The 129,912-nt window shown below is 45.0% G+C and overlaps 1 protein-coding gene across 1 annotated transcript; it reads left to right on the top strand.

The window, feature by feature from the left end:
• The first annotated feature begins 74,479 nt into the window (after positions 1-74,479).
• LOC142563812 (uncharacterized) lies at positions 74,480-119,252 on the top strand. The gene is made up of 8 exons (XM_075674442.1): positions 74,480-74,628; positions 77,393-77,508; positions 85,026-85,088; positions 90,557-90,690; positions 99,465-99,502; positions 104,593-104,701; positions 105,295-105,360; positions 119,107-119,252. Exons 1-8 carry the CDS (start codon positions 74,556-74,558, stop codon positions 119,129-119,131), a joined length of 624 nt encoding a protein of 207 aa, XP_075530557.1. The 5' UTR covers positions 74,480-74,555; the 3' UTR covers positions 119,132-119,252.
• Positions 119,253-129,912: the final 10,660 nt, after the last annotated feature.

Here is a 129,912-nt window from a genome sequence, read left to right as displayed (position 1 = left end):
TGGTCATGCTCCTCGCCTCTCGTGAGCGAATTAGATAAGACAAGCTGCTCCGTGCAGGCAACGTTATTCGTTCTTCAAGCGAACAAAAGTGACGTCCGATGAACGAGGGGAGCATTTGATTGGTTTGTTCGGATAACTCTGTCTGGGACCACCCGATGCTTGTGTCGGCGGTTACGCAAATTTGACATCAAGAGATTGAAATAAAAACATATTGGAATAGTTTTACGTTATACAGCATTTGTCTTACTTTAAAGCGTCCTTGTTTCTTTTCCATTAATGCAAACATCCCTTCACGATTGGTAAAAAAATTTCAGGCAAACCCCCCCCCCCCTTCGCCGATCACTTACGCGATATTAAATGACTCCGAAAACTCCCCAACTGATATGACATGTGCATAATGACTACGTATGACTTGAATGAAACAATAGAAAGTATTTATTTTTATTGTAAACTCTTTTTTGTCATAAACCCTTTCTATTGATCAGAACCTTTTCGCCTGCGCCAAATTCGCCATTCTGTCACGCCAAACCGCAAACACGCCAAAACGGGCAAGGACAAAATGACATGTACGCATTATAGATACATTCAATGATGAGAAAAACTTGACTGTTTCGATAGAGCCGAAGGCTGCCCTCTCAGCAAGAACAGAAAGACGCTTACCTCGTGATCGCTCGGGTAGTGGCTCTTCGGAATGACTGCGAACAGTTTTATTTCCGTAAAATGAAGATTTTCACGTGGCAGTACATGGTTTTCGAGCACTTTCGCCACGTTAATGACCACATTGTGGCAACCATTTTTCGCTGAGGATCCGTATTAGCGATATTTTTAACCTTCCGTTGTGTGTTGCGGCGAATAAGCGACCATCCGCCACAAGCTAAGAAAGAGAAAGCGGGACAATTCCAGACACCGGCACCACGCTCCTGATCCGGTAATCTACTTCACTGCATTTTTAGCCCCACATAACCCTTGGGTGCTCCTAGCTTTTTTTCAGTCAATCAGATAAGAAAAACCTGTCAAAAGACGCACTGCGGTTAATCTCAAAATCAAACAAAAGTTACCTACACACGAGGGGAGCAATATATTGGTGGACCCAAAGAGCGCTGCTGGTCACCGCCTAGTAACATCATCGGCGGTTACGTAAATATGAACTCAGGAAATTGTAATGAAAACCAACGGATCCCACGCACTGTGGCAATCGATATAAGCGATGTTTTCTTTGCTGTTGTTTTGTTCTGAGGGCCATTTTTCTCGGTATTCTATGCGAATACCGGAGAGTACCAATGTAGAAAGTGTTCAGCGTATCAACAGTCTTGGAAAGAACTTTGATTTGAACTTTCTTCGAGTGTCCTTAGGCCTTGCCGGACATTGCATGGCCTGTATAAAGCATTATGCATAAAAGACAAAGTGTCTCATTGCACTTACCAAAAAATATGCCATATTTGTGTGGTCTGAAGTCTACGAGCGCTGTTACATAGAACTTGTGGCAATTATTTCTTCAGACACAGTCCTGACGCTCCCAGATTTAAAGCTTCCATTTGAACTGTGCACTGTCGCCTCTCAATATGGCACGGGAACCATTCTTTATAAAATAAATTTAAACCAGCATGTTGGGAAACAACTACACGTGACAGATAATTTTTCCTAAAACATTTCTCAAGGCGCAAGTAAACTGCGCTACTACAAGGAAGAAAGCACTGGTTGTAGTTATAGCCCTCAAGTATTGCAGAGGCTACCTGCAGGGATGTAGATTCAAATTGTTTACGTATAACGAATCCCTGACCGACCTATTGCAAATCACACATCCAAGAAGTAGAGTCACGACATAGGTGAGTGTAACACAACGACACACTTTCGAGGTGGCGCATGGCCCAGGACAACAGCACCATGACGCAGACACTCTATCCAGACGTCCTCTACGAAGACAAGTTAGCCATGAAGAATTGAATATAAGCGAATCGGGAGAAGGAAACAAAACGTGCAGAGACGAAACGAAAGAACAGAGCTCCGGAAACAGCGATACCCACCATAGCGCGACTCTACCACGAGAGCGTGGAGTCGGGAGGCCATGGTGAATTTACTAAAACATATAGAAACCTAACGTAGAGTCACTTGAATGGTACGAAGACAGACGTCGCTAAATACACAGACATGCCACAGTTGACAGTTTTACTAAGTCCAAGTTGCGTGGAAACAAAATGGTCACGCATAGAATATTCTATTGTACCCTTTCATACACTATCTCTCGATTGTACTCAACTCAGAAAAAATGCTGGGAGGGTCAGAACGATGAAAGCCTTCCTGTTTGCAGCGGACGAGTGTCCACCTGCTCATGGCTGCTTCAGCTGGCCGAGAACAGCCCCTAAAGACACTGCAGTGCTCGTGCTGGAGAACAGTGCACATCCGCCATAAACCATAGTCGTGCGAAAGCTGTAAAAGGGAAACCGAACATGTTTTTAGCAAATCGCTTCTTGAACTCGCGCTCTGCTGCAGCGTCCTGTTGGCAATTGGTGTCCTGCTGCCGAGTTGCTTCAGCGAAGGTACGAGCATTTTGGTCTGGCTTTGCGGTGTCTTGGGCAGCCACTTGTGATGCGCTCAGATTCAGGAAAGTGTATGGCAGAGTTCGTAGCATGCACCGCAAACGTACAAAGGCGTTCTACTTCACACTGGCGTGCCTCTCGCCAGACCAAAGCGAGATTCGCCCATTGACGTTGCTGCCTTTTTTACCGCTGAACGCCACAGATTACTTGGTGCCATCACAAGCAAAGCAGCAGGCAGTGTGTAAGCACTGATGATGCATGTGAAAGCTGCACTCAGTAGGTGGCGAGACATCACAGGCTAATCCGACACGAAAGATAAACAGTGTCGGAAAACTGTTTTAGAAACGAAAGTGTTATATGCCGGGGTACACCATCAAGTTTGTGTAACTGGTGGGACGTCGGCGTGAAGACGTCAGATGTGCGCTGTGATGACAGGGATGGCTCCGCCACGTAGGAGAAGTTAAACAAAGTACTGCACTATTACACTAACAAGCACCGACAGTGAGCGTTTCAGTAATTTCACTGCAGCGGCGGCTTCAACACCGTGTAGCCTGATGTAGGCAGTGTAGGCCTTCAGCTGAGGTTACCACGCAGCTTCCGCACACAGTTTCTCTTTCCCGTCCAATTAGCCCATGACACGTCGTCGCCTATGGAGTGCAGCTTCAACATGCATCATCAGTGCTTACACACCACCTACGGCTTCGCTCATGAAGGCAGGAACTAGGAAGACTGCTGCACTAAGCGGCTCAGAAAGGCAAATGACGCTGACAGGTCAATCTCTCTTTAGTCCGGCTAGAGACACGCCAGCATGATACAGAACGCCTTCACGTGCTTGCGGCGCAAGCTGTCAACCCTGCCACTTCCATTCCTGAAGCTGAGTGCGTTGCAACTGGCTGCCCAAGACACTACAGAGTCGGGCCAAAATGCTCATACCTTCGCAAAAGCGAGTCGGCAGTAGGACTCCGCTCACCAATGGGACGCCCTTGCCAAGCAAGCCTGCAGCATGGTCGCCAACCAGCAAATCGTGCGCCTTTCGCTACAGTGGACCATGAGTTCACAAGGCAAACATGAAAGAGGTTCTATGAAAGACACACTTTATTTTCGTGTTCTACAAATTCCTACGAAAGAGGAATCAACCATATTTTTATACTAAAAGTGAAAATGCCGCCACTACCACTTCTCCAGCATGACCCCTAAGGTTTGGCAGTGCCCGCGAAATTGTATATTATCTTGAAGGACCTGTGTAAGGACTTGTGTCATAGCCGTCAACCCCAGGTGCATGGATCAGCTTCTTAGGTGCTGCTTAGAGGTTTCTAATACAAAAATTATGCAATCAACAGAGCTGCTGTTTTGTCAAGTGAGCCGTGTCAAGAGAGGACTGCAATGCAACGCTTTCTAAAATACCTCAAAATACCAGGCTGCATGGCCTAGCGCACAAATTCAGGTTTTCATGCACCACTTCTCTTGCCATGAAGAAAAAAGGCAGACCCCAAGGCATAATGAAATTACCCTTCCATCATCTCTCTGACCGTCGATCACAGTCTGGAGGCCCTCTGGTGGTTCGGTCATGAGAGCGTCCTCTAGCTCCTGTGAGGTCCAGGTTAATCCTACAATGACAAGCGTTTATTAGGGATAATAATTGGACGCAGACAAAAGTAAAAGACATGTTACATAGCACACACTGCAAATCAAAGTAGTTACACTCGCAGAAATTAATACAACTTTGACACAATTAGAAAGCCTGAATACCTCTCAAAGTAATAAATGCACTAAATGTGTTTTGTCCTATTTTATCCTGAAGCAATTCTTTGTGCAGTTTTCAACATGATGTTTTTTTCGCTTTGCACTCATTGGAGTCACTTTGCTCAAGGCTTCCACCTGCACTGCCTAAAAGTACAACCTTGCAGTGGCGTATTATCTTGAGATCAAACTACTGTAAAGCGAAAGGAAGTTGGGATGTAGAACAGCTGTGAACAATAATATTTAGGTATTCGAAATAATTTTTTACAACCTGTAAAGTGTTTCTGATGTGTGATAATTCATTCTACAGCACCACTTTAACTTGCAAAACAACTAATAACCAGGTTACTTAAATAATTCATTATAATGTCAGAACACAAGTCCAGTCAAGAAAGGAAGCGGGTGGCTGCTAACTCTTAATAGTGCTCTGCAACACGAGACGCACCTGAAAATCTATCGCATATGTGCATAGAAAGAGATTTCAAACAAAAAAGGATGGATGCGCGATCAATGCCTGATTAACGTGTAAAAGCCAAGCTGTAAGTGCAGACTAAACTCCAAAGCTACCTATCATGTAGCAGGGCATACAATTATCCACACGGGACGTGAAAGAAGCCCTGCAAAACTTCTAAGAAAGATTGTTGAGCGGACCCAATATCACCATCATGACACAGTGATTTTGTGCCCTTCATGTGATGGAAATGGCATCGAAGAGAGGCATTAAGATCACTGAATAAAATTTCATGCGCTATTTATGATCGCACAATATCGGGAGTACTGTGCACAAAAATAACAAATGCATAAAAATATATGCATAAACAGAGCATGCATAAGAAAACATCTTCTACCGCGCTCATCTGGAACGATCTGCTCACCGCTGCTGCATGGCAGTACATATTGGGGCAAAGGAAAAAATATTCAATTAGCTTTTCTGCCAATTTTAATTGATTAGTTGTGTTTAAACAACAGCTTACACATAATCACACTAATTATTCAAGCAATGCAATAAACTAAGTTACAACAAATGTCATGAGTCTCACTCATCCAACGGCTTTCTATCATCTACAGAGCGCCACAAATGCATGGCCCTCATTTTATCATATTTTGGGTGAATGCTGCGCACAAGATGGCACCACTTTCACCCCCCCCACACACACACTACATTTTTGTGGCTGCAGTTTGAGTGCCAAAGATGTTAGACTCCATTCTCCATCTGGGTATCCGCCTGGTCACTGGCGCATTTAGAACAAGCCCTGTTGAATGTCCATACGCGGAGTCAGATGAGTGGTCCCTACATTTTCGGAGAACATACATCAGCTTCACCTATTTTCTCAAAGTTCGCTCTGATAAGGAACAACCCTTTTTAACAACCGCCGCGACTTGACGTTTGACAGATTTTTTTTAATATACCTTCAATTAGAGTACCTTTGTCGCGGCGTGTACGATAGCTTAGTGAAGAACTGGATGTCCCACGCCTCCGACATCGCCTAATGCCTCCAGGTAAGCTTCTCACCCCCTGGGAGTGGCAAGTGATAGACTATAATGTATCCTTTGTAGAGATCACAAAGCACGCTCCTGACCTCGAAATCGCTATGCATTTCTGTGAACTTGAATCGAAGTACTGCAGCTCCGAATTCCACACTGACGCGTCAAAATCCCATGCTGGCGTATCTTATGCTTATGTTGGTCCCTCTTTTTCTAAATCTGATGTATTTAACCCTTTAACAAGTATCTTCACTGCAGAAACCTATGCTGTGCTGTCTCCAGTAAAACATAAAGAAATAAAAGTTTGACAGATAAATATTTTTCACAGACTCGTGAATTCTTGTAAAAGCTCTGATTTCTTTACAAAAGTTTACAAATCCTGTTTTCATTAAATTTTACTCACTCTTACGCAGCATTTATTTATCATGGAGACATGTAGTAATATGCTGGGTACCTGGCCATAGAGGAATGGCGGTTGATGTACTGGCTGACAAACTGGCCACATCACTCATATCACTAGCTATCATTCCTACCGCTCCTGTCCCTGTCACAGATCTGAAGCCTTTCTCATGTAAGGAACTGCAGAACTACTGGTACCGAATGTAGGACGCAGAGATAAATCGTAAACTGCTCTTTATAAAGCCACAGTTATGTTTTTGTCCTTCCGCAACAAAATCACAGCGATCCGTTGTCCTATTGTGTCGTCTCAGAATAGAACACGCATTTGGCACTCATAATTTTCTACTTACGGGAAATGAACCTTCAACTTGTGGTAGATGTGGTGAATTTCGAAGACAAATTCGACTTCACCCTGCCATCTGCTAGCCGCCTGGTTAGCTCAGATGGTAGAGCGGCTGCCCGGAAAGGCGGTGGTCCAGGGTTCGAGTCCCGGACCAGGACGAATTTTTCTTTAACTATGAGGCTTTTCTTTCGAGGAACCCGTATGGGTTTCCTTTGTAGCAATCGCTACGAACGGGTAGATGTCTCATTTTCCCTTTATTCATTGCTTCTCTCCACGTTGCGGGTTTCCGCAGAACTACTACGTCAAAGTGAGCCTGTAGTCAAGTATGACACATAGAAATTTGTGTTCTTTGTTTACAGGTATCTGTTATCCACGCAGTTCTAGGCAAGGATCTGGGATAAGTCCTGTCTTTCTTGTAAAAAGACCACAAAAGCTTTTGTTAGGATTGATCTTAAATCCATTCCTGTCTGCCCACATTGACACTTTGTTCAGGCCATGCTGTACCTGTCCCTCGCAGACTGCGAGGTTACAAGATTTGAAAGCTACTTGAATGTCGTCCACGTAGACAGAGTAAAAGATGGCCGGTGGTAATGAAGCACGAAGCGTGTTCATCTTCAAGATAAAAAGCGTGCAGCTGAGCACACCTCCTTGGGGTACACCCGTTTCTTGCGTACAAGGACGTGAGAGCGCATTGCCGACTTTTACCCGGAAGGTAAGATTTGATAGATAGCTTTCTATTATGTTAAGCATATTACCGTGGATGTCCATTTCTGACAGGTCTCTTAAGATTCCGTAACGCTACGGTGTGTCATAGGCCTTTTCCATATCAAGAAATATCGATAGGAAGAACTGTTTATGTATAAATGCGTCCCGGATATTCCCTTCAACACGTATGAGATGATCGGTTGTGGAGCGCCCTTCTCGGAAGCCGCACTGATAAGGATCAAGCATTTTGCTCTGTTCAAGGAAATGAATGAGTCGCCGATTTATCATTTTTTCAAACACCTTACAAATGCAACTTGTGAGGGCTATCGGGCAGTAACTTGCCACTTAGGAAGGGTCTTTGCCTTGTTTCAAAACAGGGACTACAATGGCTTCCTTCCACGCAGTTGGAAGGTACCCTGCATCCCAGATGGTGTTGAAAAGTGTGAGTAGTGTAAGTTCCGTATCATTGTGTAAGTTTTTGAGCATTTCATACATGATTCTATCAGATCCTGGTGCGGAGCTCTTGCATGCGCTCAGGGCAGCTCTCAATTCGGCAATACAAAAAGGATGGTTGTAAGGCTCATTCTCTCGACATTTTCTTGTTAATGGCTTACGTTCTTCTACTTGTTTATATTTCAGGAAGGATTGTGAATAATGATTTGAGCTTGATACACTCTCAAAGTGCTCCCCAAGTGAGTCGGTCTGATCTTGCAGTGTATCGCCCTGAGAATTTACTAGAGGGAGAGAATATGTTTGCCGCCCTCTAATCCTATTAACCCTGTTCCAGGCTTCGGCCTCATCTCTAAACCAGTTAATACTCGATAAAAACTTGTGCCAACTTTCTCTTCTGGCCTGTCGGCGGGTTCTCCTACCTTGGGATTTTACTTTTTTAAAGTTCACAAGATTTTCTGCAGTGGGCGAAGCACGTAGCAACCCCCACGCTTTGTTCTGATTCCTACGTCCGAGCCTGCATTCATCGTTCCACCACGGGACATGCCGTTTGCATGCCGAGCCATTGACTTCACGTATGCATTTAGATGCGGCATCTATTGTGACCACTGTAAAATGCTGCACAGAAGCATCGATTTCTAACGAGGACATGTCATCCCATGATATACTAGTTAAGATTCGGAATTTCTCCCAGTCTGCTGTGTCAATCTTCCACCTAGGAGCCTGTGGTGGATATTCGTTTTGTTGAAAAAGTGTCCTTAATAGTATGGTGAAGTGGTCGCTTCCGTAAGGATTGTTGGTACCTTCACATTCGATTTCAGGCAGTATGGACGGGGAAACTATGCTCAGATCAATTGAAGAAAAGGTATTGTTTGCAAGACAGTAATATTTGGGTTTCTTCTCATTCAGAAGGCACGCACCAAAAGAAAAAAGGAACTGTTCAACGAGGCGACCTCGCGCATCGATATGAGAGTCTCCCCACAGGCTGCTGTGTGCATTGAAATCGCCAAGAACAACATAAGGTTCTGGCAATTGATCTATAAGGGATTGGAATTCATGTTTCGTTAATTTGTAATTTGGGAGTATGTAAAGAGAGCTAATGGTGATGAGTTTGTTTAGGAGAACCGCACGAACCGCCACTGCTTCAAGGGGTGTTCGTAGCTGTAAAGGTTGACGCGCTATGCGTTTATTAATAAAAATGGCAACACCGCCTGATGATACAACAGCATCATCGCGATCTTAGCGAAACGTGACATACGGTCGGAGAAAGTTTGTGTGTTGTTCTTTTAAGTGTGTTTCCTGTAAACACAGCACTTTTGGATTGTGTTTTTGGATAAGCACTTGCACGTCATCAAGGTTCCTAAGAAGACCTCTGACTTTCCATTCAACTATTAGTGTATCCATATTGGAAGTAAATAGGTGCTGTGTATACGGAAACAGAAATATTAATTACAGAGATTTCAGGGCTTAGGTTCCAGAGCTCTTGCGAGGCCCTGTAACCGCGGTTCTGCCTTTTTTGGAGCTTTCGAGGGAGCCTCGTTGCTCCTTAGGCGCTTGGAGCGCCGTGAGGATAGGTGTTCTGTCCCTTGCCTCTTGTGAGGCGCCGGACACGCGCTCTTGAGAGCGAGAAGTTTTTCGAGAGAGTCTCATCTCGGAAGGCGAGACCCCTGCGCCCACCAGCCCGGAGGTAGATGGGGCTCCCTGAGGGATTTGGTTGCGCCGGCTGTTGCCAGCGCTGGAAGGGACCTGGGAGGTTGAAGCAGCCTCGGCTGCGCCCACCTTCAGGATCGATGGTCCCCTCTCCTCTGTTGACGGAGCAGCGCTAGCTGCAACCGCCGCGGGGGCAGATGGCGTGACTGCCGACTCACTGTTTGTGGGTCGGATAGCCGCCGGAGGCCGTTGTGGCGCGGCCCCCTGACGCGCCACTTCGGCAAAGCTTTTCTTCGGCAGGTATTCTACCTGCCTTCGTGCCTCTTTGAACGATATACTCATTTACTTTTATGGTTACAATTTCTTTTTCCTTCTTCAAGGAGGGGCACGACCGCGAGTACGTGGCGTGATCCTCGTCACAGTTTACACAGTGGAGAGCTTACAAGCTTCAGTGGCGTGTTCAAGGGCACTGCATTTTGCACCGGTTTGGCGGCCCCGGCAGCTCTGTGAACTGCGGCCGAAACGCTGGCATTTGAAGCATCTTAGGGGATTTGGCACATATGGTCTGACACGGAGCTTGATGTACCCCGCCTCTACAGACTCGGGCAGAATACTTAAACCAAATGTGAGTATTAGGTGCTTCGTTTGAATTTCTTTTCCATCCCTTCTTATCTTAATTCTTCTCACATTGACAACATCCTGACCGCTGAAGCCCTCCAGGAGCTCAGCCTCTGTCAGCTGAAGCAAATCGTCATCCGAGACAACGCCGCGGGTGGTGTTGAGAGTGCGGTGTGGGGTTACTGTCAGCGGAACGTCTGCAAATGATACTAGACTGGGCAACTTTTCGTACTGTTTCTGATCATGGAGCTCTAACACCACTTGCAGCCATGATACCTTCTAGCCTGGGCCAAAGGCATCAGTTAAGGACTTGGAAACTAGAAAAGGGGAAATGTTTCGTACTTGTTTATTGGTTTTTTCTGAGTGGATCACATGGTAACGTGGGAAGTTTGGTCTTTGACGTCCAAGGAACTGGAAAAATTCATCGGTGCGCCCTCTTTTGTAAGGGCGATCAGGAAGCGGAGGGAAGGAGCTAGCCATAAAGGAACTGAATTTTCGGCAATAACGCCAGCCACCCACCATGGAGTCCTACAAGGGGACGCTACAGGGACTGTATGTGCAGGTCCTGTAAATGCCAGCTGTATGTCATCACTGTAGCGAAATATGAAATAATCTAGGTTGGCTATTCACACAAGGTTAATCTTTGCTGCCTGGAAGATTGGAAGTGAGCGGAAGCTAGGAGAGGACAGGAAAGATGAAAAGTCAGAGAAAGACGAAGGCTGGAGGGAGAGAGAGAGGAAAATAAACTACCGATTTCCCCCGGGTGGGCCAGTCCGGGGGTGCCGTCTATGTGAAGCAGAGGCCAAAGGGGTGTGTTGCCTCCGCCGGGGGGCCTTAAAGGTCCAAACACCCAGCATCTGCTCAGCCCCCAGGATCCCCCTTTCCCCAGACACGGCTAAGCCGCGCACGGCTACACGCGGGAGGGTCCAACCCTCGTGTGCTCGGGTACGTGGTGTCGCAACCCACCAAACGCCTGCTGACGCAGACGCCCCTGCGGGGCTACCCCATGTAGTCTGGGATAGAAGTTTCATTATGTTCATTGCTTTTAGCCATTTTTCTTTAAGATGTTTATAGTGGGGTACGAAAGTGAGTCAGTAGTCAAGTATGACACCTAGAAGTTTGTGTTCTTTGTTTACAGGTATCTGTTGTCCACGCAGTTCTATGAAAGGATCTGGGATAAACCCTCTCTTTCTTTTAAAAGGAACACAGGAGCTTTTGTTAGGATTGATCTTAAATCCATTCCTCTCTGCCCACATTGACACTTTGTTCAGGCCATGCTGTACTTATTTCTCGCAGACTGCGAGGTTACAGGATTTGAAGGCTATTTGAATGTCGTCCACGTAGACAGAGTAAAAGATGGCCGGTGGTAATGAAGCACGAAGCGTGTTCATCTTCACGATAAAGAGCGTGCAGCTGAGCACGCCTCCTTGGGGTACACCCGTTTCTTGCGTAAAATGACGTGAGAGTGCATTGCCGACTTTCACCCGGAAGGTACGATTGGACAGATGGCTTTCTATTATGTTAAGCATATTACCGTGGATGTCAATTTCTGACAGGTCTCTTAAGATTCCGTAACGCCACGTTGTGTCATACGCCTTTTCCATATCGAGAAATATCGATAGGAAGAACTGTTTATGTATAAATGCGTCCTGAATACTCCCTTGAACATGAACCAGATGATCGATTGTGGAGCACCCTTCTCGGAAGCCGCACTGATATGGATCAAGAATTTTGCTCTGTTCAAGGAAATGCATGAGTCCGCGATTTATCATTTTTTTCAAACACCTTACAAATGCAACTTGTGAGGGCTATCGGGCGGTAACTTGCCACTGAGGAAGGGTCTTTGCCTTGTTTCAAAACAAGGACGAAATTGGCTCCTTCCATGCGGTTGGAAGGTACCCTGCATCCCAGATGGTGTTGAAAAGGGTGAGTAGTGTAACTTGGGTGTCGTTGTGTAAGTTTTTGAGCATTTCATACAAGATTCTATCAGATCCTGGTGCGGAGCTCTTGCATGCGCTCAAGGCAGCTCTCAATTCGGCAGTACTAAATGGACGGTTGTTAGGCTCATTCTCTCGACATTTTCTTGTTAATGGCTTACGTTCTTCTATTTGTTTATATTTCAGGAAGGGTTGCGAATAATGATTTGAACTTGATACGCTCTCAAAGAGCTCCCCAAGTGAGTCTGCCTGCTCTTGCAGTGTATCGCCCTGTGTATTTACCAGAGGGAGTGACTACGTTTGTCGACCTCTAATTCTATTTACCCTGTTCCAGACTTTGGCCGCATCTGTAAACAAGTTAATACTCGATAAAAAGTTCTGCCAACTTTCTCTTCTGGCCTGCCAGCGGGTTCCCCTGCCTTGAGATTTTACTTTCTTAATGTTGATAAGATTCTCTGCCGTGGGGGAAGAGCGTAGCAGCCCCACGCTTTGGTCTGCTTCTTACGAGCGATCCTACATTCGTCGTTCCACCACGGGACACGCCGTCTGCATGCCAAGCGACTTCCTTCAGATATGCATTTTGATGCGGCATCTATTATGAACGCTGTAAAACACTCCACAGCCGCATCAATTTCCAAAGAAGACTTATCAGCCCATGAGATGCTAGGTAGAGTTCGAAATTTCACCCAGTCGGCTGTATCTACCTTCCACCTAGGAACTTGTGGGGGAAATTCGTTTTCTTTGGATGTTCTTAGCAGTACGGGGAAGTGATGGCTTCCGTAAGGATTGCTCGTAACTTCCCATTTGAGTTCGGGCAGTACAGACGCTGAAGCTATACTAAGATCTATCGAAGAAAATGTTCTGTTTGCGAGAGAATAATATGTGGGTGCCTTCTTGTTAAGCAGACACGCACCAGAAGAGAGAAGGAACTGTTCAACAAGACGACCTCGCGCATCTATACGAGAGTCTCCCCACAGGCAGTTGTGCGCATTGAAATCCCCAAGCACAACGTAAGGTTGTGGCAATTCACCTATGAAGGACTGAAATTCATGTTTAGTGAATTTGTAATGGAGGGGGGGTATGTAGAGAGAACAGACAGTGATAAGTTTGTTGAGGAGAACAGCACGAGTCGTGACTGCTTCAAGGGGCGTTTGTAGCTGCAAACGTTGACACGCTATGCCTTTCTGAATAACAATGGCAACACCGCCCGATGATGCGAGAGCATCATCGCGATCTCTGCGAAACGTAACATACTGTTGGAGGAAATTTGTGTATTTCGATTTTAAGTGTGTTTCCTGTAGACACAGCACTTTTAGATTGTGTTTGTGGATGAGTTGCTGCACGTCATCAAGGTTTCTAAGAAGACCTATGACGTTCCATTAAATTATTCGTGTCCATATTGGAGGTCAATAGGTGCTGTGTGTACAGAAAAGAAGTAGTAATTATGGAAATTACAGAGGTTCAATTACAGAGCCCTTTCGAGGCCCTGCAACGGGAGTTCTGCCCTTTCTGGAGCGTTCGAGTGAGCCTCGCCGCTCCTTAGGCGCTTGGTGCGCCTTGAGGATAAGTGTTGTGTCCATTGCCTCTAGTGAGGCTCCGGACACGTGCTCTTGCGAGCGAGAAGTTTTCAGGGTGAGTCCCGCCTTGGAGGACAAGACCCCTGCGCCCACCAGCCCGGAGGTCGATGGGGCTCTCTGAGGGATTTGGCTGCGCCGGCTGTTGCCAGCGCTGGAAGGGACCTGGGAAGTTGAGGCAGCCTCGGCTGCGCCCACCTTCGGGGTCGATGGTCCCTTCTCCTCAGTTTTGGAGCAGCGCTAGCTGCAACCGCCGCGGGAGCAGACGGCGTAACTGCCGACTCACTGACTGTGGGCCGGACAGCCGCCGGAGGCCGTTTTGACGCTGCCCCCTGACGCGTCACATCGGCAAAGCTTTTCTTGGGCAGGTATGAAACCCGCCTGTGTGCCTCTTTGAAAGTGATATTTTCCTTGACTTTAATTGTAACAATTTCTTTTTCTTTCTTCCAGGATGGGCACGACTGCGAGTACGCGGCGTGCTCCCCATCACAGTTTACGCAGTGGGGAGCGTTCTCACAAGTTTCAGTGGTGTGTTCTTTGGCACTGCATTTACCACAAGTTTGGCGGCCTCGGCAGCTCTGCGAGCTGTGGCCGAAGCGCTGGCATTTGAAACATCCGAGTGGATTAGGCACGTAAGGCCTGACACGGAGTTTTATGTACCCGGCCTCGATTGATTCGTGCAGTACACTTGAATTGAAAGTGAGAATTAGCTGTTTGGTTGCAATTTCTTTACCATCGCGCCTCATCTTTATTCTTTTCACATTAACAACATTTTGCTCATTGAAGCCCTCTAGGAGCTCTGCCTCTGTCAGCTGAAGCAGGTCATCATATGAGACAACGTCGCGTGTAGTGTTCATAGTGCGGTGCGGAGTCACTGTCACTTGAAAGTCACCAAAAGACACTAGATTGGGTAGCTTTTCGTATTGTTTCAGGTCACGGAACTCCAAAAGGAGATCTCCACTTGCCATCCTTGATGCCTAGTAACCTGGACCAAGAGCCTCAATTAAAGACTTCGAAACTAGAAATGGGGAGATTGTGCGTACTTGTTTATCTGACTTTTCCGAATGAATGACGTGAAATCATGGGAAGTTGGGTCTTTGTCGTCCAAAAAACTGAAATACATCTTCGGTGCGCCCTCTATTGTGCGGGCGATCTGGGAAGGGAGGGAAGGAACTAGCCATAGAATAATGTAATTTTCGGCAATAACGCCAACCACCCACCGTGGAGCCCTACAAGGGGACGTTACAGGGACTGTAAAAACAGGTCCTGCAAACGCCCGCTGTAAGTTATCACTATAACCAAATATGAGATAACCTAGGTTGGTTGATTATTCACACAAGGTTAACCCTTGCGGCCTGAAAATATTGGAAGTAAACGGAAGATAGGAGATGACAGGAAAGATTAAAAGTGAGAGAAAGACAAAGATTTGAGGGAGAGAGAGAGGAAAAGGCAACTACCAATTTCCCCCGGGTGGGTCAGTCCGGGGGTGCCGGCTATGTGAAGCAGAGGCCGAAGAGGTGTGTTGCCAACGCAGGGGGGCCTTAAAGGTCCAAACACCCGGCATCGGCTCAACCCCCAGGATCCCCCTTTCCCCAGACACGGCTAAGCCGCGCACGGTTACACGCGGGAGGGTGCAACCCTCGTGTGCTCGGGTACGATGTGTCTCAACACACCAAACACCTTCTGACGCAGACGCCCCTGCGGGGTTAAATGATGTTATCATGCATGTGATAAGTCCATGAAATTCGATGAGCATCCTCGTTCTTGAGGATGCCCCTGCGATAATTTTTTTCTATAGCACATGCCTCCAGCCCTTGTGTTTCAAGGGCTCTAAGGAGGCAGTAATGCTCTAGCCAACTTTAGAATCTGATACATTTTACACATCATATTGCTCTTTTGAAATTCATCCCTATTTCAATTTTCATGGTACACGTCATATGTCATCGACGTTATCTTATTATACAAATTTTACGCATTTTAGAACGAATTTGTTTAAGACCACTTTACAGCGACGTCACACCAACTTCATAGAACTCCTAACTACACTGCGAACTCGTTATCACGGGCATGGTGCTCTTTGGCCATACTTGGCTCTTGCACCATTAAACATCAAACAATCATTCATTGCAGATGAAACAGAACTTGCATCTTCGCATTTGTGCATGGCGCTACCGTGATTTTCGCTCTCGTTTCACTATACAATAAATAAATAGACGAATTATCTAACAGTTGAAAAACCAAATAACATACTATTTTGCGCACTATTAATTCACCCATTGTCCCATCGAAGTTATGCTATGCTTCCCATGGTAGTAATAGTAAATTATGTCAGTCGTATCTGTGTAGGAATTGTCATTTTTTGGTGTATTTATTTAAATTAAACGGACATATTTCGAGCACATAACACAATTATAACTCACAAAATACAATTCTATGAGCGTCCTGACATATGTACATAATAGATTATAGAATATTTTGTCTACAGGGAAACCTCAACTTGCCGAAATATCCCAAATTTTTAAAGGATGACGAATTGGACGAGTTAAAGCTTAACCATGCATGACAAAACAAAGGCAAAGAAAGACAAAATTCAAAATGCTGCTCATGAATTGTGGATTTTTTCCCGTTCCCGGAGTTATTGAAGCTTATAATCAATATACTTGCGTAAGTATTTTCTTGTATGGGAAAGATCCACAGACAAAAGCTGGTGAATAATTATACATGGTATAACGAGAAGCAGCTAACAAAGTAGTTTTGTACTAGGAATGCTATGTTGAAACGTTATGCAGAGACAAAATTCAGTTTCAGTTGGTTTGCATCACTAAGAAACGTGAGTGCTCAGGCAAGAATGTGAAAGCGACCATTTGATGGTGCCAGTGCCCCCAGTTACATGTCATAAAACAAATATTCCATCGAGGATGCATCAAAAATGCAATATGAATGAGCAACTAAAGCTCAACAACTTTATATTAGATGTTAGTACAAAAGAAAGGATTGCACAGTGATGTGCAAATGATATAAAGAATTATTTAGCAACTGCAAGGAAAATATCTTTAGGAGTACTAGTTCTGAAATACTAGATATGGTTCATTTTATATCCAAATATTTAGGGAAACTAGCTTTCTGAGTAAAGATATCTGACAGTTACGATACCCTCTAATGTAAAATTCGAGTGCAGCTGAATATGTGCTTTCAATAAGCAATATATTTACGCAAAAGATTTGAGTCCAAATTCAACACACCAAATGCTACTGAACGCATGCCGTCAGCCCCTTTGTAGATGGAGGGGCAGTATGGGAAGGCTGATATTATGAGAATGCTAGGCGCCAGCTGTCGGAGAAGATGACAAACGCGCGAGCAGTGGCACGAATGCGCTCGTGCGGTTAGGCCGAGTTACACCCATGCTCAACCTAGGAACGGGCGGTTAAGAGCTGCGCCTAAACACCACCTGCATGATGTAGAATCTGTCATCTATGTTCCGTTAGACAAAACTGCACATGTCAGAACTTATACTGGTCACATGCGCCGAGCAACCATCTTGTTATTTCTTGCGTTCTCCTCTGTTACTCTTACCCGCGACTATTACTAGCTGCGTTTGCCAGAATGCAACAAATGGCGCATCGCATCCATGTAAACGGGGCTAATGTGCTGGACAAGTGCGTCACATTAATGCGCCAGACAGTAGCGGATTCACACGACTTTTGCAGTGCACGTAGACGCGTTTGCTTCGCATTAGAAATTCCAGGAAATTGAATTTGCTGCGGATCTGCTGCGAACTCTGAGCTGCGGCGTGGCATGGCGTCTGGAAACACTGCTTTGAGCCGCCACCATCGCACAATGGGTAGTGCGCTACGTGTAAATGCTTGCGCATTTCATTTCTCGCAATGCGCTATAAAATGGTATGCGTGCTCTACTGTTGCATTCTGTTCCATTCCTGTAAATATGGATACAAGGCGCCTCTACAAGCATGTGACAGTAGCGCATAACATTAGGAGATGCATCGTTCTTTTGGATTTTAGTTCACATGCGCTTTTATTACGAAACAGGTATTACGAAAGTATAGTGCGCAAAGTAACATCATATCAGCCAATATGTTTAAATGACGTGGATTACAGCATTATGATGGAAATATTAGCTGGTACATTACGGACAGGAATTAAGAATATAGTAGCCCCGCTGCGAAAATGGGCCATTAAAGGTAGCAGCCCTAAGTCAAATGTTTGCGAAGCACCAATTGTGTTGGAATGCTTCAAAGTAATCCACAGTCAGATCTATATATTATGGAAAATGCATTTTATAAGATTGCGCACGATGATATGATGTCGGTTTTAGAACATATCAACGCTGCATCAATTATACTCTAAGGGGTATGCATAGCGCACTGCTTGTTCACTACAAGAATTCTTATTAATAAGTGGGTCGGATAACCCATTCAAGTCAAGCTGTACGTCCACCAGGGATGTACCTTTTAGCCACTGCTGTTTGCAGTATACGCAGATAGAGTGATTTTGCCTCACTATATTAAAAAGAAAGAGCATAACAATTTTCATAGTCTACTCATATCAAGTATGAGTCCGCGTATGCGCTCGACATTGCTTTCCTTTGTAGTAATGACTAACGTCTATTCGAGACTACAGAAAAAAGAAAGTCACCGTTTAACCCAAAAGGCAAAATGTAGTGCGCGGTTTGGTTAATTTGCAAATCAAACAAGGGAAGGGATCCGTACTTTTCGTGGTCACAAGTGAACTGAATGTCTGGTTCGACGGAGCTGAGGTGGCCGAGTATATTGGTGAATTGCGATGTATTTGTAATGCAGAAACAATCTTGTTGAGTCCTCAAGCTCCATTGAACCCGATAGTCAGTCCCCTTGTGAACGCGAGAAAGAAGGATAGCTTGTATTCCTTGATTTAAGAATAATCCGAGCTGGAGACTCTCCCTGTGTCTTAGTCTACCAGGAACCAACCCATACACGCCATTACCTAGACTGTAATTCTAATCATGCTCCAATTCGACGATAGCGGCAGCGTCTGCCGTGCGAGGGAAAGGAAAAAAGAACCCGAAAGCTCGTCTTTCCTTATAACGTTCGCTACAAGAGTTTCATGGTAAAGATTACAGATAAGCTGCAGTTACCTGCCAGCAGCAACTGCAGCATAGAAAGCAGTGAGTGGCGGAACTACACTTCCATATGTAAACGAAGAACTCACCTAGCAACTAATATGATGTGTGTTCTGATAGCACGATGGGAAGGCCACACGTAGGATTTCCAAAGAACAGCATAAACCAGGTAAGCGGCGTTGGGAACAGCAACGGCAGAATGCACAACAGCGTCGTGCTCTGACTAGGTAGGCCCCAATTCAACTCTACGTCACATTGGTCTATCGGAACATTTGATAAGATAGCTTCGCTAGCCAACCACCTTCACAGCGGGAATTGGAGCCCACATTATTGCCCTTAATGTCCATGTACTAACTACACAGCACTGCTGTCTTGGACGTTTTTGTACGGACGAAGCAGCGTATATTTGCAGATAACAGAAAATACACTCAAAAACAGCGTCGTCATAGGCTAAGGTGGCGCTTATTGAAATATAGGTACCTGGATGCAGGGTGCACAGGAATGTTATCCGACGGCGCACCGCCGCTAAGGGAACAGGATGTTGAATAAATGCTCTCCGCAGAATTCATCGAATGAACGGTCACGCATAGTGCGCGTTGCGCGGCTGAAGCGCACCGTTCTTACAGTCTAACGTGAGGCCACGACCGACATCGAGAATGCCGCGATAGGTGGACAGTTGCTACACGCGCTCCTTCGAATTGGAGTGCATGTTCACGCCGCCCTATTCGTTTGGCCAATGATCACGCTTGTGTGAGTGCGTGTGCCGCTTCCCCCTTCGCATATCTATTCGCACTCATCTACGGGCAAAAAGTGCCGCTAGTGCATGCCTAGAACTGTGGGCAACGCAAGCGTTGGAGCTCATGTTCTATCTCGAGGACAGCCGGGTGAAGGAACAAGCAATAAAGATCAGCAGTCAGCCTCCAGATTCCGAGAGAACCGGCATGGTCCTGATCGTTGTCTTCAAAAAGGAAGCACAGATGGTTGGAGCCGAATCGGAATACTTTCGCACTGTCGGAGTGCGCGATGGCAGGAATTCCATGTCATACTGCAATGCGCCTGCAGGAGAGTAAAAATGTTTGCGCTGTCAATACTGTGTAGAAGTCCTTTATACTGCCCTTGTCACACTAAAAGAAAACCCCGCAGGGCCGTCTACGCCAAAGGGCGTTTGGTTTGTGGCGACACCACGTACCGGAACACACGCGGATTGGACCCTCCCGCGTGTAGCCGTGCGCGGCTTAGCCGTGTCCGGGGAAAAGAAGATCCTGGGGGTTGAGCCGATACCGGGTGTTCGCACCTTTAACGAACACCCCTTTGGCCTCTGCCTCATGTAGACGGCACACCTGGACTGTCCCACCCGGTGGAAATCGGCCGTCGCCTCTTCCTCTCCCCCTATTCAAACTTTCCTTTGCTATCTTCTTTCTTTTACTGTCCTATCATCTCTTCTCTTCCGCCACATCCTAAGTTTTCTAGGCCGCTTGGGTTAACCTTGTGTATGTGCCCCCCTCCCTTGGGTAAAGTATATTAGGTTGTACGGTTGGCACCTGCAGCTATACGCGCAAAGTACTGCAGCGTCTCTTGCACTCATCACCTCAATGACGAGTGCATCTCGTTGCACTCGTCATTTCACCGCGGAACACGTCTTTTTTTAGAAGCTATTCGCTGCTTCGATGATAAACGCCGTAGAATACCCTACCGCGTCGTCGATACTGAAATCAGGGATAAAATCTCGTGAGAGGTAGTTCGATTCCTTAAAATAGTCCCAGTCGGCAGAACCTAGCTTTCACCGAGGTGCATGTGGAGGGAATTCATGTGGTGCAATTATTTTAAAAGTACAGGAAAATTGCCACTTCCATAAGGATATTTAATAACGCTCCATTCTAAGGGATAAAAGCTGCCAAGCCAATGGGTATGTCTATAGAAGAATGTGAATTATAATACATACTATGAGTCGGTTTGTTCTTAGTGAACCATCACGCACCCGGGTTTACTAAAATTTTATCTAGAAATCCACCTCTCGCGTCGCATCCTGATTCTGCCCACATCGTGTGATGAGCAATAATATCTCCCACGACCATATCAAGCACGGAAACCAGGATAATAAGGTTATAAAAGCCTGTTTCTTTCGATATTATGGTTCGTGGGTATAGAAGTAGAACAACTCACAGAGATTGATTTATTAAACATAATGGCCTAAACTGACGCTGCCTCAAGGGGCATCCGAAGGGCGACGTGTCGGCAAGATACAGCCTTGTCCGATGTTATTGCTACTCCGCTGAGGCGTTAACCTCGTCTCGGACCTTTCGGAAGATGAAGTGATTGCGAAGAAAGATTGTGTTTGTAGGTTTCACATGTGTCCCTCGAAAACAGAGAATTCTTGGATTAGGTTTGTGTAGGTGCTCTCTAATATCGTCAAGTGTGTGAATGAGTCCTCTCACGTTTCATTGTAGTATTTGTGTCTCCATTATGATGCAAGTGTTCTGTGCTGTGTGTTTAAGTGACGAGAATTAGCTCAAGGGCCCTTTCCAGGCGCCTTGACGCGAGTTTTGTCTTTTTCGGAGCGATCGATCGAGGCTCGCCGCTCCTTAGGCGCTGGTCGCGCCGTCTGGCTGGTTGTTGTATCTATTGCCTGCTGTGACGAGATGGACATGCGCTGTGTTTGATGAGAAGGCCTCGGCACGTTCGACTAGACCTTTGAGATCACCGGCCCGAAGGTCGATGGTCCCTTCTTCTGGGGCGGCGGATAAGTGCTAGCTGTAGCCGCCGAGGGGGGATATGGCGCCACTGCCGGCTCACTGAGTGTGAGCCGGACAGCCGCCAGAAGCCGTTGTGTCGCCGTCCGCTGACGCGTCACATCGGCGAAAGTGTTCTTGGGGAGGCAGGATACCTGACGGCGTGCCTCCTTGAAACTTATATTTTCCTTTATTTTAATTGTTACAATTTCCGTTTCTTTTTTCCAGGATGGGCACGATCGCGAGTATGCGGCGTGCTCCCCATCACAGTTTACACAGTGGAGAGTGTTCTCGCAAGCTTCAGAAGTGTGGTCATGGGCACTTGATTTCGCACAAGTTTGGCGGCTTCGGGAGCTCTGCTACCTGTGACTGAAACGCTGGCGTGATAAACATCTCAGCGGATTTTGTACGTATGGCCTAACACGGAGCTTGATGTACCCGCCCTCGAAGAACTCGGGCAGGACACTTGAACCAAAGATGAGTATTAGGTACTTGGTTTCGATTTCTTTGCCATGCCGCCTCTTCTTAATTCTCTTAACATTGACAACATGCTGCACAGGGAAGCCTTCGAAGATCTCAGCCCCTGTCAGCTGGAGCAAATCACCATGCGAGACAACGCCAAGGGTGGTGTTCAGAGTGCGGTGTGGAAATATTGTCACTCGAACGGTTCCCAAATGACACTAGACTGGGTAACATTTATTACTGTTTCTGATCATGCAGCTCTAGGATTGACAAATCCACCTCAATTGACCAGAATCCAGTTTCATTCACCTGAATTCACCTTGGTCTAAGTTCACAAGTCTAGCTTAATTCACCTTAATCCACCTACTCGAATTTGTACCAAATTTATTTCGCCTAATCTACCTTATTCTACACTTTCCTGCCTTAATCCAATTTGATTCATTTTCGTTCACTTTAATCATCATCATCATCAGCCTAGTTACGCCCACTGCAGGGCAAAGGCCTCTCCCATACTTCTCCAACTACCCCGGTCATGTACTAATTGTGGCCATGTTGTCCCTGCAAACGTCTTAATTTCATCCGCCCACCTAACTTTCTGCCGCCCCCTGCTACACTTCCCTTCCCTTGGAATCCAGTCCGTAACCCTTAATGACCATCGGTTATCTTCCCTCCTCATTACATGTCCTGCCCATGCCCATTTCTTTTTCTTGATTTCAACTAAGATGTCAGGGCACGGCATCTGGCCTGCGGACAGCATGGCTCACCCGCTGCTGCTGTTTGTGCAGGTTCTGCCGTGGATTTTGCATGCAACGCCCACCCCGGTATCAACGACCAACATCACCGTGATACAACCATTGATGCTTTGCGCGGGCCACGTTACAAGCAACAGCACATTCAAGGGATATCGACCACGAGGTGTGACGTCACCAGCAGCCGATCTACTTAAGGAACGACGCGACACCGACCAGATCAGAGGGCACGGCATCTGGCCTGCGGACAGCATGGCTCACCCGCTGCTGCTGTTTGTGCAGGTTCTGCCGTGGATTTTGCATGCAACGCCCACCCCGGTATCAACGACCAACATCACCGTGATACAACCATTGATGCTTTGCGCGGGCCACGTTACAAGCAACAGCACATTCAAGGGATATCGACCACGAGGTGTGACGTCACCAGCAGCCGATCTACTTAAGGAACGACGCGACACCGACCAGATCAGAGGGCACGGCATCTGGCCTGCGGACAGCATGGCTCACCCGCTGCTGCTGTTTGTGCAGGTTGGTTCCCCATCCACAGACTGCTGTTACCATAGTGACAATAGATTTTTAGTTGTCCTGCCGTGCCCTGGTAGGCTTCATTGCATTGCTATTGACTGTTGGTCCGTGCTGATGCTGTTGATGTCGGGAGACATAGAAGAAAACCCCGGGCCTAAGACAGCTGAACTGTTACAGACGATTATTGATAATCAAGCCGCGTCTGACTGCCGGTTGACTAATATCAGCAAGGATATTGGTCAACTTAATGAAAAGACTGATAGACTGACTGATTCCTTGGCAGTGATACAAGAATTGAACAAAAGAATTGAATATCTTGAGGTAACAGTTCAGCAACAGGCCAGGAAATTGACTGAATATGAAAACTATAGTCGTCGTAACAATCTGCTGGTTTTTGGTGTTTCTGAAAAAATCGGCGATTCAGAGACGGAGTTAAAGGCAGCTGTCATAGATAAAATTTTTCACGACACGCTGGGAGTTGAAGTAAAAACCGTCGAAAAAATTCATCGTATAGGGAAAAAGAACAAAGAACGACCTAGGCCAATTATTATGAAATTTTATGACAGCAGAGAAAAGCAACAAGTGCTAAAGAACTGCAATAAACTGAAAGGACAATCGGTTAGTGTAAGCAATGATTATGCAAAGGAAACGGTAGCGGTGCGAAGGAAGTTGTGGGAAAGTGCCTCTGCTGAAAGGGCGCAGGGCAAGAAAGTCTTTTTGATCGACGACAAGCTCAAAATAAATGACAAGTTATACACATGGGACAACGAGAAGAACGCACGCTCGCTCCTGAACTCCCGAGATAAGTTCAAGCAACGCACTAGAAAAGCAGGCAACTCGCATGATGGCTCTGACATCTCGGATAAATCCAGCGAATCAATGCCTGAACTCACCCCGTCATACCTACGAATCTTATCTTTGAATGCTCGTAGCCTTTTTAACAAAGTAACCGAATTAGAATATGTATTACTGACAGAAAGTCCACACGTACTCGTCGTAAGCGAAACATGGCTAAACAACGGTGTGCCTAGTCACTGTATGGTACCCCCAAATTACCAGATGTTCAGATGGGACAGGGATACTCGTGGTGGGGGTGTTGCAATCATTGTCAAAAGATCTATAGATGCAGTAACGGTCGAGTGCACTTTGCCTGAAACAGTTTGGTGCAAAATTACTTATGCGAGTGTTACTTACCTTGTTGGTGCAGTGTATAGGCCGCCTGCCACTTCACCAGAGTTTTTGGATGACCTTAATATGTTCTTATGCACTCACTTGAACCGTACCACCAGACTAATAATGACCGGAGATTTTAATTTGCCAAGCATCAACTGGGACAGACTGATACCTGGGAACGTTGAAATTTCTAGTTCCGAAGCACTGCTGCAAATAATGTTTTCGCACAATCTTAAACAAATCGTGGAAGAAGACACGAGGGTAACACTCGAATCCCGGTCACTTTTGGACTTGGTGTTTCTCTCGGGCAGAGTGGGTGACTATACTGTGTCTGTTAAAGACGGGATATCTGACCATAAAATGGTTTCTGTGCACATCCCGGTCAGAACAAACACTCGTGGCCAACCCTTTGTACCTGTACAATTTAAGGATTATAGGCAGGCAGACGACACATCCATTCAAGATTTTCTAGAAATGTCATATAGTGAATTCGAACTTGCCTGCGATTGTGAACCAGTTGAAGATCTATGGCTACGTTTCAAGAATATCATAAAACATTGCGTTGACAGATTCATTCCAACTCGACAAAAGAAAATAAAACCACGTAACCCTTGGATTAATCGACCTATTATACACATCAAGCGCAAGATAAAGAGGCTGCGCAGGAGAAAAGACAGCTCAGCTGAGGTATCGAAATTACGAAAGAGTTTAAAAACGGCTCTGATGGAATCAAAAGAGCAATTTTTTAATAAAAAACTATGTAGCTTCGTTAAAACGGCACCTCGGAAGTTTTGGCTTTACCTTAGTGGCAACAAAGAGGAAATAAATAGAATTCAAATTAGTGACAACATAGTAACAGAAAAAACAAAAATAGCAGATCATTTCAATAACTTTTTCCAGTCTGTTTTTTCTAAACCAAGCAATGACGACTTTGACGCGTACCCGCCTTCCTCCCTCTCATGTTCGATGGAAGACCTGGTCGTGACTCAGGCCGGCGTGTTTAATCAATTGTTACTTTTGGATTCTAAAAAGGCTAGCGGGCCGGATGGGATTCCAACCCAGTTTTTAAAGCGATACGCTGAGTGGATATCATTTTTCTTGACAATAATCTTTACAAAGTCCCTACACACTAACTCGTTGCCACAAGATTGGCGGTGCGCAGTCGTAACACCTGTTTTTAAAAACGGCGACCGACTACTCGCAAATAATTATCGCCCAATTTCCCTGACAAGTATCAGCTGTAAACTATTAGAACATATCATAAGTAAACATATACTAACTTTCCTCGAGGATAACGCGTTCTTTTATCAGTATCAGCACGGATTCCGAAGAGGGCTATCTACCATAACACAGCTCATAGAAACGATACATGATTTTAGTTCAGCCATAGATGCCCAAGAACAAATAGATGTCATTTGCATAGATTTTGCAAAAGCATTTGACAAGGTTCCACACAGTAAATTACTTTTCAAGTTATACAGAGCAGGAATTAGCGAAACCATTCTTAAGTGGATTAAAGCCTATTTGAACAATCGCAAGCAGGTTGTGCATGTGGATGATTGTTTTTCTTCTACACTAGAAGTACTTTCTGGCGTTCCTCAAGGATCGGTTTTAGCTCCATTACTGTTCCTAATTTATATTAATGATATTAACGAGGTTACCGAATCTCCCGTAGAATTGAAGCTTTTTGCAGACGACTGTTTAATTTATTCTCGAATAACACAAGCTACCGACCAAATTAGAATAAACCGTGTCCTTCATTCCTTGCATCTTTGGTGCGAAAAATGGGACATGGAAATTAATTACACAAAATCAACTTTTACGCATATAACTAATAAGAAGACTGTGCAGCTATTTTCTTATAATATTGGAAAAAATAATCTAAAAAAAGTTGATACCTTCAAGTATCTAGGTGTTACAATTGCACATAATCTGCAGTGGCATAAACATATTAATAATGTGTGCTCGACAGCTTCCCAAAAACTTTACTTTCTGCGGAAGAAATTGGAACATGCAACAAAAGAAGTCAAGCTGATAGCTTACAAAACATTCATCCGCCCATCCTTGGAGTACGCTTGTGTTGTCTGGAGCCCGCACCAAAAAGTCCTAAAAGATAAACTGGAACGAATTCAAAGAATGGCCGCTCGTTTTATTTCGTCAAGATACAGAAGAAGGGATTCAGTGACGGAAATGCTGAACTCATGTGGGCTCGAGTCACTTGAAAATCGAAGGAAAAAATCAAGACTAAAGCTTTTATTTCAAATAATTCAAGGGCACTTTAAGATTAAATCAAATAGATATATTCAGCCTCCGGGAAAACGGAGCGCGAGAACAAACCACACACGATCCATCAAGCCTTACGAGTCACGTGTTGATGCTTTTCGTTTTTCTTTTTTTCCTGAGGTGATCGAAATTTGGAATGGTTTGCCTGCTGAAGTTGTCGAGCAATCGGACGTGCACAAGTTCGAACGTTCTATCGACATCTTTTGTCAGGAGCACCCAACTTGATGATTATGATATATGAATTTTGTATGTTGTACAAAATTGTACATTGTTGTACATTGTATTCCCTCCCTGTAACGACCCTCAAGCGAGGGTCAACAGTAACAGTATCAAAATTAACTCGCGTTTGTTCCCTCACCCAATCTGCTCTTTTCTTATCCCTTAACGTTACACCTATCATTCTTCTTTCCATAGCTCGTTGCGTCGTCCTCAATTTGAGTAGAACCCTTTTCGTAAGCCTCCAGGTTTCTGCCCGGTAGGTGTGTACTGGTAAGACACAGCTATTATAAACTTTTCTCTTGAGGGATAATGGCAACCTGCTGTTCATGATCTGAGAATGCCTGCCAAACGCAGCCCAGCCCATTCTTATTCTTCTGATTATTTCCGTCTCATGATCCGAATCCGCCGTCACTACCGGCCCTAAGTAGATGTATTCCCTTACGACTTCCAGTGCGTCGCTGCCTATTGTAAATTGCTGTTCTCTTCCGAGACTGTTAAGCATTACTTTAGTTTTCTGCAGATTAATTTTAAGACCCACTCTTCTGCTTTGCCTCTCCAGGTCAGTGAGAATGCATTGCAATTGGTCCCCTGAGTTACTAAGCAAGGCAATATTATCAGCGAATCGCAAGTTACTAAGGTATTCTCCATTAACTTTTATCCCCAATTCTTTCCAATCCAGGTCTCTGAATACCTCCTGTAAACACGCTCTGAATAGGATTGAAGATATCGTATCTCCCTGCCTGACGCCTTTCTTTATTGGGATTTTGTTGCTTGCTTTATGGAGGAATACCGTGGCTGTGGAGCCGCTATATATATCTTTCAGTATTTTTACATACGGTTCGTCTACACCCTGATTCCGTAATGCCTCTATGACTGCTGAGGCTTCAAAAGAATCAAACGCTTTTTCGTAATCAATGAAAGCTATATATAAGGGTTGCTTATATTCCGCACATTTCTCTATCACCTGATTGATAGTGTGAATATGATCTATTGTTGAGTAGCCTTTACGGTATCCTGCCTGGTCCTTTTCTTGCCGGAAGTCTAAGGTGTTCCTGATTCTATTTGCGATTACCTTAGTAAATAGTTTCTAAGCAACGTACAGTAAGCTGATCGGTCTATAATTATTCAAGTCTTTGGCGTCCCCTTTCTTATGGATTAGGATTATGTTAGCGTTCTTCCAAGATTGCGGTACGCTCGAGGTCATGAGGCATTGCGTATACAGGGTGGCCAGTTTCTCTAGAAAAATCTGTCCACCATCCTTCAACAAATCTGTTGTTACCCGATCCTCCCCAGCTGCCTTCCCCCTTTGCATATCTCCCAAGGCTTTCTTTACTTCTTCCGGCGTTACCTTTGGGATTTCGAATTCCTCTGGACTAATTTCTCTTCCATTATCATCGAGGGTGCCACTGGTACTGTATAAATCTCTATAGAACTCCTCAGCCACTTGAACTATCTCATCCATATTAGTAATGATATTGCCGGTTTTGTCTCTTAACGCATACATCTGATTCTTGCCAATTCCTAGTTTCTTCTTCACTTTTTTTAGGCTTCCTCCGTTCCTGAGAGCATGTTCAATTCTATCCATATTATACTTCCTTATGTCTGCTGTCTTACGCTTGTTGATTAACTTCGAAAGTTCTGCCAGTTCTATTCTAGCTGTAGGGTTAGAGGCTTTCATACATTGGCGTTTCTTGATCAGATCTTTCGTCTCCTGCGATAGTTTACTGGTATTCTGCCTAACGGAGTTACCACCGACTTCCATTGCACACTCCTTAATGATGCCCACAAGATTGTCATTCATTGCTTCAACACTAAGGTCCTCTTCCTGAGTTAAAGCCGAATACCTGTTCTGTAGCCTGATCTGGAATTCCTCTATTTTCCCTCTTACCGGTAACTCATTGATCGGCTTCTTATGTACCAGTTTCTTTCGTTCCCTTCTCAGGTCTACGCTTATTCGAGTTCTTACCATCCTGTGGTCACTGCAGCGCACCTTGCCGAGCACGTCCACATCTTGTATGATGCCAGGGTTAGCGCAGAGTATGAAGTCTATTTCATTTCTAGTCTCGCCGTTCGGGCTCCTCCACGTCCACTTTCGGCTATCCCGCTTGCGGAAGAAGGTATTCATTATCCTAATATTATTCTGTTCCGCAAACTCTACTAATAACTCTCCCCTGATATTCCTAGTGCCTATGCCATATTCCCCCACTACCTTGTCTCCAGCCTGCTTCTTGCCTACCTTGGCATTAAAGTCGCCCATTAGTATAGTGTATTTAGTTTTCACTCTAGCCAACGCCGATTCCACGTCTTCATAGAATCTTTCGACCTCCTGGTCATCATGACTGGATGTAGGGGCGTAGACCTGTACAATCTTCATTTGTACCTCTTATTAAGTTTCACAACAATCCTGCCACACTCTCGTTAATGCTATAGAATTCCTGTATGTTACCAGCTATTTCCTTATTAATCAGGAATCCGACTCCTAGTTCTCGTCTCTCTGCTAAGCCCCGGTAACACAGTACATGCCCGCTTTTTAGCACTGTATATGCTTCTTTTGTCCTCCTAACCTCACTGAGCCCTATTATATCCCATTTACTACCCTCTAATTCCTCCAATAACACTGCTAGACTCGCCTCGCTAGATAGCGTTCTAACGTTAAACGTTGCCAGGTTCAGATTCCAATGGCGGCCTGTCCGGAGCCAGGTATTCTTAGCACCCTCTGCAGCGTCACAGATCTGACCGCCACCGTGGTCAGTTGCTTCGCGGCTGCTGGGGACTGAGGGCCGGGGTTTGATTGTTGTATTCATATAGGAGGTTGTGGCCAAGTACTGCACCAGGGTGGCCAATCCTGCTCTGGTGAGAGAGTGCGTTACCGGTTCTGGTCACAGGGATCAGGCCGCACTCCAGGTCTGTTTGTGCAATTTTCTCAACACACGTTTTTTTTTTGTATTTTCCGGTGGAGAATTGCGCTGCACCGGGATTTGAATCACGGTCCTTTTGCACTGGAGACGGATACTCTACCGTCCCCGCAGGAGTTAAATTAAAAATTGGATAATGGGGTTTTGAGTGACAAAACCACTTTCTGATTATGCACGCTTTAGTGGAGGACTCCGAAAATTTTGACCACCTGGGGTTCTTTAACGTGCACCAAATTCTAAGTACACGGGTGTTTCCGCATTTCGCGACCATCCAAATGCGGCCGCTGTGGCCGGGGTCCGATCCCGCCACCTCGTGCTCAGCAGTCTAACACCATGACCACTGAGCAACCACGGCGGGTCCCGCAGGAGTTGTACGCCTCATTTAACCTACAGTGGTGCCCAATTTGATCACTCAAGATGGGCCAATCTGAGCTCGGTTATACCGCATGGATGGCACTCGGCTAGAGAACCTGGTATTTATGACCTGCACATGTGCGGCCACACATAATTGAGGATATATAATTTTTTTAGGAGTGTTTCCGTACAGTGATAAAATGAAGGAAAAGACATTAAAAAGAAAGAAAAAAAAGGGGGCATAAAAGAGGAACATAACTTGTGATTTGAACTCGTGATCCTTCAATGTTGCCCGGAAAGGTAGCTCAGTCGGTTGGTTCGTCAAGCCAGCGGTTACTTTCAAGCGCCATAGCTCCTGCTCCGAGCCTCATACTTATGTGGAAATGCGCTGGTGTTGTCCGCGACAGTCGATTTTTGCTTTGAGTGGTTGGAAGGCATAATTTCTTGGGAAAATGGCCGCCAGAAAAGCAGCGTGAACTCGAGCGGCTTTAGAGACTAGGAAAACTACCTTACAATATTTAGACTGGAGGGGAAGCTTCGTTAACAAACTATAACACAGCAATCAGCACTCGAATACGACGAGAGAAATTATTGAGACGTGGAAAATTCCCTTGAAATAAATCTGGTTTGCGAGACAAATGCTTGTATGTATTGAATCTCTTAAAAGATGAGGGGGGAGATATGCGCTCACCGAGAGGGCATCGTCAGCACGAGGCCACCACCAGGCTCCTTACGGGGATGTGGAGAGCTTCGCGGCCGGAACGAAGCCTCCCCTCTCCGCCGGCCAGGCGTGGAAAACGCGCTTTCCGATCGCTCAAGGTTGCGCAGGAATAGTGTTTCTCTAGCGTCTAGGAAAAGCTTTAACAGGTGCGAGGACGGCACGCATAGCGTGGGAAGCTAGCCGCCGGAATAGCTATCTTCGAGAGCTATTCTATATTATATTATATTACACTTCGAGAGCTATGACTGATGCTTTTCTATATATATGTATTCATCTCATCTATGCGATCGCATGCGCGTGCTGTTTCTTTGTCTCTGCGTGTAGTAGTTAAGAGAGCCAGTTTAAGGGCGGAGAAGAGGGAAGGAAAGGAAAGCAAACTTGCAGCGCCGTGGTTTTAAAGCGCAACCGTGGTAGAGAAACGGAAAGGCGATATAAGCATGCGTGGCCATGATACGCACACGACAAACTTCCTTACAATATTTAGAATTGAGGGGTAGTTTCGTTAACAAACTATAACACGGCAATCAGCACTCGAATATAATTATAACCCTAATAATAATTGTAAATATTCATCTCATCTATAGGATCTAAAGCGTGCGCTGTTTCTTGCCTCTGCGTGTAGTAGTTAAGAGAGCCAGTTTAAGGGCGGAGAAGAGGGAAGGAAAGGAAAGCAAACTTGCAGCGCCGTGGTTTTAAGGCGCAACCGTGGTATAGAAACGGAAAGGCGATATAAGCATGCGTGGCCATGATACGCACACGACAAACTGCCTTACAATATTAAGACTTGAGGGGAAGCTTCGTTAAGAAACTATAACACGGTAATCAGCACTCGAATACGACGAGAGAAATTATTGAGACGTGGAATATTCCCTTGAAATAAATCTGGTTTGCGAGACAAATGCTTGTATGTATTGAATCTCTTAAAAGATGAGGGGGGAAATATGCGCTCACCGAGAGGGCATCGTCAGCACGAGGCCACCACCAGGCTCCTTACGGGGATGTGGAGAGCTTCGCGGCCGGAACGAAGCCTCCCCTCTCCGCCGGCCAGGCGTGGAAAACGCGCTTTTCGATCGCTCAAGGTTGCGCAGGAATAGTATTTCTCTAGCGTCTAGGAAAAGCTTTAACAGGTGCGAGGACGGCACGCATAGCGTGGGAAGCTAGCCGCCGGAATAGCTATCTTCGAGAGCTATTCTATATTATATTATATTATACTTCGAGAGCTATGACTGATGCTTTTCTATATATATGTATTCATCTCATCTATGCGATCGCATGCGCGTGCTGTTTCTTTGTCTCTGCGTGTAGTAGTTAAGAGAGCCAGTTTAAGGGCGGAGAAGAGGGAAGGAAAGGAAAGCAAACTTGCAGCGCCGTGGTTTTAAAGCACAACCGTGGTAGAGAAACGGAAAGGCGATATAAGCATGCGTGGCCATGATACGCACACGACAAACTGCCTTACAATATTTAGAATTCAGGGGTAGTTTCGTTAACAAACTATAACACGGCAATCAGCACTCGAATATAATTATAACCCTAATAATAATTGTAAATATTCATCTCATCTATAGGATCTAAAGCGTGCGCTGTTTCTTGCCTCTGCGTGTAGTAGTTAAGAGAGCCAGTTTAAGGGCGGAGAAGAGGGAAGGAAAGGAAAGCAAACTTGCAGCGCCGTGGTTTTAAGGCGCAACCGTGGTAGAGAAACGGAAAGGCGATATAAGCATGCGTGGCCATGATACGCACACGACAATCTGCCTTACAATATTAAGACTTGAGGGGAAGCTTCGTTAACAAACTATAACACGGTAATCAGCACTCGAATACGACGAGAGAAATTATTGAGACGTGGAAAATTCCCTTGAAATAAATCTGGTTTGCGAGACAAATGCTTGTATGTATTGAATGTCTTAAAAGATGAGGGGGGAAATATGCGCTCACCGAGAGGGCATCGTCAGCACGAGGCCACCACCAGGCTCCTTACGGGGATGTGGAGAGCTTCGCGGCCGGAACGAAGCCTCCCCTCTCCGCCGGCCAGGCGTGGAAAACGCGCTTTCCGATCGCTCAAGGTTGCGCAGGAATAGTATTTCTCTAGCGTCTAGGAAAAGCTTTAACAGGTGCGAGGACGGCACGCATAGCGTGGGAAGCTAGCCGCCGGAATAGCTATCTTCGAGAGCTATTCTATATTATATTATATTATACTTCGAGAGCTATGACTGATGCTTTTCTATATATATATATTCATCTCATCTATGCGATCGCATGCGCGTGCTGTTTCTTTGTCTCTGCGTGTAGTAGTTAAGAGAGCCAGTTTAAGGGCGGAGAAGAGGGAAGGAAAGGAAAGCAAACTTGCAGCGCCGTGGTTTTAAAGCGCAACCGTGGTAGAGAAACGGAAAGGCGATATAAGCATGCGTGGCCATGATACGCATACGACAAACTGCCTTACAATATTTAGAATTGAGGGGTAGTTTCGTTAACAAACTATAACACGGCAATCAGCACTCGAATATAATTATAACCCTAATAATAATTGTAAATATTCATCTCATCTATAGGATCTAAAGCGCGCGCTGTTTCTTGCCTCTGCGTGTAGTAGTTAAGAGAGCCAGTTTAAGGGCGGAGAAGAGGGAAGGAAAGGAAAGCAAACTTGCAGCGCCGTGGTTTTAAGGCGCAACCGTGGTAGAGAAATGGAAAGGCGATATAAGCATGCGTGGCCATGATACGCACACGACAAACTGCCTTACAATATTTAGACTTGAGGGGAAGCTTCGTTAACAAACTATAACACAACAATCAGCACTCGAATACGACGAGAGAAATTATTGAGACGTGGAAAATTCCCTTCAAATAAATCTGGTTTGCGAGACAAATGCTTGTATGTATTGAATCTCTTAAAAGATGAGGGGGGAAATGTGCGCTCACCGAGAGGGCATCGTCAGCACGAGGCCACCACCAGGCTCCTTACGGGGATGTGGAGAGCTTCGCGGCCGGAACGAAGCCTCCCCTCTCCGCCGGCCAGGCGTGGAAAACGCGCTTTCCGATCGCTCAAGGTTTCGCAGGAATAGTATTTCTCTAGCGTCTAGGAAAAGCTTTAACAGGAGCGAGGACGGCACGCATAGCGTGGGAAGCTAGCCGCCGGAATAGCTATCTTCGAGAGCTATTCTATATTATATTATATTATACTTCGAGAGCTATGGCTGATGCTTTTCTATATATATGTATTCATCTCATCTATGCGATCGCATGCGCGTGCTGTTTCTTTGTCTCTGCGTGTAGTAGTTAAGAGAGCCAGTTTAAGGGCGGAGAAGAGGGAAGGAAAGGAAAGCAAACTTGCAGCGCCGTGGTTTTAAAGCGCAACCGTGGTAGAGAAACGGAAAGGCGATATAAGCATGCGTAGCCATGATACGCGCACGACAAACTGCCTTACTATATTTAGAATTGAGGGGTAGTTTCGTTAACAAACTATGACACGGCAATCAGCACTCGAATATAATTATAACCCTAATAATAATTGTAAATATTCATCTCATCTATAGGATCTAAAGCGCGCGCTGTTTCTTGCCTCTGCGTGTAGTAGTTAAGAGAGCCAGTTTAAGGGCGGAGAAGAGGGAAGGAAAGGAAAGCAAACTTGCAGCGCCGTGGTTTTAAGTATTGTTACCAACTAAAAGCTAAGAAGCTAAGGATTTATGTCATTGTGCGCAGTCTGCGAAATACAATTGATCGCTTTTTGATGGCATTACCTATCGGCAACATGTGTCGTGGCGAGAATACCAAAGTTCCCTCACAGGACCTTTGGCGTCAACTGCTTCATGTACTACGTAAAGCGAGCATTTGGATATTTGTAACTTGCCGGTATTGTATTAGGATCATTGTACTTTGAGTGATTGTGCCATATGAGTGATTATTGTGCTATGAGTCTATGATGGTTCTAGAGGTTGTAAAATGTTTCATTTATGTCGTTTCGCATTCCCTTCACTCATTAATGAACACGTTTTAAATGTTGACGCCATTGACTGAACGCAAAGCACTTGCTTTATCACAAGGACTAATGTACACAAATTATCTAAATGATGAACATATTAGACATGAAAGCCCCAAGGTTCTTACAGTGGTCATGCAATAATGATATAGTGAACGTTAAATGCTGTTTTTAGGTATCTATTCGCTTTGGCGATGAAATGCAACGGGACATAAATGGCTTCCGTAGGCAGTCACGTCAAGAAGGGTGATCTTCGTGTATTCCTTGCGCATACTTAAAACCTCACCAAGTGCAAAAAAAAAACAGAAGCTCCAATTTTCATTTGTGTCACAACCTTCACCGGTTACTATAACAGCAACGTGGTCCGAAAATCATAAAGGTTCAAAATTTATTTTCACGAAAGAAAAATTATTGTCAAGGCAGTTTAGGTGTAACAGCCATACACCCATATGTTGTTATTTTTCTTTGAAAGCTGTTCTGCTACTATTTCCAAAAACCTTCACTACAAAAGGAAACTGTAAAGCATACCCCAGGAAAGTGTGTAAGGTATAGATGGAAGCAATCGAATCTGCCGGATTTTTTTTCGCGGAAGTGCTTTATGCCGGGCTTCACCAAAATTTGTTGTACACCGATAAGCAAAACTGTGCAGACCAGGGATTGCGCGATATAACTCAGTTGTTCCTCTGTCTGTGAATTCAACTTGAACCCTGAAGTCTGCAGTCTAAACTTGGCAATACCAATTTTTAGTGCACTTGCGAGTTTCCCTTTGTAAGTGTTAATTAGGAATAAATTATCTTTTATAGCAAACCCATGGTCCGTATACTTTCGCTCATGGGTGTACCTACGTAACGCAATCAACATCTCGCTCACATGTTAGAGCCCGCGCGAGATCGCACTACTCTGCCATTTTGTCAGAAGAAGGTTGCACGGTAGGAGAACGCTACCAGATGTTGTTGCCATCCGGGCATCAATAATGTCACTGATCCACCACAAATCTTTCCTCTTTGCCTCCCTGCCACCGATTTTCCAGTAGCTTTACGCCTTCAAATGGCGTCATAAATTGAACACATCTCGATGAAGTGGACTCGTAGGTAAAACAAAAGGGGGTCTCCATGCATCCCGTCTATTGCCTTTCCCGATTCTTCATACTTTGCATCCTCTAGGATTTGAAAGCTTTCTTGTGGGTTAAAACTTGGAAAATTTGCAGAGGTGGGCTTTCGAATGTGGCAACCTCTCGGAGTCCCGCAAAGCACTTTTTTACGATACCATGTGACTGAAATATGGTTTTGCCGATATACACTTTGCAATTCCAAACGTAAAGAACTACAGCAAGTCACATGACATAAGGTTGCACGTTTCAACACGAGAAATTATTTCACGTCAGTGACACCCGAATTTGAAAGGCAAGCCTTCCTCGTCCACACTCGCTACTCGCAAAGGTTGCGCGAGCGAGTTGATCACCTGGCGACAAGTCGCAAATGGTCACAAATGATTGCTTTGCTCGAAAAACAACTGTTGTGCATTGGCCGCTCACTGTCGGATTTCTCAGCCTTGCAACTGCAGCCGCAAAGCTCTCGAACCAATGGGATGCGCAGAAACGGGACGTCTGTGTGCGCTGAGTCTTGCTTTACGTTGCCATATGTTTGCGAGTAGACGTGAACCACATCAATCACAAGGCATTTCGGTATGGTGGCGGGAAGGTTGAGCTTGTTTGTTTGTGAAGGTTGGTCACCTGTAGTACCTCCATACTCGTCAGTGGCCGTCGGTGTTGCGATCTCAGTGAATCACTGGTGTGAATCAGCTCCAAAGAGGCGTCGGATGAGGTGTTGTGTACCCTTTAAACGAACTGCTTGTGTTATTTGGCACACCTTAGCAGCGGCGGGAGCCTGTGCCCGTGCGCGTACGTGACCTTCTTGCTGGAATTTTTCGGCCCAATTTCGGACGGAACGGCTCGCTGACACTCGTACCTGCGGTCCCTGTGGTTGTTATCACCGACGGTCGCTGGCCTGCTATCTGCATTCTTCCGTATGACGTATTCCGGCGGCGTCTTTCTTGGCTCTTGGCGGATGTTTCCCCACACTTCGTCAGATGTGGCAACCTGTGCGCCCACGCCTACTCGTAACGTTGCCACCTCATGCATCTCGGCACTTGCGTTGAGACCTTTGTCCAATGTTATCAGAATGTTTACACTGATACAAGACAAAGGAGGAAGTGTGGCACAAGTCTTGGCGATGTCTAATTGTCAAGTAAATTAAGTGCAGAGCTGCTCAGTGTTCCAAATCTAATAGCGACGAGGTATACTTCATAATCATGTTCCTGAGTGTTAATTAAATACTTGATGGGCTATTGAGAGTTAAGGACGCAGCGGAAAGCAGTGAGGAATTGTTGAAAACGACGTTTAATCAATATGAAGTATTTATCACTCATATCTGTTGCTAGGATACTGAAATTGCAGATATAAAGAACAGAGTGCGGAAAATAAAAAACAATGCAGTGAACCATGAGACAAGTGATGTCAAGCAGAAGATTAATAAACCCTAGCGGCACAGTAAAAATAAGACCTTAATTTCCATAGGATTCCGGCGGCGCAAAACATAAACATTTTACTAAGGCTCAAAGGAATATCTAGGAAAATATGATTGCCTCAACTCACCGACAATGACATCGTGTCAATACACAGACTGCGAGCTGTTGGTGACAGGCTGCCCGGAATTATAGTTCACTTCGCGAAGCAGTCAGTGAATAAAAAGTTTTCTAGCAATAGACGTCTGCTAAGAGAATCTATGGAACAACGTTACATTCTTGAGAATTTGACCAAGGCGAACAGAATTTTTCTTGAAATGACGGGAACTTGGGTCCAGGACCACGGCTACAGGCATGCGCGGTGCAAGAATGAAAATATATTCATCAGGAAGAAGGACGGAAACAGGGCGACCATTGCGTGCAAGGTTGCCGAATTAGATAATATAGAATAGGGTCCCGGGCTTTGTCTGTGTTGCTGGGCAGAATTTCAATCGTGGCTTCCCCTGAGACCACAAGACTGGAAGAATTCAAAATGTAATGTAAACACGAGTGTTTACATTCTACGAAAATGTTTCCTTTGAACACACAATCTGCTGTAAATAAGGAACACAATTATGTGTACTGTTCATTCAGCTAGAACACGAATTAGGTGGTATTATGTTGACTGAGACACGGTATGTGGAAAAATGTATGTTTATGTTTCCTTGGTATGAGAATATTTTTCTAAACAGAACAGCTAGTCGAAAAGCAGGTGTAGGTATAATGTTGAATGGTCTGATTACTTGTGAACTGTTGGCCAATTTCTCTCGCATGAACACTGAATGTTTATAACAAATGATGATGATGCGTGGCCTTTTGTGGCGCAAGGGCCAGGTTTGGCCAAAGAGCGCCATGACAAGTGGTAATGTTGAAGATGTATTATGGATGGCGTGCACAATGAATTACTCATGGTAGATGAGACATGGCTGTAAAAGGGCCTAAAACTTGTAGCTGTAAGTGGCGTAGTATATATAGGTGCTAAAATAATGACGGTGACAAGGAGTGATGTGGGCTTTGGCAATGGGCTATCGTTAAAACATAACGCAATAAAAGATAACACTTACACCAGAGTTTCAAGAGAGCCCTTGAATGCAGGACTCTTAGCCGTGCGCTAAAAGTTGCCTGACCAAATGATGTTCAGGGTGTCCGTTTCGGCTAAATATTCTAAGACTGTTTGCAGATTAAAAAACGGTTCGTCGCTAAGAAAAAATGCAGGGTGAAGGGGTAGACTCTCGCGATATGCAGCAGAGAATACTTTTTTCTCTATGTTTCTATTGCGGGGCGCTGAATAAGAACATGGAGAACTGTGAGACTATTGCCGCACTTAACACAAGTTGGAGGATCGCCCCCAGTGAAGAGATGAGAGTGGGTACCGCATGTGTCGCCTATCCTTAATCGGCAAAGAAGTACTTCCTTGTGGCTTGCTATTTTCCTATTTATCCAGTGCCCCAGTTTTTTTTTATTATGTGAAGCTTATTCATTGCTTGTTTATCCCATTCGCCTTGCCAATGATTCCTCAATTTACTGCGTAGAAAAGGCTTTAGGTCTGTGGCAGGGATGGGGATATTTGAATCTGCATCGCTAAAAGTTACTGACCTAGCGCTTTCGTCAGCAGCTTCATTGCATTTTATACCTGTGTGACCAGGTACCCAGCATATGACAAGCACTTGATTGCTCATATACAGGGAGCACAACAAACTGTACAGCTTACTAAAAGCTTAGTTCTTATATTTTCTTGGACTAAGTAGGGCTCTCACTACACTTAATGAATCTGTAAACACAATAGCCCTAGCAAGTTTTGTGAACCTAATGTTTTGAATAGACGATAGTACAGCGTAGGCTTCCGCTGTAAAGATACTTGTGTGTGGATTTAGTACTCCGAATACTAAAAATGAAGGTCCCAGAGCTGCGTAGGAAACTCCTTTAGAGGACTTGGAAGCATCTGTATAGTATTCCGTACAGGAGTACTTCTACTTAGGTTCACGAAAATGGAATTGTACATGTGCTTCTGGCGCCCTCTGAGATATTTCTACGCAAGAGACGTCGCATTCAATGGTCTGCCATTCCCACCGTGGGAGCAGGCGAGTGGGTGCCATAAGGACATTCTCTGGGACTAAGACGCCTGTTTCTTCTGCCAGTGTTATTAAACAAAGGTTCAACGGAGGTATAATAGCTGGGCGGTTACCAAATAATCTGGCTGTAGAGAATTCACGAATAGATGACTGACATGGATGCTGGACGTCTGATTTAACCTTGAGAGCATAGGAAAAGGTTAGATATGTCCTTTGGAGAAGTAATGACCATTCATTACACTCCACATACCGGCTTTCTACGGCATTTGTCCTAAAAGCGCCTGTAGCCAGGCGTATACCCAAGTGGTGAATGGGATCTAGCATCTTTAAAGCACTAGGTGCAGCAGAGCTCTGTACTATTGCTCCATAGTCGAGGCGGGACTGTATAAGGCTTCTGTAGAGGTTCAAAAGGCATCTCGTGTCACTTCCCTAAGATGTGCCGGACAAGAGCTTTAGTAAATTAATTGTCTTCAGACATCTCGCTCTCAGATGCTTAAGGTGACGGACAAATGTTAGTGTAGAGTCTAAGATAATTCCTAAAAATTTATGTTCGTGGCTAACAGATAGCGGCTGTGCATTAAGATGGACAACAGGGTCAGGTAATATACCTCTCTTTTCAGGGAATAGAACGCGTGTGCTTTTTGGGGGGTTTAACTTGAATCCATTCTCGTCAGCCCACTTAGATATTTTGTTTAGGCCAAGTTGTATATGTCGCTCACAGATAGAAATATTGCATGATTTGAATCCTATCTGTACGTCATCCACATACACAGAATAAAACATTGTTCGTGGTATGACGCTACGGAGGGAATTCATTTTTACGATGAAGAGCGTGCAGCTCAGTACACCACCTTGTGGCACACCTGTTTCCTGCGTAAATTGACGAGATAGTACTTTACCGACCCTCACACGGAACGTACGATTAGAGAGGTAGCTTTGGATCTGATTCAAGAGATTGCCTCTGACACCCATACAAACCAGATCACGAAGAATTCCATAACGCCAGGTTGTGTCGTATGTCTTTTCTATATATAAAAATATGGCTAATAAAAACTGCTTGTGCATGAAGGCATCTCGAATATTCGCCTCCATGCAGACAAGGTGATCTGTCGTACATCTGCCCTCCCTATAACCACACTGCAAGGGGTCTAGTATTTTGTTGCTCTCAAGATAATGAATTAGGCGTCTGTTTACATTTTCTCAAAGAGTTTGCATAGGCAGCTTGTCAGGGCTATAGGCCTGTAGCTGCAGACCGAAGTTGGATCCTTGCCCTCTTTGAGAATAGGAATTACGACTGCTTGCTTCCAGGCAGATGGAATGTAACTGCCAGAGAATATGGAATTAAAGAGTGATAGTAGTGGTTTGAGTGTTTCAGCGAGTAGGTGTTCAATAATCTCAGAAACTATTCGATCACCTCCAGGAACTGATTTATTGCGACAGTTGAGTGCAGCCTGAAATTCCACTATCTTAAATGGGATATAATAGGGCTCAGTGAAGTTAGGAGGCCAAAAGAAGCATATACAGTGCTATATAGCGGGCACGTCCTGTGCTACCGGGGCTTAGCGGATTGAAGAGAACTAGGAGTCAGATTCCTGGTTAATAAGAATATAGCTGGTAACATACAGGAATTCTATAGCATTAACGAGAGGGTGGCAGGTCTTGTTGTGAAACTTAATAAGAGGTACAAAATGAAGATTGTACAGGTCTACGCCCCTACATCCAGTCATGATGACCAGGAAGTCGAAAGATTCCATGAAGACGTGGAATCGGCGGTGGGTAGAGTGAAAACTAAATACACTATACTAATGGGTCATTTTAATGCCAAGGTAGGCAAGAAGCAGCCTGGAGACAAGGCAGTGGGGGAATATGGCATAGGCACTAGGAATAGCAGGGGAGAGTTATTAGTAGAGTTTGCGGAACAGAATAATATGAGGATAATGAATACCTTCTTCCGCAATCGGGATAGCAGAAAGTGGACGTGGAGGAGCCCGAACGGCGAGACTAGAAATGAAATAGACTTAATACTCTGCGCTAACCCTGGCATCATACAAGATGTGGACGTGCTCGGCAAGGTGCGCTGCAGTGACCACAGGATGGTAAGAACCCGAATTAGCCTAGACCTGAGGAGGGAACGGAAGAAACTGGTACATAAGAAGCCGATCAATGAGTTAGCGGTAAGAGGGAAAATAGAGGAATTCCAGGTCAAGCTACAGAACAGGTATTCAGCTTTAACTCAGGAAGAGGACCTTAGTGTTGAAGCAATGAACGACAATCTTGTGGGCATCATTAAGGAGTGTGCAATGGAAGTCGGTGGTAACTACGCTAGGCAGGATACCAGCAAACTATCGCGGGAGACGAAAGATCTGATCAAGAAACGCCAATGTATGAAAGCATCTAACCCTACAGCTAGAATAGAACTGGCAGAGCTTTCGAAGTTAATCAACAAGCGTAAGACAGCTGACATAAGGAAGTATAATATGGACAGAATTGAACATGCTCTCAGGAGCGGAGGAAGCCTAAAAACAGCGAAGAAGAAACTAGGAATTGGCAAGAATCAGATGAATGCGTTAAGAGACAAAGCCGGCAATATCATTACTAATATGGATGAGATAGTTCAAGTGGCTGAGGAGTTCTAACGAGATTTATACAGTACCAGTGGCACCCACGACGATAATGGAAGAGAAAATAGTCTAGAGGAATTCGAAATCCCGAAGGTAACGCCGGAAGAAGTAAAGAAAGCCTTAGGAGATATGCAAAGGGGGAAGGCAGCTGGGGAGGGTCAGGTAACAGCAGATTTGTTGAAGGATGGTGGACAGATTGTTCTAGAGAAACTGGCCACCCTGTATACGCACTGCCTCATGACCTCGAGCGTACTGGAATCTCGGAAGAACGCTAACATAATCCTAATACATAAGAAAGGGGACGCCAAAGACTTGAAAAATTATAGACCGATCAGCTTACTGTCCGTTGCCTACAAAGTATTTACTAAGGTAATTGCAAATAGAATCAGGAACACCTCAGACTTCTGTCAACCAAAAGACCACGCAGGATTCCGGAAAGGCTACTCAACAATAGACCATAATCACACTATCAATCAAGTGATAGAGAAATGTGCAGAATATAACCAACCCTTATATATAGCTTTCATTGATTACGAGAAAGCGTTTGATTCAGTCGAAACCTCAGCAGTCATGGAGGCATTACGGAATCAGAGTGTAGATGAGCCATATGTAAAAATACTGGAAGATATCTATAGCGGCTCCACAGCCACCGTAGTCCTCCATAAAGTAAGCAACAAAATCCCAATAAAGAAAGGCGTCAGGCAGGGAGATACGATATCTCCAATGCTATTCACAGCGTGTTTACAGGAGGTATTCAGAGACCTGGATTGGGAAGAATAGGGGATAAAAGTTAATGAAGAATACCTTAGTTAGTTGCGATTCGCTGATGATATTGCCTTGCTTAGTAACTCAGGGGACCACTTGCAATGCGTGCTCACTGACCTGGAGAGGCAAAGCAGAAGAGTGGGTCTAAAAATTAATATGCAGAAAACTAAAGTAATGCTTAAGAGTCTCGGGAGAGAACAGCAATTTACAATAGGCAGCGAGGCACTGGAAGTCGTAAGGGAATACATTTACTTAGGGCAGGTAGTGACGGCGGATCCGGATCATGAGACGGAAATAATCAGAAGAATAAGAATGGGCTGGAGTGCGTTTGCCAGGCAGTCCCAAATCATGAACAGCAGGTTGCCGTTATCCCTCAAGAGAAGAGAATATAATAGCTGTGTCTTACCAGTACTCACCTACGGGGCAGAAACCTGGAGGCTTTCGAAAAGGGTTCTACTCAAATTGAGGACGACACAACGAGCTATGGAAAGAAGAATGATAGGTGTAACGTTAAGGGATAAGAAAAGAGCAGATTGGGTGAGGGAACAAACGCGGCTAAATGACATCTTAGTTGAAATCAAGAAAAAGAAATAGGCATGGGCCGGACATGTAATGAGGAGGGAAGATAACCGATGGTCATTAAGGGTTACGGACTGCATTCCAAGGGAAGGGAAGCGTAGCAGGGGGCGGCAGAAAGTTAGGTGGGCGGACGAGATTAAGAAGTTTGCAGGGACGGCATGGCCACGATTAGTACATGACCGGGGTTGTTGGAGAAGTATGGGAGAGGCCTTTGCCCTGCAGTGGGCGTAACCAGGCTGATGATGATAGTATCTTCCCACTGTGAATAGAAGTGCAGAATTGTGACGCTGTGGATACACCTGCCGCAACATGTTTCCAGAAAGCAACGCTGCCCCACGTTTGGCATTTCATCTTATTTCCAGTCTCCCTTGCAGGAATTTGTCAAATACTATTATCACAAAAACTAACGCAAAACATTCAATTTTGTACGCCACTGAGAACGTTAGCTGCTTAATAACTCGGTGTAATTTCGCTTCCGTATCACCTCCCCCCCCCCGCTTCAGCTCAGCTATACATGCATATTCCTTATGTCCTTTCAGCCCAGAACGTTGTCTTTGAGTTTGTTTAAATGTTAAACTGTCTCCAATGCCTGGACTTCGTGTCAGCGTCCTGATCCGAAGAAAATTCTTAGGAAGCGAAAGGTATGCTGTGCTACTGACGAAAACAATGACCTCTAATGCGGTAGTGTATTTTTCGGTTCGCTCCAGCAGGGAACATTACACAGAATTATTAGTGCGATTGCTGCGCCATATTGAGAAAAGTTGTTCTATTGCTTGTTTGCATGCGTGCTCAATGAGAAGAATTGTTTTACTGTAATTTTTCGAGCGCTTAATCTAAGTACGTGTCGTTACACAAACTACAGCCTTTCAACAGAACCATGTCAAATCCGAAGCTACCCTCGAATCGTTTAGTTTATCCAATTTTATTCGTAGGTGCTTCTACTCGACCATGTTCCGATAAACTGTTCTTCCTCGAAAGCTAAAAGGAACGTGCCGACAGTGCAATTATTTTAATGCAATTTTTCAATTCGAAATATTATGACGCCAGTAAAAGACTGTACTTGTAGTTCAATGACGGCAGTTGGGATCAATTTTACACAAACATTCTTTCAGAAGTGCTTCTTGTCACAAACAGGCCACCTTCGCTCTGTCCCACCTTCGATCTATCTCGCCTTTTCCCCGAAGAATAATTTCGGCATAAATACATTTGTAAATATAACTTTTCTTCAATCTCTTATACATACTCTACAGAGCCCCCCGGTACATGACCTCGGCTTAAATTGCACCGTTAGTTGGGTCAATATCCTTTAGGAAATTTTTTGTAAATTTTTATTAGGATGATGTTACTATTTTAAAAGATACTTCTTAAGCTATGCACCAACTAGCGCCTCAAAGCACTGTGATAGGCTAACGACAGCGGGGCTGAACAGACGATCAACTTTTTTCAATATGATAGTACTGTAATGTTGTACTGTATATTTACCATGAGCTAGAAAGAATGCTGTATTGTAAATTATATTGTATTATAAAGAACGTATGTATTGAAGAGAAGGAATGATTATTATGCATGCCTTATCCCCAGTTTACATAAAAAGAACTTGTACGCACTTCCCGTATGTGAACAAGAAATTTGGCGACAGCATGAAACGGTTTATTCATAATGGGCCATGGGCAGAAGATGTAATAAATTATTTCAATAATGCATTTCACAGCAACATTCAAACCCCTATATGTGAAAAAGTATTCCCTGGTCATATTGGGGTTTGTTTTAGCGATTTACGAAGCTATCCTACTAAACAAATCGAAGGTAATAGTTTGAAACATGTTTCAATGAGTTGAATAAGAACAAGCAGGGCGTTCCACAAAGATTCATTTTTGAACCTCTCCTATCTTCATTTAGTCCTATTATTTATTATGTATCTATATACAATAATTATTCAATATAATATATATAGCATATTATTGATAATTCATTTATTTTTATTTTATTTATAATATATTGGACCTGAAGTAAGCTGCTCACTACAGGTATCAATCGCGAGAGCGAAGATGACGAAGGGCGCAGTGGTGCTCCGGGGTTTTAGGGTGTGGGCCATCGTTAAAAGACGGCTATTCTGTTTCGGCGTGCCTGCCTCAGTTATCTTTGTGCCATTTTACTAGTCTAGTTACTAGTCTAGTTACTAGTCTAGTTAGTAGTCTAGTTACTAGTTACACGTCTCCTGCGAGTAGTTCGGGAGAGATTACCGCCGTGCACGTACGTACCAGCCACCGCATGCAAGTGCTCTAACCTGAGCACGGTCTTTTGCCCGAGCGGCTTCGGACGATGAAGCTGAGCCCACCGCTCTCTGCTGCGGCTGTTGTGGCGGCGTAGCTCATCATCAACCAGCCGCAGGCGCCGATGGCATTCTTCAGAGATGCTACTGAAGACGGACAAGAGCTTTAGTAAATTAATTGTCGTCAGACATCTCGCTCTCAGATGCTTAAGGTGACGGACAAATGTTAGTGTAGAGTCTAAGATAATTCCTAAAATTTATGTTCGTGGCTAACAGATAGCGGCTGTGCATTAAGATGGACAACAGGGTCAGGTAATATACCTCTCTTTTTAGAGAATAGAACGCATGTGCTTTTTTGTGGGTTTAACTTGAATCCATTCTCGTCAGCCCACTTAGATATTTTGTTTAGGCCAAGTTGTATATGTCGCTCACAGATAGAAATATTGCATGATTTGAATCCTATCTGTACGTCATCCACATACACAGAATAAAACATTGTTCGTGGTATGACGCTACGGAGGGAATTCATTTTTACGATGAAGAGCGTGCAGCTCAGTACACCACCTTGTGGCACACCTGTTTCCTGCGTAAATTGACGAGATAGTACTTTACAGACCCTCACACGGAACGTACGATTAGAGAGGTAGCTTTGGATCAGATTCAAGAGATTTCCTCTGACACCCATAAAAGCCAGATCACGAAGAATTCCATAACGCCAGGTTGTGTCGTATGCCTTTTCTATATATAAAGATACGGCTAATAAAAACTGCTTGTGCATGAAGGCATCTCGAATATTCGCCACCATGCAGACAAGGTGATCTGTCGTACATCTGCCCTCCCTATAACCACACTGCAAGGGGTCTAGTATTTTGTTGCTCTCAAGATAATGAATTAGGCGTCTGTTTACATTTTCTCAAAGAGTTTGCATAGGCAGCTTGTCAGGGCTATAGGCCTGTAGCTGCAGACCGAAGTTGGATCCTTGCCCTCTTTGAGAATAGGAATTACGACTGCTTGCTTCCAGGCAGATGGAATGTAACTGCCAGAGAATATGGAATTAAAGAGTGATAGTAGTGGTTTGAGTGTTTCAGCGTGTAGGTGTTCAATCATCTCAGAAACTATTCGATCACCTCCAGGAACTGATTTATTGCGACAGTTCAGTGCAGCCTGAAATGGGCGGTTGTAAGGTTCATTTTTGTTTCCTTTCCGGTTCAGAGGCTGTCATTGCGCTTGTCGCTGATATCTTAGAAATGTATCTGAGTAATGGGATGAACTCGAGATGTACTGGAAATGCGCCCCTAGCGAATCAGCTTGGTCCTCAATAGTGTCTTCTTGTGTGGTTACTCAAGATAGAGGGTGAGTTTCGCGGCCTTTTATTTTGTTGACCCTATTCCAGGCTTTCCGTTCGTCTGTATATGAATTGATGCTACTGATGTATTTTTGCCAACTTTCCCGTTTGGCCCGGCGGCGTGTTCTTCTATCTAGTGACTTTATTTTCTTGAAATTGATAAGATTCTCGGCAGTTGGAGATTCGCGAAGGTGACTCCAAGCCTTATTTTGATTTTTACGAGCTTCTTTGCACTCCGCATTCCACTACGGGACACGTCGCCTAGTGGGCGATCCATTTGATTGAGGGATACACAAGGATGCCGCATCAACAATAAATGCTGTCAAATATGCTACGGCGTCATCAATAGGAAGTGCATAGATGTCTTCCCAGGTCATGCGGGTGAATTCTTTATAACGTTTCCAGTCGGCTGACTCGACTATCCAGTGGGGGACGCATGGGGAGCATTTGTCATGTTTATCTTAAGGCAATTGGAAAATGGTCGCTCCCATAGGGGTTTTTGAGAACGTTCCAATCTAAATACGGTAAGAGTGTACCAGATGCAATGCTCAAATCGATCGATGAAAATGTTTTGTTTCCCGCACTATAGAATGTAGGCTCTTTATTATTTAGTAACCGTGTACCTGTAGTGAAGAGGAGGCTTTCCACTAAGCGTCCCCTGGCATCACAACGACAACATCCCCAAAGGGTGTTGTGTCCATTGAAATCTCCGACGACAATATAAGGTTCGAACAGTTCATTAATAAAGATTTGGAATTCCATTTTTGAAAGACGGCCGTTCGGGGAGATGTATAGTGAGGAAATTGTTACTAGTTTATTAAACAGTATCGCACGGAGTGCAACTGCCGCTAGGGATGTTTTAAGCTGTAATTGCCGGCAAGCAACACCCTTATCTACAATTATTGCCACACCGCCAGACGAGGCAAGGCCGTTGTTGCGGTCTTTTCGGTATATGGCACACTGCCGGACAAAGTTCGTGTGTAAAGGATTAAGATGTGTTTCTTGGACACACAGCCCCTTTGGACTGTACTTATGTAAGAGTTGATTAATGATGTCTAGGTTGTGGAGTAAACTCCTGACATTCCATTGTATTATCTGTGTATCCATAATGTATATGTTTTCTGCTGTGTGTCTAAGAAATATAGATTAGATTATCTCGCGAGACCTTTCCAGGCCCCGTGAAACGAGATCTCTCTATCTTCCGGACGCACTCGACGGAGCTGCGTCGTTCCTTGGGCGTCTAGGACGCCAGGTTTGTGCTCGTTTGCATCACCTCGTCTGAGGTGGTGGATACTGCCGGCGGAGCGGGCACTTTCGTGGGAGTGGTGGGCCGATCTGCATCGGCAGTGGCCCTGGGTTCAACAGGCCCGGGGGTCTGCTGGCCCTCATTTGCGGGATACGGAACAGCGGTGGCTGTTCCAGTCAGGGGGGCGGATGACGTGACCGCCGTCACTCTCCGAGTGACTTGGGCGGCCGCCGAACGATGTGGCGCTGCCCCCCGGCGCGCCATATTGGTGCAAGAAGGACTGGTTTGATTGTTGGAATAGAAACGCTTGCGTGCCTCTGGGAAAGTCAGATTTAGCTTCACCTTGAGTTCTATTATTTGCTTTTCTTTTATCCACGAAGGGCAGGATCGCGAGTAAGCAGGATGGTCTCCTTCACAGTTGGCACAGTGGGTTGCTGAACTGCAAACGTCAGAAGTGTGTTCGATGGAGCTACACTTGGCACAAGTAGCACGCCCTCTGCAGGTTTGGGACCCGTGCCCGAAACGTTGACACTTAAAACAACGACGCGGGTTTTGAATGTATGGCCTGACACGTAGCTTGCAGTAACCGGTCTCGATTGATTCAGGAAGAATGCTGGTTCCAAAAGTTATGATTATATGCCTAGTTGGTATTTCTTTGTCATCTTATGTTATTTTAATCCTTTGCACTTTGACAACTTTCACTTCTTGCCATCCTTCAAGTAATTCACTTTCACTAAGTTCGAGAAGATCACCTTCCGAGATGACCCCGCACACTGTATTCATCGTCCTGTGTTGGCCTACTGAGACAGGAATGTCCCCAAACGCTTCAAGTTTCGAGAGTCTGTCGAATTGTGGCTTGTCGCGAACTTCGAGAGGAAGATCACCGCTTCCCATCTTTGTTACTTTGTAACCTGGGCCTATTGCTTCTGTGATGGACTTGGCTACAAGAAAAGGTGATATCATTCGGACTGTCTCAGTTTTGTGTTGACTGTGAACAACGTGGTATTTCGGAAAGGACTCTTTTGGTTCCATAAAAAAGCTGAATGGTTCATCGGTGCGCCCCCTCTTCAGGGAGCGATCAGGCAGTGAAGGGAAAAGCGTTTGCCATCCAAAGTTTGGAAATTCGGTGGCGATGGTGGCCACGCACCACCGAGCCCAACAAGGGGACGCTACAAGGTCGGGAAAATACCTGCAGACGCCAGCCATGCATCGCCGCTATAACCTAATATAAAGTACCCATGTTTGGATAATTACACCAGGTTAACCCTTGCCGCGCAGAATACGGAAGTGAGAAGAAGTGGTAATGAGACAGGAAAGAAGAAACAGCGAGAGAGAAAGCAAAAGATTGAAGAGGGGGACAAGGAAAGGCGACTGCCGATTTCCTCCAGGTGGGTCAGTCTGGAGGTGCCGTCTATGTGAAGCAGAGTCCAAATAGGTGTGTTGCCTCCGCCGGGGGGCCTTAAAGGTCCAAACACCCAGCATCGGCTCAATCCCCAGGATCCCCTTTTCCCCAGACACGGCTAAGCAGTGCACGGGTACACGCGGGAGGGTCCAACCCTCGTGTGCTCGGGTACGTGGTGCCCCTGCGGGGAATATTGATAACAAATATACAGCCTTCTTGTTGATGATTGTATTCATCACAATAGTACGAGCTATGCGTACATAAAAGTGCACTAAGGACAACAAAAACACAACCGCTGCCCTTTCACGAAATAACAACTCGCACTATGAAACCTTTCCGACAGAACATCAAATCTTTTATTTGATCGGAACGTTTAAAGAAAGGAATCTTTACTGCGCGTATGATAAGCTTCAAAATTATTTTGTTTCGCGATACAATGCTTCGTTCCCAAACAAGTTCTTGCGAACATCAAATAAACTTGCAAGCCATGGATTGCTCCGCCATTGCTACGTAAGCACCAGCTTAATGATAGAATGTGTAAGAAATTACTAAAACTCGTGATGTTGACTTACTCGCAGGTTGTAAATCGATTGTGAAATGCCTGATGGAAGAGTTCCTCAAGGCAAAGTATAACTATTTCTGCGAGCTCATTTTTACGTCCGCGTGAAGAACAGAAAACATGGAAAAAGCAAAATACCACACCAAATCCTTCAACGCACTCGAATAGTTTACCAAAGATAGGTCAGAATAATGAATTCACTGGGAAACGATCATCAGATTTGGTCAACGATTGTATTGTCAATCTAGGTATCGGAGAAGCGTTACATACCGCGTTCCTTGGAACACTACAAGGACGAAACACTTTTCTCTTAACCTTGTATCGACGCTGATCTCCATCTTCAACAGGGCTAGATGCGATGCAGATAATAATAAAATAGAGCCCGTCAAATACATTATAGACCATTTACCACCTTGCCTAACGCAATTTTGCGGTCTCTGTTTAATCAAACGAATTTTTCTGAAATAAATGGAAGTGGCAAAGGTAATTGTGTTACATAAAAAAGGAGAAAAAATGATAATGCTAATTATAGGCCAGTGTTACTATCATCGATTTTTGAGAATACTTGAAAAACAGTAACTTTGTCAAGATTGTCTAGCTTTTGCAATGAGCATGAGATAACACATACTGCACAAATTAGCTTCATGAAAAAGCGCTCAACAGAAAACGCTCTACTAAAAAAAAATTCGTGTTGCAATGCTTCTGAGAAACATCATTCGGCCGTGAGCATCTATGGAGATTTCACAAAAGCCTTCGACTATCTAACTGCAATCCATCTATCTATCTATGACTTGTTACTAAAAGAAGTAGAGAAGAATGGATTTCATCTCAAACTCCTGGCCCTTCTCTGCTCGTATACAGGTTGTAGGTACCAGCTCATAAATATCACTTGCAATTCATCCGATGTTAGACTAATTTTATCCGGGGTTCCACAAGGAAGTACTATTGGTCCTTGTCTATTTAACTTGTACATATATGACGTTGTAAATCCTGATTAATAAAAAAAATTGAATTTACGTAAATGACACGACTTTGTTGTTCTACGGCATATCGTTATAAGGCGTTATAAATAGCGGAAACAGAACATTGTTGCAGCTAGGTTAACGGTCTGATTACAATGCACTAAACATTGTTATTAATAAACAAAAGCTTCAGATGCTCAAGCGGCGTCTGAAGGGTGACATGTCGGCAAGCTACAGGCTTGTCGGCTACTATTGCTGCACCGCCAGAGGCGTTAGCCTCTTTGCGGTCCTTTCGGTAGGTGAAGTACTTGCGAAAAAAATAGTGTTTGTAGGATTAAGATGTGTCTCTCGAACACATAGCAGCTTTAGATTATGTTTGTGTGGGAGTTCTCTAATATCATCAAGGTAATAAAGAACACCTGTAACATTCCATTGTAGACTTTGTGTCTCCATTGTGGTCGATGTCTTGGGTGCTGTGTATTTAAGAGATGAGGATTAGCTCACGGGCACTTTGGAGGCGCCGTGACGTGAGCTTTGTCTTTTTAGGAGCAATCCAAGGAACCTCGCCGCTACTTAGGCGCTGGTGACGCCGTCTGGCTGGTGGTTTTTTCCATCGCCTCTTGCGAGCCGCTGTACACGCATTCTTCCGTGCTCTGTGTTTGATGTCAAGGCCTCGGAACGTTGGGCGAAACCTTTGAGTTCACCTGCCCGGAGGCTCATGACCACTTCTGCGGGGGTGGCGGAGATGGCTTCGTTACCGAATCACTTTGTGTGGGCCAGACAGCCTTCGGAAGCCATTGTGTCGCCGCCCCCTGACGTGCCACATCGGCAAAGCTATTGGGCATGTATGAAACCCGCCTGTGTGTTTCCTTGAACGATACACTCTGTTTTACTTTTAGTGTCACGATTTATTTCTCTATTTTCCAGGATTGGCAGCAGCGCGAGTATGCGGCGTGCTCCCCATTAAAGTTAATACAGTGTAGAGCACTTTTGCAGGTTTTAACTGAGTGCTCGTGTGCACTGCATTTTGTATAGGTCAGACCCCCAAGGCAGTTATAAGAACTGTGGCCGTATATGTAGCATTTGTAGCAGCGGAGTGGATTGGGGATATACGGCCTCGGGTTCAGATGTAACCCGCCTTGACGGCTTCTGGCAGCACACTGGAAGCGAATATGAAAGTTCAGTGTTTAGTATCAATTTTTTGCCATCACGCCTCATTTTGATTCGTCTAACGTTGGTAACATTTTGTTCTTTCCATTCCTCTAGAAGTTCAGTCTCTCTAAGTTCCATCAAAATCATCGTCAGACATAACACCGCGGATGGTCTTCGTGCTGCGATGTGGGGACCCTGAAACATGTTTATCCCCAAAAGAGGCTAGGTTGTGTAGTTTATTGCATTGCTTTTTGACATGAAGTTCAATGAGGAGGTCACCACTTTCCTGTCTAGTTGCTTTGTAGCCAGAGCCAATATTTTCAGTTCGACATTTAGAGACGAGGAAAGAGGAGATCATTCTTGTTGTCTTTCCAGATTTCTCAGAGTGGACTACTTGATAGCGGGGAAAATTCGCAGTGTTTCGACCAAAAAATTTAAACACTTCCTCGGGGTACACCCTCTTCTCTGATAGCGATCAGGTAGTGGAGGGAAGGAAGTAGCCATGTGTAGATGTGCAGTTTTCTCCAGCAACGCCAGCCACCCACCTTGGAGTCCCGCAAAGAGACGCTGCAGGGCCTGAAAAAACAGGGCCTGCAAACGGCAGCTGTAAGTTGCCACTAAAAGATATGACATAGCCTAGGTTGGTTACTCACCCAATGTTAACCCTTGCTGCAAGGAAGCTTGGATATAATAAAGAAATGAGAAAGAGACAGGAAAGATGGAAAGTGAGAGAATTATTAGAATGAATGTGTGTTCTTTATTGGCACAAGGGCCAGGTATGGCCAATGAGCACCGTGACAGTGCTAGTGATTTCGCGGCGGAATGATGAGCTCTGTAATGTTGATGTGACATGGCTGTAAAGGGGCCTAAAAGTTGTGGTTGTAACGTGTGCAAAATGTACGTGCAATAAGATTATGGCGATGACTAACGACGAGTACTAGGAGACTTACACTGCATTGCAGAAAAATGACATGATATAATGAACACGTGAGATGCAAAAATTAGCTACAACACAACTGCCTCACCAGAGCCTTTTAAGAACAAGGTCCTGGAGGCATGTGCTATACAGGACGACTATCACAGTTGCATTCTCAGAAGACGGGAAGCGCTACGAATGTATGGGACGAATAACATGTAAGAGCTCACCTCTGAGGAAACCTAGGACTGTGTATTGAAAAGCGGCTCTGGACCAAGAAACATTACAGGTTGAAGAGGAATGTGCTGCCGGTATGCTAAGGAAAAATGTCTCTTTCTCACAGATTCGGTTTCCGGACACCCCAGGACGACATGGAACACGGTCAGCCACTGACCGCATCTACCACACGTCGGAGGGTCTTTCCGGTGAGTAGAAAATTATGGGTGCCAAATGAGTGTCCTATTCTTAGACGACAAAATAGGACATCTGTTCGGCGTGATCTTGTAGCAGACGGCCAGCATTCTAACTGCGTCTTTATCAGGTGTAGCTTATTATTTGTTTCCGCGTCCCACATGCGTGGCCAGTGGTTTCGCAGTTTCTTTCGTAATAAAGCCATCACATCTCTGACAGGCACGTCAGCGGTAGGGTTAGTAGCTCACGATGCGATTGACCTCGCCATCTCGTAGGCCAGAACGTTACTCTTTACGCCCGTATGGAAAGGCACCCAGCATATAATGATATTCTGGTTAAATATGTAGGCCTTACACAAGATGGAATAGAGTTCATTAAATACTGGATATTTGTGTGTATAGAGCTATATCAAGGCCTTCACGACGCTTATGGAGTCTGTACATATAGCTGCTTTCTGAAGTTTTGATTTTCTTATATGCTTCACAGCCGACAATAGTGCGTAGACCTCGGCCATAAATATACTTGTTTCCAGATGTCGTACATCGGTTTCCGAGAAGGATGGGCTGACGGCTGCATAGGACACCCCGGCATTTCATTTCGAAGCGTCTGTGTAGAACGCGGTACAGGAATTCAATTGCTCGTGCTGGAGTTCTAGGAAATGCTTTTGGATTTTGATCTCTGGGGCGGGCTTTGTAACTTCTAGACAGGATATGTCATTCTACCACCTGCCACTCCTAAGGTGGTAACAGCTTGGTGGGATGCATTAAGCGAAGCTCGAGGAGTGGGACAAACATTTCATCGCTAAGCTCCTTCACATGCAGCGAGAAAGGCTGCCATACAGAGGGACGATTACGGAAAATTCTAGCACACGTCATATCTTTAATGGTATTAAAACATGGATTTCGTGGTTAGACTGTATTTTAAAAAAAAATATGTGAGGCTGATGTAAGTTCTCTGCAGATGGAGTGACCACTCCTTTGATTCGGCATATGAGCTTTCAATAGGGCTCGTCCTGAAAGAGCCAATGGCTACGCGGATACCTAGATGGCGGACAAGATCTAGAATATTTTGTGCGCGCGGAGGGGCAGAGTTATATACAATGACCCCATATTCCACTCGTGATCGAATGAGGCTCTTATAAACATTAATTAGACAGTTCTTGTCGCCAGCCCATGTTGTGTGGGATTTAATTTGAAGTATTTTCATGGTTGATTGACATATTTCTTTAAGATAATTAATGCGTGGAACAAACGTAAGCTTGTAGTCAAGGATAATAGCTAGAAATTTAGGTTGTATGTTGATAGGTATTTGATGTCCACACAGTTGAGCACAAGGATCTGGAACCAGGCCTCTCTTTCTTGTAAAGAGAACCAATAACTTTTGTGGGGGTTCAATTTAAATTCGTTTTTTCTGCCCGATTGGACACGTTGTTCAAGCCCTGCTGTACCTTTCTCTCGATTTCTGCGAGGTTAAAGGACTTGAAACCGATTTGAATGTCGTCGACGTAGAAGGAATAAGAAATAGCAGCTGGTAATGAAGCATGCACCGTGTTCACCTTCATGATAATGAGCGTGCCACTAATCATGTCTCTCTGGGATACACCAGCTTCTTGCGTAAAACATCGCCACAATACGTTGCCGATATTCACGCGGAAGATACGACTCTACAAATAGCTTTCAATTATTTTCCACATATTTCCACAGATGCCCATTCCCGTAAAGTCTCGCAAGATCCCGTAACGCCATGTTGTGCTGTGTTGTCTATTCATGAGGCCTTCTCCATAACGAGGAATATCGATCGAAAGTGTTTATGTACAATTGCATCAGGAATCTATCTTTCAATGCGCACAAGATGATCAGATGTGGACCACCGTTCTGTAGCCACACTGATAGGGATCAAGTATATTGTTTAGTTAAAGGAAATTTATGAGTCTGCGATTAATATTTTTTAAAAAAAAAAGCTCACGGAAGCAGCTTGTAAAAGCTATCGGGTGATAACTTTCCACCATCGAAGCGTCTCTCCCTTGCTTCAAAACAGGGCCAACTCGCTTCTTTCCATGTGTGTGGAAGTAATGCGGCTGTCCAAATAGTGTTCAAAAGTTATGGTAGGGTAACTTGTGCGTCAGTGTGTAAGTTTTCGATCCTGCCATACATGATTCGCTCAGGTCCCGGTTCAGTGCTCTTGCATGAGGCTAAAGCACGTCTCAACTCGGCAATACTGAATGGCCGGTTATATGCTTCGTCGTGTCTGCATTTACATACGAACGGCTTGTCTTGTATTTCTTTCTATTTAGGCAAACATTGAGAATAGTCTATTGAACTCGACACGCGCTCAAGGTGCTCCCCAAGATAGTCAGCCTGGCAATATTTTGGTTCGCTCCTGCAGGAAACATTTCGTCGAATTCTTGGAACAATTGCTGTGCCACATGGGGAAACGCTGCTATATTGCTTGTTTGCATGCGTGTCCAATTAGAAGGTGTAGTTTACTATAATTTTTGAATGCTTAGTCGATGTCGGGACATAAATTACAGCCTTTCAACAGAACCATGTCAAATCGGTAGCAGCCCCCGAATTGTTTAGTTTACCTCATTTTACTCCGAGCTGCTTCTACTAGGCTACGTACCCATAAATGGTTGTTTCTCATAAGCTACAGCGAACGTGCCGACAGTGCAACTATCTTATTGCAATTTTTCAATTCGAAATATTTTGAGGCCAGTAACAGACTGTGCTTGTAGCTCAATGACGAATTTGGGATCAATTTTACAAAAACTTCCAAAGTCACTTTAATATATTATTTTTACGAAGCGACAAACGCACAGATATGCTCAATTGCTATTTATCTAGTCAAGCAAGAAATACGGCCTGCTTCGACCACTGGTTCGCACGCACCTCTCTTCAACACAAGGTTGGTAGCCTTCTTTCTTCAAAGAAGTGCTCTGGAGACCATACTTGACTACAGCTACAAGCTGTTTTCATTCTCCGGTAAATTTCACTAGGTGTTACTCCTACGCTGCTGAAGAACTGTTAAAAAAAGATTGTTAGTGATTTCGTGCCTCTCTCAAGTGCACTGAGTCTACGCTGATGTTTATCCAACCTCAAGCTCCTAGCACCTACTCAAAAATGCTGCGGGCCTTTTGCGACAATGTTGCCTGTTACAATACGCGAGGTCACGGCCTCTCCCCGCCTCCAAGAAAATGAATAGATTTTTTTCGATGACCGTAGACACTTGATATCCCAGCGCTGATGTCTTGCGCCGAAGGATCGGAGAGCCCATGCTCGATCAAATCAAACGTTTTATACAGCTGTTTTCCTTGCCATTCGATTGTGCTGCGCCATTCTTATACACCAGATTGCATGACTTGCCAGAGTTCCGCGCACATATAAACAATCAAAGATACGGTTCCATGTAAAAAAAGAATTGTGTGATTCTTATATAAGCAATCAGCAGAAAGGTACGATAGGTACCTGCTTTCGTGGGACGAAGGAGGCATCCAGATGCGTTTAGTAATATAATCCTTGACCATATTAAGTACCAGCAGTTCATGAGCATTTGTGGGACAAAGTCCTTTACACTGTGTATCAAAACTTAGGGTTCGCGCACACTATCGGAAGCAGTAAGAACAAAGGTTCTCTTGAGTTGACTTCTTGATTCCCTGAAAGAAGTGATCACTATCTACTGTTTTGCATCCGGGTATATCTACACTTGCAAACCGCTTTCACCAGACTGAATTTCGAGGCTGGTTTGGCCTCGCGACGCCGTTTCAAGTGACAATAGGGTATTGACTTAAGAATAAGGGCGGCTCGATACCCTTTCAAACGCAAAATCAATTTCAAATCACAATCGTGACGTGCGTAGATGTAGCGCGTTGTAGAAGGACTTGTTTTAGGGCTAGTTGTTTGCTTATTAACATATTGAAGCGCGAAGGCACAATTACATATAAGAGACGCAGAAAACGTCACAAGCACTGCTATCACATGGAACTATGCGAATGCCAATCGTGGGTCATAAGACTTGCTCGACAATGCATGAGCTTCCTCGCTAAAGTCAGCCTCGGTAAGGTCACAGCCATTATTCATGCTTCATGTTTGCGTGTCAGAAATCTGTGGCAGTCCTCCTCCTACGTTTGCACTAGGAAACACCGACTTGACAGCCGACGAGAGGGGCAAGGAAGCTATGTCTCCGTTCTGCACTTAAACTATTGTAACGTGATAGATTTATTAGGATAGGCCCACGTATGCCAGTTTACTCGGCTTATTTAAACCCTAAAGATCCTTTTATATTTATATTTTAAATTTTAAGGCTTTGGAACGCAAAACTACAGTGTGGCTATGAGAGACGCCGAAGTGCTTCACTCAGGAATAATTCCGACCACTTGCAAATCTTTAACGTCCATGTGAACTTAAGGACCGTTTTATTTCTTTTCCATTTCACTTCATCTAACTGCACCTGCTGCGGGTGGGATGAGACCGATGACCTCGAGCTCATTACTAAAATGCCATGGCAAAATAACCTATCACGGGGGTCTTCCAAACCTTTGCAAGGACGTCTGTTGTTTCCAGGATCAGCCCACCATGTGAGCACATTTGATTATTCCGGTCCAATCAGCAGCGCAATTTGGTTATGAAACATAAATTGCAGTTATAGTATCTTCCGCTAACAGCGGTGGCGTAGAGGTAGAACACCTGCCTCGCGAGCAACAGGTCCGTGGTTCGAATCCCGGTGCCGGCAATTTCCCACCGGAAAAAAAATCCGCGTGTTGATAAAATTGCACAAACAGGCCTGGAGTGTGGCCTGATCCCGGTGACCAGAACCGGTAACGCACTCCCTCACCAGAGCAGGATCGGCCACCCTGGTGCAGTACTTGGCCACAACCTCCTATGAACACAATAATCAAACCCCGGCCCTCAGTCCCCAGCAGCTGCGAAGCAACTTACCACGGCGGCGGTCAGACCTGCGACGCAGCAGAGGGTGCTAAGAATCACTGGCTCCGGACAGGCCGCCATTGGAATATGAACCTGGCAACGTTAAACGCTAGAACGTTATCTAGTGAGGCGAGTCTAGGAGTGCTATTGAAGGAATTAGAGGGCAGTAAATGGGATATAATAGGGCTCAGTGAAGTTAGGAGGCCAAAAGAAGCATATACAGTGCTAAATAGCGGGCACGTCCTGTGCTACCGGGGCTTAGCGGATAGAAGAGAACTAGGAGTCGGATTCCTGGTTAATAAGAATATAGCTGGTAACATACAGGAATTCTATAGCATTAACGAGAGGGTGGCAGGTCTTGTTGTGAAACTTAATAAGAGGTACAAAATGAAGATTGTACAGGTCTACGCCCCTACATCCAGTCATGATGACCAGGAAGTCGAAAGATTCCATGAAGACGTGGAATCGGCGGTGGGTAGAGTGAAAACCAAATACACTATACTAATGGGTCATTTTAATGCCAAGGTAGTCAAGAAGCAGCCTGGAGACAAGGCAGTCGGGGAATATGGCATAGGCCCTAGGAATAGCAGGGGAGAGTTATTAGTAGAGTTTGCGGAACAGAATAATATGAGGATAATGAATACCTTCTTCCGCAAGCGGGATAGCAGAAAGTGGACGTGGAGGAGCCCGAACGGCGAGACTAGAAATGAAATAGACTTCATACTCTGCGCTAACCCTGGCATCATACAAGATGTGGACGTCCTCGGCAAGGTGCGCTGCAGTGACCACAGGATGGTAAGAACTCGAATTAGCCTAGACCTGAGGAGGGAACGGAAGAAACTGGTACATAAGAAGCCGATCAATGAGTTAGCGGTAAGAGGGAAAATAGAGGAATTCCAGGTCAAGCTACAGAACAGGTATTCAGCTTTAACACAGGAAGAGGACCTTAGTGTTGGAGCAATGAACGACAATCTTGTGGGCATCATTAAGGAGTGTGCAATGGAAGTCGGTGGTAACTACGCTAGGCAGGATACCAGCAAACTATCGCGGGAGACGAAAAATCTGATCAAGAAACGCCAATGTGTGAAAGCATCTAACCCTACAGCTAGAATAGAACTGGCAGAACTTTCGAAGTTAATCAACAAGCGTAAGACAGCTGACATAAGGAAGTATAATATGGATAGACTTGAACATGCTCTCAGGAGCGGAGGAAGCCTAAAAACAGCGAAGAAGAAACTAGGAATTGGCAAGAATCAGATGTATGCGTTAAGAGACAAAGCCGGCAATATCATTACTAATATGGATGAGATAATTCAAGTGGCTGAGGAGTTCTAAAGAGATTTATACAGTACCAGTGGCACCCACGACGATAATGGAAGAGAAAATAGTCTAGAGGAATTCGAAATCCCGAAGGTAACGCCGGAAGAAGTAAAGAAAGCCTTAGGAGATATGCAAAGGGGGAAGGCAGCTGGGGAGGATCAGGTAACAGCAGATTTGTTGAAGGATGGTGGACAGATTGTTCTAGAGAAACTGGCCACCCTGTATACGCAATGCCTCATGACTTCGAGCGTACCGGAATCTTGGAAGAACGCTAACATAATCCTAATCGATAAGATAGGGGACGCCAAACACTTGAAAAATTATAGACCGATCAGCTTACTGTCCGTTACCTACAAAGTATTTACTAACGTAATTGCAAATAGAATCAGGAACACCTTAGACTTCTGTCAACCAAAGGACCAGGCAGGATTCCGTAAAGGCTACTCAACAGTAGACCATATTCACACTATCAATCAAGTGATAGAGAAATGTGCAGAATATAACCAACCCTTATATATAGCTTTCATTGATTACGAGAAAGCGTTTGATTCAGTCGAAACCTCAGCAGTCATGTAGGCATTACGGAATCAGGGTGTAGATGAGCCATATGTAAAAATACTGGAAGATATCTATAGCGGCTCCACAGCTACCGTAGTCCTCCATAAAGTAAGCAACAAAATCCCAATAAAGAAAGGCGTCAGGCAGGGAGATACGATATCTCCAGTGCTATTCACAGCGTGTTTACAGGAGGTATTCAGAGACCTGGATTGGGAAGAATAGGGGATAAAAGTTAATGGAGAATACCTTAGTAACTTGCGATTCGCTGATGATAATGCCTTGCTTAGTAACTCAGGGGACCACTTGCAATGCGTGCTCACTGACCTGGAGAGGCAAAGCAGAAGAGTGGGTCTAAAAATTAATATGCAGAAAACTAAAGTAATGCTTAACAGTCTCGGGAGAGAACAGCAATTTACAATAGGCAGCGAGGCACTGGAAGTCGTAAGGGAATACATTTACTTAGGGCAGGTAGTGACGGCGGATCCGGATCATGAGACGGAAATAATCAGAAGAATAAGAATGGGCTGGAGTGCGTTTGGCAGGCAGTCCCAAATCATGAACAGCAGGTTGCCGTTATCCCTCAAGAGAAGAGTATATAATAGCTGTGTCTTACCAGTACTCACCTACGGGGCAGAAACCTGGAGGCTTACGAAAAGGGTTCTACTCAAATTGAGGACGACACAACGAGCTTACGGAAAGAAGAATGATAGGTGTAACGTTAAGGGATAAGAAAACAGCAGATTGGGTGAGGGATCAAACGCGAGTTAATGACATCTTAGTTGAAATCAAGAAAAAGAAATGGGCATGGGCAGGACATGTAATGAGGAGGGAAGATAACCGATGGTCATTAAGGGTTGCGGACTGGATCCCAAGGGAAGGGAAGCGTAGCAGGGGGCGGCAGAAAGTTAGGTGGGCGGATGAGATTACGAAGTTTGCAGGGACGGCATGGCCACAATTAGTACATGAACGGGGTTGTTGGAGAAGTATGGGAGAGGCCTTTGCCCTGCAGTGGGCGTAACCAGGCTGATGATGATAGTATCTTCCAACTGTGAATAGAAGTGCAGAATTGTGACGCTGTGGATACACCTGCCGCAACATGTTTCCAGAAAGCAACGCTGCCCCACGTTTGGCATTTCATCTTATTTCCAGTCTCCCTTGCAGAAATTTGTCAAATACTATTATCACAAAAACTAACGCAAAACATTCAATTTTGTACGCCACTGAGAACGTTAGCTGCCTAATAACTCGGTGTAATTTCGCTTCCGTATCACCTCCCCCCCCGCTTGAGCTCAGCTATACATGCATATTCCTTATGTCCTTTCAGCCCAGAACGTTGTCTTTGAGTTTGTTTAAATGTTAAACTGTCTCCAATGCCTGGACTTCGTGTCAGCGTCCTGATCCGACGACAATTCTTAAGAAGCGAAAGGTATGCTGTGCTACTGACGAAAACAATGACGTCTAATGCGGTAGTGTATTTTTCGGTTCGCTCCAGCAGGGAACATTTCACAGAATTATTAGTGTGATTGCTGCGCCATATTGAGAAAAGTTGTTCTATTGCTTGTTTGCATGCGTGCTCAATGAGAAGAATTGTTTTACTGTAATTTTTCGAGCGCTTAATCTAAGTACGTATCGTTACACAAACTACAGCCTTTCAACAGAACCATGTCAAATCCGCAGCTACCCTCGATTCGTTTAGTTTATCCAATTTTATTCGTAGGTGCTTCTACTCGACCATGTTCCGATAAACTGTTCTTCCTCGAAAGCTAAAGGGAACGTGCCGACAGTGCAATTATTTTAATGCAATTTTTCAATTCGAAATATTTTGACGCCAGTAAAAGACTGTACTTGTAGTTCAATGACGGCAGTTGGGATCAATTTTACACAAACATTCTTTCAGAAGTGCTTCTTGTCACAAACAGGCCACCTTCGCTCTGTCCCACCTTCGATCTATCTCGCCTTTTCCCCGAAGAACAATTTCGGCATAAATACATTTGTAAATATAACTTTTCTTCAATCTCTTATAAATACTCTACAGAGTCCCCCGGTACATGACCTCGGCTTAAATTGCACCGTTAGTTGGGTTAATATCCTTTAGTAATTTTTTTGCAAATTTTTATTAGGATGATGTTACTATTTTAAAAGATACTTCTTAAGCTATGCACCAACTAGCGCCTCAAAGCACTGTGGTAGGCTAACGACAGCGGGGCTGAACAGACGATCAACTTTTTTCAACATGATAGTACTGTAATGTTGTACTGTATATTTACCATGAGCTGGAAAGAATGCTGTATTGTAAATTATATTGTATTATAAAGAACGTATGTATTGAAGAAAAGGAATGATTATTATGCATGCCTTATCCCCAGTTTACATAAAAAGAACTTGTACTAACTTCCCGTATGTGAACAAGAAATTTGGCGACAGCATGAAACGGTTTATTGATAATGGGCCATGGGCAGAAGATGTAATAAATTATTTCATTAATGCATTTCACAGCAACATCCAAACCCCTATATGTGAAAGAGTATTCCCTGGTCATATTGGGGTTTGTTTTAGCGCTTTTACGAAGCTATCCTACTAAACAAATCGAAGGTAATAGTTTGAAACATGTTTCAATGAGTTGAATAAGAACAAGCAGGGCGTTCCACAAAGATTCATTTTTGAACCTCTCCTATCTTCATTTAGTCCTATTATTTATTATGTATCTATATACAATAATTATTCAATATAATATATATAGCATATTATTGATAATTCATTTATTTTTATTTTATTTATAATATATTGGACCTGAAGTAAGCTGCTCACTACAGGTATCAATCGCGAGAGCGAAGATGACGAAGGGCGCAGTGGTGCTCCGGGGTTTTAGGGTGTGGGCCATCGTTAAAAGACGGCTATTCTGTTTCGGCGTGCCTGCCTCAGTTATCTTTGTGCCATTTTAGTAGTCTAGTTACTAGTCTACTTACTAGTCTAGTTACTAGTTACACGTCTTCTGCGAGTAGTTCGGGAGAGATTACCGCCGTGCACGTACGTACCAGCCACCGCATGCAAGTGCTCTAACCTGAGCACGGTCTTTTGCCCGAGCGGCTTCGGACGATAAAGCTGAGCCCACCGCTCTCTGCTGCGGCTGTTGTGGCGGCGCAGCTCATCATCAACCCGCCGCAGGCGCCGATGGCATTCTTCAGAGATGCTACTGAAGACGTGGAAGATTGGCTAGACCCCTACGAGCGCGTCACCGAATGCAAAGAATGAAATGAAGACTACAGGCTGCGCAATGCGTATTTCGCGCTCCAAGAGTCTGCGAGGATGTGGTTTCATAACCACGAAATGGCATTGTCTTCGTGGGACGAATTTCGATGACAGCTGAGCGCCACAGACTCCAACACGTAAAGAAAAGAGAGAGCGGAGTTGCCGATACAGGCAAGGCTCCAAGTCCCGAACCAGAGCGTTACCACGTATACTATAGACATGGCTCGGCTTTTCAGACGTGCGGATGCCTCAGTGGCCGATGACAAGATGGTCTGATGTCTGATGCGAGGCGTGAAGGAAGAAATTCCTGCTGGGCTCATTCGAAATCCCCCCATCACACTAGCGGACTTCCCCACTGAAGCGACAGCATTGTAATGGGCCCTTCGACATTGTGCCAGACAATACGACTACAACGTGATGAAACTTTCCAAGCGACCCCCTATCATGACTTTGGGAAACCACCTCGAGGACCTGCGTGGTACGGCCTGCGCGGACCTGCGCGGTTGTGGTACGAGAAGAGCTCCAGAAACTGCAGGTAGCCAACGCGCCGACAGTGCGAATTTCTGTGGCACGACGAGATAAGGCAAGTCATGCAAGCTCCTGAAGGCTACGATGTACCACAACGGCAGGAGCCAGTCCGAACGACTTATGCGGACGCTGTACGATTACCGTCGCTGTACGGCCCCTCAAATGTCATTCGCCCCACGGAACAAACGGAAGTAGCCTTCAGGCGTCACAGTCACCATCCATCGAAGAGGCGAGGCCCCGGAAAAGCGACGCCTGGCGGTCTCCTGACCTCACGCCTTTAGTGCTGGGAGGCTGGCCACGTCTACAGGATGTGTCCTTATTAGCTTGTGGGTCTCCGTGGGTTCCCTCCAGGTGCTCCTCGTCACGACGTGGTGACCGCCTTATCGAAATAGAGAACTTTATCGCGCGTCGTGGTAATTCATTCGAGCAATGTAGGCGCGAGCTCCGTTCTTCATCGCCCGCTCGCTACCGATCGCCCAGTCCCGTGTTTCCTCGAGACGCTCGTAGGCGTCGTTCACCCAGCCCTGCAAACCCGGAAAACTAAGTCAAGCTACTTCCGCAGGTGAGGCCGCTGACACAGAGCGCATCCAATATCCTTCTTTACGACGACAACGGCTATAACAAAACGACGTTCAGGCGCATTCCAGTAATCAACGACAAGTTCTAACGTTGGACATATTGGTTACCATAGACGACGAAGGAGTCGCCGCTTTGACACAGGTGCTGAGAGCTCGATTATGTGCAGAGAGCTTGCGTCAAAGTTAACGTCTTTACACAGTGGACTGAGTCGCAGATGTGTACTGCTGGAGGTCATATAATTTTTGCCGTGGGCAGATGCACTGCTCAACTGAATATTCGCGGATTTACGTACATCGGGGTGTTCATTATTCCGCCTATTTGCTCGAGAAACTTCATACTCTGCATGGACTTTCTACAGGCGAATGAAGTCATAATAATCCTGGACAAATCAAGTGTGACGTTCTCCACAGCGAAAGCCATAGCTAGCGACACTGGCAACGAGAACCACACCGGAAATGCCATGCCCATTGTCGATGACAACATAACGGTACCGCCAAGGAGCAGCCTACTGACCCTGGTAACGTGCGACGCATTGGACGGCTATGAGGGCATCCCAGAGGGAAACATTCCAATAATGCTTGAGCGGAACATCTGCATTGCACGGGGCCTCGTCTAGCTTCAGAACGGACACTCATTAGTACTGATGACCAACTTCAGCAACGAATATCAGCACTACCACAAGGCACACTTGCAGCTTTCCATGATGAACTTGCTGCGCTCGGAATTGCTTCGCCTAATTCATTGGAAGTGGTCAACCTTAGCGATCGCATTCTGATTAACTCCGGATTATCGAAGGAACGAAATAGCAACTACTTGACATTGTCAATGACCTGTCTACCTGCTTCTCTACAGAGTCTAATGTACCGCACACCTCCGTTGCGAAACATCGTATTCCTACGGACTAGTCAGCACACCCCGTTTGTCAACATTCATATCCCGTTTCGCCTGAGAGGGAGGTGATAAAGCGCCAGGTTGAAGAGATGATCAGTGACGTTGTAAATCAGCCTTACATAAGTCCATGGGCGCCCCCGTCGTGTTGGTTAAAAAGAAGGCTAATACACAACGCTTCTGTGTATACTATCGACGACTTAGCTGTGTCACCAAACGCGATGTTTATCCCATGCCACGAATTGACGATACTCTGGACCGCCTTCGCCACGCCCATATTTTCACCTCTTTGGATCTTAAGTCAAAGTACTGGCAGATCAAACTGGGTGAGCACAACCGCGAAAAAACAACATTTTTGACGCCTGAGAGTTTATGTGAATTTAAGGTCCTCCCATTCGGCCTGTGTTCAGCACCTGCCACATTTCAGCAAATCATGGACACTGTATTCTTTGGACTGAATTGACAGACGTGCTTAGTCCATTTAGACGACGTTGTGGTATTTTCGAGGTCGCTTGATGAACATCTAGAAAGACCGCAGCACGTACTCATCGCCATCAGAAAAGCAAACCTGGCTGTCAAGCCCGAGAAATGTCATTTGGGCTTTCAGGAGCTCAAGTTTCTCGGACATGTACTGAGCCCACGTGGTGTTCGGCCAGACCGTGAGAAGCTAGCTGCCGCCACAGAACTCCCGCGTCCAGCTGACAAGAACGCAGTTCAACGCTTCTTATGTCTTTGTGCTTACTATCATCGTTTTTTCGAAGTATATTCAAGGATCGGTAAACCATTAACGAGATTAACACGCCAAGATGTACCCTTCGAGTGGACGGACGAGCAACACGTAGCATTTGCAGAATTGCGGCAGCGAGTGCAAACAGCCCCCTACTCGCTCATTTCGATGACAAGGCTGAAACATAAATCCACATAGACACCAGCAACGTGGGGCTCGGTGCCACTACTACTACTCGGCTACTACTTGTACAGTGGCAAGACGGTGCTGAACAAGGAGTAGCCTACGCAAGCCGTAGTCTAACAAACGCGCAGGTTACCTATTCCACGACTGAAAAGGAGTGTCTCGCCGTAGTTTGGGTCATCGGCGAGTTCCGACTCTACCTGTACCGCCGACCTTTTCGAGTAATAAGCGACTACCTATCACTGTGCTGGCTTGCGAGTCTTAGGAACCCATCAGGCCGCCCCGCTCGTTGGAGCCTCCGCCTTCAGGAGTTCCACGTCAAAGTGGTTTATCAATCTGGACAGAAACACCGCGACGCCGACTGCCTCTCACGTGCACCTATACCTTTGAAGCCAAGTGATTTAAATCAAGGCTTCCCGACTCTTGGCATAGTGGACCCTGTCGAGATGGCCGACCTTTAACGTGCAGACACTACATTGCTTCCCCTCATTCTGTACCACCAGGGAGCCGACGTTGTCGTCCAACGACCAATGTCACGAGAGCTGACTTCTTACTGCCTCCGCAACAACGTTCTCTAGAAAAATAACTTCGAAAACAGCCAAGAAACGTTCGTTCTCGCCGTCCCAGTTTCATTGCGTGAATAAGTGTTGCAAGCGTGTCATGACGATGCGTGTGCCGGGCACTTAGGATTCGCCAGGACGTTAGCGCGCATACGCCAGAAGTATTACTGGCCGCAGCTGTTCTCGTCCGTTCAGTGCTACGGGAGGAGCTGCTGTGATTGACAGCGGCGCAAAGTCCCACCTTTGAAACCTGCTGGCCTTTTGCAACCTCTGGACACTCCTCCAGCACCATTTCAACAGGTGGGTATGGATCTTTTCCGTCCCTTCCCTACGTCGTCTGCAGGCAGCAAATAGATAGTCGTCGGATCGAACTACCTAACGCGGTACACAGAAACAAATGCTATATCCCGCGAAACTTCTACAGAAGTCGCCGTGTTCTTTGTCCATGACATTGCATTGCGTCAAGGAGCCCTTGACTAATAACTAATGGAGGGACTGCATTTACTGCGGACTTAATACAGGAGATCGTCACACTGACCCGCATCAATATAGCGGCCTATCACCCACAAACTAATGGACCTACGGAGCGCCTCAATAGAATTATCGCCGATGTGATCTCGATGTACGTTTACGTAGTTCACAAGCTATGGGTCCAAATTTTACCATATGTGATATTCGCATACAATAAGGCTGTTCAAAAAACCACCGGATTAACACCTATTGAGCTGGTTTATGAGCGCTGCGTAACACCTTTAGACGTCATGCTTCTGGTCGACAACTAGAAAAGAAGCAACAATGGTGACATCATCCAGAAGGCCTAAGAAGCTCGACAGCTTGCTCGCATCCGCCTCCAGCAGAGTACTGACGCCCGCCATTGCCGCAGCGGCCGAAGAAACATCCAGTACGAACCCGGCGACAACACTTAGATCTGGACGCCCATCCGTCATCAGGGGCTGTCGGAAAAATTACTGCGTAGATACTTTGGCCCGTGCAAGATCGTGAGGCGACTCAGCGACGTGAACTACGCGGTAGTTCCTCAGAGTACTACTATGAGCTCGAGCCGATAACGGCCACGAGTCGAGATTGTCCACGTAGTACAGATCAAATCGCACTACGGCCGAGAAAACGTGTCTATAACGTGTCTAGAAACGCGTCTAGAAATAGGCTAATAGACTTTCTCACGCGCCCTCTGTCGCCTTGCGATCAGCGACCGGCATGGTCGTTTTTCACATGGGAAGTAATGACACCAAGTAAGCTGCCCACTATGAGTCCCGATCGCCAGAAATTAGCTGCCTACACAAGGCACCCATCGCCAGAGATGATGATGATGTATGGGGTTTTTTGGCGCAAGGGCCAGGTATGGCCGAAGAGCGCCATGTCTGTGCTAATGAGTTTGCAGTGTAATTATGATTACTATGAAGTTGGTGTGACGTGGTTGTAAATGGGCCTTAAAATATACGCTCTAAAGTGCGTAAAATCTGTATAATAAGATCATGGCGATGACGTATGACTTGTACTATGAACATTTAGATGCATTTAAAAAGAATGATACGATAGGTAAAATATATCAAATTATAAGAAATGCTAGAGCCTCCACCTTAGAGCCCTTGAAACACAAGGGCCTGGAGGCATGTGCTATGCAAAACAAATATCGCAGCGGCATCCTCTGGAGAGAGGAGGCGCTACGAATGCATGGGCCTAAGAAAATGTGAGGCCACATATCTGAGGAAACCTAGGACTGTGTCTGTATTAAAAAGCGGTTCTGGACCAAGAATCATTGCGGGATGAAGAGGAATGTGCTGTCGGTGCGCTAATGAAAAAATGTCTCTTTCTCTCAGATTCAGCTTCCCGACACTCCAGGAGGACGTGCAGTACGGTCAGCCTCTCCCCGCATCAACCACAGGTTGAAGGCTGACTTCAGGTGAGTAGAAAATTATGGGTGCCAAAGGTGTCCTATTCTGAGACGACAGAATAGGACATCTGTTCGGCGCGATGTTGTAGTACAGGGCCAGAATCCTAACTGTGGCTTTATCAGGTGGAGCTTATTATCCGTTTCCGCATCCCACATGCGTTTCCAGTGGTCTCGCAATCTCCCTCGCAAGAAAGGTCTCAGCTCTGTGACAGGCACCGCAGCGGTAGGGTTAACAGCTTGCGGTGCGATTGACGTGGCCATCTCGTCCGCCAGAACGTTACCCTCGATGCTCCTATGGCCAGGCACCCAGCATATAATGATATGCTGGTTAGATCTGTACGCTTTACACAAGACGGAATATAGTACATCAAGTACTGGATTTTTGTGTGTATAGAGTGACATCAGGGCCTTCACGACACTGAGGGAGTCTGTATATATCGCTGACTTTTGAAGTTTTGATTTTCGTATATGCTTCACAGCAGACAGTAATGCGTAGGCCTCGGCCGTAAATATACTTGTTTCCGGATGTAGTACATCGGATTCTGAGATGGATGGGCCGACGTCAGCATACGACACCCCGGCATTAGACTTCGAAGCGTCTGTGAAGAACTCTGCGCAGGAGTGCTTGTGCTGGAGTTCTAGGAAATCAGTTCGTATTTCGATCTCTGCTGCGTGTTTTGTACTACTAAATAGGATATGTCACATTCTATGACCTGCCACTCCCAAGGCGGTAACTGCTTGGTTGGATGCATTAGGCGAAGCTCGAGGAGTGGGACATGTATCTCATCACTAAGCTCCATCACTCGAAGCGAGAAAGGCTTTCTTAGAGAGGGACGAGTTTGAAAAAGTGTAGTGCAGGTCATATCGTTAACAGTGTTAAAACACGGATGTTCAGGATTAGAGTGCACTTTAAGGAAATATGTGAAGCTGGTGTAAGATCTCTGCAGATTGAGTGGTCACTCATTTGATTCTACATACAAACTTTGTATGGGACTCGTTCTGAAAGCGCCAGTGGCCAGTCAGATTTCTAGATAGTGGACTGGGTCTAGCATCTTTAGTGCGCTAGGGACGGCAGAGTGATAAATCACAGCACCACAGTCTAGTCAGATTGAATGAGGCTTTTATAGAAATTCATTAAACACCTCCTGTCACTACCACATGTAGTCTGGGATAGAAGTTTCATTATGTTCATTGTTTTTAGACATGTTTCTTTAAGATACGTAATGAGTGTGACGAAAGTGAGTCTGTAGTCAAGTAGGACAGCTAGAAATTTGTGTTCTTCGTTTACAGGTATCTGTTGTCCACGCAGTTCTATGCAAAGATCTGGGATAAGTCCTCTCTTTCTTATAAAAAGAACACAAGAGCTTTTGTTAGAATTGATCTTAAATCCATTCCTGTGTGCCCACATTAACACTTTGTTCAGGCCATGCTGTACCTGTCTCTCGCAGACTGCGAGGTTACAAGATGTGGAAGTTTTTGAATGTCGTCCACGTAGACAGAGTAAAAGATGGCCGGTGGTAATGAAGCACGAAGCGTGTTCATCTTCACGATAAAGAGTGTGCAGCTGAGCACGCCTCCTTGGGGTACACCCGTTTCTTGCGTAAAAGGACGTGAGAGTGCATTGCCGACTTTTACCCGGAAGGTACGATTGGTCAGATAGCTTTCTATTACGTTAAGCATATTACCGTGGATGCCCATTTCTGACAGGTCTCTTAAGATTCCGTAACGCCACGTTGTGTCATGCGCCTTTTCCATATCGAGAAATATCGATAGGAAGAACTGTTTATGTATAAATGCGTCCCGGATATTCCCTTCAACACGTACGAGACGATCGGTTGTGGAGCGCCCTTCTCGGAAGCCGCACTGATAAGGATCAAGCATTTTGCTCTGTTCAAGGAAGTCAATGAGTCGCCGATTTATCATTTTTTCAAACACCTTACAAATGCAACTTGTGAGGGCTATCGGGCGGTAACTTGTCACTGAGGAAGGGTCTTTGCCTTGCTTCAAAACAGGGACCACAATGGCTTCCTTCCATGCTGTTGGAAGGTACCCTGCATCGCAGAGGGTGTTGAAAAGTGTGAGCAGTGTAATTTGCGTGTCATTGTGTAAGCTTTTGAGCATTTCATACATGATTTTATCAGGTCCTGGTGCGGAGGTCTTGCATGCGCTCAAGGCAGCTCTCAATTCGGCAATACTAAAAAGACGGTTGTAAGGCTCATTCTCTCGACATTTTCTTGTTAATGGCCTACGTTCCTTCAATTGTCTATACTTCAGGAAGGATTGCGAATAATGATTTCAACTTGATACGCTCTCAAAGTGCTCCCCAAGTGAGTCCGCCTGATCTTGCAGTGTATCGCCCTGTCTATATACTAGAGGGAGTGAATATGTTTGTCGCCCTCTAATTCTATTTACCCTGTTCCAGACTATAGCCTCATCTGTAAACGAGTTAATAGTCGATAAATACTTCTGCCAGCTTTCTCTTTTGGCCTGTCGGCGGGTTCCAGGTCCAACCTGAGCGGCGCCGATTGCCATCGTGCGCGGAAGCTGTCGATGGAGCCTTCACTTGCATTGTTTTATATTCTAAGGATGCTGTTTTTATTTTGGGGAGGGGGCATTTTCCGACGGACTATTAGAGTGGACATTCGCATCATTCAACACTCAGTAAGGATTCTACCATTTAAGATTACTGATGGCCCGCTGTGTAACATGTTTATAGCACTGTGTTTGCATGGCCTATGAGGATATTGACAATGTGATCGCCATGCTGAAAGCACGCGATCTCAACAATCCCTCTTTCGCTAAAGTGCAGTTTTTGTGAGAAGGGTGTACGCTGCGCAGGAACTTCTTCCTGACCGTATGAACTTGTAGGACGCACTTGTGTCTGTGCCTCAGTTTGATCTCTGTAGCTGTATCCCCTCTGGACTATATATGACGTTTTGTTTGCCATTTAATACCCGGGAAAATTTTCGACGTGGTGCCGTAGTAAGATATTGGGTTTTGAAGCGCTTTATTGTAGGCTGAAATCCCCAGCTAAGAAATTCTGGTTTTTTTCTTTTTTTTACTTTGAACTTTCTTCCAATATTGTATTTTCGTAGTCCTGAAGAGCTCTCTGTTGATATTTTATATAAATAATTATCAAGAAGTATAACAGAGCCGACTAGAGGACGTCTGATCATGGAGTTTAGACAACAGACGTCACGCAAACGTCAAACAATAGAGTTGAAACAACAGTGGTCAAACAACCGTCGTCAGATAACAGACGTCAAACAACAGACGTCAAACTACAAAGGTCAAACAACTGACGTCAGGCAACACAATGTCCCAAATACGACATATAGAAAATTTATGTTGTGTTTTCCAACTGGGATACGGATGTTCTCGGAAGAAAGGTAGCGATATACGAATGTTCTTGGAAGGAAGGTAGCGGTAGAAAAGACGTCATCGCGGATTTTTTCTGGCACTGCTGCCTTGCCATTTGACGACATTCTTCGGCATGCAAGGCAGCTTCGGAAATTGGCGCAAATTCGGAGGCATCGGAGTTCTAGGGCACTAAAGTGTTTATTGGGTGACATGGTTGGCGATTGTACAATGAAAATGGAGAAAAATTGGCTGTGACTTGCGTAACAGTGTTGTCAGCCTAAGTAGCAAAGGGCCTAAGTAGCGATTCCTCCTAAAATGTAATACGTATTCATATTCGAAAATCAATTATTCGATGGTTCAGAATACGGAAACCGAACAAATATTTCGCAACACAGGCTCTTATACACCGGCATTTTTTCGCTGTCTGCTAAACAAATTATCACTGATTATCAGGAGCTAATACGGAGAGGTTGTTGGGAAGCGAACCCTTTCGTGTGACGTGAACAGTGACACGCGGGAGAAACAGGCGTGCAAGCCATGCACGTTTTGCCAGCCAGAGGAAAAACGAAGAGCATACACTCAGCTGATCCTTCACTGCGCCTGACATTTGGCGTAATGTGTTCGGGTTACAGTGTCAGCTGCAAAAGCTCTTAGCTGCTCTTAAGCAGTGACAGCTGTGATACATTCGAATTCACTACCAATGAATCACCGCTCGTATTCGGCCCGACCACGAGGAGCAGCACCTTGCGAAATAACGCATCCAGCTATTACATAAAGACCAAATATAGTTCTAATCAGTGAGTCTATGCCTGCTGTTAGTTCTTTTAGGTGCTTTACTCCTCAGAGGAGTGTTTCGCAAACTCACCATGACATCTGCAGCGCTGATTGCCCCATGTGTATAAGAGCGCAAAATTTACCAGGAAGGCACCACTAAGTTTCGAAACACCAACTGGGTCAATTGTGTGTCTAATATATGTCGAAGGTCTGATACAGAGCGAAAAGAGACAACAGATGCAAAAAGTTATATACGAACATCGGCATGTTAGAGGAATCGCTCATCAGCGACAGTAAAAAACGTTAGCAAATAATAAAACTTGCAGACGCCTTTCATGAAAACACAATCCCATCACTCTTCGTGCTGCTGTATCACCGGGCACCATCGAAAGCTTCGACCGGCAGTCTTTAGTGCGTTATCTTTGCGACTTCTCATTCTGATCCAATTTATATATTCCGTAAATTAGATATTGCTTAAGTTTTTAGTGTATGACGTCTCAAATAAAAAATGCCTCCATTAGTTGCCCATTTGGAATAAGAAGCAAACAGTCGATCTGGAAAGCTAAAATGTATGTGGTCACATTTAATTTAGGGAAGTGGCGGAAAATGCGACTGGTAGCCTGCGTTAACCGCAACGTACGAACGTTGATATTACGTCGTGTCGTTGGTTTTGACATTTTCATTGTGAGCGGTATGGAATGAATAATGATTTATTTAAATACAAATGGTCAGAAATGAACTTAGTTACAAAAGCAGTATTCTTTATCCCTATTGCCTAATAGCTTCAGGTTAGTTGCTGAAGTCTGCCGAAAATAGACGCACAAACTCGATGACTGCGATCGGCGTCGCCTAAAATTCTGCGTGTGGTTGGGGAGGGCCGAACTTCATGCAGAGAACAGCACAACACCAGTCGCCACTGAATACTTGCCCTGTCCACACAGAACGTCACTTCTCACGCGGAAAAATAGTTCATGATCGCGGGCTTCTCAACGCCGACGTGCGCCAGCGTGATCTGCGTATACCACCATATACGTCATAACAAAATTTTACCAGTAGCTCAGGAGGAAGCAAGGCAGGTGGTAGGAGAGAATCATTGAAATTCATCTAGAAAACATCTCTGGAACTCTCGAACAATATAGATGAATCACTGAGATAATTTATTCAGATCCGTTGAACCTAAACGTCACCGAACTTGCCCTTTAATGTAAATCCTTGGAGGACAACAAAAATGCTTTCCGAATGAGAAAATGGAATCAGTGAACATTTCCAAGAAGTTCTTCCTCAGCGTCATCTATAACTATTCTTGATATTCGTGGTAAAATGAGCATCACCTAAATACAATGACGCTGTTCGACACTGTATCTAGCATATTAAACAGCAGAGTTCATTATACTATGTGCAGTCTAAGATAATACATATAGAGAGAGTACAGAGAACACTCTCTGCAGCACCAAGGTGTAATCTTTTTCTTAGTCAGCATGGAGAAAACTGGCACTATCATTCTGTTCCTATACACATGTATGTGCAGTGGGGCAACTGCCGGGAGCACAGGTAAGTACGAGTATCCACCTTATGACGTTTGAATCAGCAAGCTGAACAAAGCAGTGTACACAGAACGATCAATAGAAAGAGTAATGCAAGGTTTAACGTCAAGAGACAAGAGGGCAGAAGTGCGTATTACTATGCAAACAATGGCAGCCGATATTCAGCAGTTGATATGGGAGTTGGGAGTAGTAAAATAGGAGTGTTGTGCTCGACAGATAAATGGTTTACTCTTAGAGTGAGGAATGTTTGCCAAGAGAAAGGAATTTAGTTTGTGGACTTCAGGTATTTGGGTATTGTGATGACATTACAAAATTTAAAGACAGAAGGTTAGGGTGGCAGGCGCAAGACAGGGTACTTTTATATCACTGAAAGAGTTTTTTGTCTTCCACTGGACGTAAAACGCTGATGATGATGGCATCCATAATTTTTTTCTGAAATGCAGTAAAATGAAATGTTGTAGCTAAGTGCGAAGTAGTATTTCTGGAGAACCTTCCTCAGTCATGAGGAACAGACTGCAAAAAATGCAATACGAGTTCTACACAAATGTCTTCTAAATGGTGAAGATATCTCCGATTTCGCCAATTCCATTGATGGTTCACATTTAGATACATTAAAGTGTGGCCTAGATCATCTGCAAGTTTATCATGTACGCATAAATTGCATATGGTTAGTAAGCACGAGACCCATCACGATGCTACAAAATACAGGAGAGAACACATCGGCATCAATAAGGCAGTTCGTTTAATATGCTTGGGAAATGGTTTTTGAGTAAGAAAAGGCTAATGTTAGAGGCTGATCCCTACGTTAGTAACTTCTCGTGCTAAGAGGCAGTCGCAGTGCGACGTGAATCATTATGCATCGCCGCAACAGAACGACGAAGCGCTGGTATGCCCTCTGGTATCATGTTGCTTGAGAGGAAATGTTAGTGCAGAATCGCTGAAGGTAGTGCGCCATGCACACTACCCATGGAATCTGGCAATTTATTTAGGTAGTTCCCGACTGCTCCGCGGCGCGATATACTCAAAACCCCTTCTTGATCTGACCTTGGAACACAAACACGTAATCCCAATCTGCACAAGAAGAGACTTGAATAAAAAAAAGAAGTGAAAGTTACAATGCATATGTGGTTCGAATGTGGTTGGAATAGGGCGTTAGTCTTTCGCCAGCAAGCTTGAAACTGTATAGATTGTGTAATGTCTGGTCTAAGCGTTAAACTTACCTTGCACCTGACGCAGTGCCGATGTCAGGAAGTAGACGGCTCTGAATGCAAAATAAGTCGCAGGGCCGAAGCAGCGAGATCACTAGGCATCGGAATCCCCGGGCGACGCAATATAGGCTAACTGCCTGATTCATCAGCCTGCTACAAGCGGCGCGCTTTTGAGTGCACGTTTGGAGGCCCTTTGTGTCTCTTGTGTGATTGAGTGACGACATCGCACCGCACGATAAAGCTTACGGTGAGACTGAGAAGAACGAGCGCAAGGTTGGAAGAAGCGATTTTAATGGGTGCTCAAGGTGCTCGCGGAAACCAGAACCACATCTTCGAGCATTTCTTGAGACGTCATGAGATGAACTGCACAGCTTAGAATAAGGTGCTCTTTCGTCCCAGCGTCTCTCGTCCAACAGTTATGCTATGCGGCACGCTTCGACAGAGCTGGACTACAAGCTTGTCTCCGTGAATGGCGTCGTTGCTGGGGTTGCTAGTGGATTCGCAGTTTATTATTGTTTCTAATCTGTACACAATCATCCTCGTTGACTATGAATACAAGGCATATTTCGGTGACCAAAAAAAGGGGAATCTAAAGCAGGTGAATCTAAGCAGGTTCAAAGGTCCGCTGCCGAGATCCCCTTCGGTACTGCTATCAAGACGCTTATTGTTTATGTCCTCTTTCCTTCTCAGAGGACAATTATCGGACTATTACTTGCGCGTCCTGAGGCATCTACCTTTCCCAATTGCACTATGATGTTCCCGTGAAGTATCTTTTTCGCACTGCGATTTTCGCACAGAGACATGCACGCATTCCAAGAGGTTTAAATTGGGTCATTTGGAAGAATCGGATCGCTTATACTGAGGTCAGCCGTGTTGAACGCTGTATGTACTATCCGCGTCAAATGAAACGTGAACAGCGGAGCTCGTGGCCCGAGAATTAGTGCAAGTGTAGTGCACGCCATCCAGTCATCACCCTTGAAAGGCGCGCACATGTGGTTAGGCCGCATTGAGTGATCCCCCTCTAGTGAGATAACTTGACTTCTGGGCTGGTTCTTATATTTTAAAGGGAGAAATGAAAAACCAAAACAGAAGCTAGAATATTGCAGTTTACGGCGAGTATTGTCACACAGTTCACCAAAACCATAAGTCCTATCGGCGTCAAGTAAAACGCGCGCAGAGGTGCCCGTGGTACCGTTTGCACCGTCATCATAAGAGATAGATTCGCTCATGCGGTTTGCCCCTTGTGACCCACATACATTTTTTCGATCGGGAAACCTGCGCAGCGTGGTATTGCTGGAAGTCACAATGGTGGCCGGCGTGGGCGTGTGGAGCGCGTTTGGCTGTTTGACTCCCAAACGAGAGCAGTGCGGCCAAACCGGATGTGCGCACCAGTCACTGGTCATGACTGGACTGCGCACACTATACCTTCACTAATGCCCGGGCCATGGGCTCCGCTGTTCACGTTTCATTTGACGCTGATAGTACGTGTTTCGTACTCTCTGTTGAATGGTTTCAGTGATGCTTTCATCAAATCTGACGTTTACTTTTTGACGTGTATTTCAGGAAAGATAATAGGTCAAGGCATCACGGTCAAAGTGCAAGCTTATTACGACGATTCATTTAAGTACAATAAAAACGAAACTCAGGTCAGGCATCACTTTGATGGTATATTTTCTGAGGTAAGGGAAACATTTTGCGCTTGCAGCATTCAAAACGCATATCGTTAGCTGGAGAAAAGCACTTGAGGTTATTGGCGACAGAAAGGATCCTGTTTGTTGATAATACTGCTTTATTATGCTCTTTTCAATTAACCAATACATTTTAGTTAACGGCGGTTCTGTTGTCTAAATAAAAGCAACATACATTCAGAAGCGGGCACTGAAAACCCAACCCGAAGCGGTGACCCTTATTATTTCAACATATAATCAAGTTGAACACGTTTAGAAAAAGTTCGAATGTTTGGCTATAAAAGTTTGAAAGTTCAGCTAAAAGTTTTTTCTCGCAGATGAGTAATTTCAAAAACATTTTGATCACACTTTATAATGTTGCCAGCAAAATCATTTCCCCTGCTTATCTCTTTTTCTTCCTGATGTTTAGAAAGGTTAAGTGTTTTTTAGATTCACCACTTTTACGTTTGGCCGAAGCTTTGAAGGGTATGCATCCCAATCATCCCCGTTTATTATTTCATGAAGAAAGCTTGTTTTGGTTCTTCTTATTGCGATAGCAATTGTATGGACACTCCAAGTGAAGTTTCGTAGGGGCGTCGGCGTCGCCGTGATGTTCTGTATAAAGTCCAAGGCCGATAGGACCATCGCCGCTCGTCGGATGCTGTATGTGCGATTCGAAGCACGCGACGGAAGCCGACGTTCACGCCTGAATCTGGCGCGCGCGAATGAAGAGACCGGGGTGCAAGCGGGCCGTCTTCCACCGCGCGAAGGGCCGTGAGGGGACAGCAGGAAGGGAGGGACTGGGGCGGCGTTGTGCTCCGACAGCAACTCCGCAATTCACGACCGGGCGCAAGGAAAACTGACGGTCACGGCTCCATCTGGCGCACCATTATATGATATATAATATATATCAGCGCATTTGATATCAGCGTATCACCATTAAAAATAGAGTCTGGTTTGGACACACTAGCCACACGTCGACACACGTCGCCGTATTGCGAGCTTATTATTCCATAAATTCTTCACCAGCTCGCTTCGCCACGCACCTTACATTGTACCACCTTCACACATATCGCGGCGCACAGGCCACTAAATGTTGCTCGCCCTAGCGCGCGCACTGTCAAGTGCTCATCATCATTTTTTCATCGTACAGCTAAAGACTGCAACGGCCTTCCCCACCATGTCGCTGCCATGACCACCTCATCTGCCTTCGTGGAAGAAGTAACGAGTATTCTGTGTTTTAAATAACATAGTGGGCAACTTGCTGTATTTTTGTATCACCCACCCCTTATGTAATACCCCGCAAGGGGTCGTTAGGGAATAAAATGAAAATGAAAAAAAATTATGGAAGAAAGCAGGTATTAGCGCCGGAGGGAGAGGGGGCGGCTTCGACTTCGCGAACAAGTGCGGGATTTTTAGGGGTGCGTGTGGTCGCGCACGCCACATTTTACAAGGTATCTGCAGGCGGCTCGTACCTGTGGGCGCGATGTGTACTCGCCGCTTTTGTGTTGAAGCGATAGAACGCACAAACGTCAGTTCGCTCGCTGCTACTCCCGCGCTTGCCCACACCATCGTTTTGAACGCGTGTGTCCGATCATCGAGTTTGGTGTTTTTTTTTTTTTTTTTTTTTTTATTTGGGGTTTTACGTGCCAAAACCACTTTCTGATTATGAGGCACGCCGTAGTGGAGGACTCCGGAAATTTTGACCACCTGGGGTTCTTTAACGTGCACCTAAATCTAAGCACACGGGTGTTTTCGCATTTCGCCCCCATCGAAATGCGGCCGCCGTGGCCGGGATTCGATCCCGCGACCTCGTGCTCAGCAGCCCAACACCATAGCCACTGAGCAACCACGGCGGGTGAGTTTGGTGTGTTCAAGTTTGCTTGTGCGCGCTGACACCATGCTTGATAATTGAGTTGGCAAGGTTATGTTTATACGGCCAATAAAACTACCATTCTTACTTCGAATATCTGTACACTAGATTGCTATCGCAATCAATGCTTCAGCTATCGCACGACACTGCCATATTATTGTTCATTATGTTGCTCATCATGGAACTTTTATCTACTTCATTTATTTGCTTTGGCAAATCACATGCTCTTATAAGGAAATGCGAAGCGACCACCTTCCACACTAACTCGCTGAGATTGATGATGTCAAGTGTGTCGTGTACTATTAATTTTATTACGTGGTTTTGCCGTAAACATATCTTGTGCTTATGATATGAGTGAAAAAGCCCTATTTTTTTCCTAAATTCGATTGCAATTGTCTTGTTTCTCATGACTTTGTTTTCCATCAGATTTATTTCTAATGTTAGTTTTCGAAGGTGGGGCACTACGTTTACCGTGGGCAATTGTGTTTGTGTGGAACACTACATGCGAAACCATGCCAAAATGCTGTTTTGGGGTAAGATAGCAAAGACGCTAAAGTTTTTTTATTACCATGGGCATTTACATTGCGGTAACATTTTAGTGGGCCTGAAAATTATACTATTACTATTTGAAGCAGGCGACCCCTAAATTTTCTTTGAAATGCCGTATACTTCAGTCCTGTCCGGAGCCAGGTATTCTGGACGGGACCGAAGTATACGGACAGGCCGCCATTGGAATCTGAACCTGGCAACGTTTAACGTTAGAACGTTATCTAGTGAGGCGAGTCTAGCAGGGTTATTGGAGGAATTAGAGGGTAGTAAATGGGATATAATAGGGCTCAGTGAGGTTAGGAGGACAAAAGATGCATATACAGTGCTAAAAAGCGGGCACGTACTGTGCTACCGGGGCTTAGCGGAGAGACGAGAACTAGGAGTCAGATTCCTGATTAATAAGGAAATAGCTGGTAACATACAGGAATTCTATAGCATTAACGAGAGGGTGAAAGGTCTTGCTGTGAAACTTAATAAGAGGTACAAATTGAAGGTGGTACAAGTCTATGCCCCTAAATGCAGTCATGATGACCAGGAAGTCGAAAGCTTTTATGAAGACGTGGAATCGGCGATGGGTAAAGTCAAAACAAAATACATTATACTGATGGGCGACTTCAATGCCAGGGTAGGCAAGAAGCAGGCTGGAGACAAGTCAGTGGGGGAATATGGCATAGGCTCTAGGAATAGCAGAGGACAGTTATTAGTAGAGTTTGCAGAACACAATAATATGCGGATGAAGAATACCTTTTTCCGAAAGCGGGTTAGCCAAAGCGGACGTGCAGGAGCCCGAATGGTGAGAATAGAAATGAAATCGACTTCATACTCTGCGCGAAACCTGGCATCATACAAGATCAGTATAGTGTATTTTGTTTTCACTTTACCCATCGCCGATTCCACGTCTTCATAAAAGCTTTCGACTTCCTGGTCATCATGACTGCATGTAGGGGCATAGACTTGTACCACCTTCAATTTGTACCTCCTATTAGGTTTCACAACAAGACCTTCCACCCTCTCGTTAATGCTATAGAATTCCTGTATGTTACCAGCTCTTTCCTTATTAATAAGGAATCCGACTCCTAGTTCTCGTCTCGGCAAGGTACGCTGCAGTGACCATAGGATGGTAAGAACTCGAATTAGCCTAGACTTGAGGAGGGAACGGAAGAAACTGGTACACAAGAAGCCAATCAATGAGTTAGCGGTAAGAGGGAAACTAGAGGAATTCCGGATCAAGCTACAGAACAGGTATGCGGCTTTAACTCAGGAAGAGGACTTTAGTGTTGAAGCAATGAACGGCAATCTCATGGGCATCATTAAGGAGTGCGCAATAGAAGTCGGTAGTAACGCCGTTAGACAGGAAACCAGTAAGCTATCGCAGGAGACGAAAGATCTGATCAAGAAACGACAATGTATGAAAGCCTCTAACCCTACAGCTAGAATAGAACTGGCAGAACTTTCTAAGTTAATCAACAAGCGTAAGACAGCGGACATCAGGAACTATAATATGGATAGAATTGAACAGGCTCTCAGGAACGGAGGACGCCTAAAAACAGTGAAGAAGGAACTAGGAATAGGCAAGAATCAGATGTGTGCGTTAAGAGACAAAGCCGCCAATATCGTTACTAATATGGATGAGATAGTTCAAGTGGCTGAGGAGTTCTATAGAGATTTATACAGCACCAGTGACACCCACGACGATAGTGGAAGAGAGAATAGCCTAGAGGAATTCGAAATCCCACAGGTAATGCCAGTAGAAGTAAAGAAAGCCTTAGGAGCTATGCGAAGGGGGAAGGCAGCAGGGGAGGATCAGGTAACAGCAGATTTGTTGAAGGATGGTGGTCAGATTGTTCTAGAGAAACTGGCCACCCTGTATACGATATGCCTCATAACCTCGAGCGTACCGGAATCCTGGAAGAACGCTAACATAATCCTAATCCTTAAGAAAGGGGACCCCAATGACTTGAAAAATTGTGGACTGGACAGCTTACTGCCCGTTGCCTACAAAGTATTTACTAAGGTAATCGCAAACAGAATCAGGAACACCTTAGACTTCTGTCAACCAAAGGACCAGGCAGGATTCCGTAAAGGCTACTCAACAATAGACCATATTCACACTATCAATCAAGTGATAGAGAAATGTGCAGAATATAACCAACCCTTATATATAGATTTCATCGATTACGAGAAAGCGTTTGATTCTGTCAAAACCTCAGCAGTCATGGACGCATTACGGAATCAGGGTGTATATGAGCCATATGTAAAAATACTGGAAGATATCTATAGCGGCTCCACAGCCACCCTAGTCCTCCACAAAGAAAGCAACAAAATCCCAATAAAGAAAGGCGTCAGACAGGGAGATACGATCTCTCCAATGCTATTCACAGCATGTTTACAGGAGGTATTCAGAGACCTGGAGTGGGAAGAATTGGGATAAAAGTTGATGGAGAATACCTTAGCAACTTGCGATTCGCTGATGACATTGCCTTGCTTAGTAACTCAGGAGACCAATTGCAATGCATGCTCACTGACCTGGAGAGGCAAATCAGAAGGATGGGTCTGAAAATTAATCTGCAGAAAACTAAAGTAATGTTTAACAGTCTCGGAAGAGAACACCAGTTTACGATAGGTAGCGAGACACTGGAAGTGGTAAGGGAATACATCTACTTAGGGCAGGTAGTGACCACGGATCCGGATCATGAGACTGAAATAACCAGAAGAATAAGAATGGGCTGGGGTGCGTTTGGCAGGCATTCTCAAATCATGAACAGCATGTTGCCACTATCCCTCAAAAGGAAAGTGTATAACAGCTGTGTGTTACCAGTACTCACATATGGGGCAGAAACCTGGAGGCTTACGAAAAGGGTTCTGCTGCAATTGAGGACGACGCAATGAGCTATGGAAAGAAGAACGATGGGTGTAACGTTAAGGGCTAAGAAAAGAGCAGATTGGGTGAGACAACAAACGCGGGTAAATGACATCTTAGTTGAAATCAAGCAAAAGAAATGGGCATGGGCCGGACATGTAGTGAGGAGGGAAGATAACCGATGGTCATTAATTGTTACGGACTGGATCCCAAGAGAAGGGAAGCGTAGCAGGGGGCGGCAGAAAGTTAGGTGGGCGGATGACATTAAGACGTTTGCAGGGACAACATGGCCTCAATTAGTACATGACCGGGGTAGTTGGAGAAGTATGGGAGAGGCTTTTGTCCTGCAGTGGGCGTAACTAGGCTGATGATGATGATGATGATACTTCGGTCCAGTTCATTACAGTTATTAACAGTAGATTTCAGCCAGATTTCGTACAGATAGAAATTTCTTATGACCGCTGGGACTATTGTATGTAGAGAACAACCTTCACGGAGCACCACATTTATTACCGGCTGCATGCATCAAGCTTCTTCACTACTAGAGAAATGAAGCTGGGGTCTCTGACACAAAACTACTTGGACAAGTATTTTTTACTGTTAGAATATACCAGGGTAGATCAGGAATTATTTGCCCCTATTCTTTATTAGCCAAAGTTTTGTACACGCAAACACAAACGTACGTACTTGTTTACGTACCTTACACTATTTTTTCACATATATAGACCACACACAGGTTCGACATTTGTTCCATCGCCGCACTAAATTTAAGGTTCCCCGGTGGTAGAATTCGCCCGGCTGACTATGGAACCACCATCAGACCGCTGTCTTGACTTCACCGTTCCACGTGAATTGCTGTCAATCCTGCAGCTTGTTCAGGGGACCAAAAACTTCTAAATACTAAGGGTAGAGTCGGGAATGTATGATGTGTGGTGAAGACTTTGCCAGTGAAATGACGGGGCTTTGCAGTTCCATTTGCCCCATGTGCCCCATGTAGCGTAGGATAACCCGTTGTCGACATCCAGAATCGCTCGGCCTCTTCGGCCGATGACAAACAACAGACGTGACTGTGTGGAACAATTACTGTAGGCATTGAGGGCTGCACCTCGTGGCATGAAACCCAACAAGAGCGTTCCTCGGCGATCCCAGACGGCCACTATCATCACTTTCCGAACAGATGGCACTGAACGGATTTTTTGTGTGTGTGGAAGGTGAACCCGGATGTTCTCGCACCATGCTCTGCTGATTCGATTTCGGAGTGAAATCCAGTATCCACGTTTTCTCGCCAGTACCAGTAAGGTGCAGGAAATTTTCGCCTTTCTCGGCATACCGTTTACAGATGATTCAGTGAATGAATCATTCGCTTGCTTTCATGCCATCCAACTGCATAGATACCCAGCGACATGATATCATCCAGTACCCTAAATACCCGTGACCGATGTCATAAACACTCACATACGAAATATCAAGCTCCCGAGAAAACTCTGTGAGGTGGACACACCGATCCGCTTTCACGATTGCTCCACACGGGAAATGTCTGTAGTCAGCGAAGCACGCGGCCCCCCTAACGATCATTGTCATGCGAGTTGTCGCGGCATTTTACGAACTCACAACGCAACCACCTTACAGTTCTCAGAGCGAGACACCCATGCGTGGTGCTGCATTTCCCTGTGTATTTCGATGGGTATTCTTCCCTTGCTCCATAAAAAACGAACCACGCTTCGTTGTTCGTACGCCGAGTACGTGTGAAGCACAGCTACCACCTTCAGCAACTGACAGCAGTGCCATGCCTTGGAGCTACCGGCAGATAATGCCGGCCCAGTTGAAGAAAGGTCCACCACTGGGAATGCATATGTTGACTTCGCATTTACAGCAGTAATTTGGATAGAAAAATAGGGGCAAAAGCTTTCTGATTCGCCCATGTATATTATTATGCACTATATATTGTAAGACACTGATATGCACTTTCTGTGCTGAGAAATCTGCAGCAGTATTGGAAGCTAAACCACCCACACGCTCCGTTGCCGTTGGCACCAAAGCTTGTCCGTGCTCGCCTTGTTTACTGATGTTCGGAGACTGTAAGAATGAATTTGGAGCTCGCATCGGGAATTTTGGTAGGCTGGAGAATTGCTCGCTATCTTTAGAAAGTTCCATTCTGCAATGTTCTCATGCAAATGTCTCATATTAATATTAGTACAAGAAATGTTGGTTTTCAGGTGTAACCAATTCTTGCTTGATTTCTTACAGATTCAAAAGTACCTAAACGAGAGACTTGTCGGGTTAAAATTTACTGTACAAAGCGCTTCTTTGGTAAGTGGCGTGGAAGACGTAAAAGTAGTGTAGAAAAGAATACAAAAAGAGTGAAAAATAGTGTGAGAATGAATAGAAAAATACCCAATAGTCCAACAATGGGTGTATACCCTCGTAGAATAAGTATCTTGGACAAACATGTTAAGCACGGTGAAGCTGTTTTTGTTAACTTATTTTTCGGGTGAGTGGGTGTAATTTTCCCTTTCTGACAATATATATATATATATATATATATATATTGCTGAATAAGTAGCTCCTGGAGAACATCGCTGAAGCAATCCGCGCTTAAAAGCAACACATTCATATTATATTCAATGTTTCAGCCATGGAGCAACATAAGCGATTAACCTTTTGCCCCATCGCGCACACCCTGCGGCCTGACTGTGCACTTTCACAGCCATGCTTGATAAAGACCGGTCCCCTACCGGAAGATTTACATCAAGTTAGTTTGTTCCACGGAAATGTGATGATATATATATATATATATATATATATATATATATATATATATATATATATATATATAGACTGCACATTTCTTTTACTTCTTGCTCGTCACTCAGTCTTCAGGCGATCTGCGCAGCATGTCTCCTACGGCTGCTTCACCTAGACGGAAAATGATTGTTTTTGGAAAGCCCTTTTGCAATGAAAGCCGGGGAGTTGTCCACGGGTGTCACGACTTCAAAGCAGTAAAAAATTACATAGCACAATTTGAAGATCTAAACCCTGAAAGCCGCAATATCGGCATTGCATTCACGATCCGTCATCTTGAAGTGCTAAAATTAGTTAGAATTGTTAACGGCTATCACAATTTCCAAACAGTGAAAGCTTGCGTAGCACGATTTCATGATTTATACCTTCATAGCCTCAAAATCGGCATTTCACTCACGAGCCATTGTTTCTAACTGTTAAAGTTAATGTCATATTGATTACGGAAAAGAAGCAATTAGAAGTTTGTGTCTTGTTCATCAAGTAGAAAAAACGGGCGAGTGTTCTTGCCTTAATAAAAGCAGGAGAGTTGTTAGCGGCTATCACCATTTTCAAAACAGTAGATTACGTAGCACAATCTCAAGATGTAACGCTTGAAAACCTCAAAATTAGTATTTCAGTCCCAAGCCACGGTTTCGAAATACTAAATTTAGTTGATATAAGGGTCAGCCATGTGCTGAAGGCGAAGACTGCCACCGAATAATTGAAATATTGTTTATAAGCTTGATATTCCCGTGAACATTCAAGACGTAGACACTACACACAGTGCTACTAGACATCACGCTAAATTAAGATTGTCCGATTCCACTGTCAGAAAAAAAAAACACCTCCGTCCCAATCCTCAGGAAGCGCGTCTCAGAACAGGAAAGTCAAGTTTCTCTGTCCGCGTGGACACAGCAACATATATCTGAAAGCATTTGGCACATATAACAACAAAAGAAGCTATCGAAAATAAGGTTCATGCGGAAACTTCTCTTGAGTTGTCTGAATATTCATAAGCACTGTGCCACTTGCTCCTCTCTCGGCAGCCCGGTGTGATTATCAATGTTAAGGCACTTGCTCCGACCAGTATATACGCATATCAACCTTTATCAGTCGTTATCATTTTATCCGACTAGATATAATTCTTATCTACCCTAATTGCTTGTTATCAACGTTATCCATCTCGATGCAAGCCTTAGCAAGCCTTATCAGTCGTATCAAACTCATCCAGTTGATACGATGTTTATCAACCCGTTGGTGTCCTTATCAGCTGTATAGAACATAATCCGACCCTTATCAACTGTTATCGGTTTTTATCAATCCTATAGAATCGAACCAGTGCTATTTAACCTATCAGTGGTTATTAACCTTATCACAAATTCTCTAACCCCTATAAGCTCGTATCACTCTTTGGTACCTTTCTATACAGGTGAAACCACTATCAAACACGAGACCCATATAACCCTGCATCACTCACTCCTTATCACCCTTATCAACTGATTCATTATTTATCTGTCGGTGTTGCATCATGCGAAGCGCATGACCCTTCGGAGATGGCTGGTATTTCAGCTGGTGAAGGAACGCCCCAACAAAAGGCGCATTCTACTACCACTGAAACGTGTCGTGGAAATGTCGAGTTTGGTAATAAATTTTGGGCAAATGAAATTTTTCTGTTTTATTCAAAGCTCTAAGTCGACACTACATGTTGTCCTAGAGGTCCTAACGCGGGTGTTCCGCACTGTGCGTGAGACACTCAGCTTATCAGCGAGGGGTAGCATGCTCAAAACCCACCCCAGCGAACACTTTAAAAGCAAAAGCATTGATATGTTTACGGAACGAAGAAACCCGTCCGTCAATCCTTCACGTACGACGAAAGCAGCGAGAGCAGAGGGCTCAAAAAGCTATCAGCACTCGGCGCACCCTGGCCCCATCACAGATCACTGTCAAGATAGGGCCTGCGCGGCCGTGCCATACGGAGCCGCGGCCCGAGTATGCTTGATTACGGCTCATAATGGTTCAACGCGCATGCGTAAGGCAGTAAAGAGCGATAACGGCTTATAACAATCCGATAATCATCAGCAACCTGGCGCCGCCACTTGCAATAGTTTTCTTGCGTAATGAATTGACCTTGTACCGCCGTCCACAGCAGTTCATGTCACCGACGCGCTCTTGCTTATACTGGTCGGATCAAATTTCATAGATTTGACAATGATAACCCTACTTTATAGGAGATGAGAAAGTGGCACAATGCTTACGCATACTTATACAACTTCAAGAGGAGTATCTGCGTGATATTTTATTTTTTCGCTTTGAAGTTATTTCGTTTCATGTTACAATTTCTTTTTATTGTTTCTTCTCACGTGGCACACTGATGGGAGGGTTTTCTCGTTGGGTGGGCATATAAATGGTTACGCATCTGAAAATCTCAAATGGGTGTCTTTACTTATACAAACTGGGTAATTAAATCTTATTGGAATGCCGACGGTATATTTTGTTTTTAATTACAAGTGAGAGCTGTGCGCAGATTTCTCGCCACATCTTTATGCTTGCATCACATATTTTTCAAAGTCAAACTATATCGCCAAATGGGCTCTAGTGCACTTTCTTACATCCTTCATGTTAGTATCTGAGGTATAGAAAAGCATTTCCATCGTAATATTTTATTAAGTAACGATGATCATCATAACTCTTTTGCCTACCCAAAACTTCGATCTCCACTCTTTTATACGTGAACGCGTATGGTGCGAAGTAGATACTTTTGTGCCCAAAACAACATCGCAGAAGAATATTTCGCACGGTTTACCACTCACCATCTTTAATACCAACGCAGTTTTGTATAGCATTGTGATGGACGTAAGGCAAAAATATTACCAAAGAATTTACAGCAAATCCAACAAGTTGCAACCAGTTGGAATTAACGTGCAGCGAAGCGTTGTGTCAGTGCATAAAAAGTACAAAAGCGAATACGTACATGCACACGCACACAAGCGCGGATGAAGGCAAACTATACTTATATTATTGTTAAGAAGAGTTGCCGACAACTAGCTAGTACGACGGACTTCTTTAACTCATTACGGTTTCGAAGGCAGCATGTCCATACCTACGCAGCGCAATCCGAATACATTGTGTCCGCAAGAATAATTTGCTTCCTGACTACCGCAGGGCCGCCAATGCGCGAAGGCCAGCTTTCTGGTTCTTTTCTTTATTGGTCTCCCCCCCCACTGCAGGGGCCACCGCGCAATGTGACATCACGCGCCATCTGGTGGCACTGTTAAGATTCCGGAGGCGACCACTACGCACGTGTTTCCTTGCGACTGGTTGGTCTTTTCGGAAAGGCACTGTTACGAGACGAGGTAATCTTCGCAAAAAACGGTTCGGCCTTGAAAATTACGATGAGCCCGTTTTGCATAAGCTAGACCTAATTTCAGTAGGCAACAACTACAATGGGTCTAAATATTTCTTCAATTGCGTCGTGTGGATCAGTTTTCGATGACTGGTAAACGCCCCGGCTCTACGTAAAAAGCGATATTCCAAATCCTTAACGCGCACGTACCTCTAAATAGCAAATGCGTGCAAGCACACACAACAGACCACTATTCACTATCTGTTGACCTACTGATATACAATTCTTCATAGAAACCATTAAGTAAAGCGAAATTCAAACTGTGTGTTTCACTCTAATATAGTGTTATTAGGAAAAATGTCCTTGGCATAATAACGGTAAATCTCGTCAATTTTAGCGCTGGCGCAGATGTCTCACTTTGCTATGCATTTATTGATACACACCGCACATATTCTCTTATTGCTCTAAAACTACTTTTGAAGTGCGTTAGCCTTGCTTATTAAGTACCCAAATAGAGGCTTGTAAATGGTAACTTTTAAATCACCTCTTTCACAATCTCAGCCCTTCTTACTTCGACTGCTTGTGCGTACTACCAGTCATTTGTGCGTGCAAATTCAATTGGATAGGTCAGCTGTATATATTCACCGACGTTCTGGATTCAATTGATGCTTATTCTGTTCATCAATTCACTGATAAGTAATTAAAAGCTTCGAAATTGAATACAGTTTTATTGCGAAAATGTCACTACAGGTTTCGCGAAAGGAGCTTTCCTCTTTTAGTGCTATTTTAGTACTAGTTAACATCTTCATTTTAAATGTTGCTCTCAAACAGCTTTATATTACCTATGAAAGCGTACGTCTTTTGCTTTATATATACTATAGCTATCGCATTCCTGTAATATATTGGGTTATAGATTTGTCAATATAATCAACTTTTTCATCCACATGTGCTGTGTTGATGAAGCCGGCTAATTTCATTCCTTGATAAACATTTATAACATGGATAAGAACTTCACTGACACTTTTATTTGGCCATCGCCCTTAAAATGTTTCACTTTTGAAATATGTGTTCTTTATGTATTTTGAATAATAAACTTTAAAGTTGAATCAGGAAAGCTCACTGGAATGGAGTGCCCCATCAATGCAAGCTGCATGAAAGAAAAGGCTGGCGCAAAAGTATAACAACTAATACCACGCCGGAAAGAAAATAAGAAGACCCACAAGATATCTGAGGCTGCAGCGGTCGAGCTGGAGCCAGCGTTCTATCGGGTGGTTTAAAGGACTCAGCCTGGGGTACTTGGACAAAAGAAGCCCTAAGTACCCATGCAGCCCATTACGCGTGCCTCTTCGGACAGAGTCGTCTTCGTCGTTCGCGATGCGGTCTGTCATGCTGCAGGTGCGGTGATCTTGAAGATTGCTGCTTTCGCAAAGCAAAGAAAATAGGTCTGCAAAACAGAGCAGCCCACTAAGCAGTGTCCCTCGCATTTTTTTCTAAAGTGCCATTGGTCTAAAGCCCGGACCTTTACATGAATTCCGGAGCGACAAGTTCATAAGAGCCATTCATGCTTTTAAACTCAACACAGAATTTCACTCAACACCGAAGATTCCTCATCAGATGCAGGCAACATACATGTTCCTTGCATGTTCTTTTACAGATGAACAATCTGACGCTCAATGACACAACGCAGGGTTGGAGACAAATAAATGGCAATGCGACACTGGAAAATCTGAAAAGTTTCGCGGAGTCACAGGAGCCATCACTTGACACTATATCTTATTTTTTTACTTCGTAAGTGCATTACTTTCCTTTTTGTCCCACTGTACACTGTTCGCTTCAAGAACTAGTATAGGACATAGATCTGTTTACAATGAAGCAGGGGACAGATAAAACATCTTGAAACTCAAGAAATTCGTGGAGGTGTGTTGAGAAAAATACCAGAACAGATATTTGCTCCTGAGAACTTTCTCTGCAACAAACGAAACATTGTACAACTTCCTAAACCTATACGTTCGTCGCGTAGTCGCCCAGCCTTCATCTCCACTCCATTTTATTTCAAAGAAAAACTTCTGGTTGCAGTGTCTCTTTCTTAAAACCAAACACTTGTAATTTTCCGGCTTCAGTGCCTAATTTTCCTTCATTTGTGTTAGGCTTCACTCAATTGTTCAAAAAATGCGGGAGTAGTTGAATAAAACACGCATGAAAATCAACATGCAAGGTACAGGATTATTGGGTAGGGACAGTACTTGAGTATAGTTGGTGGCTGGACCATTTAACAAGTGCGACAACACATGACAGTGCTTGATTTGTATTTAACTCTGTATACATGTGGATAAGCTTGGAGAAAATTTTATAATTCAGTAATTTCAAAGAGAAAGTATTACAAGCATTTTAAAAAAAACGAATGAATCCACATGACCGCGCGTAAGTGTAAGTTGCTAACGCAGGTTTTGTTTTTGAATCTGGCCACAGTTCTTTGTAAGAACAAATAAAGAAACGAAAAGAACCCTACAGATAAATCAGCAGCTCAACTTTGCGAAAGTAGAACCTAGCAAGCACTCTGCTCAGCAACCCGCTACTAATGCTCGCCGTCAGGCACACAAGCCATGGTTGGTACTTAAAATGCAGATCAAGTTATATACAAAAAGAAATCTGGAATTGTGAACACTTTTTTATTCGCGGTTAGATCTCCATCCAATTTCTTTTTCCCCTCAGTTGCCTCTGGAATAGTGATTGATTGTAATTTACTCATACAATGTTTGCATATCACTCGTGAAACCGCCTTCACTGCCCCCGTATCACGCGTGACACGTACTCTAGCTGGAGCAAACAAATTCCGCTCAGCTTGTTCTCTCCAGGCACCAAATAAGCATGCGTAAGCGTACTTAGATATGCCTATTTGACCCACTTCCACGCATGAGACACTACGCACAATAATTATAAACACCTCACAATTTACAGGGCGTGGAATAGGTACCACTGTGAGTTGTTTCTGGTTTGGGGACACTCTTCGCGATTCGCATCAGTTGCACCTGAAGAGAGGTAGGAAACAAATGTCCGAATCGTTATCAAAACCTAACATAATCAAGAAATTGTAACACTATTAAGCACATTACCGACACCATGCCTCGGATTCCCACAAAAATATATTTGGGTGACGTGTAGTTCCGTCAGAATTCTCGGAAAGACTGAGGATAACCAACGCATAACGGCTTCTAGCACTTGGGTAAGGACGCCTTCATCAAAGACAAATTTTACATTTACCCTTTTACCTTCAAAAACTAATCAGCCGTAACATTTCCCTATTTACACAAATTCGTTCTCGACGGCAATTGTAAGAGCAAATATTTGCAATATTCTCCCACTCCCACTATTATTTCCATATAGTGTGAAATGGGTCTGTTTGGCCGAATTAGAAACTGATCGGTGCAAAGTGATTAGATTAGCCTATATAGAAGTGCACGGTGTTTGTTCCGCGCAGAAATCGCCTACTGGGTTTTGACACGGGTTGCGCAGTCACTGCCATGCATGTCACTCGGCCACAGTGGTGGGTTTCAAACTGTAGCCCTCTATTCTTGCTTTCGTGGCTGTCGTTTTTTACCGCGTGGGACGATACCACAAATTAAAATGATGCACACGGAAGTCCACTTTAATTAAGAGGCAGTGCAGGGACATCAGTGGATCCTAGAAACCATCTACTGAAAGGCGGCAGTGAAGGCGCAAGTTTTGTGCACTCACCTATTCACCCGCTTTGCTGGCGTGTTCTGGAATACAGCGCTCTTAGGCGTATCACTTAGCTAATTCACGTCCGCATTCGTACGTTAGGCGCTAGATATGTTGCGAGGATGACCTTGCTTATTGGATTCTTTAAAACTCGTGATGAGAAATGTTTTAACACGTTAAATCAATTTAATTTTACAGCGAAGCTGCATATGCCTAGAGGAAACGCTCGTGGTCCGACCATAGAAACCCTGCTGCGGGGGTATGAGCCATTGCATTGGTGCTACGTGACACGCCAACATATTTCCCGTTGGGTAGGCATAGATACGCTTACACATGTAAAACAAACATTTATCTACGTGTTATTGCAGGGAAGGGATAGAGATGGGGACTGGGTTATGAAAATTTGATGATGACACAATTATCTCGCAGGAAAGTTGTGGCGTGCCATTGGCTTCGCCGATAGTGACATCATTTATTTCGCGCAGCAGAGGGCGCGCGCAGCCATTTCTGATTTCGAAGTAGGTTCATAAATGTGCCCCCTTCTTTAATTAAATGATTGAAACACTGTTTAACGCATTACGAAACACAAATGCGCAACATATTTGAGGAAGACTTTGATGAATCCGCTGCATTAACATGTTAATCTGTTCGTTGCACCCCTCCATCATGGTGATTATGCGAAGCGCAATGTGCAGAATTTCAAATAAATAATGTGATAAGCCCAATCGAAACGTGCACGCAACCTTAATAAGAAACACTAAGACGAAACCAATACTTGAATAATAGTTTAATAAACCGTCCAGATTACCCCGCAATGAACACCGGGGCTACACATTTCCGCTTTGCTTGTTTACCATGTGCACGGGGTGTACGGGTGGTAATATTTTTTTTCAATATTACCATAACCGAAAACAGCCTACGCTTAGTGAGCTGCACAATGGCGTTCAAGAGTGCTATCAGATGTTGTAGCTGTGCGTACTGTTGCAACATGAGACATTAGCTTGAGTATATGTGAAGCCTTTCATTTTGATTATAATCTGCCTCATTTCAGTACTTATTAATTTACTCACCTGCGGTAACATCGTACTCACTTTAAACAATGTCAATGGAAAATTTGGTCCGATGGCAAGCTAGTATTATATAATTTTGCCTTTCCACATGATGCGCTACTAGGCTTGACTCAACTCGTTTGTAAAATTCATGAAAATAATGTTGAATTTCTGCGGGCAGATATATTTATGTGGGCAGGAAAAACACATTTCGTTATCTGGCTTTATTGTGAATTCAGCTGTGCTACATCTTCATGAACGCAGACAAATTTACTTTGTGTAGCCATACAGCGACCCTTTTTTTCCTGAATGCTGTTATTTATGTCAGCGTCATTCTGACATTGTCATCGCATTGTCATCAGGCGGTGGTCAGAATTCCCTCGCCAACATGCCATGCCTTTCATTGTCTTCATATAGTCGTCATCATGACGTCACGGTCACGTTGCCGTCGTCATGCTGTCATAATACTTCCATCGATTTGACTACACCATCTGACCATCTGCATCCGGTAGATTTGAGGCTTTTAATTTGGCATACGTTGCCATCAGTGCAGTGCGGAATTGAAAATTGCGGAAAAGTGATGACCTTTATTTTTATAAAGATTACGTAAGAATAAAAGCAGCATACGATGAATTAAATGCATTGCCGTTAGTTGCGCAGCAACCACCCGCCTAATTCAAACTTCGCTACGCATGTATTCGAAGATTTGCGTCGAAATAGTGTGATGTTTTGATGAGCTGCCACAACGCCTGGCATAAATCGGTTGGATCCGCAGTAATGCAGCATCAGCTTCTCATCTGCTAACTCGCTCTGTAGAAAAATAAATACTTCTACCCATCTGAAACAATAAGCCTCAATGCAAACGAGGGTCGGAGGCCTGCGTCTTCAAGAATCCGAATTATAGTTTATTGCAAGTCTCAAAGAAATGGAAAACGTCCTCAACATCCAGACAGCTAATATGCTTGTTTTTGGTGATCAGTGAGACCTGTTTGACATAATATACCCATGTCTGGACTTTTGTCGGCGAGTCGGTCGCACGCACGGAATATATTGGACATTTACAGGCGTCGTGCGGCTTTTTCGCGCGTTGTAGCTATTCTTTTTGACCTGCCAGCTGTGTTTCAATAATTTCTTGTGCATTGTGTACCCCCCCCCTTGTGTCCTCGAGGCGAAGAGTGGTCGTTTCGGCGTTGTATGCCTTTCGTATTAGCCAATCGAGCACCTCCACTTTGCAGAGAGTGAGATACCGTGCAGTGTACTTAAGAACGCTCACAATCAGTATTCGCAATAGACGGGTGAGACCCTGTTACTTGAGTCCAAATTTGCTCTTGGTAACTGTTCGCATCATGCGTAAAAAGGCGACTCATTTAGAATATATGCGCGATACATTTCGTCACGTGTTCTGGTAGTGTTTCTTTGGGTCATTATGGCTGAAATTCATCTTAGGTTCCCTCACACTGGTGTTTCTGGATCTCTCAATTGGGCTCAGAGTATATTTTTTCCATTAAAACTTGTCTCTAGCGTCTATATAGCTATTTTAATTCTTTCCCTACAAAAAATGCTATAGCCACGCCTTATTCGATGTGGAACGTAACCAAATGAAACCTCATTACATAAAAAATATGAATGTGTTATTTGTTTTGTGTATTTCTGAACAAAATGTACTTGGGTATTAGAAAAAAATGCGCGGCTCAGCCCGAAAGGTGAAGCACCGATTGCAATAGCAAATAAGTAAATATATGTACAAAGTAAGGGTAATAGTTTTCGCGGCCGTATATTCATTTACTAGCTAAATTAACGATCACAGAATGTGTGAGCATGACTCAGCGAGGACGTAGGAAGAAGCATACACACAGTAACAGCGCTGCCTTTGCGTGTGTGATTCTTTGTATCTTCTTGTTTAGTTGCGCTTACCCATTCATGAAGGGTTCAAACCAATTAGATCATCAACCTTTTTTAACTAGATTAAGCAGCACGTTGTCTGGCGGGCACAGATAAACACGAACACATTTCGTTCCAGGATAGCGTAAACTGTTCGTCAAAAAGCTGTCAAAAGGAATCGTGGCAGCAGCCGCGACCCAAGGTACCTTCGCGCATCTGTCACTTCAACACGAACGAAACCTCGAAAGCACATCCCATACAAAGCTACCGGCAGTACGCGCACTCTGCAAACATCGCAGATCGCTTTGAAGATGAGGCCCCCATGGTCGCCCACATTGCCCATGTCGCTGATTCCTTTCAAAACAGATGGGCGCTGGCAACGCGTCCCTACGGGGTCCGCCAAAGGCGTCTACTACGGATGATGATAGTGATCTAAAGAACGGATGACGCTTGATTCTGCAACCAGTGAGGGAGCACGGCGAGGCGTCGTCAGGGGAGAGGGAGTGAGAAATGAAAGATGATAGACTCCACTATGCGCGACAGGTGGCAGTCCTCAGTAATGTTGCCAGCGATTGTAGCGGGCGCCTATAGGGTGTCTATTCCCGTGGAACTTATAAACCCCAGCAGGCTTCGCAGTGCAGGGAGCTGTGGACACACCGGGAACAGCAGGGCAGTCTCTGCAGCTGGAAGGCCGTGGCGTCCGTAGGTGTTGATCACTGTGGAGTGTTCCAGCGCCAACGATGGGCAGGAACAGAGAAGGTGTTCCAGGGTCTCGAGGTCCCCGAACCTCTTGCAGGCAGGTGACGTGGAGCGGCCGCTGGCGTACAGCCGGGCCGCCGTCCAGGTGCAGCCAGTCCGCAAGTGCAGGAGTGTGGAGCGGTTTCTTCTGGAGAGGCCGTTCTCTGGAAGCGGTTTGGGGGGGCCTGCCACTAGCCACACCGGGGTCCGGTTGAATAGAGGTGAGCAAGCACCGTAGCCGATGTATCGTGTAGTCCCAAACCGCTACCGTTCTGGTAACCGGGACTACATCATGATGGACAACTTTGGCGTAGGTATCCGCCTCCTCGTTACCGGCTATGCCGACATGTCAGGGCAGCGAGTGGAAGGATATTGGGATTCAGGCGGCGGCTAGAGCTGTTAACTTGGCAAGCAGCAGCACCACTATAAGTTCTGCCCGCCGTGGGTTGACGAGGGCCTGGTGCGCCTGCTTGGAGTCGCACACCACCGCCACCGGCTGCAGGGGAGGGTGCCCAGCAAGGAGATCAGCAGCCAGGTGAAGCCCCGCGAGCTCTGCTGCAGTAGAGCTTGCTGTAAACGGGAGCCTATAGTGCCTGTGACAGGCGAGAGTTGTAACTGTGCATGCCGCTGCCGCCGACCCGTTGGGGAGGACTGAACCATCCGTGAACAACAGCAGGTGTCCTTCCAACTCCTCCTGGAGATTGCAGCCTGCCACCTGCAGCAGGGCTGCTGTTGGTGCTCTCCGCTTGGCTAATCCCTTGAGGGAGAGGTGCATGTTCGCAGGTCCGTGATGGGGAGGAGGAAGAGCCACTGCCACTGGTAGTTGGGGAACGGTCTCATAGAGGCGACACAGGCTGCCCACACGTGAAGCCGGCAGGCTCCTGAGCTGGTCTAGGAGAGCCTGGCCGTCTGGTGCGCGATGTAGCTTGTCAATATGCCCAATCCCCGTTGCAACATGATCAGGTACAGTGGCCATTCGCCGGCCTCAGCCAGTGTTGTGGTGATCTTCGAGTGCCTTGGAAGCCCCAGGACATTTCTGATGGCCCTCCTTTGCAGAACCTCTAGTTGTCCTTTCCTGGCATGCGTCAGGGAAACCAGCGGCAGGGCATACAACAAGGACGATGTTGCTGCAGTCTTGTTCAGGCGCATGGCCCACTTGGTGGAGCATCCTCGACCTCGTTGAAGGAGTCGGCCCACGGCTGCATGTACTCGGCGCACCTTGGCGCTGAGGACCTTAGTAGTCGGGTGTATGGTAAGGCCAAGGTACGTCACTGTCTGTTTCCACAGAAGGGGGTCGGTGCTGATTCCCAACTGGTGGACGCTTACGCGTAAGGCACCCCTCGGGTGTATATAGGGCCTCCGTCTTTGTAGGAGAGGCGGTACAGCCGACGCTCCCGAGGAATGTTGTCGCCGCATCCAGGACCCCCTATAGTGATCTTCGGGCGGCTGGAAGGTACCGCGTTGGTCCCCGGGCCCAGAGTGCCACATCATCAGCGTAGATGCAGCACTGCGTGCGGTACCGGTTGTTTGCCGGTAGTGCGGCTGGCAGACCTGCCAGGGCTGCATTGAACAGAAATGGGCTCAGCGCCGATTCCTGCGGCACGCCAGTGCTAATCGCTTGAGGGGCGCTGAGCGCCTGGCCCACTCGTACTCGGAACGTTCTTCCAGCAAGAAAGGCAGAGACAAAGCGCCTGAAGCTGCCAGTGATCCCGAGTATATCTAAGGAGGCATCAATGACCTAGTGGGGCAAGCTGTCAAATGCGCTCTGCACGTCGAGCAGCACGAGAAGGGCCACGTCACCATTGTCCTTTGCATCCTCCAGTGTGGAAACAACATCGGCGATGGAGTCAGCAGTGCAGCGGTGGCGCCTGAAGCCGGTCTGCTGCTCCGCGAAGTAGTGCACCTGGGCGGCGATCCACTCCATGCGTGCCAAAACAATCCTCTCCATCACCATACAGGCGTCATAGGTGAGAGATACTGGTCTGTGCGAGGAGGGTGCCACAGCAGATTTCTGTGGCCTAAGGACTGGCGCCACCACTGCGGTGAGCCAGCTGTCTGGGAGAGCCCCAGTGCTCCAGATGGTGTTGAAGTACTCCAGGGGACGATCTTGCTCTGCATCTTGCATGTTCCGAAGCATATGGAACGTGATTCCATCAGCTCCTAGAGCGTTCTGTCGCTTGCTTTTTCCTAGGGGCGGCCTTCAGCTTATGCGCCCGGATGGGCTCGCAGCAAAGAGCATTTCTGTGTTCGAGCATCCATTCCGGATGGTGACAGGTGGGCGGGACGTACCGAGGCCCAGTACCTGGCGGAGGCAGGACTTGGTCTGCCAGGGGCCGGGCGGTAAACCGGTCTGCTCGGAACTCCGCCAGAGTAGATCCGGAGATTTGCAGAGAAATGGCTGCTGAGAGTGCCTGTCGTTGTACCCGAGGTCCTATGAGCAAGGCGTTCGCGATTCGTGTGGCCAACGCCGTAGCAGATGCCGTGGGAGACGCCGTGGTTGTCTCCACTCTGTACGGAGTGGCAGGTGAGGAGGACATCGAGAAAACATGGCTGTCGCCAGAGAATCACCCCTTCGTTCCTCGCCTGACCCCCCTTGCCTCGCGCGCCTTAGGAGAAGGCACGCATTCGGGCCGCGTTCCTCGCGAGCGCACGCGAGATTGAACCGCGTTCGCCGACTCACCCTCACACGCTTTCACTCATACGAAACCTCATTACGACAACGACGGCGACGGCAGAAATGCACCTGGAGCGTGTATATAATTGCTGTCGCAATAAAACCCACTTAACATGACCATGCATATCTGCAAGTAGACAGTATTTTGTGTTGCATGCGCTATTGCGGTAATGAGCAGAATTTGGTGTACTCCTTCTTAATATAAGCCGTACACGCGTACACTCACCTATCTTGGCTCATTACAGCAGGAGCAGCTGCGCGATGCGGTAATGAGGCTACGGGTTCTTAAGAGACCCACGTTTACTTCTGTACAGATTTACGGTTGTGTTTGTTGTACCACTTAAAGAAAAGGTGAGGTTGATTCAGAGCCTAAGCTAGAAAAGGTGCAATGTTTCCCTTCTAATACGATGCGACGTAATGCAGACTTTCCTGCAAAATATTTATACCCAGGTCGATTGAAGAAGTACAATAATATATATGTTTTCTATTATTTATTTCAGAACACCTATAGCAGAGAACTCAACACACCGTGCGGAGGGTATGTTGATTTATCTGATTTAAGTCAAATGTTTCATGAATGATTTATATGCATTGTTGAGGATACATATTAGTCTGTACAGTGCTGCATCGTGTATTTAGTTTTATCTACCGTATTATTCTAAAAAAAATGCTTTTCTTGCGTGAGTGAATTATCTCCAAGCCAGTGCACTAGCCATAGATGATATGGGAAAATCCGTAAGCCCACTACTTTTCCAGACAGCTAGCTTGCGTAACCAATATGACCATGTTCCCGTTAGTAGTTGGGTTGAAGCTGACACACATGCTTTGACAGCTTGAATAGTGTGTGAACAGAGGCAGGAATGATGTCACCATCCCGCATGTTGACACGTCAATTACGATTCTAGCTCGAGGTTCGCTATCCTGGTTACGCCAAAGGAGGGATCGGGTTAAGCACACCTGCAAGTTATGTATATTGACACGTGTATCTTTATCGGGCGGCCGCGTTTCGCCGCTTAAGAAATGTAATCGCGCAGCGTGGGACGCGCCTGCATGTATCCGAAGTTTCTGGAAAGTTATCGTTGCTCCTAACCGGCTGTATGTTGTCGCCGATCCTTGTGTTATCTGCTTTCATCGCATGACGCGAATGGTGTAGAACTTTGTCGAAGGCACGCGGGTCCGTGCGATTAGTCTGGGACATTCGACGACTGCTGTATAAAACCCGGCGCGCTTGACCCGCTGATCAGATTTTCGACGATCGCCGACTGTGTTCACCGCTATCGTTGTGCTTTAAGTGTAGCCTGTATTTGTGGGCACAGGTTCGCCCAATAAAAGCTAGTTTTGTCTCTCACAGTATTGCTACTGTGTTCTTTAACGTTTAACGTTTAGCCTTTAAGAAGATTTTTCTCAATTCTACTTGCATTACTTGATATGTTGCCACATATTCGAGAACGTAATTATGGGTGCCCCTTAACTACTACAAACCCATAACACACACTCAAAGGGCGTTGTTCTCTAATAGCCTCCCCTATACAGCAAAGGAAACTATAAAGTCAAGAAAGGCATCGCACTCGTTCTGGTTTCGTTCACGATCTGAGTAGCAAAGGCATATATTTCTTAGTATATCTTCGGACCCTTTCAACGCTCCTGCTATACAAACCTTTAACTTTGACTTCCTCATCAAGTAGAATTAATTATAAATCTTGCACACATCATTGAAGAAAGAGAGAGAAAGCAACGGCAGGAAAGGCAGGGAGGACAAACAGACGAGCACCCTGTGCGCTTTCCTACACTGGGTTTGCGGGAAAGGGGAATAGAAAGAGGAAAAAAGGGAGCGAATAATCACTGAGTGCATGTGAGAGGATTCACAGGGACACTATAAACGGTTTCTTAAGCCGGGGCACTTCAAGTATTGCACTAGTGTACGAATCGCTTTTCGTGCCAGTGAGAGGTGTGTCCATGTTCCGAGTATCTTTGACTCGGAGAATGGTCTTCTGTCCAGTAGGCATAAAGTTGCATGCAGAGAGAGGCGTTGTACATCGTAGCGGTGGTAGGTACACAATAGGTGCTCGACGGTTTCCTCGCACCCATAGGAGTCACACAGCGGGCTCGCGGCAACTCCCATGCGATAGGAGTAGGCGTTTGTGAACGCCACTCCCGACGACAAGCGGCCCAGTACGGTTGTTTCGCCGCGGGAAAGCTTAGATGGCAGTTTTAGCCATTGCGAGTGGTCCAGTTTATGCTATCGGCAATTGAAGACACTTGAACTGAAGAGATATTGGGGCTTCTTGCGTGCGAGTAGGCGAAATTTCCTGGCAGCATCCGACCTCTTCAACGGTGTTGGACGCGTCCGGTTGTCTTTGTGGGCAGATGGGACAGCCTTTTCAGCAAGGTTGTTGCTGGCGATGATCACAGTGAGCTGGAATCAATTAAGACATAATGTTGTACTCTCTTTCCAGAGCATGGCGGTGCAGTTCTCTAATTTCATATATCTTCTCGTCACTTCTGGGACGTAATGCAGACTTGATACTTTGAAGAGCAGCCTTAGAGTCACAAAATACGACCGATTTCTTTCTCGGCTCTTGGGCGACGTACGCCATTGCGGCATAGAGAGCTGCAAGTTCTGCCGACGTAGGTGTTGTCATGCGCGACAATTTAAATCTGTGATCTGCTTGGCGGGAACGATGAATGCAGCAGTTGAGGTGGTAGGTGAGGTAGGACCATCGGTATATTTATGTATGTGGTCATGATACGTATGATGCAGTAATAGGATCGTCGGTTGCTTCAGAACCGGTGATGTATGATTGGCCTTCTTTGTAATTCCGGGAATACTAAAACACTGTTGAGGCTGTCGCAGGCACCACAGTGTTTAGATGACGTTACGACCTCTTGATGAACGTTAATCACTCTTGAAACGGTAGCTTAAGGTCTCTCGGCTGATAGGGAGGTGAAATGATGGTCGGGAATCCTTGATAGATGAAGAATGTGCACTCTGAGAGAGTCGACAGCTACCTGTGTCTGGACCTTATGGTCTCCCGCGATGACAATTGTTGCTGCTGTTGAGGTCGCTGAAGAACCCTAAGCACGTGCGTAGGACGCGACCTTGAATGCTCTCCAAAGCACGAATGTTTGTCGTGCATGTATTTGACAAAACTGGTAGACTGTAACGTAGGAGTCCGATAAACAATACCCTGTACAACGGCGTTACAGAATTGACTGGTGTACCCCCAGTTTATCCCGCATAGAAATTCGAAGATCTGCGCAATGACAACTAACTTCTTCGGATAGACGTAGTGAGGGCTTCACGAGAGATTGCGGTCAGTGATAACACCCAGCAAGCGATGCGTCTTAACATAGGACACATATTGACCACTGATGACATTTGTTGGCGCATAAATCCAACCAATGCGCACTTTTAAGTAGAAGCACTTAGGCCTTGTTCTCGGACATAAGGCGCCGTCATGGTTGCCGCCCTCTTATGCCTGGCTCCTACCTGAGGGCGAGACACCACAGATTCCCAGATGCAACTCTCGTCGGCGTATATTGAGACATGAACTCTCCGCGGTCAGTACATCGCTAGTCCTGCCTTAGGAGGTTGTAGAATATGGAGGTCAACATTCCAGCCTGAGGCACACCACGGAAGATGTTATGTTTAGTTTAGTTGAGTTCAGTTTATTTCCAACGCAATGTTGACAAAAAAGGCAAAAAGTTGTCTCCAGGCAAAAAAGTTGTCATAGACAAATTGAGGGGACCTGGGAACAATACCGACAGCAGGCACAGCGATACTTTACGGAAGGAAGAATGTGAAGGACTTGACATCACAGGGTATTTTGAAATAGTGAAAATATATGCAATGAAGGTAAAATCAAATACAGATATGGCAACAACGAACATACAATGAAAACATAGAAACATGAAAAAATAAATATGCACTTTTGGTAAAGGGTTCTTTACTTTACCAACAAAAACATCCTATTTGTGACTTGAATTTACAGAGTTTCGTGTCGAAATTTATTTGTGAGTTCACACACTTTATTAGCGCGGGTATTTGATTAGCGGTGAGAGCCGTTCCATAATTTGTGCGTATTTGTGTTGTTGTCCGTTCTTTACGCAGTGCATAGCGAGCTGACGTTGTGTGTGCTGAGTGTAACAGCATGTTTATGTATGTGCAGCAGGAGTTTGTAGTCATATATTTTACTCGCTTTGAGCAAATTGTGTTTAATAAAGAAATGATTAGTTGGCAGATCTTTGGGTTCACCATGATAATTCTCTAGAATCCTTAGCAGTTTCTTCTGGAATACCTCCAGTTTTTTTTTAAATCGTATTCGTTGTAGTGCCCTAAACTAGTGTGCAGTAGGATAAACAGGAGTAGAAGTGGGCATATTATATCGCTTTTTCTAGCTGGAGAGGAATTATATCTGACAATTTGAATAACAACCAACTGTTCTGGTTAGTTTTTCTGCTTAGAAATTTTATAAAAGATCTAAGGCAATGCCACGAATGCCGTAATCGTGAAGTTTAACTAATAAAGTCTCATAGTTAACACAATCAAATGCGTTCATAAGATCAATAAAGACACCAACGGTATAAAGCTTACTTTCAATCTTCCGAAGTTCGGTCGTCGGTCTGTAACGTAAAGAACCTCTTCGTCAAAAAGTCGCGAATCGATTTATACTTCCGGCCACCAGCTCCCGCAGTCTCAAGTGAGTATGAGTGAGTGAGAACGTTGTCGTATGTTCCTTTGATATCTAGAAAAAGTGCCACTGTTAAGCGCTTGAGGCTTTTTTGATTTTGGACCCAGGTTATGATGTCAGGGACGTTGTCCATGGACGAGCGACCTCGTCGAGAGAACGTAAGGGTGAACGGGAATATGAATAATTATTTCCATCACTTGGCGGACGCAGATCGGAAGCGCAATGATACAGTATGATGGTAGATCAAGCGGAGACTTTCCAGGTTTCTGTGTGGCGGTCAAACGGCTCGATTTCTATAGTTAGGGAACGGCGCCGCTGTGCCAAAATTCATTGTAGTAGTTGAGCAGCGCATCACGTGCGTCATGCGCAAGCTGGCATAGGGCAGCGTACATGATGCCATCTGGTCCTGGTGACGAAGAACGCCTGCAGGTGTCTATGCAGCGTCGAGCGCTTCGAATGAAAACAGCACGGCAATTTCTGATACACGAGCCTGTCGCTGTCATTCCGTGCTGTGGGAGTAATAATGACCACGGACCCTGCAACCCGTGCACAGAAGTCCTCAGCCACTTCAAATTCTTAGCAGTGTTGTTAGAGGGCCAGAGCAGGAAAGGGCTTCCTGCTAAAATTCAAGAAATTGCTCGTTCATCCTTGCAGACTGCAGTGCTTTAGTATGCATACACTGTATTCAAAACCTAAACGCCACATACACACGAACTCTAGCATCCACATCGTTTTTGTGTCTCTCGATTCGGCCTTGTTTAATGTGCAACAAAAACTCAATAGTGTATCATGCATCCTGTCCGCTCTGAGAAAGCGCCGTCGCCATACAAGCGATGGCGTTTCGCTCTTATCAATGTAATTCCACAATAAAACGAACAAGATAGCTGGTTATAGAATACTTCTGTTTTAATGCAATAATAGACATGTTTGGTTTCAGACGTCTTCACGCCAAATACATTTTGCACGGAGAATGTTACTGCGACGGTTCTGCAGACAGTTCTCGTGTCTGAATTTTACCAGACTGCTTTAAAAGAGACCATATTCATGTGAGTAAATCTATTTAGCAATTGTACGCTTCGTTTCTGATTACAAGGCTCCAGGATAGAACGTTTATCTTATTTTCTGTGCGAGCGCTTTACTGCTTGACGAACTCTGCTCAGTGGCATAGAAGTGCAACCAAAACCGCTGAACGAAAAATCAACATTTTATAAAGCTGTAGTGTACAATTATTGCCTAATGTGCAAATACATTTTGCGTCTTTTACTAAAAAAGACGTCACAGTATTGAGTTCTTGAATTGTACTGCTATGCATTGTGGCTATCAAAGCAGGACATCATTTCGACTTAGAAAAAACAATATATTTAGAGTGCCGCCGTATAAAGCTAAATGTTGGCACATTTATGCACAATGGACAAATTTTCCAAGTTTCCGGGAAATACCTTTGCCTGTCTAAGTATTAAATTTGTTGTATCAGTCGCACTCTGTGCTGTACGAAATTTGTTAAGTGCACGTTTACAACTGCATGCTTTTTTTTCGTTTCCATACGAGTGCTTTAAGCGTCACGTGCTAGTTTAGTTGCTTGCTCTACTGGCTTTCGATTTCTTCGTTTTCCATTTACTTATTTCATTCTTTTGCCCAGGCTTGGACCTCGACACACGCAAAGTTTTAGCGAAGAAGAGTTTGCAGAAATGAACCGGACATTTTCGTACGTAACAGCTCAACTTTGAAAATTTTAACCATTGTATTGTTTGGTGCACAGAAACGTTAATGAAGATTATGGAGTAGTAACATCTAATGAAATATTCTTGACCTGGTATTTGTGAACACGGTCAAGAACCACAAAAGAAACAGGAAGGTGGCTAGTGACGAGGATGCAATACTGCTAAGAACTGTACACGCCACGTCGGAAAGTGGAAGCTTAGATGCGCACCAGCCCACACGAAACGCGATAATTAGAGTAAAAACGTCGCAGAAGGACATGATCGTGTCCTACCTGCAAATCAGTAGCACTACTATATAACTGGATTATATATTTCACGTAGGTAAAAGAAACGAATTCAAATAAAATTTACATTGTGGCAGTCTCACGGAGATCAATAGTATCTTGTCATTGTTTAGTTTTAGTCGTGAAGCTGTCTCGTGATTACCATAGAAACACAAATTGCGCGCCGCAGACAAGTCCGATTCTTTGCTGTTTGTAATTTGAAAAATAATTGTATGTAGTCAGTGCAAATGTGCGACATCGCTTTGAACTTGGGTGTATCAAGAAAGGGGATTATTTTATAGGCTCCCAGTCTAATACACAAAATTTAATCCCAGCTTTTGACACTTGGGTTGAAGAAAAAGCGCCGATAGCCACATTTTCAAACAGGGTGCAGTGCTATGTGTCCCTATTTATGCTCAACAATATTTCAGCATAAACTTTCTGACAAAAAATGAACATGTGCGAATCAGCTAATGCTTAGACGGCTTCACAGAGAAAAGTGATTGACTGTTAAGCTAATTCTGCGTTTAGGCGAATTTCTTTAGTGTACCAAGGGCCATGGTTTGGAATGTGCGAACTTCGTTTTGGCGACGAGAGATCTGACTAAAGCTGGCCTACCCGAAACGATCACCAAGAATGTCAAGGTACCAATCAGCGACGTCACGGAAAGAATTACAATGAAAATCAACATGGAATGGCAGAACTTGAATGTATAAGGAAGCTAATCTGAAATAATTGTGACGTTCGAAGCGATACACATCGGTATGCAATGCCGCCTCTGCTAGGTGCAATAAATCTGATAGCACGGTTAATGCAAACGCTAATGCCGCAGATAGAATACCAGCAAACAATTTTGATTCTACTTGCCGCTGGTGTAATAAGCCGAGAGACAGTGAAGTTGTATATGTTTGGTGGAAGCACAGGTGGTCTGCTCTCTGGCTGGATTTTTTTTCTCTACGCGTGCGACCATAACAACTGGGTAATTGACTCGTGTCGGACACTTACCATGGCCCGTACCTAAGTGGCAACGACAAAAGATATGATCTGCGCCTCATAGAATATATGAAAAAAATCACGGAAACGTGGACAAAACTCTGACGATTATTATAGTCCCTAATGTGAAATTCGAGCGCAGTACTGTACGTATGTTCATTTCACGATATATTGGCTGGCGCGGACGCTGCCCCGTGCGACACGTTGCAAATGGACCCAATTGAGGCGCGACTGTGTCGCTTATCTGAATATCTCGAGAACCAGGGCATGGGTGACGTGTGGACGCGATTCGCAGAAGTCGCCGCCCACAGACCTCCCAGACGACGCGCGTAACTCCGGCACAATCTGGTAGCCCTCGTCGCCCTTCTACGCTTCTCACGCTTTCGCCGTACCTTCTTCCGTTTTCCACCTCATGGTCCTGCTCCACCCTCCTCTCCGCTTTGCTCCACGCGTCTTTCATTCACCCGGTGCGCTCCGCGTTCGCTTTCATCTTCGGGTGTGCTCGCTTGCTCGGCTACGCCACCTCCTACACCGAGGCTCGCCGCAGCAATGGGCGCATGAGAGCTGCAGCCTAAAAATGTTTATTCAGGAATCTCAGTAGAACGCAGACCGCTTGTCCGACAAACAAGAGTTATACATGGAGAGAGACGGCAATTTGCTTGCATATTACTTTGAGAAGAGGCGCCTACTGCGATTAGCGGATCCCACGGTTCTATATTCCTGTATCGAGCCGCTAGCGACACAAACGATGAAAAAGATTGCCAGCGAAAAATCCTGGTTCAAATACGGTCCACTTCAGAGGATCATAAAGTATTATATGTCGTTCGAGTGCCGCCACTAACATCCGCCACCATGCGAAGTGTAAAACAAATCGAAAAGGGAATGGGCACAGAACGGAAGAGATTACTCTGCAAATATGAGTTGTCGCATATCTAATCAAAAGTACGCGCTTAAAAAATGTCCGGCAAATCCATCAACGTCAGGATATCTGACAGGCAGCTGGAAATATTCCTCGTGAAATCAAACATTTGGTAAATTGCAATCAGCGTGAATAATATGGAGATGGCCGCGGTCGTCGATACAGGCGTTGCGGTCTGTCTGATTAATGACAGGTGGACATATGAAAGAAGAAATCATTGCGTGAAGAGCTCTCAAAGTTCGAGGTTACGACGGAAAGTGTCACGAACTAAAAAATGAACAGACGCAAAAGTGAAATTCGGAGATCTGATGCTCACCTTGAGAAGCCTTGTCTTGTGAATAGTGGCATTTTTCTGTTATTGCCGCCAGGCATGAAGCTGTTCACGATGAACATTCTTTGGAACGGCATTATCACCATTGAGCATCCCAACCTCATTCGACCACAAGATAGTACAATCAGAAGTTCCGACAATGTTTCATGGAAATTTCGGGAGTGTGAGTGAGGGAGTGAGTAAAAACTTTATTAGCTCTAGATTCGCTGGTCTTCAGCGATCTTCAGATGGCATCGTCCATCTTCTAGCACAATGGTCGGTTGCCCTTAGTCCATGGCTCCGCTGGATGCTGCTGCCAGTTGTGCTCGCGGAATCAGACCTTCTTGGTCGAGCCGGCGATCGCTGGAGAGCACTCCCTCCCATTGCTCCACACTCGGGTTTGGTATAACGGGTGCCACGTCTATCTTCTGGCATGCCCCCGTTATGTGATACAGCGTGGGTGTTTCGTGGCACCAGGGGCATTTGTCATTGTATTGTGTGGGATACATTTTGCTGAGTACGTTAAGGTTCGGGTAGGAGCCCGTTTGTAGCTGCCTCCACGTGACAAAGTCATCTCTGCTAAGCGAGTTGTGCGGCGGTGGATGCTGCTTTCTGCAGCCCTTGTAGTAATTTAGTACCACCGAATAGTCTTGGGGTACATGTTCGGTCCCCTCGAGGTCGCCTACGTTGGATGCTCGGTAATAAGTGTACCCTCGAGCTATCCTGTCCGCCTCTTGGTTCCCTGCCACTCCCGTGTGTCCCGGCGCCCATACTATCGTATGCCTAATTGCTTCATCTTTTGGCTATCGTTGTGCTATGTGGTCTCCGGAGCGGAATATGCGGAGCTCTCCGTGCCCTATTCGGCCGCGTAGGTAGTGGCGGCACGCCATTTGTGAGTTTGTAAGGATTGTTAGAGACCGTTTAGACCAATATCCCTCCGCTGCCGCTAGAGCGACGGCCGCTTCTTCAGCCTCGACTATCGTACAGCCTTGTAGTGATGCGTTGGTGATCTCGCGTAGATTCGAATCAATCACCGTTGCCACCGCGTTGCTGTTGCTCTGCCCAGTTGCTCTGGCCGATGTGGCTGCGTCCACATATACCGTGGTTTCTTGGGGTGCTAATGTCTTTTGTAGATATTCAGCCCTCGCTTCTCTGCGTGATTTGTGCAGGTTGGGATCCATGTTCCTGGGTATGGGCGCTACTTTTAGTGTGTTGCGATACCCGTCCGGAATTGTTTCGGTCCACTGTATCTCTTGAAGTTGACCGGCGCAGCCTAGTTTCTTGTGGATCTCGCTGCCAGATGGGGTCTGCTGCAGTCTGTGCTCTTGGGAGACTAGTTGCGCCTCTTTACCTTCCTCGAAGGTGTTTGTAGTCCTAAGGCTAGGAGCATTTCGGTTGAGGTGTTATAGGGAAAGTGGAGTGGTGGTTTTGTAGGCTTTGCGTAGAATCGCGTCCGCCTGTTGTACCTCACTCTTGATGGGATTGTAATATGGGAGGCTGTATACCACTCGGCTGACGACCAGGCTTCTGACCAGGTTGAGTGTGTCCTCCTCTCGCATGCCGTGGCGTCTGTGTAAGATGCGTGTGATCATGCGGGCCACTTGTAGGGTGGATGCCTTGAGTAGGGCGAGGGCGTGGGTGCAGCGTTGCTTTGACTGTATCCACATTCCCAGCATTTTGGTGAGCGTTTTTTCCGGTATCGGCTTCCCCTCGAGGTAGACGTTGGGCTTAACCTCATCGCTGGTGGGGACTGTGCGGTTTTGCATTCCTCTCCAAACTCTCAGGAGCTCGAACTTTTTAGTGGAGCACACTAGCCCTCTTGCTCTGACGTAGTCCTCTACGCAGGTGGCTGCCTCTTGTAACTTCTCTTCTTTCTCTCTGAGCGAGCCTGTGTTACCCCTGATGGTGATGTCGTCGGCATACATGGCGTGGTGTATGCCGTCGATTTCTTTTAAGTGTTTTGCCAAGCCAATCCTGGCTATGTTGAAAAGCGTGGGGGAGATGACCGACCCTTGAGGCGTCCCTTTGTTTGGAGAAAGGAACTTCTCTGATCGGAGCTCTCCCAAGCCAATCGTTGCCGTTATGTTAGAAAGGAAGGCTGTGACGTAGCCGTAGACTTTCCTCCCGCAGTTCAGGTCGTTCATGCCCGTGAGGATAGCCTCGTGGCTTACATTGTCAAAAGCCCCTTTGATATCCAATGCCATTATTATATTCTCCCGCTCCTGGGGACGTTCCCAAGTACATTTTTTATTTGAAGCAGTACGTCGTGGGTCGAGAATTTTGCTCTGAAGTCGAACATGTTGGGGGGATGCAGTTCGTTGTCCTCCATGTATTGTTGTAGTCTCAGCGTGACCACTCGTTCGCAAAGTTTTCCCAGGCACGATGTGAGCGAGATCGGTCTGAGGTTCTCAGTTTGCAGTTTCTTTCCCGGTTGAGGAATTATGACTACCTCCGCATGCTTCCACTCCTAGAGGACGGCTTCAGCTTCCCAGTGTTTGTTGAGAAAGTAGGGTAATTCTGCGACTAACTCTTCACTGAGGTTGCGGATGAGCGCGTTATTGATCTTGTCTGTACCCGCAGCCGTGTCTGTGGTTGTGTTTCGAATCGCTGCGTAGACCCCTTCTCGCGTGATGCGTCTGTCCAGGTTAACGTTTTCTCTTCCCGGGTAGCGCTCTGCCTAAGATGCTGGGTTTGTGTCTCCGAAGCACTTAACGCGTACCTTCTCCAGGAGTTCCGAGTCTGGTCCCTCGAACTGGTGGGTGAACCGGTAGATGGTTTCGTTGTTTGCTGCCTTGGTCTTGGTCGGATCCATGAAAGCCTTGAGGATATGCGACGTCCTCGCTGTGTTCAAGGTTCCGTTGAGGGAGTCGCTGAATTGCTCCCAATTTTGCCTTGCCAATTGCGCCGCGTACTCCTCTGCTTTCGCTGAAATTTCGGGAACTATTGTGTGTCGGTAGATCTTCCTCTCCAAAGACTGGAATCGAAACGCCCTTCAGTAAAGGAAGACTACGGGTTAAGCAATGAAAGGAAAATATGGCTTAAAGAGGAGTTGCAAGCAATGATGGATTCTCTTATCAACAGGTCTCTGAGCTCTCGGTTTGGCTCACTCATTGCCATAGCACCGAAAGAAGATGGATCCCTCACCTTGTGCACAGATTAGCGACTTATCAACTGACAGATTCCTTCCCTTCCAAATGCAACAAATTTACAAAAAAACGTTGATGGTACCGGTGGGCGTCAACGGTTCTACAGGATTGACCTTTGTAAATGGTATTGGCAACTACCAGTAAAATAAGAAACCCGAGGTGTTGAGTGCGTTTATTACACCTCTCGACATCTGCGGATATAACCGGCAATGATTTGTGCGGAAAATATATAGGCGGACCTGAGACACTGTGCGAATCGGTATAGGCGAAGCTTTGTATGCTATGTGTTTTGACTGACGATATTTAGCGGAGATGTTGGAGATGAATGTGCAATTTATTCTGCGTTCAGTCCAACGTGAGGGTGTTGCCTTGATGCTACACGTTATCTTGCGTGCACCACTGCTGCTTGTCTGCGTATTCCAGAGAACACACACGAAGACGTGCCTGCTTGAGGCGTCGTGCTTCATTCTTTATTATATCTAAGATGTCTATGTCTACTTCGTGGCAGAAGTGCTAAACTTTAAGTTATGGGGCTGTACGTAATTCAATTGTCATATTTCTATGTATAGATTGCATGCATACATTTGCGGTCTGAGCATGATTCGCTGTTTGGCAGAGACGCTCCTGTTCCAGCTGAGGCTTCTTTCTGGCGTGGTTGTTGTGGACGTTGAGTGCAGACTTTGCACTCATTTTGCAGGTGCGTGTTTACGTACTTTATCCGCATACGTACACAGCATGCTGTTGAGACGCTAGCTTCAAGCGCTCTCTTCTGACTATGAACCACTTCATTATTTCCACTATGGCAATCAAGCCAGCATCGTCCACAGCTCAGCAGCTGCATTTTCATCGCATGGGAAAGCAAATTCAGCGCTTCTCATATGCAAAAACTACGCATCCTGGCCCGTGGCGTGGCCAGACGGGATGGGCATAGGCGAGCGCCATCTTGTGGTGTAGCGAGAAACCCGCAGCACGCGCGGCAAGACAATCGCAGCAGTGGCCGAAAATTGGGAAAAGAGGCGAAGAAAGCTTTGCTTTAAAACCAATTTGATATTAGTGCAGACTTAATGACACAATTGCTCCAATGTTTAGATATTTTTTGCAGTATTTTAGTAGCACCAACTTCCGGCACATCATCATCATCAGCCTAGTTACGCCCACTGCAGGGCAAAGGCCTCTCCCATACTTCTCCAACTACCCCGGTCATGTACTAATGGTGGCCATGTTGTCCCTGCAAACGTCTTATTGTCATCCGCCCACCTAACTTTCTGCCGCCCCCTGCTACGCTTCCCTTCCCTTGGAATGCAGTCCGTAACCCTTAATGACCATCGGTTATCTTCCCTCCTCATTACATGTCCGGCCCATGCCAATTTCTTTTTCTTGATTTCAACTAAGATGTCATTTAGTCGCGTTTGTTGCCTCACCCAATCTGCTCTTTTCTTATCCCTTAATGTTACACCCATCATTCTTCTTTCCATAGCTCGTTGCGTCGTCCTCAATTTCAGCAGAACCCTTTTCGTAAGCCTCCAGGTTTCTGCCCCGTATGTTAGTACTGGTGACACACAGCTGTTATACACTTTCCTTTTGAGGGATAGTGGCAACCTGCCGTTCATGATTTGAGAATGCCTGCCAAACGCACCCCAGCCCATTCTTATTCTTCTGGTTATTTCAGTCTCATAATCCGGATCCGTGGCCACTACCTGCCCTAAGTAGATGTATTCCCTTACCACTTCCAGTGCCTCGCTACATAGCGTAAACTGCTGTTCTCTTCAGAGACTGTTAAACATTACTTCAGCTTTCTGCAGATTAATTTTCAGACCCGCCCTTCTGCTTTGCCTTTCCAGGTCAGTGAGCATGCATTGCAATTGGTCTCCTGAGTTACTAAGCAAGGCAATATCATCAGCGAATCGCAATTTGCTAAGGTATTCTCCATCAACTTTTATCCCCAATTCTTCCCACTCCAGGTCTCTTAATACCTCCTGTAAACATGCTCTGAATAGCATAGGAGAGATCGTATCTCCCTGTCTGACGCCTTTCTTTATTGGGATTTTGTTGCTTTCTTTGTGGAGGACTACGATGGCTGTGGAGCCGCTATAGATATCTTTCAGTATTTTTACATATGGCTCATCTACACCCTGATTCCGTAATGCCTCCATGACTGCTGAGGTTTCGACTGAATCAAACGCTTTCTCGTAATCAATGATCAAGTCCCCTTTCTTATGGATTAGGATTATGTTAGCATTCTTCCAAGATTCCGGTACACTCGAGGTTACGAGGCATTGCGCATACAGGGTGGCCAGTTTCTCTAGAGCAATCTGACCACCATCCTTTAACAGATCTGCTGTTACCTGATCCTACCCAGCTGCCTTCCCGCGTTGCATAGCTCCTAAGGCTTTCTTTACTTCTTCTGGCGTTACCTGTGGGATTTCGAATACCTCTAGGCTATTCTTTCTTCCACTATCATCGTGGGTGCCACTGGTAGTGTAAAATCTCTATAGAGCTCCTCAGCCACTTGAACTATCTCATCCATACTAGTAACGATATTGCCAGCTTTGTCTCTAAACGCACACATCTGATTCTTGCCTATTCCTAGTTTCTTCTTCACTGTTTTTAGGCTTCCTCCGTTCCTGAGAGCCTGTTCAATTCTATACTTTTATAGTTCCTGATGTCCGCTGTCTTACGCTTGTTGATTAACTTAGAAAGTTCTGCCAGTTCTATTCTAGCTGTAGGGTTAGAGGCTTTCATACATTGGCGTTTATTGATCAGATCTTTCGTCTCCTGCGATAGCTCACTGGTTTCCTGTCTAACGGCGTTACCACCAACTTCTATTGCGCACTTCTTAAATATGCCCATGAGATTGTCGTTCATTGCTTCAACACTAAGGTCCTCTTCCTGAGTTAAAGCCGAATACCTGTTCTGTAGCTTGATCCGGAATTGCTCTAGTTTCCCTCTTACCGCTAACTCATTGATTGGCTTCTTGTGTACCAGTTTCTTCCGTTCCCTCCTCAAGTCTAGGCTAATTCGAGCTCTTACCATCCTATGGTCACTGCAGCGTACCTTCCCGAGCACGTCTACATCTTGTATGATGCCAGGGTTCGCGCAGAGTATGAAGTCTATATCATTTCTAGTCTCACCATTCGGGCTCCTCCACGTCCACTTTCGACTAACCCGCTTGCGGAAAAAGGTATTCATTATCCGCATACTATTCTGTTCTGCAAACGCTATTAATAATTCTCCTCTGCTATTCCTAGAGCCTATTCCATATTCCCCCACGGACTTGTCTCCAGCCTGCTTCTTGCCTACCCTGGCATTGAAGTCGCCCCTCAGTATAGTGTATTTTGTTTTGACTTTACCCATCGCCGATTCCACGTCTTCATAAAAGCTTTCGACTTCCTGGTCATCATGACTGCATGTAGGGGCATGGACTTGTGCCGCCTTCAATTTGTACCTCTTATTAAGTTTCACAACAAGACCTGCCACCCTCTCGTTAATGCTGTATAATTCCTGTATGTTACCAGCTATTTCCTTGTTAATCAGGAATCCGACTCCTAGTTCTCGTCTCTTCGCTAAGCCCCGGTAGCACAGTGCGTACCCGCTTTTTAGCACTGTATATGCTTCTTTTGTCCTCCTAACCTCACTGAGCCTTATTATATCCCATTTACTACCCTCTAATTACTCCAATAACAGTGCTAGACTCGCCTCACTAGATAACGTTCTAACGTTAAACGTTGCCAGGTTCAGATTCCAATGGCGGCCTGTCCGGAGCTAGGTATTCTGAGCACCCTCTGCAGCGTCACAGATCTGACCGCCGCCGTGGTCAGTTGCTTCGCGGCTGCTGGGCACTGAGGGCCGGGGTTTGATTTTCGTATTCATATAGGAGGTTGTGGCCAAGTATTGCACCAGGGTGGCCAATCCTGCTCTGGTGAGAGAGTGCGTTACCGGTTCTGGTCACCGGGATCAGGCCACACTCCAGGCCTGTTTGTGCAATTTTCCCTACACACGGTTTTTTTGTATTTTCCGGTGGCGGATTGCGCGGCACCGGGATTTGAACCACTGTCCTCTTGCACGGGAGACGGATACTCTACCGTCCCCGCTGGAGTTAAATTAAAAAATTAAAAGTACGTGACAAAACCACTTTCTGATTATGAGGCACGCCGCAGTGGAGGACTCCGGAAATTTCGACTGCCCAGGGTTCTTTTACGTGCACCCAAATCTAAGTACACGGGTGTTCTCGCATTTCGCCCCCATCGATATGCCGCCGCCGTGGCCGGGATCCGATCTCGCGACCTCGTGCTCAGCAGTCTAACACCATAGCCACTGAGCAACCACGGCGGGTCCCGCGCGAGTTGTACGCCTTATTTACCCTAAAGTGGTGCCCTATTTGATCAGTCAAGGTGGACCAATCTGAGCTCGGTTATACCGAACGGATGGCACTCGGCTAGAGAACCTGGTATTTATGACCTGCGCATGTGTGGCCATACATAATTGAGGATATATATAATTTTTAGGAGGGTTCCCGTACAGTGATAAAATAAAGGAAAAGACATTAAAAAGGAAGAAAAAAAGAAAAAAAGGGGAGAAAGAAAGGAACATAACCGGTGATTTGAACTCGTCACCCTTGGATATTGACCGGAAAGATAGCTCAGTCGGTTGGTTCGTCAAGCCCCAGGTTACTTTCAAGCGCCATAGCTCCTGCTCCGGGCCTCATACTTACGTGGAAAGGGACTGATGTTGTCCGCGATAGTTAAGAGAGCCAGTTTAAGGGCGGAGAAGACGGAAGGAAAGGAAAGTCTCTGAAGCAAAATTGCAGCGCCGTGGTTTTAAAGCGCAACCGTGGTAGAGACGCGGAAGGCGATATAAGCGTGCGTGGCTATGATACGCACACGACAAACTGCCTTAAAATATTTAGACTTGAGGCAAAGCTTCGTTAACAAACGATAGCACAGCAATCACCACTCGAATATAATTATAACCCTAATAATAATTGTAAATATTCATCTCATCTATGGGATCTAGTGCGCGTGTTGTTGATTTGTCTCTGCGTGTAGTAGTTAAGAGAGCCAGTTTAAGGGCAGAGAAGAAGGAAGGAAAGGAAAGCAAAAAAATGCAGCGCCGTGGTTTTAAAGCGCACCCGTGGTAGAGAAACGGAAGGCGATATAAGCGTGCGTGGCTATGATACGCACACGACAAACTTCCTTAAAATATTTAGACTTGAGGGGAAAGCTTCGTTAACAAACAATAACACGGCAATCACCACTCGAATACAACGAGAGAAATTATTGAGGCGTGGAAAATTCCCTTGAAATAAATATGGTTTGCGAGACAAATGCTTGTAAGTATTGAACCTCTTAAAAGATGAGGGGGGAAATATGCGCTCACCGAGAGGGCATCGTCCGCACGAGACCACCACCAGGAACCTTAATGAGACTTGGAGGGCTCTGCGGTCGGAACAAAGCCTCCCTTCTCCGCCGGCCAAGCGGGGAAAACGCGCTTTCCGATCGCTCAAGGTTGCGCGGAAATAGTATAACCGCAGCGTCTAGGAAAAGCTTAAACAGGTGCGAGGGCGGCACGCATAGTGTGGGAAGCTATCGCCAGAATACCTATCTCAAGGACTGCGGCCGACGAGGGCGAAATACCTTCATTTCATTATAATAACCCTAACAGAACTACTTTCGAAAGAAAAAAAAGGAAATGGCCCAGAAGGCTATACTACGAGAGCTGTGGCTGATAATTTTCTATATATATATGTATTCATCTCATCTATGGTATCGCATGCGCGCGCTGTTGCTTTGTCTGTGCGTGTAGTAGTAGTTAAGAGAGCCAGTTTAAGGGCGGAGAAGAAGGAAGGAATGGAAAGCAAAATTGCAGCACCGTGGTTTTAAAGCGCATCTGTGGTAGAGAAACGGAAGGCAATATAAGCGTGCGTGGCTATGATACGCACACGACAAACTGCCTTAAAATATTTAGACTTGAGGGAAAGCTTCGTTAACAAACGATAGCACAGCAATCAGCACTCTAATATAATTATAACCCGAATAATAATTATACATATTCATCTCATCTATGGGATCTAATGCGCGCGTTGTTGCTTTGGCTCTGCGTGTAGTAGTTAAGAGAGCCAGTTCTAGGGCAGAGAAGATGGAAGGAAAGGAAAGCAAAAAATGCAGTGCCGTGGTTTTAAAGCGCACCCGTGGTAGAGAAACGGAAGGCGATAGAAGCGTGCGTGGCTATGATACGCACACGACAAACTGCCTTAAAATATTTAGACTTGAGGGATAGCTTCATTAACAAGCGATAGCAGAGCAATCAGCACTCGAATACGACGAGAGAAATTATTGAGACGTGGAAAATTCCCTTGAAATAAATACGGTTTGCGAGACAAATGCTTGTAAGTATTGAACCTCTTAAAAGATGAGGGGGGAAATATACGCTCACCGAGAGGGCATCGTCCGCACGAGACCACCACCAGGAACCTTACTGAGACGTGGAGGGCTCTGCGGCAGGATCAAAGCCTCCCTTCTCCGCCGGCCAAGCGGGGAAAACGAGCTTTCCGATCGCTCAATGTTGCGCGGAAATAGTATAACCCTAGCGTCTAGGAAAAGCTTAAACAGGTGCGAGGGCGGCACGCATAGCGTGGGAAGCTAGCCGCCAGAATAACTATCTCAAGGACTGCGGCTGACGAGGGCGAAATACCTTCGTTTAATTATATTAACCCTAACAGAACTACTTTCGAAAGAAAAAAAAAGGAAATGGCTTAGAAGGCTATACTACGAGAGCTGTGACTGATAATTTTCTATATAGATATGTATTCATCTCATCTATGGGATCGCATGCGCGCGCTGTTGCTTTGTCTCTGCGTGTAGTAAAGAGAGCCAGTTTAAGGGCGGAGAAGAAGGAAGGAAAGGAAAGCAAAATTGCAGCACCGTGGTTTTAAAGCGCACCTGTGGTAGAGAAACGGAAGGCGATATAAGCGTGCGTGGCTATGATACGCACACGACAAACTGCCTTAAAATATTTAGACTTGAGGGAAAGCTTCATTAACAAACGATAGCACAGCTATCAGCACTCTAATATAATTGTAACCCTAATAATAATCATAAATATTCATCTCATCTATGGGATCTAATGCGCGCGTTGTTGCTTTGTCTCTGCGTGTACTAGTTAAGAGAGCCAGTTCTAGGGCAGAGAAGATGGAAGGAAAGGAAAGCAAAAAATGCAGTGGCGTGGTTTTAAAGCGCACCCGTGGTAGAGAAGCGGAAGGCGATATAAGCGTGCGTGGCTATAATACGCACACGACAAACGGCCTTAAAATATTTAGGCTTGAGGGAAAGCTTCGTTAACAAACGATAGCACAGCAATCAGCACTCGAATATAATTATAACCCTAATAATAATTGTAAATATTGACACGTGTGCTTCTCTTTATCGGGCGACCACGTTTCGCCGCTTAACAACTGTAATCGCACAGCGACGGACGCGCCTGCACGTATCCGACGTTTCTGGAAAGTTATCGATGCTTCTACCCGGCTGTCTGTTGTCGCCGAACATTGTGTTATCTGATTTCATCGCGTAACGCGAATGGTGTAGAACTTTGTGGAAGGCACGCGGGTCGAAACGATTAGTCTGGAACATTCGACGACTGCTCTAAAAAGCCGACGCGCTTGACTCGCTGATCAGATTTCCGACGATCGCCGACTCTGTTCGCCGCTGTCGTTGTGCTATAAGTGTAGCCTGTTTTGTGGGCACAGGTTCGCCCAATAAAATCTAGTTTTGCCTTTCACAGTATTGCTACTGTGTACTTAACGTCACCACCACGTGACAATATTCATCTCATCTATGGGATCTATTGCGCGCGTTGTTGCTTTGTCTCTTTGTCACACGCACACACTTCCAGTACGCTACATGGTAAATGTCAGGCTACTCGTCCAGATTAGACGCATTTTATGAATTATCTTTCTTCCGCTGAGAAATCAACTCAAAACATTTATTGAATGGGCATGTTTCAGCGTGTACCGAAGTTGTGACAAACATTATTGAAAATTGGTAAAAGGCGCTAACACATTTCGCCACTCTGATTTGAGGCTTATTATTTCTATTTTGCAGGAAGTGCTTGGAAAAGAAACATTAAAACTAAGTCTGCAGTAACTGGGCCCTGTGGAGAAAATCAGATTTGCTACGTGTAAGCAGAAATTTTAACGCTTAGAGATGTCTCGCCAAACAGCAAATAAAAAAATATGTGAGGAATGAAAGCATTGGAATCTGACTTTCTTTATTTAATAACTGCTTCACATCCACCTTGCACATTACCATTCTCCTGCAATAGGAAAGACATCAAGAAGACACCCGATGGTAATTCGGCTGACAGTGTGTTTACTCAACTACTCCAAATAATGAAAGCGTCGTTATGACATTTCTTTTTCATCCAGATTTAGAAGAATACGCTGCAGTGATGAACATTACACATGTGTTGTGAACTCACCTAAGACACACATTGTTATGCTGTAATTTCGTAGCTGAATAATAATTGTCAATGAGAATTCATCTCGTTGAAGGGGGAAACAGCGAGTTTTATTTAGTGCCTAAGGACAATTCTCATCAGACCAGCAGACCCTAGCAATCTACACACCGGCACCCAGCTGAGATCTAGTCGGCGCATGCAGAACATTTTTGCTGGAACTAGCACGTGGAACACTTGCCTGGGTCCGTCTGAACGCCGACGGAGCGTAGCGTGAGGGTTAGCACAATTCTCTTCATTGTTGTTTTGCACCCAACGCGCAATGGGAGAGAAAGAGTGTGTGTGAGTGACTTTGAAGAGAAACATGCTCCTTTTTCTGACCTCTGAGGGAGCACGACTCTGCTGCTTGGGGAAGGGGGATATGAAGAGGAAAGAACAGAGACAAGGTGGAGGCGGTAGCTAAGTTCTCGGTTGTCAGCGGTAGCCCGGCAGCACATTCACATTTGTATAACAGGCGGGCAGCAACGCAAACATATTCCAAGCTGGCCCCTATAACGTAAATCTATTCCAATTTGTTTTTGATTCCAATCTCCTGTCGTTAAGTTAACGTAGCTCCCTTCACAAGCATCACAAGCACCCCAATCAAATACTCTAATCGTTCGTAGGAGATCACCTTTGTTCGATTTCAGAACGAACATTCGCTACATTGAGCGGTCTTATCTACTTGGCTCACAAGGGGCGAGGGGAACTTCTCAAGTGAGAACTTCTCTTTCCATCGCAACCGAATCCGACCTTTCAGTAATAACCTAGCTCTAATCCACCTTTGCGCCACGCCTGTCCCGTAGGCAAGTCTCACAATTTCCACCTATCTCACAGCTAACCAGTTAAACAATCTTCTTTCAAATCATCAGCGATCTGTCTTGCACTTGAATGCGCGCAGTCTGCGCAAGCACTTCGATGAATTCTCCGATCTCGTTTCTTCATTCACCTTCCCATTTTCAATCATCGGAGTATCTGAAACTTGGTTGAGTGACCACGATAAACACCTTTTCTGTTTTTCTAGTTTTATTCCTGAATACTCCAATCGTCCGTTCAGCAACCATGGCGGCGCAGCGCTGTACATCTATTCAGATATTACTTACAACCGAAGAAACGATCTTAAACTTAATGTAACTAATTGTGAAGACGTTTGGATTGAACTTAAAAATGACTTCCTCAACATGGACAACAAAGACCTAATAATTGGTTGCATATATCGTTCACCCTCGTCATCAGCAATAGACTTCTGTACTGCTCTCCATAAAGTCATGGGACTGCTAGCAGATGAAAACAAAAATGTAATAATTATAGGCGACATCAACATTAACCTCGCTGATAGTACGTCTACTAATGCTTTACATTATTCTGATTGTTTTAACAGCTTTGGTTATGAATGTTTAATTAAGATACCGACACGATGTGCTAACCACCCCATAGGTACATTAATTGACCATGCATTATCAAATTTGGCATATCCACCAGACGCAGGTGTTATGATGACCGACATAACTGATCACTATCCTATATTTCTAAATTTTCACTACACTCATGGCTCCGAAAAAATCACGTACACGAAGTTTATATTAGACAAACAATCATTCCTTGAAGCCGTGTCGAACCTTGACTGGTCCCCCATTTTTTCTACAAATGATCCACAAAAAGCATTTGCACTGTTTATCTCTATGATTAAGTCATGTGTTGATCGTCATTCCGTTCAAGTTAAATGCAAGAAGAAGTACGCGTCCCCTCAAAATCCATGGATAACAGATAAGCTCTTAGCTTTAATGCGCAAAAAGGATAACCTTTATAAGAAAACCAAACGACAACCATTTAACAAGAATTTAGCCATCCGGTACAAAAAGTTTTCTAACCACCTTTCTGCCACATTGAAAAAAGCTAAAAAAACATGGTACGAAAGGAAAATTTTGGAATGCGATAAAAACGTAAAAAAGAAATGGGAAATTGTTAACTCCTTCTTAAACAGGGCAAATAATCGCGAAGATATAACAGAAATTGCATATCAGGGTATGGTATACAAGACCGCCAAAGAAATAGCTGATGCGTTTGCTGATTTCTTCTTTAGCAGCGAGCTACAGCCACCTGCGCATGACAATCCCGTGCCCCAGCGCCTGCCACATTCTTTCTTTTTATTTCCAACTACATCTCAGGAAGTTCTAAACATTATAAACAACATGAAAATAACCGGCGCCGGCATCGATAAATTACACCCTTCCCATATAAAATTAATTGCACCCCTAATAAGTGATGTCCTTGCAGACATAATCAACGTCATGTTTAAATCAGGCAGTTTCCCACAAGAGCTAAAACAAGGCAAGATCACCCCAATTTTTAAGAAAGGTGACCGCTCTTTAATTTCCAATTATCGCCCCATCTGTGTATTACCATTCTTTAGTAAGGTAATCGAAAAGCTAATAGAAAAACGTTTAACTAATTACCTTACAAAATTTAACATTCTCTCACCATTCCAATACGGCTTTCGCTCGGGTTACTCGACCGAACTGGCTCTCGTTGCTCTAACCGATCAACTAAAACTAGCTATCGATGAAGGGAATTATGCAGCGTCAGTGTTTGTAGATTTAAGCAAAGCGTTTGAGAAAATAAATCACCGCATCTTATTTCGTAAGCTTGAATCATTGGGAATCACCGGCCCAGCGCTCTTGTTACTACAAAATTACTTAACAGACAGAATGCAAGTAGTAACCATTTCAGCCGTTCATTCTAAAACCATGTTCACTAATATTGGTGTGCCCCAGGGTTCCATACTGGGTCCGCTTTTGTTTTTATTATACGTGAATGATCTGCCTAACTGCCTGTCCTTTTCGAAATGTATACTTTATGCAGATGATACTACTATTATTAATTCCAATAAATGTATTACAACCTTAGTATCTAACCTTAATAGCGACTTACACAGCCTGATGGAGTGGTGCCAAACTAACCAGCTACAGATAAACCCGTCTAAAACAAAATTTGTTGTATTCACTTCCCACCAACGAACACTTCACTCCATTCCTCCTATCTTATTAGGCGGAAGTCCTATCCCTGCAAGTTTTTCATGCAATTATCTTGGCATAGAAGTAGACAAACATCTTAAATTTACTGAACACATAACCAAACTAAAACAGAAGATTACCTACGGGATTAGGGTACTTCTAAAAGCACGAAACATATTTGACCATCAAATATTACTATCATTATACTTTTCATTTATTCATTCCCACATTATTTACTGCGTTACTTGCTGGGGAAACACTTACGTAACCCATTTAAACTCATTGCAAATTCTACAGAATCAGGCTATTAGGATAATTACATTTAGCCCATATAATAACAACGCCTCATATCTTTTACGAACTAATCACATTCTTACAGTCACACAACTCGTTAAATATAATCTAGGTACCTTTTTGTTCCGCCAAATCAATTACACACGATGTGATAGCTTGTTACCACAGTCTTCTCTATTAAATACTAATAGCACTAGGTTTGCAATAAATAGGAACTTCATTTTACCTAAAATCCATACTAATTATGGCAAACAGAGCGTTCATTTTTCATCCATCGCATTTTGGAACACACTACCAGTTTACATAAAAACACTTAAAATTCACGAATTTAAGAAACAACTAAAAGATTACATTATGTCGAATACTGATGCCTAGTCCATACTCATAACCATTCTTTCAGGGTCCCTTCATTTCATTTTCATTGCCATACCGTTAGGCTTCTGTTTTTGCATCACATATACATTCGAGTTAACAAATTCTACTGTGTTCGTCACGTCATCTACGCAGTTACTTCATCAGTTGTCAACGAGATTGTGTTACTGAGCTTTTTTTCATGACATTTATGCATATGTAATTCTTCAATCATGGTATTTCTACTAAAACCTGTAATTTTCTAACCATTTGTTGAAAACTGCTGTACTTTTGTTTTATTACGTTTACTTTGTAAAGGAGGTCCCATTGCAGTCTTTGACTCCGGGACCTCCTCCTGAATATTAACAACTTGTAATCATTCTAATGATCTCAATAAAAACCGATTCTGATTCTGATTCTGGAGGGGGTTTCGATACGGGGGAGCAAACCCAGTGAAACAGATAACCGGATGAAGAAGAAAGCAAATGTGGGAATTAGGTGTTTAGTGTAAATTACTTTGAAATTACGCCTCATTTTGATTTCTTTAACGTTCGTAACAATCTGTTCTTTCGATTCTTCTAGAAATTCAGTGTCGGTAAGCTGCATCAAATCATCATCAGACGCCGCACCGCGGATGGTGATCATGGTGCGATGTGGGGTAACTGATACGGGTATATTTCCGAAAGAGACTAGGTTACGCAGTATATTGTACTGGCTTTTTCTGATGCAGTTCCAGGAGGAGGGAGCCACTTGCAACTCTAGTTGCTTTATAGCCGGGGGCCAATAATTTCGTTTAGACATTTAGAGATGAGGAAAGGGTAGGTCATTCTTGTTGTCTTTCCTGGTTTATCAGAGTAAACTACTCCATAGCCGGGAAAGTTCTCGGCGCTTCAGCCAAAATATTGAAACACTTCCTCAGTGCACCCTATTTCTGAGGGCCATCAGGTAGTGCAGAGAAGCAAGTACCCATGTGCAGATGTACAGTTTTCGGCAGCAACGCCAGCCGCCCACCGTGCAGTCCTACAAGTGGACGCTGCAGTGCCTGCAAAAACAGTGCCTGCAAACGCCAGGTGTACACTGCTACTGTAACCAAATGCATTGGTTTTTTACTCAAGCAAGGTTAACGCTTGCTGCCAGGAAGCTCGGACGTATTAAAGAAATGAGAAAGAGACAGGCAAGATGAAAATTGAGGGAAATACGAAGGTTGAAGGAAGAGAGAGACAGGAAAACGCAACTACCGATTTCCCCCGTGTGGGTCAGTCTCGGGGTGCCGTCTACGTGAAGTCGAGGCCGAAATGGTGTGTTGCTTCCGCTGACGGGCGTTAAAGGTGCCGACGCTCAGCATCGGCTCAAACCGCAGGATCCCCCTTTAACTGGACACGACAAAGCGACGTACGGTTAAACGCGGGAGGGCACAACCCTCACCTGCTCCGGTAGGTGGTCCCGCAACACACCAAACGCCTGCTCACGCAGACGCCCCTGCGAGGGGGCAAGGATGCTATGTCGCCGTTCTTCCTTAAGTGATTCCAACGCGATTGGCTTATCAGTATCGGCCCAGGCATGCCTGCTTACTTGGCTTACTTTACAAGGAAGTAAGTGCTATTATATGAACATTTTATATATTGTGTGTGCCGTGCAAAGTTACGATATCGCTATGACAAAAGTGGAAGTGTGTGGCTCCGGAATAATATTTACCACCAAAGAATCTTTAACATCCACCTAAATTTAGGTACTGCAGCACTTCCGTTTTTTTGCATTTCACCTCATGTAACCGCACCTCCTGCGTGTGTGATCAGACCAATAACCTGGAGGTTATTACTGAAATGCCATGGCAACTAACCTATCCCGGGTCTCACCCAAACCTTTGCAAGAACATCTATTGATTGCAGGATCAGCAGAACAAGCGAGTACGTTTAATTACTCCAGTCTAGTAATCAGCCAAATTTAGTTATGATAAATAAATTGCACTTTTAATATCTTCCACGTGTCAATAGGAGTTCACAATTGTGAAGCTTCGTAAACACAGGCCCTAACAATTGTCCAGAAAGCAACGCTACCAGCCATTTCGCATTTCATCTTATTTCCACTTTCCATAGCAGAAATTTGTCAAATACTATTATGAAGAAAAGTAACGCAAAACATTCGATTTTCTACGCCACTGCGAACATTAACAGCCGAATAACTCGGGGTCATTTCCCTTCATTATCCCCTTTAGCTGAGCGATACATGCATGTTCTTTATGTTCCTTCAGCCCAGAAGGTATCCTTCCAGTTAGTGTAAATGTTAAACTATGTCTCCAATACATGGTCCTCATGTCAGGGTGCAGAGCTGATGACATTTCCTTAGGAACGAAAGGTATGCTGTGCTAGCGACAAAGGCGATGACATTTAATGTGTAAATATTATTTATTTTGATGCGCTCCTGTAGGGAACATTTCACTTAACTATTGGTGTAATTCCTGTGCTACATGGAGAGATATTGCTCTATTGCTTGTTTTCATACGTGCCCCGCGAGAACATGTGTTTTACTAAAATTTTTCGGATGCTTTATCTAAGTATGTGTCGGTACATGACTTACAGCCCTTCAACGCAACCATGTCAAAGCTTTAGCTGCCCTCGACTCGTTTACTTCACCTCGTTTAATTCTTAGCTGCGTCTACTGCACCACGTTCCCTTAAACTGGTGTTTCTTGAAAGCTACAGTGAACGTGCCAAATGTGAAACTATTTTATTGTAATTTTTCAATTCCAACTATTTTGACGCCAGTAAAAGACTATGCTTGTAACTCACTGAGAACCCTTGGGATCAATTTTACAAAGACTCGTTCAAATGTGCTTCTTGCCGCAAGCCGGCCACCTTCGCTGTGTCCAGCCTCACATCTGTCTCGCGTTTTCCCCGAAGAACAATTCCTACATAAATACATTTGTAAATACAACTTTTCTGAAATATCTTGTACATATTGTACAGAGTCCTCACGGTATATGACTTCGGCATAATTTACCCCATTCGTTACGCTAATTATTTTTAAATAGTTTTGATAATGTTTCATGAGGTGGCGTTACTTCTTTAAATAACGTTCTTAACGTATGCTCCTAATACCGCATCATAGCACTCTGATAGGCCAACGATAGCAAGGTAAAGAGACGGCCAACCTTTTTTTTTTTTTTTTTTTAGTATGACACCCGGCCACGGCGGCCGCATTTCGATGGGGGCGAAATGCGAAAACACCCGTGTGCTTAGATTTAGGTGCACGTTAAAGAACCCCAGGTGGTCAAAATTTCCGGAGTCCTCCACTACGGCGTGCCTCATAATCAGAAAGTGGTTTTGGCACGTAAAACCCCAAATATTATTATTATTATTATCAGTATGACAGTACTGTAATAGAGCAGGGTATCTTTACCATGAGCTACAAAGAATGATGTATTGTAAATTGTATTGTACTAAAAAACACGTGTATTGAAGGGAGTGAATGGTTTCTATGCATGCCTTATCCCCAGTGTACACAAAAAGAACATAAACTAACATCCCGTATTAAAATGAACAAGAAATTTGTCAACAGCACAAAACAATTTATCGATAATGGGCTATGGGCAGGGGTTTATTAAATTATTTCATTACTTCATTTCACAGCAATATTCAAGCGCATACGTATGAAAAAATTTCTTCGTAATTTTCGAGTCCGCTTTAGCGCTTTGAACAAGGTATCCTAGTAACCGAACCGCAGGTAATAGTTGGAAACATGTTTTAATATTGTCAATAAGAAAAAGCAGGGCGTTCGAGAGGAATCCATTTTTGGCCCTCTCCTATAATTAATTTGGTCCTATTATTCATTATATACTGATGTATATTATTTATTATGATATATGTATATATTACAATATTTATATATTGATATATATTCATAATATTTATTATGTTTCCTATTATTTTGTCCTCTCCGGTTCTCTGCTCAACAATATATCACAGTGAAGAATATCTTACCAGCCTACCAGCGACACTAAAGCGGACAATGGGAATATTGTCACGTGGTGGTGACTTTGAAGAACACAGTAGCAATACTGTGAACGACAAAACTAACTTTTATTGGGCGAACCTGTGCCCACAAGACAGGCTACACTTATAGCACTACGATAGCGGCGAACACGGTTGGCGATCGTCGAAAATCTGGTCAGTGGGTCAAGCGCGTCGGCTTTTATAGATCAGTCATCGAATGTTCCAGATAAACCGCTGGGACCCGCGTGTCTTCCACAGAGGTCTACACTATTCGCGTCGCGCATACATGCAATCACAAGTTGCGGTGAAACACAAGTTGCGGTGAAAGACAGTGGACGGAACCATCGATAACATTCTAGAAACTTCTTCTACATGCAGGTGCGTCCTGCGCGGTGCGATAACACTTGTTAGGCGGCGAAACGTGGTCGCCCGATAAATATAAGTACACATGTCAATATTGATTTATGGAATACCAAGCCTTGCTAAGACGGATGTATGTTACAATTGTAAAGCAAAACAGTGATAATGACATTTAAATTTCAAATACATGCAAACAGCTACATTATTATTCAAACTAAACATCTTACTTCACCGGGCGTTGGCTGATGTATTATGAAATAAAACGCGATACTGACCTATTCCGATACCATAAAAGGGAGTTTCGTCTTATGGACAACGAAACTTCCTTTTACACAGACCCTCTCCTCGCGAGCAACGCGACGGCCCACGCCGCGGCTCGAGGACTTGCATGCCGTGCCGCTGCGCCCACAGGCGACACCGACGTCTCCGCCACCTCCACAGCATTGCGGGAGTGGACGCGGGGGCATCGCATGACCACGTCAAGAGACATCAAGCAATACTACAGATTGAACAGATGCGAATACCCACCACTACCCGCCGAACTGTTCTATTGAGCTACGCTGGAGACACGTTGTAACAAATGATTGATGAATTTAACCGATAAAGTGTAAAAGTACGGTTGAAGATTACTGTTGCCGAAGGCGAAGTTAATGTTGAATAGCGCGTCAAGCGAATAAGAATTCAGAACCGGTGGTCAGCCTCTATAACCTTTGTAAGTGTTCGCTTCTCTCTGGTCAATTACACACAAGTGGTTCTGATCATGAGAACCAATACACAGAAGGAAACCATTTGTACGAGTGCACACGGCAGGCATCGCCAAATCATGAGGAAGATCTTTTAGCTGTTGTTGTCGACAAGATTGGCGACATTACAGATTTGATACGAAGCCAGCTATAATGTTGAGCCGTTATTGTCTTCATGTACGGAACTACGTAGTATTATAATGTGCACTTGAACATGTGTTCCTATGAATCTGCTACATTTATGACAACGTTGCTGCACGTCATTGCGGTGGTGTTGACTGATGAGCTTGACATCTGTGAGGAGCCACTTGAGGTATGGCCAACAGCGTAGTTTCAGACTGCAGGCAATAACCGCACTAGTCTAAGGCTTATCATCGGTCTTCAAAATTGAAGTATACGCGCATTTTTTCTATTTTGTCTCTGGCGGAATGCACAGGCCTGAATCTACAAAACAAACTCTTGATCTGGTGCGAGGCACCATCGTGTTTTAACAGCTAAGGAAAAGCCGAGGAGAAGCGATCAATGCTGCGATGACGTAAAGTTTGATAGGCAGCGAAACTTGCACATGTGAATTTTACATAGTGAAGTTTTCTGTCGGAATTTTGGGAGTGTCGGCAGCCACGGCTTCTTCTGCATTTGTCTTTCTGGGCTCATTTCATAGGTTTCCGTGCCCTTGACAGGGAGCGTATACGATGGGGGCACGCGTTGGGTCGTCGATTGGCGCTCGAAAACATCGTCGATCAGCACCTCAGGCTGTACCGGCTGCTGAGGGAGCAGATATTTATCCTTGATGCGGCATTAGAACCGCATCTGCAGCTGCATGCAGCGCAAACTGTCCCGATTGACGTTTGGGTGCTGTTGACCTTGCCTTGAGACCATATGATCTGTTTTGCAGTTTTCTTTCTTATCTTTTCTCTAATTAGTATCAAAATAAAGCTATTTGGTCGCTTTTTAATATAATTATGTGGATGATGTAGATAAGGCAGGAATAGTGTGGCAGAGCTGGCCCGCGCTTGCTCTATCTCAGCTCCTTCCTTCTGTGCCATATGTCATTTTAAGTCCATTTGTGCTGGCTCTCAAATAAATATCAGAAGAATTCGTGACAAATCTCCTTGCATTCTTTAGACAGTGGGTCTAACAATGGATGAACGCAGTTGCCCTCGTCGACGCTGTATTATTAGTGACGGAAAAAGAATGCTGTCGAAAAAGCGGTGTGCAGCATTTGACCGCGAGAACATACCTGGTATTACATATGCACGATGTGCATTCATTTCTATGAGTTGACCGCGCTTTATTTTTAATTAGTTCTTAAATCGAGCTTTCCTTACCCTCTCGCGCTCATACGACTCCGTGAGTTAAACGCGATGCCACTTCGGTTGCTCCATTATCTTAATTGTTTGGATAAGGAAACACGTACGAACTGTAACGCGTAGTGAATTCCGCCTCTGAATTTGCGACACATTTCAAGCACACGTGTAATTTTGAGCGAAACTCGTCTGCGCACGCAGGGAAATTCCTCTCAACGTGAGCTCTATTGGAACAAATGGAAACTTATCGCCAATGCTGGGAGAAAACAACTCGGCCTAAAGGTTCACAACGCATGCCTGCAGGTAACTGGGATCATCCGCAGCAAAAGAAACTAGGAACCAGGACATCCGAAAC

This window comes from Dermacentor variabilis, chromosome 11 (genome assembly GCF_050947875.1).
Source record: "Dermacentor variabilis isolate Ectoservices chromosome 11, ASM5094787v1, whole genome shotgun sequence".
Taxonomy (NCBI): domain Eukaryota; kingdom Metazoa; phylum Arthropoda; class Arachnida; order Ixodida; family Ixodidae; genus Dermacentor; species Dermacentor variabilis.
The sequence above is the reverse complement of the archived record's forward strand: the minus strand, read 5'-3'. Positions and strand labels throughout refer to the sequence as shown.

Coding starts and splice junctions, on each gene's coding strand:
- LOC142563812 (XM_075674442.1), top strand. CDS start 74,556: ATGGAGAAAACTGGCACTATCATTCTGTTCCTATACACATGTATGTGC. Junction 77,509..85,025: donor TTGATGGTATATTTTCTGAG/GTAAGGGAAACA, acceptor GATTTCTTACAG/ATTCAAAAGTACCTAAACGA. Junction 105,361..119,106: donor GAAATGAACCGGACATTTTC/GTACGTAACAGC, acceptor TCTATTTTGCAG/GAAGTGCTTGGAAAAGAAAC.